This window comes from Rhinopithecus roxellana, chromosome 12 (assembly GCF_007565055.1).
Source record: "Rhinopithecus roxellana isolate Shanxi Qingling chromosome 12, ASM756505v1, whole genome shotgun sequence".
In the NCBI taxonomy this organism is placed as follows: Eukaryota; Metazoa; Chordata; class Mammalia; order Primates; family Cercopithecidae; genus Rhinopithecus; species Rhinopithecus roxellana.
The window spans coordinates 79,640,608-79,784,786 of NC_044560.1; the positions used below are offsets into that span (position 1 = coordinate 79,640,608).

General features: G+C 40.9%; 1 protein-coding gene and 2 pseudogenes across 1 annotated transcript; 1 reads left to right on the top strand and 2 right to left on the bottom strand.

Annotated features, from left to right (window-relative positions):
• Nucleotides 1–16,412: 16,412 nt before the first annotated feature.
• LOC104666725 (zinc finger protein 254-like) lies at nucleotides 16,413–60,809 on the bottom strand. Its single transcript, XM_030942335.1, is given in 7 exon segments — nucleotides 16,413–16,741; nucleotides 16,820–17,229; nucleotides 17,314–18,289; nucleotides 24,902–25,028; nucleotides 29,810–29,893; nucleotides 59,780–60,204; nucleotides 60,647–60,809. Coding segments are annotated over 7 exon segments (2,514 nt in total).
• A 28,587-nt stretch (nucleotides 60,810–89,396) lies between these two features.
• LOC104666723 lies at nucleotides 89,397–105,593 on the bottom strand (annotated as a pseudogene).
• A 13,916-nt stretch (nucleotides 105,594–119,509) lies between these two features.
• LOC104666716 lies at nucleotides 119,510–120,307 on the top strand (annotated as a pseudogene).
• The last annotated feature ends 23,872 nt before the right edge of the window (nucleotides 120,308–144,179 follow it).

The window sequence follows — 144,179 nt, forward strand, 5'->3', positions numbered from 1 at the left end:
ATACAGGGATGCAATAAAGGAGACAGTAATAATTTTTATATTCTGAGACCCAGGCCTCAGACCAGAACTGTCTAGTATAATGAAAGGAGTGATCTTTTAGCCAACCAGTGCCACTGGTCTGAACTTTGTCCTGCCCTCCCATGTTCCACCCTATTACACAAGCAGGAGGTATGCAAGGGAGAAGGCAGGAAGATGAGAAGACTGAATTCCAGAAAAGAAAGGGCTGCCTGCAGTAACCAGACAGTTGCTTCCAAAGTGGTGTGGGCTCCCACTTACCTTAGAGACATGTGCAACACTTGAAAATAGTTGTTTTAAGATTCTTAAATCAGTGGACAGAGTGAAAGCATCCCATTGGTGTCAGTGGCCAGGTGCCCAATTCCTGTTCTCTGCAGTAACCATCCAGTCCTGTACCTGGGAGTGAGTTCTGTTCCTACAGAATGCCCTGTGCATTCTGGTGTTTTTCTGCCCTTTCCTCTAACCTATAAACTGGCAACTCTAACAGTATATTTTCACTTACAACTTCTCTGAAGCTGTAATCTTTTGTCATCCAGATCACACTGCAAGTCCCTCATCCTGCAGGTACTTGTAAAAATGAAAGTCATCTCCATCTCTTCTGGAAGGTGATTGCCATGCACACAACCTACTAAACCAGGAACATTACTGCTGGCTGTCCTGATGCACGTCTATCTCACCCCGTGGCCAGTCAGTCACCAGGCCCTCCCCAAAACCATGCTTCCATCACTGATGTGGGCTGTTTAATCACTTCTGACCTAAGGCCCTCATTGAGGCCTAAACACCTCTGAAGTTAATTTTCTGCCAGCAGTTTCTCCCTGCTGCTGTTGTTTTTCCACCCTGCTGCCATAGTCGTCATCCTCAAACACTAAAGTTGCTCTCGTTGATTGCCTACCTAATAACATTTCTTGTCTGCCTGTTGTCTATAAAAAGAAAAATCCAAACTCCTTAACGTGGTTTACAAAGACCTAATTTTCTGTTTCCAAACCCAATTTCTTTTCTTTCGTTCTTTTTTTTTGTTTTCAGAGGGAGTCTTGCTCTGTCACCCAGGCTGAATGGCAGTTGCATGATCTCAGCTCACTGCAAACTCCACCTCCTGGGTTTAAGTGACCTCCTGCCTCAGCCTCTGGAGTAGCTGGGATTACAGGCACATGCCACCACACCCAGCTAATTTTTTTTTTTTTTTTTGAGATGGAGTCTTGCTTTGTCCCCCAGGCTGGAGTGCCGAGGCGCTATCTCAGCTCATTGCAAGCTCCGCCTCCCAGGTTCACAGCATTCTCCTGCTTCAGCCTCCCAAATAGCTGGGACTACAGGCACCCGCCACCTCGCCTGGCTAATTTTTTGTATTTTTAGTAGAGGCGGGGTTTTACCATGTTGGCCAGGATAGTCTGAAACTCCTGACCTCATGATCTTCCCACCTTGGCCTTCCAAAGTGCTGGGACAAACCAAATTTCTAGTCTTGGCTCTTGGCTCTGTCTTCCACATCACTGCCACACTGAATAGTTCTTTACTGCTTCTGCTTTTGCATGGGTTGTTCTTTCTGATGTGTCTGCATCCCCTTCTCCCAGCAAACATTTACTCTTCTGTAGAGACCCATCTCAAATACTACCATTTTTAGGGAGAATTAGGTCTTCTATTTCTAACAACTTTTACCCCCATCTGTCAAGTCTGTCTGCTGTAATTTCTCTGTTAACATGTTTCTCCCACCTCAAGAATATTTTTTCCATCTCCTATGCCTAGCACAATTACATCGTTGGTGCTCACTGACTACTGCATGTTGATTTCTTTTTTGCTGTTGTTGTTGAGATGGAGTCTTGCTCTGTTGCCCCTGCTGGAGGGCTTTGGTGCAATCTCGGCTCACTGAAACCTCCGCCTCCCAAGATCAAGTAATTTTCCTGTCCAGCCTCTCGACTAGCTGGGATAGCAGTCACCCACCACCACGCCTGGCCAATTGTTGTACTTTTAGTAAAGACTGGGTTTCACCACATTGGTCAGGCTGGTCTCGATCTCCTGACCTCAGGTGATCTGCCTGCCTCGGCCTCCCAAGGTGCTGGGATTGCATGCATAAGCCACCGTGCGCAGATTTGCATGTTGATTTCTAATATAAAAATGAGATTTTTGAAGAGCCACATGTAAATTGGAAGCTAAGGCCTAACTATTACTACACATTCAGCAAAGGAAGTGAACATGAACAACTTTGGCACATCTGTCATGCAGTAGGTTGCTGCTGGGTGGAAAAGATTTAGGTGTTTGGGTGGGAAAGAATGTTGAATTACAGAAATTTTAAAATAAAAGTTGGCTCAGCTTAAAGAGAAGATAAAATGCTTGTTAATGCCTGGTTGCACAAAACCCTGTCACACCGTACCCTTTAATATCCATAAACATTTTTCATGGATTTTGGTTTGAACTTTTAATTTAATAGGGAAAAAAAAAGCACAGATAAAAGACCTGGATAATTTCAGAGCTCCAGTGTTTGAACCCATTTTCTCTACTTATTTAGAGTTTTGTTTCATTAGTGGTTTGAATTAATAGGTGTCTTGGTTTGTATATAACTTAACTTTCCTTTATTCCATGACTTCTTGGTTTTAAAATTGAATGCAAAACCAGAAACCTGCAGGGTATAAATCTTGCTTGATGTGTGTATGTGCAATATACATACTTGATAATAATTGGTTATATATCATATTTATAAAACAATCACTTGTACTGTTTTAGGTGAATGTGCTTTACCCTGATACTTTATTGTTAAAACAACAACAAAACACTTCTCTAAATACACAAAATCAAAATTTCAACTTCCTTTTAAAAGAGGTACATATGTCTTCAGAAATGGGAGAGATACTCAAAAGATAAGGTAGGTTTTCTGAAACACAAGGTGAACCATTTGAATTGATTTCTTTTCAAACAATAATTTTGTTTTGTTTTGTTTTTTGAGATGAAGTCTCAGACTGGAGTGCAATGGAGCGATTTCGGCTCACTGCAATCTTCCCCCTTGTGGATTCAAGTGATTCTCCTGCCTTAGCCTCCCAAGCAGCTTGGATTAAAGTGCCTGCCACCATGCCCAGTTAATTTTTTTTTTTTTTTTTTTTTTTGTAGTTTTAGTAGAGACGGGGTTTCACCATGTTGGCCAGCCTAGTCTCAAACTCCTGAACTCGGGTGATCCACCCACCTTGGCCACCCAAAGTGCTGGGATTAGAGGCTTGAGCTACCGCGCCTGGCCTCAAACAATAAATTTTTAGCGAAGAAAATGTCTGAAATCTGGTTAAAAAATTCTTACTATCTTTTATAAAAGATGAAATTCTGATTGATTAAAGATACATGACTAACTTCAAATGTCTATTAATAAGCACTTACATGCTAACTAGAATTTAGACTCATATCTGGCAGATACATTTCCATATAATATTCTAACTTAGTTTTATTTCTGGCGAGAATCGTATATTTTCCTCTATAATACAGAAAATAAAATTTTTAAGACATTTTATCTTTTACTTTAGAGCTTTTAACTGTTGGTTTAGTGGTTTGTTTCATAACTGTTTAATTAACATCTCAAACAGGTTTTCTATAATTTGGTTAGTTAAATCAATATGTATTTGCTTAATGTATTCTACTTAAAAGTTTTAAACAAAGAATAACTTAAAGTAGGCTTAACTTGTGTCTCTCAGAATTTGATTTGTATTTAAATTATGAAAGTAAGTTTTCTAAGAACCATTTTGTGTTCAAAAGCTTATAAAGGTTTCACAGCGGGGCGGAGCAAGATGGCCGAATAGGAACAGCTCTGGTCTCCAACTCCCAGCGCGAGCGACACAGAAGACTGGTGATTTCTGCATTTTCAACTGAGGTACTGGGGTCATCTCACTAGGGAGTGCCGGACAATCGCTGCTGGTCAGTTGCTGCAGCCCGACCAGCGAGAGCTGAAGCAGGGCGAGGCATCGCCTCACCTGGGAAGTGCAAGGGGGAAGGGAATCCCTTTTCCTAGCCAGGGGAACTGAGACACACAACAGCTGGAAAATTGGGTAACTCCCACCCCAATACTGTGCTTTAAGCAAACGGGCACACCAGGAGAATATATCCCACACCTGGCCGGGAGGGTCCCACGCCCACGGAGCCTCCCTCATTGCTAACACAGCAGTCTGCAATCTAACCGCAAGGCAGCAGCGAGGCTGGGGGAGGGGCGCCTGCCATTGCTGAGGCTTAAGTAGGTAAACAAAGCTGCTGGGAAGCTCGAACTGGGTGGAGCTCACAGCAGCTCAAGGAAACCTGCCTGTCTCTGTAGACTCCACCTCTGGGGACAGGGCACAGTTAACAACAACAACAACAAAAGCAGCAGAAACCTTTGCAGATGCAAACGACTCTGTCTGACAGCTTTGGAGAGAGCAGTGGATCTCCCAACACGGAGGTTGAGATCTGAGAAGGGATAGACTGCCTGCTCAAGTGGGTCCCCGACCCCTGAGTAGCCTAACTGGGAGACATCCCCCACTAGGGGCAGTCTGACACCCCACACTTCACAGGGTGGAGTACACCCCTGAGAGGAAGCTTCCAAAGTAAGAATCAGACAGGTACCCTCGCTGTTCAGCAATATTCTATCTTCTGCAACCTCTGCTGCTGATACCCAGGCAAACAGGGTCTGGAGTGGACCAGACCTCCAACAGACCTACAGCTGAGGGTCCTGACGGTTAGAAGGAAAACTATCAAACAGTAAGAACACCTATACCAAAACCCAATCAGTACGTCACCATCATCAAAGACCAGAGGCAGATGAAACCACAAAGATGGGGAAAAAGCAGGGCAGAAAAGCTGGAAATTCAAAAAATAAGAGCGCATCTCCCCCTGCAAAGGAGCGCAGCCCATCGCCAGCAACGGATCAAAGCTGGTCAGAGAATGACTTTGACGAGATGAGAGAAGAAGCCTTCAGTCCATCAGACTTCTCAGAGCTAAAGGAAGAATTACGTACCCAGCGCAAAGAAACTAAAAATCTTGAAAAAAGAGTGGAAGAATTGACAGCTAGACTAATTAATGCAGAGAAGGTCATAAACGAAATGACAGAGATGAAAACCATGACACGAGAAATACGTGACAAATGCACAAGCTTCAGTAACCGACTCGATCAACTGGAAGAAAGAGTATCAGCGATTGAGGATCAAATGAATGAAATGAAGCGAGAAGAGAAACCAAAAGAAAAAAGAAGAAAAAGAAATGAACAAAGCCTGCAAGAAGTGTGGGATTATGTAAAAAGACCAAATCTACGTTTGATTGGGGTGCCTGAAAGTGAGGGGGAAAATGGAACCAAGTTGGAAAACACTCTTCAGGATATCATCCAGGAGAACTTCCCCAACCTAGTAGGGCAGGCCAACATTCAAATTCAGGAAATACAGAGAACGCCACAAAGATACTCCTCCAGAAGAGCAACTCCAAGACACATAATTGCCAGATTCACCAAAGTTGAAATGAAGGAAAGAGTCTTAAGGGCAGCCAGAAAGGTCGGGTTACCCACAAAGGGAAGCCCATCAGACTAACAGCAGATCTCTTGGCAGAAACTCTACAAGCCAGAAGAGAGTGGGGGCCAATATTCAACATTCTTAAAGAAAAGAATTTTCAACCCAGAATTTCATATCCAGCCAAACTAAGTTTCATAAGTGAAGGAGAAATAAAATCCTTTACAGATAAGCAAATGCTTAGAGATTCTGTCACCACCAGGCCTGCCTTACAAGAGACCCTGAAGGAAGCCCTAAACATGGAAAGGAAAAACTGGTACCAGCCATTGCAAAAACATGCCAAAATGTAAAGACCATCAAGGCTAGGAAGAAACTGCATCAACTAACGAGCAAAATAACCAGCTAATATCATAATGGCTGGATCAAGGTCACACATAACAATATTAAACTTAAATGTAAATGGACTAAATGGTCCAATTAAAAGACACAGACTGGCAAACTGGATAAAGAGTCAAGACCCATCAGTCTGCTGTATCCAGGAGACCCATCTCACATGCAGAGACATACATAGGCTCAAAATAAAGGGATGGAGGAAGATCTACCAAGGAAATGGAGAACAACAAAAAGCAGGGGTTGCAATACTAGTCTCTGATAAAACAGACTTTAAACCATCAAAGATCAAAAGAGACAAAGAAGGACATTACATAATAGTAAAGGGATCAATTCAACAGGAAGAGATAACTATCCTAAATATATATGCACCCAATACAGGAGCACCCAGATTCATAAAGCAAGTCCTTAAAGACTTACAAAGAGACTTAGACTCCCATACAATAATAATGGGAGACTTCAACACTCCACTGTCAACATTAGACAGATCAACGAGACAAAAGTTAACAAGGATATCCAGGAATTGAACTCATCTCTGCACCAAGCAGACCTAATAGACATCTACAGAACGCTCCACCCCAAATCAACAGAATATACATTCTTCTCAGCACCACATCGCACTTATTCCAAAATTGACCACATACTTGGAAGTAAAGCACTCCTCAGCAAATGTAAAAGAACAGAAATTATAACAAACTGTCTCTCAGACCACAGTGCAATCAAACTAGAACTCAGGACTAAGAAACTGAATCAAAACCGCTCAGCTACATGGAAACTGAACAACCTGCTCCTGAATGACTACTGGGTACATAACGAAATGAAGGCAGAAATAAAGATGTTCTTTGAAACCAATGAGAACAAAGACACAACATACCAGAATCTCTGGGACACATTTAAAGCAGTGTGTAGAGGGAAATTTATAGCACTAAATGCCCACAAGAGAAAGCAGGAAAGATCTAAAATTGACACTCTAACATCACAATTAAAAGAACTAGAGAGGCAAGAGCAAACACATTCAAAAGCTAGCAGAAGGCAAGAAATAACTAAGATCAGAGCAGAACTGAAGGAGATAGAGACACAAAAAACCCTCCAAAAATCAATGAATCCAGGAGTTGGTTTTTTGAAAAGATCAACAAAATTGACAGACCACTAGCAAGACTAATAAAGAAGAAAAGAGAGAGGAATCAAATAGACACAATAAAAAATGATAAAGGGGATATCACCACCGACCCCACAGAAATACAAACTACCATCAGAGAATACTATAAACACGTCTACGCAAATCAACTAGAAAATCTAGAAGAAATGGATAATTTCCTGGACACTTACACTCTCCCAAGACTAAACCAGGAAGAAGTTGAATCCCTGAAGAGACCAATAGCAGGCTCTGAAATTGAGGCAATAATTAATAGCCTACCAACCAAAAAAAGTCCAGAACCAGATGGATTCACAGCTGAATTCTACCAGAGGTACAAGGAGGAGCTGGTACCATTCCTTCTGAAACTATTCCAATCAATAGAAAAAGAGGGAATCCTCCCTAACTCATTTTATGAGGCCAACATCATCCTGATACCAAAGCCTGGCAGAGACACAACAAAAAAAGAGAATTTTAGACCAATATCCCTGATGAACATTGATGCAAAAATCCTCAATAAAATACTGGCAAACTGGATTCAGCAGCACATCAAAAAGCTTATCCACCATGATCACGTGGGCTTCATCCCTGGGATGCAAGGCTGGTTCAACATTCGCAAATCAATAAACGTAATCCAGCATATAAACAGAACCAAAGACAAGAACCACATGATTATCTCAATAGATGCAGAAAAGGCTTTTGACAAAATTCAACAGCCCTTCATGCTAAAAACGCTCAATAAATTCGGTATTGAGGGAACGTACCTCAAAATAATAAGAGCTATTTATGACAAACCCACAGCTAATATCATACTGAATGGGCAAAAACTGGAAAAATTCCCTTTGAAAACTGGCACAAGACAGGGATGCCCTCTCTCATCACTCCTATTCAACATAGTGTTGGAAGTTCTAGCTAGGGCAATCAGGCAAGAGAAAGAAATCAAGGGCATTTAGTTAGGAAAAGAAGAAGTGAAATTGTCCCTGTTTGCAGATGACATGATTGTATATTTAGAAAACCCCATTGTCTCAGCCCAAATTCTCCTTAAGCTGATAAACAACTTCAGCAAAGTCTCAGGATACAAAATTAATGTGCAAAAATCACAAGCATTCTTATACACCAGTAACAGACAAACAGAGAGCCAAATCAGGAATGAACTTCCATTCACAATTGCTTCAAAGAGAATAAAATACCTAGGAATCCAACTTACAAGCGATGTAAAGGACCTCTTCAAGGAGAACTACAAACCACTGCTCAGTGAAATCAAAGAGGACACAAACAAATGGAAGAACATACCATGCTCATGGATAGGAAGAATCAATATCGTGAAAATGGCCATACTGCCCAAGGTTATTTATAGATTCAATGCCATCCCCATCAAGCTACCAATGACTTTCTTCACAGAATTGGAAAAAACTGCTTTAAAGTTCATATGGAACCAAAAAAGACCCCCACATTGCCAGGACAATCCTACGTCAAAAGGACAAAGCTGGAGTCATCACGCTACCTGACTTCAGACTATACTACAAGGCTACAGTAACCAAAACAGGATGGTACTGGTACCAAAACAGTGATATAGACCAATGGAACAGAACAGAGTCCTCAGAAATAATACCACACATCTGCAGACATCTGATCTTTGACAAACCTGAGAGAAACAAGAAATGGGGAAAGGATTCCCTATTTAATAAATGGCACTGGGAAAATTGGCTAGCCATAAGTAGAAAGCTGAAACTGGATCCTTTCCTTACTCCTTATATAAAGATTAATTCAAGATGGATTAGAGACTTAGATGTTAGACCCAATAACATAAAAACCCTAGAAGAAAACCTAGGTAATACCATTCAGGACATAGGCATGGGCAAGGACTTCATGTCTAAAACACCAAAAGCAACGGCAGCAAAAGCCGAAATTGACAAATGGGATCTCATTAAACTAAAGAGCTTCTGCACAGCAAAAGAAACTACCATCAGAGTGAACAAGCAACCTACAGAATGGGAGAAAATTTTTGCAATCTACTCATCCGACAAAGGGCTAATATCCAGAATCTACAAAGAACTCAAACAAATATACAAGAAAAAAAAAAACAACCCCATCAAAAAGTGGGCAAAGGATATGAACAGACATTTCTCAAAAGAAGACATTCATACAGCCAACAGACACATGAAAAAATGCTCATCATCACTCACCATCAGAGAAATGCAAATCAAAACCACAATGAGATACCATCTCACACCAGTTAGAATGGCAATCATTAAAAAGTCAGGAAACAACAGGTGTTGGAGAGGATGTGGAGAAATAGGAACACTTTTACACTGTTGGTGGGACTGTGAACTAGTTCAACCATTATGGAAAACAGTATGGCAATTCCTCAAGGATCTAGAACTAGATGTACCATATGACCCAGCCATCCCACTACTGGGTATATACCCAAAGGATTATAAATCATGCTGCTATAAAGACACATGCACACGCATGTTTATTGCGGCACTATTCACAATAGCAAAGACTTGGAATCAACCCAAATGTCCATCAGTGACAGACTGGATTAAGAAAATGTGGCACATATACACCATGGAATACTATGTAGCCATCAAAAAGGATGAGTTTGCGTCCTTTGTAAGGAAATGGATGCAGCTGGAAACCATCATTCTTAGCAAACTATCACAAGAACAGAAAACCAAACACCGCATGTTCTCACTCATAGGTGGGAACTGAACAATGAGATCACTTGGACTCGGGAAGGGGAACATCACACACCGGGGCCTATCATGGAGAGGGGGGAGGGGGGAGGGATTGCACTGGGAGTTATACCTGATATAAATGATGAATTGATGGGTGCTGATGAGTTGATGGGTGCAGCACACCAACATGGCACAAGTATACATATGTAACAAACCTGCACGTTATGCACATGTACCCTAAGCTTAAAGTATAATAAAAGAAAAAAAAAAAAGATAACAACAAAAATAAAGGTTTCACAACTTAATTTTCCTAAGTACAATTCTGTATCAGATTTAACTTCCTCTTAGAAAAGAGACAGTTTTTCACCACTGAATTTGCCATTTCCATGATGTGTTTTTTGACATTTACAGATTTTTATTTATTTCATAAATGTTTGAATATCTACTTGTAAAGGTTCTGTCTTTACCACCAAGGTTCTGTCTTTGCCTACCGGTATGGCAAAGAAAGACAGTCACTAATCTCATAGAAGATAGGTCACACTGAAAGAGACTCATCCAGCCATGAACAGGTCACTTCTATTAGTGTTAACTGCTCGCAGTTAAGTATGACAAGACCCTATGAAGTTTGGCCTTTGTGTATGGCAGAGGAATGGAGGATGCCAGGATGCAGGTCAAGGAAGGCATCCTATGGAAGTGAGATTTGAACTAATATCTGAAGGATTGGTGACAAGAGGAAAAGAATCCTTCTGAGAACAGCAGGTACAAAAGTCCTGAGGGTGAAAAGGTGGATGTTTCCAGGGAAGGCGAGAAGTGCAGTGTGTTTGGTAGAAGAAAAGACACTGAATGAAGTGAATGACAAGAATGATGAAGTAGGCAGGGGCTAGAGCAGGCTTGTAAGAACTCTGGAAAGTGGTGAAAAGTGTTGGGCCAAAAAGTAGTGTGATGAGATTTGCATGTTGAAACTATTTTTACCCATAGTAGTAAATAGACCTGGTAGAAGGAAATAATGATTGGCCCTCTGTTTGGAAGAACATCAGTTAGAAGGCTGGTTTATGAAAACTTTGAAAAGCAGTGGTGGCCTTTAGCATAGTGGCAGTGGAGATGGGAGCTCAGATGAATTGATAGAGGATTAAGAGTTAGGAGAGGCTTGCTGATGGGATGGTGTAGGGAAGGGATAGATAACTTTCTGATCTTGGATTTTATAGCTGGGTGGATGGTGGTGCCTCACTGAGACTGGCATGCTGGATTAAGCAATGTACATGAACAGGGCATGTTCCCTACCCCTTAATGAGCTATGCTTATGTTTTCCATGTTTTTAGCCATGTCTCTACTTGTAAAGTGTTTGAGTTGGCTAAAATTTATGTATGGCATGGATGAAGGAAGGAAAATACTTATGTAACTGATAAACTAATGCTATGTTCTTATCTAAAAAATAATTAAATGGCTTTCTTCTATCCTTTTTCTTCTTTCCTTTTAATTTGTTGTTACTAAAATGCAAATGAAAGATTTCTTGTAGATGGCCTGGGCTTTTAAACAATTTTCGGATGAGATGTAAACCTAAAAGTTAAGAGTGTTGCAGTTTGTGTTTAATGATGCTTTATATGTTTGACTTTTAAGGATAGAATTCATGAGAAGAGACTTTGGGTAGGAACCAAGTTAGGACTCTCACGATGGCTTATGCACATGATGCCACTTAGAAGGATCCAAACTTCTTTTATGGCCTGATTTTTCAATTCATTTTTTAACTGAAATCCCATAAAGAACATAAGTGGTTTGTGATACCCTTAATGTCTTAGAGTCATATCAATATTTTGCTTCACCTGTAATCTATGAAAATAACATTTATTTAGTAAACAGAAGTTGCTGTTTATCTACTGTATGCTTGGATCTTCACTAGATCTTTCAGTGCCAAAGAAAAAGATTTATTTTACCCCTTTTGCAAAGAGTGAAACTTATTTCCACAGTGTTTGTCTAGCCTGCATTTAAATACTTCTGGTGATGACAGACCTGCTACCTACCCCTAGGCACTCTTTCGTTTTCTATTATATTAATTCACTTTTTTTTAAAAATGGCAAACAAAGTACTTTTGAAACAAAATAGACAATGATGTGTTTTCTGTGTTCCATGCTTTATACAAATCAGGGAGACAGTGTGCAATCTGACCCCCAGAGAGTTCCATCAGGGCATGCTTCAACTACTCAGTGAGTGACCATCTCCTACACTAAGATTTCTGCTCCTGAGAAAAAATATCTGTCTCACTTGGCTGCATGGCCCTCCTCCTCTGTGTGAGTTGAGCCACTATTTTTTTTTTTTTTTTTTTGAGACGGAGTCTCGCTCTGTCGCCCGGGCTGGAGTGCAGTGGCCGGATCTCAGCTCACTGCAAGCTCCGCCTCCTGGGTTTACGCCATTCTCCTACCTCAGCCTCCGGAGTAGCTGGGACTACAGGCGCCCGCCACCTCGCCCGGCTAGTTTTTTTTTTTTTTTTTTTTTTTTTTTTGTATTTTTAGTAGAGACGGGGTTTCACTGTGTTAGCCAGGATGGTCTCGATCTCCTGACCTCGTGATCCGCCCGTCTCGGTCTCCCAAAGTGCTGGGATTACAGGCTTGAGCCACCGCGCCCGGCGTGAGCCACTATTTTCTAAGAAAATCTCACATGAAAGTCTTATTGGGACTCTCATTTTGGGTAATGCTTGTCTCTGATGTCATCCACATGACTCACCAAAATCTCAGGTGAACCCCACTGTGGTCAAAGATGGTTCTCTCTTCTGCTATCAATCCTGACAGATGTAACCTAAACATTCCTTTGGGCCCCAGGTAACACTGGTTTCCCCATTTTATGGAGAACATGATTTTTCATCTCTTGCTTGGGAGCATGAATATTTCTGCATCACCACAACCATAAATATCATTAGGACAGACACCACACTCTATTCCATTTCTGTATGGGACAAGATAAACTGAATAGAAAGGAATACAACTTTTAAAAGCCCTCCCTAATCTTCACTTTTAAAAATTGAAATAGCTTGATGAAAAGATATTGGGAAAAATACTTCTAAACCTAAGCTTAAGTATGTTTTTTGAAAACTTAAATCTTAAGGTACTCTACAAATAATTCAGAGTTCTTTGCCTCACTGTGACCCAAGCATATGTGTGCATTTAGAAGTCTTATTACAAGTCAGTTATAAATATATCTTACCAGATAATTACCTTGTGAATATTCAAAATTGGAATCAATGGCATGCTCAGAACCAATTTGTGGTTACAAGCATATTTAAGGCAGCTTTTGGATAAGCCACTCATAGGCACTTATTTTGGAGAGTGCTGGATAATGGTGACCACATATGCTGTCTGTTGGGTGTATTTTTCCTTAAGTATTTGTATATTTGCTCTGTTATACTGCTGTTTTCTCAAGACCCTGATGTGTTAAGTTTTCTGTGCTTTGGGGAATGGGCATGTCTTACATATGGCTGTTTTCTGGATATGTTAGACCATCTATTGTGGTGAGATTAAGTGAAAGAAAGTTGAATATATTTCCTGTGAAGTCTCTGAGGAAATTAATGAAATAAATTAATACATGCTTAAATTCGAGTTTACTTCAGAGAAGTAATTTTAGAAAATAGTTTTTCACTACCTTTACCATTCCCATGATGTTTTGACATTTACAGATTTTTATTTATTCCATAAATATTTAAATATCTGCTTGTGAAGGTTCTGTCTTTATCACCAAGCCTACTGGCGTGGCAAAGACAGTTCCTAATCTCATAGAGGATAGATCACATTGAAAGAGACTCATCCAGCCATAAATGGGTCACTTCTATCAGTGTTAACTGCTCAAAGTATGACAAGAACCTATGAAGTAAAGTTTGGCCTTTGTGTATGGGAGAGGAATGGAGGAAGCCAGGATGCAGGTTAAGGAAGGTATCCTGTGGAAGTGACACTTGAGCTAATATCTGAAGGATGAGTGACAGGAGAAAGAATGCTTCTGAGAACAGTGGGTACAAAAGCCCTGAGGTTGAAAAGGTGGATGTGTCCAGGGAAGGGGGAGAAGAATAGTGTATTTGGAAGAAGAAAAGACACTGAATGAGGTGAATGACAGTCATGATGAAGTAGGTAGGGGCTAGAGCAGGCTTGTAAAAACTCTGAAAAGTGGTAAAAAGTGTTGGGCCAAAAAGTAGTGTGATGAGGCCGGGAGCTGTAGCTCATGCCTGTAATCCCAGAACTTTGGAAGGCCGAGGTGGGTTCACACCTGTAATCCCAGCACTTCGGAGGCCAAGGCGGGAGGATCACCTGAGGTCGGGAGTTCAAGACCAGCCTGACCAACATGGAGAAACCCCGTCTCTACTAAAAATTCAAAAATAGCCAGGAGTGGTGGTGCATGCCTGTAATCCCAGCTACTCAGGAGGCTGAGGCAGGAGAATCCCTTGAAACCAGGAGGCAAAGATTGCAGTGACCCGAGATCACACCATTGCACTTCAGCCTGGGCAACAAGAGTGAAACTTTGTCTCAAGAAAAAAAAAAGGACAAGAAAAAAGAGAAAAATAACATTCAGACTTCTGCTCCTGAGAAAAAATATCTGTCTCTTGATTGCACAGCCATCCTCTTCTGTGTGAGTTGGGGCACCATATTCTAAGACCATCTCACATGAAAGTCTTATTGAGACTCTCATTTTGGGTAATGGTTGTCTCTGATGTCCACCCACATGACTCACCAAAATCTCAGCTGAACCCCACTGTGCTCCAAAAATGGTTCTCTCTTATAGTATCAATCCTGACAGATGTAACCTAAACATCCCTTTGGGGCCCAGGTAGCACTGGTTTCTTCATTTTGGGGAGAACGGATATTTCTGCATCACCAGAACCATAAATAACATTTGGACAGATACCACACTTTATTCCATTTCTGTATAGGACAAGATAAACTGAATACAAAAGAGTAAAACTTTTAAAAGCCCTCCTTACCTCTTTTTAAAACTGAAATCCCTTGGTGAAGAGATGCTGGGAAGAATACTTCTAAAACTAAGCTTAAGTATGTTTTTTGAAAATTTAAATGTTAAGGTACTCTACAAATAACTCTTTTTTTTTTTGCCTCACTGGACCCAAGCATATGTGTGCATTTAGAAGTCTAATTACAAGTTAGTTATAAATATATCTTACCAGAAAATCCAAAATTGGAATCAATAGTATGTTTAGAACCAATTTGTGGTGACAAGTATATATAAGCCAACTTTTAGATAAGCCGTTCATAGTGACTGATTTTGGAGAGCCCTGGATAGTTGTCACCTTACATGTTGTCCGTAGGGTGATGTTATTTTTTCTGAAACATTTGTGTATTTGCACGGTTATACTGTTGCTTCTTCAAGAACCTGGTGTGTTAACTTTTCTATGATTTGGATTATGGGCATGTCTTACATATGGCTGTCTTCTGGATATGTTAGACCATCTACTGTGGTAAGATTAACTGAATGAAAGTTATGTATACTTTCTGTGAAGTCCCTGAGGAAAACAATCAAATACGTTAATAAAGAAATACATGTTTGAAATTTGACTTTACTTCAGAGAAGTAATTTGAGGTTACTTCAGAAAAATTAAAGAATGTTTTTCTTTCATAATTATGCATATTACTCTGAACACCTACCTCATGCATCACTCAATATTGTAAGTTAACCACAAAGAGCTTCTCTGCTTAAATTTTCATCATGTATCTTACATTTTAATGTCCTTACCTTTCCATAGAAAAGGTCATAAATAATGCCTACCAAATATAAATGAATCTCTCAAATATTTTATTCAGCAACAGTTAGTCCCATGTTTTCACATGTGAATACACCAGGAATGATGAAACAGCATGAAGTAATTTAAGAGTTTAACTCCAGCCGGGCACGGTGGCTCAAGCCTGTAATCCCAGCACTTTGGGGGGCCGAGATGGGCGGATGACAAGGTCAGGAGATCGAGACCATCCTGGCTAACACGGTGAAACCCTGTCTCTACTAAAAAAAATACAAAAAACTAGCTGGGCGAGGTGGCGGGCGCCTGTAGTCCCAGCTACTCCGGAGGCTGAGGCAGGAGAATGGCATAAACCCGGGAGGCGGAGCTTGCAGTGAGCTGAGATCCGGCCACTGCACTCCAGCCTGGACAACAGAGCGAGACTCTGTCTCAAAAAAAAAAAAAAAGTTTAACTCCATTATTCACTTTTTAAAAATCCTGTATTTTGACAAAGTTTACTTTGAATATTGTAATTCCAAAAAATATTCTACTCCTTTTAAAGTTATATATAACTGATGTTTACACAAACTTTAGTTTATATTATTTCCTATACTCAGCATTCTGATTTAATGTCTAAAGTTTGAGTGCCCTAGATATTTCTACTGTGAATTATTCCAATATTTACATAGACTTAATTTTGGATTGAATATCTTTCATATTTACTGCATCTGCAAAAATATATTTTAGTATAAACTCTCTGGTGTTTTATAATTTGTAGTGTTTGGAAAAATACTTTCCCAAATTCATTACACCTGCAGGGTTTTCCTCAATATAAACTCACTGATGTTGAACAAAATTTTAACAACTGCCTCAGGATTTTCCTCTAGTACAAAAAGTGTACGATAAGATCTGTGATACAAGTAAAGGGATCACAATCCTCTTCATATTTGTTAATGCTTTTTCAAAACAAATACTCTTCTGTGCTTTAAAGACATTTTCTGATAGATCTTTTGACAGAAGATTTTTATTAGTAATAAGATTTTAAGACATTCACATTATTAGTGTTTCTCTCCAGTATGAATTCTCTTATGGTTAGTAAGGTTTGAAGACTGGTAAAAGGTTTTGCCAAATTTTTCACATTTGTAAGGTTTCTCTTCAGTATAAATTACCTTATGTTTAGTAAGATTTGAGGACCATTTAAAGGCTTTGCCACATTCTTCACATTTGTAGGGCTTCTTTCCAGTATGAATTATCGTATGTGTAGTAAGATTCGAGTAATGATTAAAAGCTTTGCCACATTCTTCACACTTGTAAGGTTTCTCTCCAGTATGAATTATCTTATGTGTAATAAGGGTTGAGAATTGGCTAAATGCTTGGCCACATTATTCTCATTTGTAGGGTTTCTCTCCAGTGTGAATCCTCTCATGTGCAGAAAGGCCTGAGGGCCATACAAATGCTTTGCCACATTCTTCACATTTGTAGGGTTTCTCTCCAGTGTGAATCTTCTTATGTTTAGTTAGGGTTGAGGGCCATATAAATGTTTTGCCGCATTCTTCACATTTGTAGGGTTTTTCTCCAGTATGAATTATTTTATGTCCAGTAAGGTATGTGACTTAGCTAAAAGTTTTGTCACATTTGTCACATTTGTAGGGTCTCTCTCCAGTGTGCAGCCTCTTATGTCTAATTAGGGTTGAGGGCCATACAAATGCTTTGCCACATTCTTCACATTTGTAGGGTTTCTCTCCAGTGTGCATCGTCTTATGTATGGTTAGGGCTGAGGATTGGGTAAATGCTTTGCCACATTCTTCACATTTGTAGGGTTTTTCTCCAGTATGAATTATTTTATGTCCAGTAAGGTATGTGACTTGGCTAAAAGTTTTGTCACATTTGTCACATTTGTAGGGTCTCTCTCCAGTGTGCAGCCTCTTATGTCTAGTTAGGGTTGAGGGCCATACAAATGCTTTGCCACATTCTTCACATGTGTAGGGTTTCTCTCCAGTGTGCATCGTCTTATGTATGGTTAGGGCTGAGGACTGGCTAAATGCTTTGCCACATTCTTCACATTTGTAGGGTTTCTCTCCTGTGTGTACCGTCTTATGTCTGGTTAGGGCTGAGGATTGGCTAAATGCTTTGCCACATTCTTTACATTTGTAGGGTTTCTCTCCTGTGTGCACTCTCTTATGTATAGTTAGGGTTGAGGGCCATACAAATGTTTTGCCACATTCTTCACATTTGTAAGGTTCCTCTCCAGTGTGTATTCTCTTATGTTTGGTTAGAACGCAGGATTGGCTAAATGCTTTGCCATATTCTTCACATTTGTAGGGTCTCTCTCCAGTGTGCATCCTTTCATGTCTGGTTAGGGTTAAAGATTGGCTAAAAGCTTTGCCACATTCTTCACATCTGTAAGTCTTCTCTTCAGTGAGAGTTATCTTATGTGTAGTAAGATCTGAGGTTTGATTAAAAGCTTTGCCATATTCTTCACATTTGTAGGGTTTCTCTTCAGTATGAATTTTCTTATGATTAGTGAGGGTTGAGGACCAATTAAATGTTTTTCCACATTCTTTACATTGGCAAAACTTCTCTGTAGTATAAATGCTTTTATGCTGGGTTATGTGTGAAAGCCTGCAAAATGATTTGACACATTTTTTACATTTGAAAGTTTTCTTTCCAGTGTGTCTGTCTGAATTTAAAAATTTATATAAGACTTTTGAACATTTGCCACATTGAAATACTTTTCTCTGGGTAGTTATGAAACACTGGTTAAGTTCATTATAACCTTCTTTGTGCACCTTACACTCATCCACACTTTTACAGCCTTTTCTTAACTGTAAATTCTCATGTTCACATTTTTCATATCTTCTCAGTATTACTTTTTGAAAAGAATCTTCCATGTCCTGCTCTGGCCAAAGGTTTTGAGCAAACTGAGGACATATACCTGAAAAATAAATAAATTACTCCACTTACTCCCATGAATATAGTTTTAAAATCTTACCTTTAAATTTATACAAACTACATAAACAAGATGGCTTTGCAAAATACCACAAGCCCTAATTCTTTCACAGACATATGAATGTAACAAAAACATAGAGATCAAAGTACATCTGTGGTAAATTTATAAATGAATTAAGTGTGTTCAGTGTCCCAGAAAAGCACAACACAAAAAACCACACAGAAGAAAAAGAAAGTCTGTTAAATTTACCCAACACAGCTTTTCCTGCTTCCCACTATAACATAGTGCCTTTAGAAGTAAATTACCAACTCTTGGTTTTTGTTTTAAAAGAAAGGTAAAATACTGACACATTCTTTGTCATTTCTGGCTTTTAGGGGCTTTTCCTGAAACTGGTTTCTGTCACTCATGACATAAAGTTCTGAAAGAAATGGTGGTATGTTTTGAAATGAGAGTTTGAGTCTGCTGAGACTAAAGAATAATGTTACAGCAGCAGAGACCGCAGTACCACAGAAAAGGAACAGGTGTAGCATTTGATTACTAACTCCTACAAAGTAACAAGAGTAAGCTTTCTTAACTAAAAAATAAACAGAAAATGTCAGACAACATATATTATAAGAACATGTTTGAGAAACTCCCATAATCATGATCCAAGACAATTGTTTTCGGACAATGTCAGGACAAAACTACATTATAAAGATTTTGACAGGTAGCTTCTAAGGTAAAAAACTGAAAGATTATTATATGTACAAAATAGGGCAATATCATCCCAACAGAAATATCATAAAATCTTCTGAAAGAAAACATAAAAATATTAGACGTATACATCAAGAATTGGCAATAAATTGAATAATACTCACTGATTAAAACAGGAACAGAGACAACTATGGAAAATCAGAAAAATGAGGATGAGAACAAAAATATTTAACATTTCAAAGAAAACAAAAAAGTGGAGGTAAAAAATACAGATGAAAACTGACAGATCCCAAAAGCAAGAAAAAATGATGTAAAAGCAAAGAAGCTCAACAAACTAGGATCAAAGAAAGATACTTACAACAAACACATACATAAGCACAATTTCAAAAGTCACAAAGATTATCTTTGAAGCTGCAAGATAAAAGGGATGTGCCAAACCAGGTGTAGTGGCTCATACCTGTAATCCAGGCACTTTGGGAGACTGAGGATGGCAGATCACCTGAGGTCAGGGGTTCAGGACAAGCCTGGCCAACATGGAGAAACCCCATCTCTACTAAAACTACAAAATTTAGCCGGGTGTGGAAGTGCGTGCCTATAATCCCAGCTACTCAGGTGGCTGAGGCTGAAGAACCGCTTGAACCTGGGAGGTGGGGGTTTCAGTTAGCTGATGTCACACCACTACACTCCAGCATGGCTGGGGTATAGAGTGAGGCTCTGTCTCCAAAAAAAATTAAAAAAGAGAAAAGAAAAAAGTAGTGTGCCATTTACATAGTCTTATGAGATAATCAGTGAACTGTTAACAAAATTTTGCAGGCCATAAGGGAACTAACTGTGTGATGTAGTCATAAAAATAGTTGTGAAAAAAACAGCTATTGAGAATACCATCAGCGAATCTGTCCTGCCAAAAAAAAAAAAAAAAAAAAAACCTTCCGTGGTAAACAAATTCTAAAAAAGTGTATTGGAACTGCATATACCCTACATATAAAGGGTGCTGAAAATAGTTTCTTCTACTGAAAATAACATTAATTTAAAAAAAACCATATAATCATATAAAAAAACATTATTTTCTAGAAAAAAATATGCAAATACACAATAGTAGAATTTCTTAACAGTATCCTAGTGGTGCAGAAAACATTTTTAATTATTCTCTGAAATTAGTAAGAAAAAAGCATAGAAATTATTATAAACATCTGTTAATGGATATACAACATAATAAGATATAATTAGCAATATCAATGACAACTTTGAGGGAAGATGTAATAAAAAAGAATTTTTATATGCAACTTATTATTTTGCCAAAATAAATATACTGTTGCATTTTTCAGAAGTGATACGTAATCCCCAAAGTACTAAAAAAGTTTCTGTATAAATATAGAAAAGAGGCTGGGTGCTGTGGTTCATGCCTATAATCCTAGCACTTTGCGGGGGCCAAGGCAGGTGGATCACGAGGTCAAGAGTTTGAGAACAGCTGAGCGCGGTGGCTCAAGCCTGTAATCCCAGCACTTTGGGAGACGGAGAGGGGCGGATCACGAGGTCAGGAGATCGAGACCATCCTGGCTAACACGGTGAAACACCGTCTCTACTAAAAAAATACAAAAAACTAGCCTGGGGAGGTGGTGGGCGCCTGTAGTCCCAGCTACTCGGGAGGCTGAGGCAGGAGAATGGCTTAAACCCGGGAGGCAGAGCTTGCAGTGAGCCGAGATCGCGCCACTGCACTCCAGCCTGGGTGACAGAGCGAGACTGTCTCAAAAAAAAAAAAAAAAAAAAAAAGTTTGAGAGCACCCTGGGCCAACATGGTGAAACCCCATCTCTACTAAAAATGCAAAAATCAGCCAGGCATAGTGGCACACGCCTGTAGTCCCAGCTACTCAGGAGGCTGAGGCAGGAGAATCGCTTGAACCCAGGAGGCAAAGTTCCAGTGAGCCAAGATCCCACCACTTCACTACAGCCTGGGCCTGAGAGCGAGACTCCGTCCAAAAAAAAAAAAAAAAATCTGTATGCAACTTAAGTTTATTTTTTTTTAACAGATTAAAACATGTTGTTGTATATTTTAAGGTTATATGTAATCCCCAAAGTACCACGAAAATATTTGTATAAATACACAAAAGAGGCTGGGTGTGGTGGGAGGCAGAGGCTGCAGTGAGCTGACATCACACCATTGCACCAGCCTGGACAACAAGAGCAAAACTCCATCTCAAAAAAAAAAAAAAAAAAAAAAAAAAGAAAAAAGAAGGAAAGAAAAAAAGAAAACAAAAGAAAATAAATGAAATCATATAAATACAAACATCAAAAAGACAAAGATGGAAAGAGAATAAGAGACACAGATGCAAGAATCAAATGAAATACTTAACAAAATAGTAAGTCTTTCTCTTTCAGAAAATTATATATATATACATATATATATATATAAAGTTAACTTTTAAATTCAGACATACTTTCAACAAATAGTTTTATTAAGCCAAGATACATCTTGCCTTTCTACAAGAGTCAGTTGAAATCTAATGATAAAGGCTGGGCATGGGGGCTCTTGTCTGTAATCCCAGCACTTTGGGAGGCTGAGGAAGATGGATCATGAGGTCAGGGGTTTGAGACCAGCCTGGCCAACCTGCTGAAATTCCATCTCTATTAAAAATACAAAAATTAGTTGGGCGTGGTGGCAGGTACCTGTTATCTTAGCTATTCAAAAGGCTAGGGCAGGAGAATCACTCAAAACTGGAAGGCGGAGGTTGCAGTAAGCCGAGATTGTGCCACTGCACTTCCACCTGGGTGAAGGAGCAAAACTCCATCTCAAGAAAAAAGAAAAAAAAAAAAAAGAAATCTAATGATTAAAAAAGACTGGAAGTGGCAGGATGAAAGTAGACATTCCATGCAACATTAATCAAATGAGGGCAGATACAGTCAAAATAATCATACACAAGCTACATCTTAAGTCAAAAAGTGTAATATTTTATAAAATGTACTTGAAATTGAAACTCCCAAGAAACAAAGAGGGACATCAAAAAATAATAGATTCATTCACTGGGAACCTATGACAAGTAAGTGAGAGAGAGAGAGAGTGTGTGTGTGTGTGTGTCTCACATTAGGGTTCCAAATATATGAAGCAAATAAATATTGACAGAGTGGAAGAAACACACAGAAAGCAATATAATTATAGAAACAAATACCACACTTTCTGCAATAAAAATAAAACAAGAAAAGAAGGTAAATAAGGGAACAGACTACGTAAAGGCAGTATAAAACAATTATTCCAAACAGAGTTATGGAGAACACTCCTCAACAACATCAGAATACACATCCTTCTCAATAGCTCATACAACATTTCCCTTGATAAACCACATCTTTAGCCAAAAAGGAAGTCATATCAAAATTTTTAAAAGTAAACTTCTATGAACTACTTTCTATGATCAAAATGGAATGAGAGCACACACCCATATGAGAAAAAAACTGAAAAATTTACAAATATATAGAAATTAACACACTCTTGAGTGTGCTCTTGTACAAAGGTTGAAATAGTTAAATCGTGAAGAGGTCCATCCTTCTCAGTGCAATCTACATATTTAATGCCATGTTTTCCAAATTACTCATTGCATTCTTGAAGAAATAGAAACAGCAACCCCAAAAGTATATAGAATCCCAAGAGACAAAGTACACAATAATCTTCAAAAAAAAAAAAAAAAAAAGAAAAAAGAAAGAAAAGAAAAAAGAATGCTGGTGGCATTAAAGTTCTTAATTCAAAACACATTACAAAGCTACAAAATTAAAACAATTTGGTATGAGTATAAAGGTAAAAAAGTGGACTAATAAAATAGAATGCAGCACATAAACTTTCACATATATGGTCATATAAGGAGTTATTTACATACCCATAATTATTGCAGCATTGTTACTCTAAGACAATAGGTGAAAGCAATGCAAATTTCTTTCACCAAGTCATTTAGTAGACATAATTTGAAATATAAAAATTCTGAGGCCGGACGCAGTGACTCAAGCCTGTAATCCCAGCACTTTGAAAGGCTAGCAGATGACCTGAGGTTGGGAGTTCAAGACCAGCCTGACCAACATGGCAAAACGCCATCTCTACTAAAAATACAAAATTAGCTGGGCCTGGAGCCACATGCCTGTAATCCCAGGTATTTGGGGGACTGACGCAGGAGAATCGCTTGAACCTGGGAGGCAGAGGTTGCAGTGAGCCAAGATTGCACCATTGCACTCCAACCTGGGCAACAAAGGTGAAACTCCATCCAAAAAAAAAAAAAAAAATTCTGGACTATTACTCAGTATTCAAAAAGCAGGAAATATTCTACCAACCATAAATATAAATCTTGATGGCATTATGCTAAATGAAATGAGCCAGCCACAAGAAGACAGAGATTGTATGAGATATATGAAGAAGCTACACTCTTAGAAACAAGAGAGTGGTATTTGCAAAGTGCCATAAAACAGAAAAAATTGGGGCCAAGCATGGTGGATCACACCTGTAATCCCAGCACTTTGGGAGGCTGAGGCAGGTGAATCATCTAAGGTCAGGAGTTTGAAACCAGCCTGGCCAACATGGCGAAACCCCATATCTACTAAAAATGCAAAATTTAGAAAGGCATGGTAGTGGGCACCTGTAGTCCCAGCTACTCAGGAGCCTGAGGCACTAAAATTGCTTGAACCTGGGAGGTGGAGGTTGCAGTGAGCTGAGATCACACCACTGCAATGCAGTTAGGGTGACAGAGCAAGACTCCATCTCCAAAAAAAAAAAAAAAAGGAAAACTTGGTAGTGGTTTAATATGTATTAGGATTTAGCTTTGCAAGATGAAAACATTTTAGCAATATGTTACCTGACATTGTCAAGATAATTAACATGACTAAACTGAATATTTAAAAATATTTTCTGGTAAATTTTGTTATTTTTTTGACAAGTAAAAATAAACAATAATACCTAAAAGAGATAGAGTTATGATAGTTTTAAATTATAGTCAAATCCAAGTGTTTCTCCCACACAAAATTCATAAAGATTCACAAATAGGATGTTGAAATTACAAGAATTTTGACTTCTCATCTACACAGGATTAGAAAACCATTCAAAACAATCCTAAACAACAAATACACAAGTTATAAAAAAAACTCAGGGATAACATTTATATAGGCAAACAGAGATAATTCTATTGGAAAAAGACATGGCTAATTCATATATGATTTTGCTCCACAATGTTGTAAATTGTACAAAGTTAAATATTGGCACGCACAATTATTGTACTAAAAAATCAAAATTAACAGATGTGTGGTGGCATACCCTCAAATATATAACAAAAAAAGTAAAACTGCAAAACAAAATTAAAACATGGAATGTAAAACTTACTAGATACAATTAGATCAATATATTCATTAAAGAAATCTTAGAAAAAGAATATGGAAAAAAATAATACAGAGGTTACTCGAAGATAAAGAAAGGGTGAGGACTTCCCAAATTTTGAGGTAATAAAAGGAAACCCTGTGTCTACTAAAAAAAAAAAAGTAATACAAAATTAGCCAGGTGTGGTGGCACATGCCTGTAATCCCAGCTACTCAGGAGGCTGAGGCAGGAGAATTGGTTGAACCTGGGAGGCGGATCTTGCATGGCCAGGTGTGGAGGCTTATGCCTGTAATCCCAATACTCTGGGTGGCTGAGTCAGGCAGATCACAAGGTCCAGACCATCCTGGCCAACATGTTGAAACCCCGTCTCTACTAAAAGTACAAAAATTAGCCGGGCATGTTGGTGTTTGCCTGTAGTTCCAGCTACTCAGGAGGCTGAGGCAGGAGAATTGCTGGAACCTGGAAGCAGAGGTTGTAGTGATCTGAGATCATGCCACGGCACTCCAGCCTGGCGACAGAGCAAGACTCCATCTCAATACATACAGACATACAGTTATCCTTACCTAGGAAAGCCAGGTTTCTGTAGTTTTCTAACATCACATTCCTATATAAATTTTTCTGTGCAGTGTCCAGGCATTGCCACTCCTCCAGAGAGAATTCTATGGCCACATCCCTAAATGTCAACAGTCCCTGGAAGATGCACACAAACACACCTACTTACAAAGTAGCTATGGGCAGAATTTTTTATTTGACTCAAGGTAAAATCAGAAAGTGAATAGAACTTGTTCTGACTTATAAGAGTGACTGAAATTATTCCATAAAATAATTGTCAACACACAAATGTTTTCTAATGTATTCTCTAATTCTGAGAGAAGAGTGACATAATATCCATAATATCAGTGTATATATGATACTTGTCTGAATGATCAAGTGTAAAATTGAGGGCATAAACACAAACATGTACATTTTTTAGTGCTATATTTACATAATACAGAATGAGTTGTGTATATTTTTCAGATGAAAAAGACATAGTTGTTTTTATTTTTCAGACAAAACAGATATGTTGAGTTAGAAGGTACCATTCAAATTTTAATGTGTACAATAAACTGGACATCTTGTTAATGCAGATTATCTTTTCAGGAGATCTGAAATAAAGTCTGAGTTACTGAATCTCTATGAAGCTTACCAGTAATGCCAATGTTTTGGCCCCAAAAGACTATTTTGTCAAACATCCAGTAAGTGGAAGAGCCTGTGTTTGTGTGTGTTTTTTTTTTTCTAGCCTATAAACAACGATGAGAGCTTTCGTTTACCAAAGAAAGATAAATGCGAAAAAAACTTTAAAAAAAGGGTAGCTGCCAATTAAATGTGATGGTTTATGCACATCAGCTGCATAAAGATACCTAATGATAAAGAGAAAAATCTATAGAGAAAAAATCTGTGAGAGCTTATTAAGTGAGTTATTAACATCAACTGCACCAGGACAAGTTTTTATAGTGTGCAGATACACCCAGAAGGACAAAGCATCACTACTGAAATATTGCCCCCACTAAAGTCAGTTACAGTCTGAATTTAACCGTAAGAAAACATCATTTTTGTGGAAAGTTCAAGATAATGGCTATCTTCCATGTTCCATCATTGTACTTCAGCCTGGGCGTTGCTGTGAGACTATCTTAAACACACACACACAATAAAACAGGATATAGAACAAAGATATTCACTGTCAAAAATTTACACTGCTGCAAAAAGGAACTGAAGTTTTCAGGAATCTATGTAACTCACCAATTATCTACCATATTTTTTTGTGGAAATATATTCACTGTCTACAGCTGAAATTGAAGAGGGATTTTTCTTTTTTTTTCTTGGTAGCTACCATTCTAAAAGCTAGATGGAATTCTGTTTGAAATCACTCAGCCATAAAAAAACACACCTGAGAATATTTCCAAACCCACTCTGAGGAAAAAAAAAGGAAGTGAAAATTTTCAACAAATAAAATATATTATTAGATATTAATGTTTTTGAAACTCACCTCTTTTATGCTCTTATATTTTCTTATCTTTCAAGCTCTACTAATAAAACGCAACATATAGTTAAAAAACTGAGGTCAGCTGAGCACAGTGGCTCAGGCCTGTAATCTCAGCACTTTGGAAGGCCCAGGCATGTGTCACTTGAGGTCAGAAGCTTGAGACTATCCTGGCTAACATGGTGAAACTCCGTCTCTACTAAAAATACAAAAACTAGCTGGGAGTGGTGGTGCACACTGTAGTCCTAGCTACTTGGGAGGCTGAAGAAGAGAATCACTTGAAATTGGGATTTGGAGGTTGCAGTGAGCTAAGATGGCACCACTTCACCCCAGCCTGGGTGAGAGAGGGAAAGGCTATCTTTAAAAAAAATAATAATAATAAACCTCAGGTCAAAATAAGTGAACAAATCTTTTCAAGATACAGATATGTCTTACTCAAGTGTCAAGTCAGGCCATTCAATTACTTGAGTGTCCCACCCCATCCTGCTCACTTAATTACTCAATAACCCCTCTCAGAAGACTCTGAACTATGCCCCAGTGAGTGCCTTGGGCACATTTTACTCCGCAAGTTCTTACACCATCTCAATGGAGTCAGATTTCTGGGGTTTGGTAGTTTTTTTTTTTTTCCTGGAGATTTTTTTACTATTTTTCTTGCACTATTTTTCTGTCCCCTAAAGGAATTCAGAATGCAGAAATTATTTTTCTCCTCAATACTAGTATCTGATTGGCTGACCAGCAATGTGTCTCCAAGAAACGAAAGTTAAGTTGGGTGAAGACAATATTAATGTCTCAAGGGGTTAACTTAAAAAAGAAAAAAAAAGCAGCAGGAAATGCCTCTTAGCCTCAGGGCATCCACTTGCACACTTGAGAAGCTACACTCAATACCTCAGGTTGTCCTATGAGGGAAAATGACCCAGTAGCTGATATTCACTAGACACTCTAGCAGATATAGCCATGGTGGGTGTCGAGGTTTATCCCCATACAGTACTGAAACCCAGGTCCAAGAAAAACTGAAGGGTGGGCCGGACGCGGTGGCTCACGCCTGTAATTCCAGCACTTTGGGAGGCCAAGGTGGGCGGATCACAAGGTCAGGAGATCAAGACCATCATGGCTAACACAGTGAAACCCTGTCTCTAATACAAAAAAAAAAAAAAAATTAGCCAGGCGTAGTGGCAGGCCCCTGTAGTCCCAGCTACTTGGGAGGCTGAGGCAGGAGAATGGCCTGAACCTGGAGGTGGAGCTTGCAGTGAGCTGAGATCACGGGTCACTGCACTCCAGCCTGGGTGATAGAGCAAGACTCTGTCTCACAAAAAATAAAAAATAAAAATAAAATACTGAAGGGTGACTGAAGACACATCACCCTATAAAGTTTCAAAAGGAAAACCTGACCCAAAAACATTCTGATATCTGTGTCTAGTGAAAATAGAAGAAAAAAATGCATAGAGATATTTTACTATACAGTGTCAGGAGATTATTCTTTGCTTTTCTCTCATAGGAAATATTTTTTTAAAAAATCTTTTTAAATGTGCCATCAAATGCTTTGTCAAAAAATGATTAATAGGCCAGGTGTGGTGGCTCATGTCTGTAATTCCAGCTCTTTGGGAGGCTGAGGCAGGCAGATCGCTTAAAGCCAGGAGTTCGAGACCAGCCTGGCCAATATAGTGAAACCCCATCTCTACTAAAAATACAAAAATTAGCCAGGCGTGGTGGTGGGCAACTGTAATTCCAGCTACTTGGGAGGAGACAAGAGAATCGTTTGAGCCTGGGAGACAAAGCCTGCAGTGAGCCAAGGTTGTGCCACTGTACTCCAGCCTGGGTAACAGAGCAAGGCTCCATCTCAAAAATTAAAAATAAAAAGAATTACTTAAAATAGGTATCAAAATGTATACTAAAGGATAAATAGTTGATAGAGTGCATTAAGGTGGGAAGACTGGCATTTGGGAATGTCAGACCAAACTGGAAATTTAGTATTTTTCTGCAAGCCAGAGTTAGACTGGAGGAATAGGGGATAAGGGGTAGACCTGAGGCCCTTCTTGGGATACTAGTGAAAATTTCAGGGAAAAATCAGTCCTCTGTGGAGTGTGAAAATCATTAAGTGGCAGGAAATTAGATTGAGGTGGCTCTAGTCCCCGGATTTCTACTTCTTTTTTTTTTTTTTTTTTGAGACGGAGTCTAGCTCTGTCGCCCAGGCTGGAGTGTAGTGGCCGGATCTCAGCTCACTGCAAGCTCCGCCTCCCGGGTTCACGCCATTCTCCTGCCTCAGCCTCCCGAGTAGCTGGGACTACAGGCGCCCGCCAGGTCGCCCGGCTAGTTTTTTGTATTTTTAGTAGAGACGGGGTTTCACCATGTTAGCCAGGATGGTCTTGATCTCCTGACCTCGTGATCCGCCCGTCTCGGCCTCCCAAAGTGCTGGGATTACAGGCTTGAGCCACCGCGCCCGGCCCGGATTTCTACTTCTAAAAAAAGTCTAAACTCAAGAGCATTTTCTGGTAAATTACTACATTGGCGGAAACAAGCCTCGGGTTTAACCAACTATAAACTGCCAATTAAGCTCTGATTACATAACCAGGATATTTCCACCTTGATTTTAAAAATTAAGAAACTAGGGCAGGCGCGGGGCTCACGCCTGTAATCCCAACACTTTGAAAGGCTGAGGTGGGTGGATCACCTGAGGTCAGGAGTTCAGGACCAGCCTGGCCAACATGGTAAACCCCTCCCTCCGTCTTTACTAAAAATTTAAAAAATGGCCAAGTGTGGTGGCGGGCGCCTGTAGTCCCAGCTACTACGGAGGCAGAGGTTGCAGTGAGCCGAGATTAAGCCACTGGACTCCAGCGTAGGCAACAGAGTTGAGACTGTCTCAAAAAAAAAAAAAAAAAGAAAAACAAAACAAAACAACAACAAAAAGTACATCACAGTACCTAGCCAATTACTCAATTTGCTTTTTATCACGAACCTTATAAAAGTCTTTCCTTCAAGCCCCTTCCATGGATTACAAATTACAAACCACAGCCGGGTGCTCTAAATTATTTAACATTTTCGCGGTGACACCATAAATTTTTAACAGGAAAAAAGAAAGCCTGGGACGCCTATGGACAAAAACTCTTCCCATTCATGAACCCGCACCGCGAGTCAGGATTCTGCCCTGACGTTCCTCCTCCATGGTCTCTGCACAATCTAGGAGAGACGCGGGGCTACTGGTGCAGAACTGCCCAGAGAGGACTCCAGGCCAGGGCACAATCACTACACAGGGAAGAGACAGGACGCCCGGAGGCCCAGCTGCCAGCGCAGCCGCCATCTCATGGCTGAAGGGGACTGAGGCCGAGCTGGACAAGAACTCGGGGCGAACATTGTGGAGCTGACTGCAGGGAGGCCTGAGTCCGGCCACAGCCGCTTCCCACCGGTTCCAACCAGCCCCGTTCCCTCTCTCGGGATGTCGGACCGGCCCTCTCACCATTTCTAGGCTTCCAGGGGGTCCTGACTTCCTAGTTGTGGATCTCCAATAACTGTAGGTCACAGGGCCACAGAGGCTGGGCCTCTAGAAGCAGAAGACACAGAGCGGTGAGCACTAGACTTGGACCTCCTGCTGCAGTGAGAGATAAAGGCCACCGCCAAATCACGGAAGCCGCCCTGTTCGCTCCAGCTGTGTGCCTGATTGGACAGTTCCCAGGACAGCGTCCCTGATTGGATAACGTTTAAGACCCCGCCTTCTCGGGCCCTGAGTGACAGCAGATGTGATTAGAGGTTGGGCTGAATGAAGAAAGATTCACAGCCTCAGCTGCAGCCTTTTCAGGCAGGTCTTCCTCCCTGAGCTGAACCAGGCCCATCCCAGAGCACTGGAAAACTCTATCTCTTCTTTGCTGTCTTTTTCAATGTATCCAAAATGTGAACTTTTTTTTTTTTTTTTTTTTTTTTTTGTGACGGAGTTTCTCTCTTGTTGCCCAGGCTGGAGTGCAAAGATGCAATGTTGTAAGTAAACTTTTAGTGCCACAAAATAAATAGCACTTGAATATAAAATTTGTTTTTTTTTCTACTTAGCAAGGCAATTTAATTTTATAGAAGTGTTTGCCGTTATAGATGGAGCAACAATGAGCGCACACTTAAGAGCGGGGAAGGGGTTCTTATCCCTGAAGCACGTGGCCCTTGCTGCTGTGTCCTTACCCTGTTGGCTAGGATTAGACCGCACAGTAAACTAATTCAGATTGGCTAATTTAAATAGAGTGATGGGGTGAGTGGTTTGGCGGGAGTCAGGGTGGAGCAGGTCGGGGCAGAGCAGGTAATCAGAATGAGTTAATGTGGAGCAGGTGATGGAAAAAGGTTGCTTTACGAGGAAGTTAATTTTAAAAGCAGAAGGCAAAGAATTGAAAATACTGACATATTGATTTTTGAAGAGAAATTAAAAACTTATATGTAATACATGATCTCAGCTCACTGCAACCTTTGCCTCCCGGGATCAAGTGATTCTCCTGCCTCAGCCTCCAGAGTAGTTGGGACTACAGGTGCACACCACCACATCTGGCTAATTTTTGTATTTTTAGTAGGGACTAGGTTTCGCCACGTTAGCTACATTGGTTTCGAACATCTGACCTCAGAAGATCCACCTGCCTTGGCTCCCAAAGTGCTGGGATTACAGGCGTGAGCCACCATGCCTGGCCAACTCAATGTTATCTTTAAAGCAAAATTAGGAATGCCTTTGTTCTCCAGATGTTGGGATATCTGGACACTCCTAAGTCTGGTTCTGCTTAGTAAACATTATTAATTCATTTCCTTAACCATAAACATCTAGAGGCTAGGCATGCCTAACTTGCTGAGAATGCAGCCCAGCAAGTCACAGCATCATTTTCCTGGCCCTCTCTCAAAATGAAGTCACTCTGGTTCAAACGCTTCTGACATATTTTTTCCCTTCTTTTACAAGAGGACCCTAAATCCTAAGAGTTGCAGAGAGACAAAGATTAGTCTTCTGTAACTTTTTCAGGCTGAATAGGGGCGATGACATTCCTGCCTCACTACTGGGGTCTCTTGCATTCAGGGTAGAGAAAGTCAGACAGTGCTGGTATGGTGAAGGTCATTCATAACTTCGAGTTTCGAAAAAGGGTGATATCTGAAAGACTAATAAGTGTCCAATTTAAGAAAGCATTTAGTGAGCTTTTAAAAAAATTCATTTAGTGAATTTTAAAAGTAGAAGGCAAAGAATTGAACATACTGACATATTGATTTTTGAAGAGAAATTAAAAACTTATATGTAATATGCGATCTCAGCTCACTGCAACCTTTGCCTCCCGGGATCAAGCGATTCTCCTGCCTCAGCCTCCAGAGTAGTTGGGACTACACAAAGAGTACAACCACAATATGTTTCACAACAGCAAAGCAAAACTCATAAAATTATTCCAAGTAAACTAAACAGGAAGGCTTTTCAAGAAGTAGACGGTTGTTGGAACCAAGCTGATATAGGATTGAATGATAATGCGTAAATGGTAAGAGTGTCTAAAACTTGTATAGCCTGGGTAATATTATGTGAATAGTCTGGAGCATACACATAACATTCGGTTGTGAGCAAAGCACAAGATCCCTTTTCGGTCTCTGTTAAAATGTCTACATACCCAACAGTTTGTTTGATTATGTAGAGAGGATGAAGTCTGTGTCCACTCAGTAAATAAGTTACTCTCTGCATGATTCCAACTTATACCCAAAAGTAGAATGTCAATCCATATCTTTTATGTTACCCATCCCTGTCTCATCTTCTGAACAGGAATTGGAGGTCACTTGCTCATGGGAATAAACAGATCAGTCTCTTGAGTTCTGCTGGCCTGTAGGACTTCATAAGAGACAGGTTTAATTTGAAATAAGTGGACCCAGCCATTTATTCCCAGAATTTAAACTGCTGTTGGGTTACTAAAGAGAACTTGATAGGGTCCCTTCCACTTTGGGGAAAGTTGATCTGCTGGGGATCCTTCTTTCCAAGTTTTTAATGGGACCAAATTTCCCAGCTGGGTTGTAACAGGATTATCTTCCTTAGCTGGGGAAGGGAATCTTTGATTTCTATATTCAAAGAGTGCATTTTGCACTTGTCACATAATTCTGTAGCTTGAAATTATCTGTGTTTATTAGAAGGTATGTAGCTAACAAAGGCCTTCCATACATTATTTCAAAAAAGTTGAGCTGCAGATTTCCCTTAGAGGCCACTGGAACTTGTAATAAGGCTGCAGATAACAAAGACAGTCAGGTCTTCAATGTTTCTTGGCAGAGCTTAGCAAGAGTCCTGTTTTGAATTTGATTAGCTCTTTTTACTTTCTCTGAAGACTGTGTCCTCCATGCTAAGTGAAGGCGATACTAAATTTCTAGGGCTGAAGATATATTTTGTTTAATTGTCACTGTGAAAGATAGGCCATTATTGGGCTGGGCACAGTGGTTCATGCCTGTAATCCCAGCACTTTGGGAGGCCGAGGTAGGCAGATCATGAGGTCAGGAGTTCAAGAACAGCCTGACCAACATGGTGAAAACCCATCTCTACTAAAAATACAAATATTAGCCAGGCATGGTGGCATGTGCCTGTGATCCCAGCTACTTGGGAGGCTGAGGCAGAAGAATTGCTTGAACCTGGGATGTGGAGGTTGCAGTGAGCTGAGATCATACCACTGTTCTCCAGCCTGGGTGACAGAGTGAGACTCTAAGAAAAAAAAAGAAAAGAAAGGCCATTATCTCTCTAAGCTCTTAGACAGCCCCAAACTAGGAATTATTTATTTATTTTATTTCATTTTTTAGAGGGAGTTTCACTCTTGTTGCTCAGGCTAGAGTGCAGTGACCCAATCTTAGTTCACTGCAACCTCCACCTCCCAGGTTCAAGCAATTCTCCTTTCTCAGCCTCCCAGGTAGCTGGGATTAGAGGTGCCCGTCACCATGGCTAGCTAATTTTTAAATATTTTTAGTAGAGACAGGGGTTTTATCATGTTGGCCAGGCTGGTCTCAAATTCCTGACCTCAGGTGATCCACCTGCCTCAGCCCCAAAATGTGCAGGAGTTACAGGCATGAGCCACCATGCCCCGCGGAATTAATTCTTTTAGTGGGAGTTTAGGAACCTCCATTGCCTTTTCAGACCGGGTAGGAAAAACCTTGATCCAAATGGTGAAGGTGTCAATGAATACTAATAAACACTTAAATTTTTGACATAGGGACATCTGAGTATAGTCTATTTGCCAGTTTTCACCACAGTACATTCCTCTATGCTGAACAAGCCTTACTAAAAGAGGAGGTAAACATTGGTCATTTGGGTTATTCCAGGCACATAGTTCACAAGCTTGAGTTATGTGGTTTACTGTTTTAAGTAACCCTTTTTCTATAAAAAGCCAAGACATTAATTGAAACAGGGAATCTCTTCCCAAGTGAGTAGAGTCATGCAAATGTTTAACTATTTTTCACTGATTAGCACCTCGTGTTAACAGTTTATCAGGAGTGCCTAGCAAAATGCCTGATATTTCAATAAGCGTCCCTCTGTCACCCACTGGTGTCCTTTAGCTTCTAGGACTTCTTGTACTTGGTGTGGGTTTTAACTTCCAGGTGTTGTTCTAAAGTCAGTTTGTTGGCTTCATCTACCAAAGCAGAAGTTGCTGTGACTGCCCTGAGTCATTCAGGCATGATAAGAAAATTTTGTAGGAAAACCAAAGTCTCTGAAAAACAGCTTAGAGATTAGATAAAATGGCATCTATGGGCTTGTCAGTCTACCCCCGTGACCATACAGTTTTGGGACGACAGAGACCCATTATAATGGGTCAAAACAGAGTAACCAATCGGAAGAAAATTAATATTCTTTTTTTTTTCTTTTTTGAGACGGAGTCTCGCTCTGTTGCCCAGGCTGGAGTGCAGTGGCATGATCTCATGTCACTGCAACCTCCGCCTCTTGGGTTCAAGCAATTTCCAGATTTTTTTTTTTTTTTTTTTTTTTTTGTATTTTTAGTAGAGACGGGGTTTCACCATGTTGGCTAGGCTAGTCTCAAACTCCTGACCTCAAGTGATTTACCCACCTCAGCCTCCCAAAGTGCTGTGATTACAGGCATGAGCCACCATGCCCAGCGAAAGTTAATATTCTTACCTGCCATGGCAAAGGTTACCAAGGCTTCTTCTGTTATGTGGCTAGTTGTCTTATGGAAGCTGTGGTGAAAGGTCTCAGGCCCCATCACTCTTGGGCACTTGCCTAGCTGTTTCACCTATCATTATTTCGGGTGCCAATGGCTCTCTTCAGAAAACTGGACAAACCCTCTTCCAGTGGCCAGTTTTCTTACAGTGTGCACCCTGATTTATGCCCAAGGCATTGTGATTTGGGTTCCCAGCTTTGGGCTTCCCATCTTTCAGCTTCCCTTGTTGAGGTCAATCCCAGGAGGCAACCCTACGTGGGAGGTTAGCTTAAGGTTGCAACCAAGAGCAGCACCTTGTGGGAGGTTCTTTTTGCTCTTTCTGCTTCCTCTTTTTTGTCCCTGTTATTAAAAATTAAAAATGTCATATCCAAAGCTGTTTAGTAGAAGTTTTGCGACCAATAGCTGCTTTTACAAGTTTCTATGTATATCAAGGGCAGACTGGGTTATAAAATATACTCCCAGAAGGGTTTATCTTTCCTTGAGGCAGGATTAGTGTTAGTATATTTCCTGATTGCCTCAACTAAATGCTATTGAAACAAAGCTGGATTCTCATCTTTGCACTGAGAAACTTCCTTTTTCATTCATTTTTTCATCTCCTGTAACAAACAAGTGACCATATGATCTCTTCTCCCAAGTCCTCACTGCCCCTTTGATAGTTCCACTCTAGATCTTGATCTGGAACTGCTATACCTCCTTTCTGATATATATTATGGTTTGGATTGTGAGCTATACCTCATCTCCATGGGTCCTAGCTGTACCCCAGATGCATTGTTTCTCTTCCACCACACAACACAGAGACAACAAAACATACAGATCCTGCCCAGTTAAACTATATGTCAGAGTTAACTTCTTGAACTCATCTATGAATTTTCCTGGATCTTGAGAAATGATCAAATTTGTCTTATAATAGAGTCAAACCAGACATAGAAAAGGGGACATGTCCTCTCACTGTGCCTTCTTCCCCATTTGCAACCTGTCTAAGTGGACAAGGATTTCTTTCCTTTTTTTTTTTTTTTTTTTTTTTTTTAAGCAGGGTGGGGATGGAGTCTCACTCTGTTACCCAGGCTGGAATGCGATGATACCATCTTGGCTCACTGCAGCCTCCACCTCCCAGTTTCAAGCAATTCTTCTGCTTCAGCCTCCCAAGTAGCTGGGATTAGAGGTGCACACCACCACACCTGGCTAATTTTTGTATTTTTAGTAGAGACGGGTTGGTCAGGCTTTTTGGTCAGGCTGGTCTCGAACTCCTGACATCAGGTGATCCACCTGCCTCGGACTCCCAAAGTGATGGGATTACAGGTATGAGCCACCGTGCCTGGCCTAAATGGACAAAGATTTCTTTTTGGAGGTTGATAGGCAGCTCCACTATGAGTAGTACTCTCTGGGCTCTTCTTCAGGGAGTGGTGGGTGTAGAGTGGGACTAGATAGGTAAGGAGGAGGGACAAAGGGTTCTCAATAGAACTTTTGGGTGGACTAGGAGGAGAAAGGACCAACACATCTGAACTGTCAGAGCTGACAGAAAGAGGTTCTGCTTCATCCAAACATGCCCAATGAACCAAGTGGCAGAGGGGCTTACAGTAAAGGATCATTTTGTATGTGTAACTCTTTTTCTTCTGTGTCTCTCATGAAACGTGCACATACTTGCTGCACAGTTTCATTCTGAATGAGCAGCAAAAATGCATGAATATATGGTATTTTATCCCATTTTCCCTACCACTTACAGAACAAGTCGAGTTGAACTATAGAATAAGTACCCATTAGAGGCATTTTTTCTTGTATCATTTGGAAATTGTTTGCTGCTTTTCTATGCATACCATCATTAAGAAAGGGCACACTCTTAACCCAATCTGTAATCTCTGTTCCTGAGGTTTCAGTAACATGATGTTTCTTTTTTGTTGTAGACAGCCCTGAAGAACAGAATGACAAAAGGCCAAGATGTGCTTGAAAATGCTGGTGAGGGGCATTGGATGAGGAAAGGCCAGGCTCTCCAAGCATTCAGAGACACTTGTGCAACTGTCCTTGCAATTAGGAGCCAGGCCCCAATGAGCTTCTCACTATATGTGTCTTTGAACTATGCTGGGCCCTGCTGTTGATTAGTTTCCTCTACTGAGCAGGTAGCTTATAGTTGGAGTATTTATACCCAGGAGAATGTTCCAGGCCAGCTCTCAGTCAATGTAAAATAACGAAAAAGGGGCCGGGTGCAGTGGCTCGTGCCTGTAATCCCAGCACTTTGGGAGGCCGAGGCGGGCGGATCCCAAGGTCGGAAGATCGAGACCATCCTGGCTAACATGGTGAAACCACGTCTCTACTAAAAATACAAAAAAATCAGCCAGGTGTGGTGGTGGGCACCTGTAGTCCCAGCTAATGGGGAGGCTGAGGCAGGAGAATGGCGTGAACCCGGGAGGCGGAGCTTGCAGTGAGCTGAGATCACGCCACCTCACTCTAGCCTGGGTGACAGAGCAAGACTCCATCTCAAACAGACAAACAAACAAAATAAAAGAAAAAAGAAAAAAAAATGAAAAAGGTTAAAATATAATCTGAAATACATTTAATCAAGGTCGGATATTGAGGATGGGCACCAGGAGGATAGATTTTAGTTGCCCTGAATATATCTTTCAATTAGCATCCATTGAAAGTGAGTCATTTAAAAAAGTGAGAAGGCGGTTTCTAAGTTGTTTACCAAGAATTCATATTTAAAAACATAAGCTATTCATTGGCTAAATACATATTCTTTTGTTTTACAAATTCCAGAAAAAAGAAATAATGGGTGAGACTGCTAGTCAGAAATGAAATGTCTATAAACAATTGCCCCTTATCTTAGAAGTTTGGGAGGTCAAAGTGGGCAGATCCCCTGAGGTCAGCAGTTTGAGTCCAGCCTGGCCAACATGGTGAAACCCCATCTGTACTATAAATGCAAAAATTATCTTGGTGTGATGGCAAGTGCCTGTAATCCCAGCTACTTGGGAGCCTGATGCAGGAGAATGACTTGAACTCAGGAGGCAGAGGTTGCAATGAGCCAAGATCATCCTACTGCACTACAGCCTGGATGACAGAATGAGACTTCATCACAAACAAACAAAAAACAAAAAATAATTGTCCCTGGATAAAGTTCCACACCTTCATCTCTCTGAGCCTGATAAATTGTGCAGACCTCACAGAGCTGAAACTACTTTGAGCTATTTTTTTTTTCCTCCTCCTTGCTCAGGACACATGAACTATTAACAAGAAAAAATTCAAATATGAAACTTGGCAAGCCACAAGAATAATGCCAGGAGGTGTCATTTAGGAACCTGGCTGTCACCTCCTTTCCCCATCCTGCCCTCCGCTCCCCTTACACACACACACCTTGGATCACAAGACCAACAAAACAACTACATCAGCCACTGAGAGAGAAGCCACAGAAGAACCCAGAACCACTGCACGGCCCCCTTGAACCACCCTAGAATGAACAGCCATTATGAGCATTCAGGAGCTGTTTATTCCCACCTTCACACTACACTAACTTTCAACGGTCACAAGATAGACTGGCTGAAAGTTGGTGCTTGAAACATTCTGCATCCCTCAGGAGCTCAGTGCTACAGTCTCAGGTACACACCTGCCCATCGGCCATTCAAATGAAACAATTGTTATCAAGAAACCAGAGTCCGTGCAATGGTAGTGGATGAGTCTGAGGTGCATTAGTGACCAGCTAGCAGGGCCTTGGCTGTGTAAACCAAAAGGTGTCAGAGACAAATGTCAATCAATTTGGAAAGTTTATTTTGCCAAGGTTAAGTAGGAGCCTGTGACACAGCCTCACGAGGTCCTAATGACACATGCCCAAGGTGGTTGGGGTATAGTTTTCTTTTATACATTTCAGAAAGTCATGAGACATCAGTAAATATGTTTAAGGTGCACATTGGTTTGGTCAGGTAAGGTGGGGAAACTTGAGGTTGGGGCTTCCACGTCATAAGTAGGTAAGAGAAGAAAGAAAAATATTATTTGAGCCCTTGATAAGTCTTCCACTGAATACATGATTCAGCCTGGCTCAGTATTTTGAGATGGAGTCTTGCCCTATCATCCAGGCTGGAGTGCAATGGTGCGATCTCGGTTCACTGCAACCTCCACCACCTGGGTTCAAATGATTCTCCTGTCTCAGCCTCTGAATAGCTGGGAGTACAGGTGCCTGCCACCATGCCCTGCTAATTTTTGTATTTTTAGTAGAGACAGGGTTTCACCATGTTGGCCAGGCTGGTCTCAAACCCCTAATCTTGTGATCCACCTGCCTCAGCTTCCCAAAGTGCTGGGATTACAGATATGAGCTACCAAGCCCAGCGTGAATTTGCACTCTTAAATTAACAATAGGCCAGAGGAAGTAAGCAGATATGCATTTGTCTCAGGTGAGCTTCAGAGGGATGACTTTGAGTTCTCTTTGTCATCTATTCCATAGGAATTTTCTTGTGGGCAAATTGTGAAGTAGGTATGTAGCTTTTTTATGTTTGTAGCTATCTTATTTAAGAATAAAATAGGAGACAGGTTTGCCTGACATAGTTCAGCTTTTCTTTTCTATTATATTAGTAATTTTGACATCATGAGATTTATTTTTCTTTCATAGTGGGGAACCCATTATTATCAAGTGTATCTGTTTAAACTTGACAGAATAAACAATGTATATATTCAGAAGTAACAAACAGAGGTTAACAGAAAACTTATAAAGACAAATATAACCATTGCTAAATTTTTCAGAATAACCCATCTTGGTCTTCCATTTCTTATTCACTGTAATTCAAATAAAAAATTTTCATAATGTTATACTGGATCTCTATGCCAGAGGCATTCAAACCAGAGTGATTCCATCTTGAAAAGTGTGGGGGTGAAATGAGGCTGAGACCTACTGGGCTGCATCCCCAGGTTAGGCATTCATAGTCACAGAATAAGATAGGAAGTCAGCACAAGACATATTGCGCTTAGCAATATGTCACAATCTTCCCTCTAAGCAGGGTGCAGGCAGAATAAAGGAATCACCTGTTTATGTAATGGATGCAGACATATGTCACAAAGCCCCCATGGGCAGGGTCAAGAAAGGAGCTTTCTATCCCCTAGGTGTTGGCCCCACCAATATATCACAATACCCCAAATTTGTGAGACCCCTTAAAAAAAGAGAACCACATCATGTAGGCGCTGGGTCAGGTGATGTCACAATTACCGTTTGTGGCAGGTTCCAGTCATAAGAAGAGAGTCACAACACCTAAGTGATAAACAAAATGATATTTCGTAATACCCTTCTGAAAAGAGTCCGTGAAGAAGACTCCTATTATGTTGGTGCTGGTTCCAGCCATACATCGCAATACACAATGTGTGCAGAGACCAGACAAAAAAAAAAAAAAAAAAAAAAAAAAAAAAATAATGAGTCACATCTTGGGCAGAGCCAAGGCAGTAAATGAGAGTCACATCACCTCAGTTCCGGGTCCAGAAATGCCACAATAGCCTCTGAGAAAAGAGCCCTGGCCAAAAAAAGTCACAACATCTCGTTGAGAAGCCCAGGGATATGTCACAATGCCCACTGGAAGTAGGTCTCAGAAAGAAAAGATAGATTACATAACCTAAAAGCTGGATCCAGCTACATATCACAATCACCCCAGTGGACAGGGCCATAGCATGAGAAGAGTCATATTATGTAAGTGCTGGACCAGGTGATACATCACAATTCCCACTGTGGACAGGCCCCAGGAAAAAGGGTAGAATCATAGCATCTAGGTGATGGTCCCAGAGTCATGTCACAATAACCCCTGTGGACAGGGACTAGTCAGAAGATTGACATAGCCTGTGTGCTGATCCAAGGGATAAGTCACTCTCTTTTATGGGAGCACGGTCATGGGAGGAAAGCAGAGTCACATCATCTAAGTGCTGGCCCCAGAGATATGTCACGATCTCTCCTATAGAAGAAATGCAAGTAACAGAGTCACAGCACAAAGATGATGGGTTCACAGATATGTCACTATGCCTGCTGTGAGCAGGGTTTGGACAGAAGGCTCACATCACCTTGTTCAGCCTAGCAGTATGTCACAATCTACAAGAGTCACTTCAGCTAGATGCTGGGCTAAATCATTTATGTAATAGGAAAAAATCATTTATGTGTGCAGGGACCTGGTAGAAAAATAGTCACATTACCTCATCAATTGGTACAGAGACAGATCATAATGCTTCCTGTAGGCAGGTTTCATCAAAGACAGTTACATCACCTGGATGTTGTACATAGCAATATTTCACAGTGACCCATAATGGCAGGGCACAGGCAGGAGAGACACAAAACCAGGGAGTGGGGCCCAGCCATATGACACAATGTCTCCCTGTGGACAGTGCCAAGGCAAAAAAATTGTACTATCATACCACCTAGGTGTTGGGTCCAGCGGTGTGTCATGATTCAACCTGTGGCTAGGCACCAGGCAGGAGAATCAAATTACTCAGGTGCTGGGTGGAGGTGTATGTCACAATCACAGTTGCAGGAAAATGTAGGAATAAAATTAACAATCTTGCACATGTCCCATTTCTAGGTATTGGAGTCAGCACCTTTTGTATGTTGAGTCTGAGTATATCAGTCACAATCTCAATGGTGGACTGAATATATGCATAAGAGCCTCAATCTTTGCTGTAGACTGTGTCCTCTTAGTGGAGTCACAGCCTCACCAGTATGTTGAATCTTGGTCTCAGAGTCATCAACCCACATATAGACCAAATCCATGTATGAGAGTCAATTTTCCATCTTTTGGCTACCTCCAGGTGTGAGAAACAGAACTTCAACAGTGAGCTGTATTCATGTGGAAAGATGACAGTCTTTACTGTTGGCTGGGCGTGCATGTAAGTGTCACAATGTCAGCTGTGTGCTGAGCCTCGTTATAAAACACACTGTACCACCTGAGGTCTTTATACAATATGCATGATAGTCACAATTTGCTCTGAGACTTTCTTCCTAGTATAGACTCATAATCATACCTGTGTACCTGAGCCCATGTATTACAGTCAACATCTCTCCAACTGGCTAAGTCCAGAGAGGAGAGTCTTCACCTGCCTATGAGCTGGATTTAGAAATGAGTCACCATGTTAACTGTGGTGGTATGATTACATATGACAGTCACAATTTTTACTGTAGACTGCATTCACCTGCAAAATTCAGGATCTCTAGAGTGGATTCTGTCCATGTGTGACAGTGACAATGCTAACATTTGGTAGGTTGTGCATATGAAAATCACAGTCTCACCTGTGTGCTTGGTCCTGTAATGACACTCTCTGTACCATCCAAAAACTTTGTACAAAGTGTGAAAGAACGGTAATCCTTTATGACCTTATTATCTAGAGAAGACTCAGGAATATACTCACTTCTCTACGCTTAGTTGCAAGTGCCATTATCTCTTCTTTTGGCTGGTTCATGTTATTAGTGTCATCTTCACAGTTGTGAGCATGGCTAAGGTATATGTCACAACCAAACTATGAGTAGAAAGAGTAACATGGTAACATCACCTGGGTGCTGGATCAGAAATATGTCACAATTTTTCCAGGGCAGGGACCAGGCAGAGAGTCATATCACTTGGTTGCCTGGTCAGGGTTATGTTACAATTTTCTCCTGAATGTAAGGCACAGAAAGCAAAGTCACATTGCTTGGGTAATGGGCTCAGCTATATGTCACAATTTTCTCTGCAGGTAAGACCTGGGTACAAGAAAACCACCACCTGGTTGCTGAACTCAGAGGTATGTCACAATCTTCTATGTGGGCATAATGCAGATAGAAGAGAGTCACACCTCAAAGTAATAGATGCAGAGATATGTCACAAGGCCTTTTGTGGGCAGTGACCAGGCAAGAGCCTTTCACCCATTTGGTTTGACCCAGGAATATGTCTTAATACCCAAAATATAGAGGGCTGATTTGAAAGAGGAGAGTGATAAGGCCTGGTGCAGTGGCTCACACCTGTAATCCCAGCACTTTGGGAGGTTGAGGAGGGCAGATCACTTGAGGTCAGGAGTTTGAGACCAGCCTGAACAACATGTCAAAACCCCATCTCTACTAAAAATACAAAAATTAGCCAGGTATTTTGACACACACCTGTAATCTCAGCTACTCGGGAGGCTGAGGCAGGAGAATCTCTTGAACCCAAAAGGTGGAGGTTGCAGTAAGCCCAGATCACGCCAATGCACTCCAGCCTGGGTGACACAGTGAGAGTCTATCTTATATATATATATATAAAGGTGGGAACTGAAGGGAAGCGAAGGGAAGGGAAGGGAAGGGAAGGGAAAGGAAATAAAGGGAAAGGAAGGGAAAGGAAGGGAAAGGAAGGGAAAGAAAAGAGATGAAAAGAAAAGAAAAGAGAAGAGTGATATCACTAGATGCTGGGTCCAGTGATATGTCACAATCCCCACTTTAAACAGGGCTCAAGTGGAAAAAGAGAGTCACATCACCTCGGTGATAAACAAAATGAAGTGTCATAATTACCCTATTAGCTGGGCTCATGTGGGAGAGTCACATCACCTAAGTGATGTGACTCTCCGTTCCGACCTGAACCCTGTAGAAGGAGTGGAGAGTCACATCACCAAGGTGCACAATCTCTCCTTGGGCAGAACCCAAGCACTAGAAGAGAGTAACATTACCTTATTGCTAGGTCAAAAAAATATGGCCCAGTACTTCCTTAAAAACAAAGAGCCCATGAGCAGTCTTCCTAAATTAGAGCTTCAGAGATATGTCAGAATTCCCTATGTGGGTGAGGCTCATATAGAAGAGAAAAGTCATATAACCTAGGCCCTTCACCTAGTTATATGTCACAATAACCCCAGTGGGCAATGCCCAGGCATGGGGAAAAAGTTGTGTAGGTGCTGAGACAAGTGATCTGTCACAATCCCCATTGTTGACAGATCTCAGAGACCAAAAAAAAAAAAAATGTCATATCATCCTGTTTAGTGGGCCAAGGGCATTCACCATGTCCCCTGTGGACAGGGACAAGGCAGAAAAATTACATCACCTGTGTACTGTGCCTAGGGATTAGTCACTCTCCCTTCTGTGGTCAAGGCCCAGGCAGGAGCGAAGAGTAACATCATGTAGGTGCATGGCCCAGATATGTCACAATGTCTCCTAGGAAAAAGGCCTTGTAAAAGTGGAGAGTAACATCAAATAGATCATGAGCCCCAAAATATGGCAAAATGTTCCCTGTACTCAGGGTCTAGGTAGATTCACACCAGCAATATGTTACAATAGCCCATGTGGGCAGGACACAGAAAGGACAAACACATTATCTGGGTGCAGGCACCAGTGAAATTCGTATTTTGTATTTTTTGTATTTTTGTATTTTGTATTTTTAGTAGAGGCCGGGTTTCACCATGTTGGCCAGGCTGGTTTCGAACCCCTGAACTCAGGTGATACACTTGCCTTGGCCTCCCAAAGTGCTGGGATTATCGGCATGAGCCTCTTCACCCAGTCTGCCTGTGGCCATCTTATAGGAATAGATTTTAATGCATCCCTGGCCAACTGCCTAGGTGATGTGGTATGACTCAAAAAAAAAAAAAAAAAAAGGAAAGATGGGCACAGGCCACAAGTCCAGGTCACATAACCTGGGTGCTGGGCCTAGAGATATGTTACAACATTCTCTGGGAGCAACACCCTGAGAGGTGAGACACACACTTGGTGGCTGATCCCAGTGAGATGTTACAATCTTTGCTTTGTGCATAATGCATGTAAGTAAAGACAGTCATGTTTCATAGGTGATGGATGCCAAAATATGTCACAAGGCCACCTATGGGCAGGGCCCAGGACAGAGCTTCTCATCCCCTAATGTTAGACACAGTGATATGTAATGATATGCAAAATATGCAAGGTCCAGTCAAGAGATGAGTTACATCATCTAGGTGCTGAGTCCACTGATATATCCCAATTCCCTTATGGCAGGGTACAGGCTGAAGAATAGTTACATCACTACCTAAGTGATGAATGAAAAAATATTTCATGGTCAGGCGCAGTGGCTCAGTCCTGTAATCCCAGCAGTTTGGGAGACTAAAGTGAGCAGATCACCAGAGGTCGGGAGTTCAAGACCAGCCTGACCAACATGGAGAAACCCCATCTCTACTGAAAATACAAAATTAGCCTGGTGTGGTGGCACATGCCTGTAATCCCAGCTACTTGGGAGGCTGAGGCAGGAGAATCACTTGAACCCAGGAGGCGGAGGTTGCGATGAGCTAAGATTGCACCATTGCACTCCAGCCTGGTCAACAAGAGGGAAACTCCATCTCAAAGAAAAGGAGAAAGAGAGAAAGAGGAAGGAAGGAAGGAAGGAAGGAAGGAAGGAAGGAAGGAAGGAAGGAAGGAAGGAAGGAAGGAAGGAAGGAACGAAGGAGAAAGAAAGAAAAAGAAAGAAAGAGAGAGAGAGAAAGAAAGAAAGAAAGAAAGAAAGAAAGAAAGAAAGAAAGAAAGAAAGAAAGAAAGAAAGAAAGAAAGAGAAAGAAAGAAAGAAAGAAAGAAAGAAAGAAAGAAAGAAAGAAAGAAAGAAAGAAAGAAAGAAAGAAAGAAAGAAAGAGAAAGAGAGAAAGAAGGAAAGAAAAGAAAGAAAGATATTTCATAATACTCTGGTGGCCAGGTCTTATGTAGAAGACTCGCATCACCTGGGTGGCAGCCCCAGCTATATGTCACAAAGCAAAATGTTTATAGGGCCCAGGCCAGAGAAAACGAGTCTCATCACATAGGTGCTGGACCCACTGATACATCACAATTCCTATTTAATAAGAGTCTAAGCAGTAGAGGAAGTCACATCACCTACATGCTGCATTCAGCAACATGTCACAATATCCCCTGAGAGGACAACCGAGGAAGAAAAGTCACATCACCTAGGTAAAAGGCCCAGAATTTTTTTTTTTTTTTTTTCCTAGGTGGAGTCTCGCTCTGTCGCCCGGGCTGGAGTGCAGTGGCCGGATCTCTCAGCTCACTGCAAGCTCCGCCTTCCGGGTTCACGCCATTCTCCTGCCTCAGCCTCCCGAGTAGCTGGGACTATAGGCGCCCGCCATCTTGCCCGGCTAGTTTTTTTGTATTTTTTAGTAGAGACGTGGTTTCACCGTGTTAGCCAGGATGGTCTGGATCTGCTGACCTCGTGATCCGCTCGTCTCAGCCTCCCAAAGTGCTGGGATTACAGGCTTGAGCCACCGCGCCCGGCCAGAAATAATTTATAATGTGATCTTTTTGTAAGGTTCAGGCAGAAAATAGGAGTCAGATAACGTAGGAGCTGGGCCTACGTTATCTATCTATGGCACATAGATATGTGGCACAATCACTACAGTAGGTAAGGCCTTGGCATGAGAGGAGAGTTGCATCAGATAGGTGCTGGGTCTAGAGATATGTCACATTTCCTACTGTGGACAGGTCCAGAAAGATAAGGAGAGACCTATCATTTAGGCGATTGGCCCAGAGATATGTCACAATGACCACTTGGGCAAGAAGCAAGCAGAAGAGTCACATCTCCCGTGTGCTGGGCCCAGCAATAAGTGCTCTTGCTTCTATTAGCATGATCCAGGCCCAAAGATATATTACAATCTAACCTATGGACAAAGTGAAGATAAGAGAGGAGAGTCACATAAAATAGTTGATTGGCAGAGAACTCACATCATCTAGGTTTAGGGCCCAGCAATATGTCACAATGTCATATGTGGGCAAGTCCAAGAAAAAAAAAAAAGTAATATCCCATTGTTGCTTAGTTCAGTAATATTTCAAAATATTTCCTGCAGGAAAAATTAAGAAATAAAAGAAAAGTCAAGTCAGCTCAATGCTGTGAAAGGTGACAATTCTTCCTGTGAGCAGAGACCAGGTAACAAAAGAGAGTCACATTACCTGTGGCATTGGTGCAAAGACATTTCAAAATGTCCCCTGTAGGTAAGGCCCAGGCATAAAAGTTACATCCCCTGAGTGTTGAACCCAGCAATAGGTCACAATGGCTCGAGTAGGCACATCCCAGGCAGAAGAGTCACAAATTGTCAGTGCAGAGCCCAGCAATATGTCACAATGTCCCCTGAAGGCAAAACCTAAAAGAAGAGAGTCACATAAGGTAGGTGCAAAGCATGGCAATATGCTAGAGTTTCTCTGTAAGCAGGGACCAGGCAGAAAAAGAGAGTCACATCACCTGGATGCTGAGCCCAATAATTTGTCAACAGTCTGTCCTGTAATAAAGACCCGGGCAGGAAAAACACATCATCTTCTTACTGACCACAGCAATATGGCACAACTTTCCATGCAGGCAGGGTGCAGGCAGAAGAAGAGAGTCACATCTCCTAGGTAAAGAATGCAGAGACATGTCACAATGCCACGTATAGGAAGGGCCCAGGTAGGAGACTCCCACCCCTTAGGTGTTGAGTTCAGCAATATGTCACAAAACCCAAAGATGCAGAGCCTGAGAAAAAGAGGAGAATCACATCCCCTAGATGTGAGGCCAGTGACGTGTCACAATTTCTCTGTGAGAAGAAACCAGGCAGGAGAAAAGAGTACATCACCATGGTGATGGACATTGAGTTATGTCACAAAGTCCGCTGTAGGCAGGCCCAGAATAAAAAGTTACATCACCTGGCTGTTGAACCCAGCAATAAGCAACTATGTCTAATGTGATAAATTGTGCCACAGTATGGCACAACATGTAAGGTATGTTTGGCAGAGTCAAAAAACATGGGTGAGGATTCAGCAATAAATGACAATACCCAAACTTTGTGGAGTCCCAAGAAGAGGAGAATCAAAGCACCGAGGTGCTTCATGGAGTGATATATCACAATCTTACCTTTGGACTGAGACCAGGCAGCAAAATCAAATCACTCGAGTGCTGAACATAGGCATATGTAACAATCACACCCACAGGAAGGTCCAGTAATGAATTCACAATCCTGCACAGGTCCCAGTTCTAGGTATGAGAGTCACCACATTTTCTATGTTGGCTCAGTGTAAGGTAGTGACAATCTCACCAATGAACTGAATTGGTGAATGAGAGCCTTCATTCCTCCTGTAAACTGTGTTCACTCTGGCCCTAAGCCCAGGTAGCGTTTTCATGGGTTCAGACAGAATTCTCACCTGCCAATGAACTGGGTGTAGAAATAAGTCTTTATTTCAACTCTGGCTGGATGTTCACATATGACATTCACGATTTCAACTGAGGACTATGTCTGTGTGAAATTCGGAGCCTTACCAGTGGGTTCTGTCCATGTATGAGGGTGACAATCCTAACAATTGGTGGAGTGTAGAACCACGATCTCACCTGTGTGCTGAACGCTGAAATGACACTCTCTGTGCCATGAGAGATTTATATAGTATGCAAGAAATCGGTAATTCCCTGTGACTTTGTACAAAAAGGAGACCCAGGATCATAATCTCACATTGGTGAGACTGTCACTACCTTACACTGAAACATAGAAAATGTGGTGACTCTCATACCTAGAACTGGGACCTGTGTGGGATTGTTAATTCATTACTGGACCTTCCTGTGGGTGTGTTTATAGCTAGGCCTAGCTATAAAAGACAGCATCTCTCCTGTTAGATGGGTGGAGGTATGAGAGTCACCATTGTACCTGTGAGCTAGGCCAAAATATATTTTACAATCCCACCTGTGAATAGGCAGAGAGGAGGAGAGTCACATTACCTGGGTTTCTGGCCAGGAATACATCACAATCTTTACTGAGGGCAGGGACCAGACAGCACTGTCACATCACTTTAATACTCAGCCAGGAATACGTTACAACCTTTTCCTGAAAGCAGGACACAGGCAGCAGAATCACATCCCCTGGGTGCTGAGCACAGCAATAGGTAACAACACTTTCTATTGCAAAGGGCCGTGCATGAGAGATGCATCACTTGGTACCTGAGCCTAATGATAATTCAACATTTCTTGTGGGCAGAGTGCATGCAAAAATGGAGAGTCACATCTCCTAGGTGATTGATGCAAAGATATATCACAAGGTCCTCTATAGAAAAGGCCCTGGCAGAAGCCTCCCATTTTACAGGTGTTGGGCCTAGTAATATGTTCTACCATGCAAAATATTCAGGGCTTAGGGAAAAGAAAGGAGTCACATAATCTGAGTGCAGAATTTAGCAATACGTCACAATGCAGTGGGCAGTACCAAGGCAAGAAAAAAGACTCACATCACCTGACATGTGGGTGGAAGGCCCAGCCATATGTCACCATGACACCTGTGGGCAGCATCAAGGCTGGAAAAGAGAGTCACATCTTTGAGGTGCAGAGTCAAGAGATATGTCACAGTCTCATCTGTGGGCTGAGCCAAAGCTGGAGCATAAAATCACTAAAATGCTTAGCAGACACATTCAATTGCACCTGAAGGAAAGTCCAGGATGAGATTAGAAATTCCATACATGTCCTGGTTCTAGATATGAGAGTCAACACCTCCTGTATGTTGGGTCTAAGTACAGAAGTAACAATCTCAATAGCTGATAGAATTTTTGCAAAAAAACACAATTTCTTCTGCAGACTGTGTTCTGTCAGTGCAGTCAAAGCCTCAAATGTGTTCTGAAATTTTATCTGAGGGTTGCCAGGCCACCTGTGGACCAGGCCCATATGTGAGAGTCAATTCTCCAATTTTCAACAGCTTCCACGTGTGAGATTCAGAACAACAGTGGGATATGTTCATGTAGGAGAATGACAATCTTTATTGTTGTCTGAGTGTGCATTCAAGAGACACTATCTCACCTGTGTGCTGTGTAATCCTATGACACTCTCTGTGTCACTTGAGGGCTTTATACAATATGCAAGAGTAGTAATCATCTGTGACCTTTGTACAAGAAGGAAATCCAGAACCTTTTCTGTGATTCTAAGCCCAAAGTCAACATCTCTCTAATTGGCTGAGTCCAGATAAGAGAGTCCTCACCTTCCTATGAGCTAGGTTTGGAAATGAGTCACCATCTCAACTGTGGTCATATATTCACATATGACAGTCAAAGTTCCAACTGTAGAGTGCATTAATGTGAGATTCAGGACCTCACCTGTGGGCTCTGTCCGTGTGTGAGGGTGACAATTCTAAAGGTTGGTTGGTGGGGTCTGCATAGGACAAACACAATCTCATCTGCATGGTGGACCCCGTTATGACATTCTCTAACACACTGGGGCCTTATGTATGTGAGAGAGTAATGGTAATACTCCAAGACTTTTGTACAGAAAGAAGAGCCAGGATCTTCTTTGTTTTCCTAAGCGTAGTTATGAGCAACATTATCTCTCCTACTGCCTTCTTGGAGGTGTGAAAGTCATCATTACATCTGTGTTCTTGGCCAAGTTATATGTCACAATTACACCTGTGGGTAGAGAACAAGCACAAGAGTCACATCAACTGTGTGCTGGGCCAGGGTTATGTCACAATATTCCCTGAGAGGATGCACAAGGCAGGAGAGTCACCTCACAGGGTACTCAACCAGAGATGTTACAATCGTTTCCCGAAAGCAGGGCACAGGAAGAAGAGTAAGATCACCTGGGTGCTGGGCTCAGATATATATCATAAGGCTCACTGTGGGCAAAGCCAGACAGGACAGACGAAACACCTGGTTGCTGGACCCAGCAATATGTCATAATCTGCAGGCAGAAGTAGAGGGTTTCAGCTCCCAGGTAACGGATACAAAAATACATCCCAAGTACCTCTGTGGGAGCGGCTCAAGCAAAGCCTTCCAACCCATAGGTGTTTGCTTCAGTGATGTGTTGCAATAATCAAAATACACAAGTCTCAGGCAAGTGAAGAGAGTCACATCACCTAAGTGCTGGGTCCGGTGACCTGTCACAATCTTCTTTTGGCAGCGCTCAAGCAGAATAGAAAAGTCATATCACCAAGATAATGAATGAAAACATGTGTTAGAATATTTCTGTGTGAGAGCCCATGCAGGAAAGTCGCATCACCATGTTGTTGGACCCACAGATATGTTGAAATATATGATGTATGCAGGTCTCAAGCGGGAGAGGAGAGTAACATCACTTAGGTGCTAGATGCACCTAAATGCACATGACAATTTCTTCTTAAGCACACACCAAGCAGTAGCAGAGAGTCCCATCACCTAAGTTCTTGGTCCAGCAGTATTTCACAATATTCCTGAGGGGAGGGCCTAGGCAAAAAGTCACATTACCTAGGTGACAAACCTAGAGATATGTCACAATGTCCCTTGTGGGTAGGGGTCATAAACAAGAGGAGAGACATAGCCTCGGTGCTGGGCTCAGGTTCATGTTCCAAACACCCCAGTTGGAAGAAGCCAAGAATGAAGAGGAGTCACATCACATAGGAGCTATGTCAAGTGGCATATCACAATTCTCACTTTGGAGAAACCCCAGAAGAAGAGTCACATCATCTAGGTGGGAGGCCCAAACATATCACAGTGACTCCTGTGTGCAGGGACGAGGCAGAACCATCATCTACCTTACCATCTCCTTTTTCTCCCTCATCCCTGCTGTTACTGGGTAATGGTGCCAAGGGGAGACAGAAATTTTCCCTTAGGCCCCTCCCCCAATAAATTGGGAAGAAGGCAGAGGATATACTACACTTATGGGACTTTGCCTTAGGCAAGCAGCATTAGAGGGTAGCTCTTGGACAGGTGCAGTGACTCATGCCTGTAATTTCAGTACTTTGGGAGGCTAAGGTGAGTCGATCATGAGGTCAAGAGATCAAGACCAGCCTGGCAAACATGTTGAAACCCTGTCTATACTAAAAATACAAAAATTAGCTGGACATGGTGGCATGCACGTGCAGTCCAAGCTACTCAGAGACTGAGGTGGGATAATCGCTTAAACCAAGAAGGCGGAAATTGCAGTGAGCCAAGATTATGCCACTGCACTGCAGCCTGGTGACAGAGTGAGACTTTGTCTCACAAAAAAATAAATAAGTAAAAGAAAAAAAGGCAGCTCTTGACCTGCACAGTGATAGAAGATCAACAAGGCAATCTGGTACATTAATCCATTACTTTCAACACTTATCATCGGGGGAACCCAACCCCAGTATTTCAACGTAGGTTTTTTCTATTTTCCCTAAGCGTTGGCCAGTCTGAGAAATAAAGAGAAAGAGTACAAAGAGAGGAATTTTGCAGCTGGGCCGCTGGGAGAGACATCATGTATCGGTAGGTCTGTGATGCCCACCTGAGCTGTAAAACAAGCAAGTTTTTATTAAGGGTTTCAAAAGGGGAGGGGATGTATGAATAGGGAGTATGTCACAAAGATCACGTGCTTCAAAGGGCAAAAGGGAGAACAGGCTTTTCTCCCCAGTAGAAAAGAATTTCCTAATTGCAAGATCATCCGTTATATGGGTGACATCTTACTGCCAGCCCCAACACAGCCAATACTTTTGTGTTTATATGCCTCTGTCAAAAGGAATACACAGTTAAGAGGGTTAATCACAGCATCTGAAAAGGTACAGATGTCCTCCCCTTGGAAATATCTTGGATACATACTAACTTCCCAGTCAATACGACCTCAAAATGTTGAATTGAATACTAACAACTTACACACCTTAAACAATTATCAAAAATTACTAGGTGATATTAACTGGCTTCACCCCACCTTGGACAAAACTACTGATAAGTTACAGAACCTGTTACAGCTCTCATTAAGTCCACTCTTGAGCCCAGCCTGTGTGCTCTTTATCTTCGACTTCAGCAATTGCTGGATCAATGAACAAATTCTATTTTTAGTACAAACATTCGGGACCACAGCTTGCTGGCTACCTGGTCCACTAGTTTATGGCAATGATCAAGCCGACCTGCAGGCTATGATGTCACTGCTTGACCAAGTCACTCAATCACATTTATGTTTCCACAAAAATTGGAGAAACTTAACTAAACAGTTTCAACTTACCCAAAGACTAGCTTAAAAAATTGTTTACAATGGCCAGATTGCCAACTCACAGGCACATCCTCCCCTTCAACAGGTGTTAACTCTAGAGGGCTAGATTCTAATGAGTTATGCCAAACAGATGTTACTCACTTCTCTGAATTTGGAAAACTAAGATATGTACATGTATTTGTTGATACCAATTCCCACCTAATTAGCACTCATGCTTTTTCTGGAGAGTCCACCCAATATGTCATTAAACATCTTTTGGTAATGTTTGCCAAACATTAAAAATTAAAACTAATAATGGTCCGGGTTATGCCAGCTCACAATTTCAACAATTTTGTCACACACGGAATGTCCAACATTCCACAAGTATATCCCGCATAACCCCCCAAGGACAGGTCATAGTAGAATGTGCCCACTCCAACCTTAAAAATATGCTCCGAAAACAAAAAAGGGAGAATATGAGTAATGACCCTGTAACAGTATTGGCACAAGCCTTATTTACTCTAAATTTCTTAAATTTAGATGATAAATTTCAATCAGCTATAGAAAAGCACTTTGCAAAAATCACTCAAGATATAAAACCTTCAGTTCCATGTAAAGATGTAAATAGTAATGTATGGTATAGTTCAAATAATTTGTTAACGTGGGGAAGAGGATATGCTTATGTTCACATCCCTTCAGGTCATCTTTGGATTCTAGCCCAACTCATCAAATCATACCATGGCATGGCTGGGACCCAACCTGGTACCAAAAATAAAGGAAATGACCCTGAAGGACCCGCAGACCCGGACGATGGGGCTTCCTTGGACAAAACAGGCCCCAGCCATTATGCCAAAGGAGACAACTGAGGAGGCTGAGGGAATCGTGCTCTGGAAAAAAAACCCATTCACTCCAGAAAATCTGTTCCTTGCTATGCTCTCTGTTGTACATTGCAACTCACGTAGGGTATTGGTTTTTCTTATTCTCTCACTTTGCCTGCAATCGGTGCCTGCTACACTCTATTAGGCCTATCTTCTAGATCCGACTTTCTTCCTCCCTGTTACTTGGGCAGACACTCCCTTCCCAGCTTCTAACATCATGACTGCCTGGCTAGGAGGGATTGACATACCCCCAGTGGAGTTTCTAAGTAACGGCCCTATAGAAAAATGTGCAAAAACACCTCTCCTGGATAGACCCCCACTCCTGGGGGTCACTCTTTGATTGGAAAAGAATATTACTGATTATACTCATGTTTGTCTTCTGTTATTTACTAATTCTAGAATGCAAAACCGTAACATGAACTGTAACCACTGTGCCTGTCTAACCTTTCACTGCACACATCTATTCTCTTCAATCAACAAAACTTGATGCAAATAACAGAAAAGGGGGAGATGTAGGAGATTGGTTAAAGTGGTGAGAGAAACTATAGAAAAAGGGGCAGACCTTCTGAAAAGCCAGAAGGCTCTGCATAGCTATGGGGGAGAATAGCTGAAAGCAGCTGTTCTCTAACCCTGAAGCAGAGGGTGAGGAGAATGTGCAAGAGAGTGAGGGGTAAGTTATCTTGATCAGGCTTATTTGTCTGAAGTTGTGCAGGAACTGACCTTTGAACATCCTGGTTCCCTGAGCATGATGTTCCCTGAAAGGGGAAAAATAAGTGTTAATTACCTACAGATTGTGTTTGCTTTGCTCCAGGATTTTGGCATTGTGCCTGCATTGAATAAAAGCAAGCAGCTCCAGCTTCTTGGGCTGCACTTTGGCCACTAGAGGCAGGCAGAACCCCTAGCTACTCTTACACTGTATACCTATGTCTGAGTACTCCTTTTATCTGTCGATCTGCCAGGGTCTGCCAGACAGACCTGGCACTCTTCTTCTTTTCCTCCTCCTCTCCTGCTCCTCCTCCTCCTCTCCTCTTCTGTTCCTCCTCCTTCTCCTCCTCTCTTCTTCCTCCTCCTCTCCTCCTCCTCTCCTCCTCCTCCTCTCCTCCTCCTCCACCTTCTCTCCTCTTCCTTCTTTTCCTTTTCCTTTTTTCTCCTCCATCCTCTTCTTCACCTTGCATTTCTTCTCCTCCTCTTCTCCTTTTCTCCTCTGCTGCTGCTCCTCCTTCTTCTCCCATTTTCCTCTTCCTCCTCTCCTCCTACTCCTTCTCCTCCTCTCCTCTTCCTACTTCTCCTCTCCTCTTCCACCTCTTTCTCCTCTTTCTTTTCTCCTCATCCTTCTTTCCTCTTCCTTCTATCCTCCTCTCCTTTTTCTCCTCCTCTCTTCCTCCTTCTCTCCTTTTCTCCTCCTTATATCCTTATCTCCTTCTCTCCTCCTCTTCCTTCTCCTTCTCCTTTTTCCACCTCCTCTTCTCCTCCCTCTCCTCTCCTCCTCCTCTTCTCCTCCTCCTTCTACTCTCTTCTTCCTCCTTTTCTTTCTTCCTTCCTCCTCGTCCTTCTGTGCTCCTCCTCTTTCTCTCCTTCTCCTCCCCCTCATCGCCTCCTTTTCCTTTTACTCCTCTCTTCCACCTCCTTCTTTCCCTCTCCTCCTCTTTTCTGCTCTAGTCCTCTTTTTCCTCCCCTCCTCTTCCTCCTCCTTTTCTTTTACTCTTCCTTCTCTCCTCTCTTTCTACTCCTCTCCTCTTTCCTCTCTCATCCTCCTTTCCTCTTCTCCTTTTTTCTCCTCCTCTCCTTCTCCTTCTTCTCTCCTCCTTTTCCTGTTGTCCTTCTTTTCCTTCTCCTCTCCTCTTTCTCTCTTTTTCTCCTCCTCTTTCTCCTCCTTCTCTCTTCCTTCTCATCTCCTCCTCCTCCCTTCCTCCTTCCTTCCTCCTTTTCTTCTTTTTTCTCTCATCTTCCTACTCCTTCTACTCTACTCTTCTTCCTTTTTTCTTTTTCTCCTCCTCCTTCTCCTCTCCACCTCCTTTTATTTCTGCTCTCTTCCACCTTGTTCCCCTCCTCTCCTCCTTCCCCTCCTCCTCCTTCTCCTTCCCTCTTCTTTCTCCTTCTCTTATTCTGTTCTCCCTGTTTCTTCTATTTTTCACCTCCTCCTCCCCTCTGCCTCATCTTCTCCTCTTCTTTTTTTCTCCTCCTCTCCTCCTACTTCTCTTCTCCTTCTCCTCCTCTCCTCCTATTCCTCTCTCCTCCTCTTCCTCATCCTTATCATCTATTTCTCCTCGACCCCTTCTACCCTCCTCCTTCTATTCTTCTACTACTCCTTCTCCTCCTATCCTCCTCTCCTTTTCTTCTTCTCTCTTTCCTTTTTCTCTTCTTCCCCTTTTCTCCACCCCCTACTCCACCTCCTTCTCCTCCCTTCTTCCTCCTCCTCTCCTCCTCCTATTCCTTTCCTCTTCTCCTTTTATTCCTACTCCTTCTCCTCTCCTTCTTCTCCTCTTCTTCTCCCCATTTTCTTCCTCCTCTTTTACTCTTTCTCTTTCTCCTCCTGCAACTTCTCCTCCTCCTCTACTCCTCTTCCTTTTTCTCCTCAATCTTCTTCCCCACTTTTTTCTTTCTCTTCGCCTGCTTTTCCTCCTCTCTCTTCCTCCTCCTCTCCTCCTTCTCCTCTCCTTCTCCTTTTCTCCTTCTCCTCAACTTCTCCTCTTCCATTCCTCCTCTTTTCCTCCTTGTTCTTATCTCTTTCTTCCTTTCTCCTTCTCATCCTTTGTCTTCTCCATCTCCTCTTCTCCTTTTCTCCTGCTTGTTCTCCTCCTCTTCCTTTTTCTCCTCTACTTCTCTTTATCCTTCTTCTCTTTTCCTTCTCTTCCTCCTCTTATTTTTCTCTTCTCCTCTGGCCCTCCTCCTTTTTCTCCTTTCCATATCCTTTTCCTGTCCTCTTGGTCCTTCTCTCCTCTTCCTCTCCTTTTTCTTCTCTCCACCTCTTCTTCTGCTGCCCTCCTCCTCCTCGTCTCCTTCTCTATTTTTCTCCTCCTTCTTCTGTTTTGCTTCTTCTCTCATTCCTTCCCTCCTTTTTCTCCTCTCCTCCTCCTTCTCTCCCCCTCCTCTTTTCCCTTTCTTCTTTTGCTTCTCCTCCTCCTTCTCCTCTCCTCCCTCCTCTTTCTCCTCTACTCCTCCTTTTTCTCCTCCTTCTTCTCTCCTTCTCTTCCTCTTTTTCTCTCCTTTTCCTCTGCCTCCTCCTTTTCTCCTTTTTTTCTCTTCTTTCTTCTCTCCTCCAACCCTCCTCCTCCTACTTCTCCTCTCCAACTTCTCTTCCTCCTCCTCCTCTTTTCTCTTACTCCTTCTCCTTCCTTTTAGACTCCTTTTTCTTTTCTTTCAGTCTTCATCCTCCTCTTTTTCTCCTCTTTTTCTTCCTTCTCATCTCCTCCTCCTCTTCTCTTCCTCCTCTTCTTACTCTCTTTTCCTCTTTTTTCTACTCTTCTTCTCCTGTTTTTTCTCCTCTTTTTCTCTTCCTCCTCCTTCTGTCCTTCTTTTTTTCTTTCTACTCTCCTCCTCCTTTTTTTATTCTTTTTCTCCTGTTTTTCTTTTTCTTCTCTCCTTCTTTGCCTACTCCTTCTTCCCTCCTCTGTCATTTTCTTTTTTCCTCCTCTTCTTCTCCTCTTCTCCTTTTTCTATCCTCCTCCTTTCCTCCTCCTCCCCATCCTCTTCCTTTCCTTCTCCTCCTCTTGCTGCTCTCCTCCTTTTTCTTTTCTTTTTCTCCTCTTCCTCCTTCTCCACTTCTCCTAGCCCTTCTCTCCTTCTCCTCATTTTTCTCCTCCTCTCCTCTTCCTTTTTTGTCCTCCTCCTCTTTTCCTCACCCCCTTCTTTTCTTCCTCCTCCTCTTCTTCTTCTCTCCTCTTCCATTTCTCTTATTCTCCTATTTCTCCTCTCCTCCTTCTTCTCTCCTTCTCCTCTTCTCCTTCTCTGAGTTATTCTCTCCTCCTTCTTTTTCTCCTTTTTTCATTTTTTGTTTTCTCCTTTTTCTCCTCTCCTTTTTTTCCTCTCCCCTCCTTTTTCTCCTCTCTTCCCTCTAAACTCCTTTTTTCTCTTTCTTCTCCTCTCCTTCTCTCCTCCTTCTTTTCTTTTCTTCTCTTCTCTTCTTCCTTCATTTCTCCTCCTCCTCCTCCTCTTTCTTTTCTCCTCCCAATCTTCTTCTCTTCCTCTCCATCTCCTTTTCTCCCCCTCTTTCTTCTTTTTCTTCTCTTCTTTTTCTCCCTTTTCTCCTTCTTCTCCCGTTTTTGTCCTCCTTCTTTTCTCCTCCTCCACCCCATCTACTTCTTTTCTTTCTCTCCTCATCCTCCTGTTTTTTCTTTTCTTTTTTCTCTCTTCCTCCTTTTTGTCTCCTCCTCCTATTCCTTCTTTTTTCTTCCTCCTTCATCTCCTCTCCTTCTCCTATCCTCCTTTTTTCACCTTTTTCTCTGCTCCTACTTTCTCCTTTTTTCTCCTCCTCTCTTTTTTCTCCTCTCCTTCTCCTCCTACTGTCCTTTTCCTCCACCAATTCTCTTTCTCCTTTTTTCCTCCTCTTTTTCTTCTTCTCCCCTTCTTCTGCTTATTCTCCCCTCCTCCTTTCCTTCTCCTCCTTCATTCCTCCTCTTTTCTTCCTTTCCTCATTTCTCTTCTCACCTCCTCCTTCTCCTTTTGCTCCATCTCCTCTTCTCCTACTTCTCTCCTCCTCCTGCTTTTTCTTCTTTCCTATTCATCCTTTTTTTCTTTCCTCCTCCTCTCCTCCTCTTCCTACTCTACTTTTCTTCCTCTTTGTTTTCCTTTTTTGCTTCTCCTCTTTTTCTCTTCTTGTCCTTTTCTTTTTCTTCTTCTCCATGCCTCCTCTTACTCCTTCTCCTCTTCTCCTCTTCCTCGTTTTCCTCTCCTCCTTCTCATTCTTTTCCTTTTCCTCTTCTTCTGTTTTTTCTTTTATTCTTCTCTTATTCTTCTCCTCCTTCTCCTCCTGTCCTCCTTCTTTTCTCCTTTTCTTTCTTTCCTCCTTCTCTCCTCCTCTACTTTTCCTTCTCCTCTTCTCTTCCTCTTTCTACTCCTTCTGCTTTTTCTCCTCCTTCTTCTCCCCCTTTTTTGTAATGCACTCCTTTTTCTTCTCCTCCTTCTCCTCTCCTCCACCTCTTTCTTTTATTTGTTTCCTCTATTTTCCTCCTCCTCCTTCTCTTCCTCCTTCTCCTCCTTCTTTTTCTTCTTCTTCTTCTTTCTTTCTTCTTCTTCTTCTTCTTCTTCTTCTTCTCCTCCTCCTCCCCCTCCTCCTCCCCCTCCTCCTCCCCCTCCTCCTGCCCCTCCTCCTCCCCTTCCTCCTCCCCCTCCTCCTCCCCCTCCTCCTCCCCCTCCTCCCTCTCTTCCTTCTCTTCTCCTCCTCGTCTCTTCCTCCTTTTCTTATTTCTCCTTTTACTCTTCTTTTCTTTTTTCTTCCTCTCCTTCTTCTCCTTGTCAGTCTCCTCTTCACCTCCTCATCCTGCTTTTTCTTTTCCTGCTGCTCCTTCTCTTCTTTTTCTTTTTTCCTCCTTCTTTTCTCCTCTTTGTCCTATATCTCTCCTGCTTTTCTCCACCTCCTTTCCTCCTACTCTTTTTCTCCTCTTCTCATTCTCCTCTTCTTTTCCTCCTCCTCCTTTTCTCCCCCCTTTTCTCCTTCTTGTCCTCTCCTCTTTTTCCTTCTCCTCTTCTCCTCCTTCTTTTTCGTCTCTTCCCCCTCCTACTCTCCTACCTATTTTTCTCCTCTCCTCCTTTTTCTTTTCTCTTCTCTGTTTTTTCTCCTCTTTTCATTCTCTTCTCCTTTTCCTCTTCTCCTCCTCCTTCTTCTCTTTTCCTCCTCCTCCTCTTCTTCTCTTTCTTCCTTCCCCCCCTTTACCTCCTCTCCTCCTCCTCCTCCTCTTCTCCTCCTCTTTCTCTTTTTTCTCCTCTTCTTCTCCATCTTATCTCCTTCTCCCAGCTTCTTTTTTCTCCTCTCCTCTTCTGGTCCCATTATTCTACTCTTCTGTTTTGTTTTCTCTACTTCCTGTCTTCTTACTATCTTCTTCTCATTTTCTCCTCCTCTTCATTTGTTCTTCTTTCACTTTCTCTTCCCCTTTTCTCTTGTTTTTCCTCTTCTCCTCATCTTCTTTGTTCCTCCTTTTCTTTCTCCACCCTCCACCCCTATTCCTCCTTTTACCGAGCCACTGGCCATTCCAAGCAGCACTCAGAACACCTAGCCACAATCTCTGCTGCACTGTGCTAGCAAGACCTGCTGTGCATCTATATTAACTTTTACAGGATAGGAATCTGGCCAACCCAGGTGGACTCTCTCTCTTTCTCTCTCTCTCTCTCTCTCTATATGTGTGTGTGTGTGTGTGTGTGTATGTGTGTGTGTGTGTCTATATATACATATATATAGAGAGAGGGAGAGATAGACAGAGAGAGAGAGAGCTCACGAAAGGGCCTTGATCTGTCACCCAGGCTGGGGTGCAGTGGCACAAGATTATGACTCACTGTAGCCTTAAGGGATCCTCTTACCTCAGCCTTCCGAGTAGCTGGGATTACAGGTGTGGCCTGCCACAGCTGTCTAAATGTCTTTTGTAGTGACGGGGTCTAACCACGTTACCCAGGCTGGTCTGAAACTTCTGGGCACAAGTGCTCTGCTTGCCTTGGCCTCCCGGAATACTGGGGTGAATTTATTTGTTATAGCGCCGCCGGGACTCGGATGGTGCAAGCCTCCTAGGCCAGAAACATCTTTCCAACGCTGCTCCCCTACTTCTGCCCTCTGTCTCCCTGCATTCTTTCCCTGTGGAATGAGGGACTTTCCTTCTATGGCCTTTCCAGTACCTCTCTGGCAGGAAAGCCTGAAAACTAGGGCTCCTGCTTTCCCCTGCAGCCGCAAAGCATGGGGTTGCTGGCCAGAAGGTGGCCTCCTGGGGTGCTGTCGCCAGAGTGTTCGGTGGAAGCCACTGCAGCACCCTGCTCTGCAGATTTGAAATTCCTGGGCAGAGGACACTAGCGTCGAGGGGGCAGCAGGCAGCCCTGCATCCTGGCCCTTTCCTGGCTGGTGGTGGTGGTGTGCTGGACTACAACCTAAGGCGCCCAGGAAAGAAGGGGGCCAGGGCCTGGCCATGGAGACGCCTATCGTTCCTCACTCTTCCGTTGACGGGGTGTGTGTTTTACAGGGATCCGTCGGTATGGACTGCATCTTCCTTGCACGAGTTGCGGGCTGGGTGCCGGGTGCCATCATGAGTCCAGGAAAAAGGCGGAGGGGCCTTCTCCCACTGGAAAAATCTGTGGCTATTTCCGGGGCTTTTTTTTTTCCTCCCAAACCAGCCTGCAGCCTAGTGTCGCTTCCTCTGTCCCCAACACTCGCCTCTGCCTGGGCCCCCTCCTCCATTTCCCACTGGTGTGTCTTATAAAACTGCCACCCTAACGTTGGCTAAGGAGCAGGCGAGGTCCTTCCCGTCGCCGACGCCCTTCCTGGGAAGAGGGGCGTTTTCTGGGCCGAGGGCACACCTAGGATGTCACCCACTCCTTGACGTGAGGACGAAGCACAGCGTCCGTTCCACTTCCTTTCCAGGCAGGGCGGAGACCTGCAGAGCTCGAGGACCCTGCCCGGCGCAGAACGCGCTGGCCAGTGGGCGACTTGGCAAGCGCCCTGGGCACCTGGCTACCCTCGTCAGCGCTGCATCCATGACAGGTTGTAAATGAGATGGAAATAATTTTTTCCGGCTCAGCGGATTTGTCCTGCCTCTCTCCTTACTGGGTAGGAGATAGAACACGAGCCCAGATCCGGGGCAGCAGTTCACACTCCATTACAAAACTACAGAGCTTCGGAGCTAGCAGCAGCACACATTCGGGGAACATTGGAAGGATTGTCTTCTTCTTTTGTGGGTGGTGATGTTAGTGGTTGTGGAGAGAGATAGAAGAGTGAATAAAAAGTATAACGATTTGGTATGCCAAAAATCCTGTCTGGGATTTTCATTAATAGAAAAATTAAACTCTCGTTCTTGCTTAAGAATTTAGACTCAAGCTTATCCCTTTCAAAGTCAATAAAAACAAAGTTTGCCTGTTAGAAGACAAAGCTGAAAATAGTGAGACACTTCTGTCTGGTGGAAACAAAATGATTTCTGCAAAGGCGAAGTTGCCAGTGCATCCCCCTATATATGAGGGGTTTTTTTTTTTTTTCCTTTTTTAGATATGTAGTGGTCCCTGCACCTGTGCACAATGATGCTGACATATATTTAATAGAAGTGGAAGGTGAGGGAAAGGGAATTGCAAAGATAAGAATGTGATTTTGTTTTCATTTTTTCACACCCATGACAAGCATTCTCTAGACTTGATGCTTTTACAAGTAGGCAGGTAGAGTTTCTAAGCCATATTTTAATCAGGTAGTCTGTTAGAGACCACTGTCTAGGCTAAAACCTCTTTGGAAACACACACACACACAGACACAAGCACACACACACACACACACACACGCTTAGTTCTGTGCTACCTTCAAGAGTCGACAGAACTTTTTGCAGGAATGGGTATGAATTCCTTTGAAAGGATCTTGTGCTCCATTTCAGGTAAATGAAGTGGCACTCCTGTCTTATCATTCTTAAAAATACTGCTAAACTGGCTGCTCATTAGGATATCTTATTTTTAAAGAATTTACTAGATATGTGATACTTTTTTTTCCCTTGAGACAGAGTTTCGCTCTTGTTGAACAGGCTGGAGTGCAATGGTGCTATCTCGTATCACCGCAAACTTCATCCCCCCGGTTCAAGGCATTCTCCTGCCTCAGCCTCCCGAGTAGCTGAAATTACAAGCATGCGCTACCACGCCTGGCTGATTTTGTATTTTTAGTAGAGATGGGGTTTCTCCTTGTTGGTCAGGCTGGTCTCAAACTCACTCCAGACCTCAGGTAATACTCCCACCTTGGCCTCCCAAAGGGCTGGGATTACAGGAGTGAGCCGCTGTGCCCAGAAGGATGTGTGATACTTTTAAGAAATGCTACTGATGATAATGGATATATGGAATATCATTCTCTGAGGTTTTCTAGATACCACTTTATTTCTCATCAGAAATTCAGACTCTAAGCCCTTAGCGTGGCAAACACGTGTTTGTTATATGATGGTAAACATACATCTCACTTAGCTGGTACAGGTGATACATTCCTACCTAACTTGTTACAACATCCAACTGACTGATGAAAGGATCTTTTATTTTCGATTACTTCAGGCAGACTCCTGAGGTCTTATTTGCATCTGACACAGGTACAGCATGTTGAAGGAGAAAAAATAAACTTTATTAGTGCTACATTAGGTCAATAGCTGTTTATTAACTACCTGGTATATGTCATACAACATAGGTGCCTTGGTAATAAATGGCTGGTAATAAATGCAGTTTCCAGCAGGGCACAGTGGCTCATGCCTGTAATCCCGGCACTTTGGGAGGCCCAGGCTGGTGAATAACCTGAGATCAAGACATTATTGGGGAGTTCAGGAATTCAAAGCAAGAGCCAACATGGTGAAACCCTATCTCTACTGAAAATACAAAAAAATAGCGGGGCGTGGTGGTGGGCACCTGTAATCTTAGCTACTTCAGAGACTGAGGCAGGAGAATTTGGAATACAGAGGTTGCAGTGAGCCAAGATTGTGCCATTGCACTCCAGCCTGACAACAGAGCAAAACTCCATCTCAAACAAACAAACAAACAAACAAAAGAAAGAAAGAAAGAAAAAAGAAAGAAGCAAAAGGGGATGTAGATGTAATTATCCTCAGATTAAGATGAAGAAATAGAGACCCAAAGAGGCTGCCAGCTATTAGAACTCAAATGGTTAAGCTTGTCTCCAGGGTTGTGCTTCTGAACCCTGCCAGACTACCTACCGTAAAGAAATGATCTGTTCACTAAACAAATACTAGCTGAAAACATCCTGTGTGCAGAGTTCTCCCTATTAGGCACATCAAGGGAAAAGATGGGCATGCCAGAGGAAAAATATAAGTGTGCCAGGACAGGGTTCTGGCTTCCAGAAGTAAATTACAGCTTACCTATTTGACAACTCATTTTAGCTAATATTTGACCACATAAGCTAGACCTTCCCTTCTGTGATGGTCAGGAATGGAGATTGGTGTTTTGTGGAGTAAGGGGCTTGCAGAGGTCGTGTTAGTACATGAACTGGTTGAGCGGGATTTGTGTGCCCTTAAAAAGGGGGGGTTCAACAAGACATTAAAGCAGAATGCTGGCAGACTGACACCAGTGGTAGAGTGAAACCCTGAACAAATCCTGCCAAGGATGAAATTTTTGTGATGTTCTCATTGGAAAGGATAGCATGTGGAAGGGAGGTGGTCTTTCACATGGTGGGAGATATTCCAGAAGTGAAAATGGGTGGGCATGGACTCTACGATTCTGCTGGTCTTCTGTGTGGTGGGTAGTGAGGGGCTCTCTTATCTCTTAAAACCTTCCTTGTGAGCACCCACTTTTAACCTCACTGAAAGTGCTGAGCCCTGTTTAAAGACTCATATAAAGTCTACTTTTGAAGAGATTTGAAACTGTAAACTCATAAATATTTGGGAAATTTTGTTTTGCTTTGGGTAGGGCCAATGCCTTGAGAACAGGTCTATTGTTGTTTTATGTTATTATAGGTTACTGTTATTTTCCATAACATAAAACTCAAGGTTTTGCCTCAGAATCTGCATTGGGGTGATCCTACAAGGTTCACAGCATGTGATATGAACCATTTAAAGGAAACAACTGAATTAACTTGATTACTAATCTATTCTAAAGATTTGTCCAAGATCAAGTGTGATAGTCTCTGGGAGGTATTATTTCTTTCTTGTTTTGCTTTTTAAGCAGGAGGAGCCACATGTACTGGTGGACAGTAAGAGGAAGATGTTCTGTCTCCTTTGAGTGTGTTTGAGATGGGATCACCAGTGTGCCTAGCTTCTTTTATGTGGGTGCCTGAGCAAGTTATAAAGTTGGCAAATCTTGCATTGTGATAGGCACTTGAGAGTCTGTTTCCTGTTTCTTCCTATCTGTGGATAAGGACTATTTTGAAACTACTAATAAATAGATAATTGAAGTCATGCATGCTACCAGCTCAATTTAAACTGACTTATCTTTTGTATTTACTACTAATATTATTGTCATTGTTATTTTTCTCATGACACTGGGAGAGTTTCTGCAAAATAATAGTGGAAAGCAATCTGAATTAGTAGATGAGCGTTCTGGCTCCTTTCTATTCTCATCTGTTGAATAACACTATCAGCAAGCTTGCATTGGGAACAATTTCTTTGTACCTACACCTGGTACCAGGCTCCAGCACTGCAAAGATGGATATAATTTGGTTCCATTTCTAAAATTCACCAGTGCCTAACAACCAGCAATAACAAGTGGAGAACTGGCAAGTGAGAATTTGCAGTGGAAAGAAAAGGTGATATCCTCAAATGTGCAGGTTTTCAGGTGGAGGAGGAGAATGTGGTAAAGGAGAAATGTACATTTATGCAAAAAAGCAGTTTAAGTACAGGACTTGAAGTATAAAAATATGAGACTTATTTGAGGACAAGGCAGGACAAGAAGTGGAGAATGACAAAATAATATAGTTTGCGAGTGTTGTGTAGAGTTGAGATGATAAGAGATTTAGAAACATAATTGGGGGCTTAGAATCATCAATGGAGACTCAGCTGTGTAAGCTGTTATGAGCCATCAAACGTTTTGGAGCAGGGCTGTAATGTGAGCCACGCTGTGTTTCAGAGAGAACACTGCTAACCTTTTTAAAAGTTTAAGCTTGAAAAAGCACATGTGTTCAGCAAAGTGTAGTGCACACTTGAAATTTGGTTCCCTCTTTGATAGAATATATTTTCCCTTTTTTAAAAGAGACTTTTCAGACAAGAATGTATAGGCTGCCTTCCCGTACATGATTAAATAATAATGGAAAAGTGAGACATTAATTTTCCACAAATCAAATTCAATTAGACAATATTTACACTTTTCTAATTGTGTTTTACTAATTGGTACTTAAACTCTTTAAAGAGTAGACATCTTTATAATGGCGAAACTTTTTCTCTCAAAAGCATTGAAGATGGACACTGGGAGCCGAATAGAGATATATGTAAAATAATTTTGGACAAATGAGTGCCATAATGGGGATATCAAAAGCTTACATGAATCAGTAAAAAGTTAAACATTTCATTAGCAAAATAAGCAGAAGACATGACTAAGCAATTCAGTTTTGTTTTGTTTTCTTTTGTTTTTGAGATGGAATTTCACTCTTGTTGCCCAGACTGGAGTGCAATGGCACAAGCTCAGCTCACTGAAATCTTCCCCTTTCAGATTCAAGTGATTCTCCTGCCTCAGCCTTCTGCTGGGATTACAAGCATGTGCCACCACACCTGGCTGATTTTGTATTTTTAATAGAGATGGTGTTTCTCCACGTTGGTCAGGCTGGTATTGAACTCCTGACCTCAGGTTATCCTCCCACCTCTGCCTCACAAACTGCTGGGATTAGAGGCATGAGGAACTGCACCTGGCCTGGAAAATATGTTTTAAAATAACATGTTCCATTAAACTATTCACAAATGGTCAGTGTAGGTAAACAAGAGCCTTCTAACAGTTACTGGAAGTATAATTCGATGCCATATTTGTGTTATATATGAGTTCTAAATTTCTCTTCAAAGAATAAATACGTCAGTATGTTCAATTCTTTGTCTTCTACTTTTAAACCTAACTTCCTCGTAAAGCAACCTTTTTCAATCATCTGCTCCACCCTGACTTATTCCGATTACCTGCTCCACCCTGACTCATTCCAATTACCTGCTTATTCTCCAACCTGACATATTCTTATTTCCTCCTCTGACATAACCATTTTTCCCACCAAACCACTCACACTACCACTCTTTTTAAATTAGCCACTTGGGATTAGTTTAGCCTGTGTGGTCTAACCCTAGCCAATATAAGAATGACACAGCAGCAGGGACCACGTGCATCAAGAATAAGAATTGCTTCCCCTCCCTTGTCCAGGTGTCCACTGACCATTGCTCCATCTGTGAGGGCACACCCTTCTATATAAGTAAATTGCCTTGCTGGGAAGAAAAAAAGAAAATTTTATATTCAAGTGCTATTTCTCTTGCAGCACTGAAACTTTATTTATAACAATTTGGGGGCTTGCCCAGGATTACATTCCCCTCTGGTTCTCTCTCGTAAGAAGGTGCGCCCCACCCCCTTGTGGCAGCCTCAGCGGTGAGAAATTAGTACACACCCAGTGCAAGGAATAACCCAAGCTCTCAGCAACATGGAACGAAACCGGCAGCCAACCTAGGGTAAAGGATCCTCATACACTATGGTGTCTACTGTGCACAGACCAAGGAAGGAGAACCATGGAAGCCAGTAAAGTACTTCCTTGGTGGTCAGTTTCTGGAGTGCTAAATGTGTGTGTGCATGAATGATCACAAACAACCCTACTTGTGGTGTTGTTTGTCTGGATGGTTGCCGGGGTCCAGCCCTAGCGTGTCCAAGGTACCCCAAAGGGGAGAGGCAAGGTGGCGAAAGACAATAAAGACACCAGACACAACATGCAAGAGGACACAGACAAGGCTGCAGCCCAGCAAAGGGCTGACAGCCCCGAATGATTTTTACTACAAGCTTATATAGTATCTTATAGAACAATTGTCAATTAGTAGAGCATCAGGCGATTACATAATTATAGAACAATTGTCAATCAGCAGAGCATCAGGTGATTACATAATTATATATTGATTATTAGGATAGTCTCAGAAGTACATCAAGAACAGTTCTCTTCATAGATGGTCAGTTTGTTCTTCTTTCCTTGGTTACCCTTTTGGGGAATAAGCAAGCTTAATGGTTAACATAACAAAGTCTTATATTAGACTTGGTGGCTCTTGCGGTTACAGGTGCTAGAAGGGACTATTGTGTGGTCTTTGAGGAAATGGTCATAGGGACAATTATAGCAGCACAATTGGTTATAGGCTTAGAACTGGCACAGCAGTCTCTATTAAGTGCAAGGTTATACTTTAACATTGATTATATAACTATGTACAACAATTTTTCTTTTTTGTAAGTTTAGTATTTTACTTTTATTTTTGTTTAGGGCACCAAATTTAATATCCTTGTCGTCTTACTGTGTCCCACAAACTTAAATCTTTTTATAGAATTAACCTCCCATCTATCCACACCATTTTTTCACCATTTATATAATCCCCAGAATATGAAATAAGTTAGGAACTTAACCATGACAAATTTTGCATAGAATTTTTGCCTTTAGGGAAATACCATATTTCCTTTTTTCCCTTATGTGTTTCCATCACATACCCCCACTGGCCATTAACCCATATTGTAGGGACAGGCCCAGGGCCAAATTTTCCGAGGGTAATGTGGTAAGATCTCTCTTCTATCTTTCCAGCTCATGGGTATTGCCCCATTTTCCAAGATCTGGAGTGGGGGTGGGCAGTACCATTACCGAATGAGTAACACTCCCCAGACCTCACCGTGAATCCCCTCCAATAGTTATCTGCATATATATGATCAGCCAAATGCAAAGCAAAATAGCATAGATTATTCCAGCGATACAGAAGAGCCCACCAGCGCCACCTGCTGCACAGGCCTTGGAAGTGGCCTTGCCAACATCCAGAGGGCTCTGAGCCTTGCTCGAGAGCAGCCTTATGCGATCAGGGTCCGGGCCGTCCCTCTCCTGCATGGCCTGCGCCAGATGGTTACAAGTCCTACTGCTGGATGGAATGAGTGGGTCCCCTCCGTGATTCTGCAGCTAACTCACATGGCTTAGGGTGGATCCTGCAGTGGCATTTATACCAGCATGCCAATGCTAAGAGGGTCCAAATTCTCCCTTTGGGGAGAAGCCAGATAGAACAACAGAGTGGGAAGTGTGCAAGGGAACTTCAGAGGGGGAAAGGGGGGAAGCAGGTCAAGCTTCCAGGGCAGCAAGACACCCCCTGATTTGAGGGGTTGAGCCTTCTGAGGCAGGCAAGGCAAGACATCCCTGGTTTGAGGGGTTGAGGCTTCTGGGGCAGGCAAGGCAAGATATCCCTGGTTTGAGGGGTTGAGCCTTCCAGGACAGGCAAGACAACCCTGGTCTGAGGGGTTGAGCCTTCCACAAATTTCAGGGGGTTGAACCTCACACAAACCTCCAGTAGTAAGAAAAATTTCAGAACTCCCCTTTCCTTTCTTCTCAGGTCCCTCCCACTGGTCCCTCCCCTAGGGGAAGGGGAAGGAGAGGGGAGAACAACAGCATAAATGGCTGTCAGAGCCAGGGAAAGAGCAGCAGAGAGTAAAGAGAAACTGGGAGAAGAAGTCAGAGGGAAAGAGAGAAAAAGAGAGAAAGAGACAGAGAGTCAAAAAGAGAGAGGCAGAGAAAGAGAGAAAGAGACAGAGACAAAGAAAGAAAGAGAGAGACAGAGAGTCAAAGAGAGAGAGAGAAAAAAAGAGGTATAGAAGTAGTAAAAACAGTGTACCCTATTCCTTTAAAAGTCAGGGTAAATGTAAAACCTATAATTGATAATTGAAGATTTTCTCTGTGACCCTGTAATACTCCAATACCACCTTGTTGTCAGTGTAAACAAGGGTGCAGGCTGGAAGCACTGAGGTCACTGACAAACGATAGGCTTCCTAATGAAAAATCCCTAACCCAGTAACCAGCAGATAGCCCAAATGCATTCAATCTGTAGCGGCAACTGCTTTGCTAACAAAAGAAAGTAGACCCCTAGAGGAAACATCATTGTGAGCACACCTCATCAGGTCAGAACTATCCTAAGTAAAAAATAATAATAATAAGCAAAAATGTAGCTTACTGACTCAAGAACCTTGAAGTATGAGGCTACTCTGTTAGAAAAAGATGATTGGACATTAACCACTAAAAATTCCCTTAACCTAGCAGGTTTCCTAACAGGGAATCTAAATCTTATTAATTACTGTACAAAGGTCAGACCAGACCTAGGAGGAACTCCCGTGGGGACAGAATGATAGATGGTTCCTCCCTGGTGATTGAGGGAAGAAGATACAGTGGACATTATTAAGGGATAAGGAAACTCTTGTAGAAGCAAAGTTAGGAAAATTGCCTAATAACTGGTCTGCTCAATTGTGTGAGCTGTTTGCACTCAGCCAAGCCTTAAAGTACTTACAGAATCAGGAAGGAGCCATCTATACTATTCCTAAGTTAATATGAACTGAACGAGGTCTTACTAATAGCAAAAGGATAATTGAAATCCCAAACTTACAAGGTTTTCAGCAAAAGCAAACTTTGCTAAAAGTTTACAGTGTAACATGTATTATCCTAACTGCTAATCTTGTGGCCTTAGACAGTCTAGTGCACAGACATGAAGAAAGTTCACTTTGGAAAAGAATGGTTATCATTTTTAAAAGGGGGGTAGGGGGATTTATGTAAAAAGAATGTTAGATGGTAAATTCTAGTCCTAAATTAACTCGTTGTTTAAAGAAATGGATGTTTGCAACAAGTCAGAAAGTTTACGCATGTCAAAGAATTGCCTGTGAAAGTTGCAAAAAAAAGTTATAAAAGGGAATTTATGCAAGAAATTTTGTATAATTTAAAAGTAATTAGGCCTCCTGAATGTAAAACTATTGAGAAAACAGTTTACGTGCAAGGTGTGTAAGGAAAGTAAAATACACTTTTGGTAAAAAGATTATAAGGAGGCATAAGAATGTGGATTTTTACCTACATTAAAAGGTTAAAAACATATTTTGTTTTAAGGGTCTAAGCAAGTTTTGCAACTAATTGTAAAGAAAATTCTGTGTGTAAACATATTGACTAAATTTAAAGGGGTATCATCCAATTTTTCTGTGAACTGGACATTAAAATAAAAGCACAACATGTTTTTCTTAAAGCACTAATCTGCTCTTTAACAAAAATTATAAAAGGTTACAAAGAGTCTATAAAAATCTTACCTTATGATCGGACAAAATTGAATAAATATGTCGCCAATTTTTATTAAAATTAAGTTTAACATTAATAACACACCAAAATAAAGGTGAAATTTAACTTATCTGGTATAAAAATCATGCAGAAAGCACTGTTAAATATAAAATTATGTTTGACTTTCTTTGGTCTAAAAAGTAACAAAAGTAGGTGCTAAAGAAAATTTCTCAGCAAGAAGGCACCAAGAACACTGTTGATGTCCCCAAATTTAAAACAAAAGATCAATTTCTTAGAAATTACATACTTGGTTTATCCTTCACCTTCTCTTCTTTTAAAACAAGAGGTCTTTTAGCACAAGCGCCGACTTTGGAATTTCCAGTACATCAGCATTGGCCTGGGGATCATGTTCTCATCAAAGGGTGGAAAGAAGGGAAACTCAAGCCAGCCTGGGAAGGACCCTACCTTGTGCTGCTAACCACTGAGACTGCTGTTCATACAGCAGAAAGGGATGGACACATCTCACCCGAGTCAAGCAAGTGCCATTATCATCAGAATCATGGCCCATTTTTCCTGGACCAAGCCCTACCAAAATAAAGCTAAGGAAAGCTTGTTTATCTATCTTTTCCTTTTCTTCCCTTACCCAATGCTTATATCCATTACTATTCCTACCACCAGCAACTCTAACCTCACTTTAGAGCACTTCTATGGTTAAGGAGCAGAGGTCACTGGAAAGGATCCTATAGGCTTCTTTAAGGTGCTCTTTGTTCTCCCACCTCCACCTCCTACAGCTGCCCCTTTACCAAACCTACGAAATCAAACTATGACTCACCTCATGCTAAATGAAAAAAGCAAGTTTTCAGTAGTAGAAATAGGAGGCCTAAGGCAAACCACAGCCATTGAAACAGGGTATAAAAATGTAAATGCCATATTAAATATTCTGTCAGCACGTTAAACAAATTGTTTATGCTTGTTATGCTTGTGCGCATGGCAGGCTGGAGGCCCAGATTGTCCCCTTTCCACTAGGGTGGTCCTCCAGTCGACAGGGAATGGGCTGCACGGTAGCTCTTTTCCAGGATTCTACAGCCTGGGTAACAAGTTGTGTCCAGCTCTCTCTCAGCTATATCCTGAAGTTCGACACTCTGCAAGTCAGCCCCTGAGGGCAATCCAGTTTCTCTCTCCAAACACTAAATTCACTTCGTGTCTTTCATGACAGGTAGAGAAGTTAGCATTCCTTGGAGACCTGAAGGAATGCAGTAAGCTTAAAAATTTTCAAAAGCTTACCAATCAGTCAGCCCTTATTCATCCCTGAGCGGATGTGTAGTGGTATTATGGTGGACTTTTACTGAACACTCTGCCGAGTAACTAAAGTGGCACTTATGCTTTAGTCCAATTGGCTATCCCTTTCACCCTGGCATTTCATCAACCAGAGAAAGGAAAAATAAGACATTGTAAAGCAAAAGCAGCCCCTTATGGGTCTTTTGACTCTCACGTCTATTTAGACACAATTAGAGTCCCATGAGGAATACCACATCAATTTAAAGATCAAAATCAAATAGCTCCAGGATTTGAGTCAATATTTTGGTGGGTGACAATTAATAAAATGTAAATTGGATAAACTACATCTACTACAACCAACATCAATCTATTAACTACACTGGAGATGCTGATAAAGGAATCGCTGAGGAATTAGGGGCTATTAGCCAGATGACTTGGGAAAAATAGGATAGCCCTAGACATGGTATTAGCAGAAAAAAGAGGAGTTTGTGTCATAATTAAAACTCAATGTTTTACCTTCATCCCAAACAACACTGCCCTGATGAAAGTATAACAAAGGCATTGCAAGGTCTGACTGCTCTGTCCAATAAGTTAACCAACAACTCAGGGATAAATGACCCCTTTACAGGATGGCTAGAAAAGTGGTTCAGTAAATGGAAAAGAATAATAGCCTCAATTCTTACTTCCCTCGCAGCCATAATGGGTGTACTTATTCTTGTTGGATGCTGTGTCACACTACGCATCCATGGGTTGGTGCAGAGGCTCACACAAACAGCACTTACTAAAACAGCCCTTCACTATCCTCCACCTTATCCAGAGTAGCTTCTTCTTTTGGAAAATCAAGCAGAACAATTAAGCCAAGACATGTTAAAGAAGTTTGAAGAGAAAGAGCTGTAAGGAAAATGCAAGAGGAAGGAGTTGTTAGATATGCGTGCTGGGGAAACTAACTACCAGTAGACTGGTTCTGCAAAAGATGTTCCAGGGATTTCTAATATAATAACAAAAGATTGATATTCACCATCATTAAAAAATATAAAAGCATAAAGCTAACAAGTATTATAAAACAAAAGAGAAAAAATAAATCAAATCACAACATGACAGAAATTTGTTAAACCACAAAGATAGATAAAAAGAAAAAAAGACAAGAAAATATTTAATATTATGACAGCAACAATACATTACATATTAATATTAACCTTGAATATAAAAATTATTCATTGAAATGTATAGATGCATGAAATGATTAAGAAAAAAATGATCCAATCTATGTTGCCTACAAGAATCCACCTTACTTGTAAAACGCATATAAATTAAAAGTAAAGGGGGAAGATATTAATACAAACAGAAACCGAAAGCAAACGGAATATCTATACTTATATCAAATAAAACAGACTAAATAAAAAGTGGTAACAACAAGGATAAAGAAGGTCATCATCCAATAGTAAAGAAATCATTTGAGCAAGAAGATATAACAATTCTAAATATATATGCGCCCAACATCAAAGCACCCAGATTTTAAAAAGAAATATTATTAAACCTATAAAAAGAGATAGACAGTAACATAATAAGAGTGGGGAAGTTCAACATTCTCCTCACAGCATTAGTGAAACCATTGAGATAGGAAAGTTGGTAAATCAACAAAGTACCCCCCAAAACCAAAATTATATCAACTACTTACTTAGACCATGGTAGAATAAAACTACAAATCAATATCAAGAGAAATTTCAGAAACTATAAATTTACAAAGAATTAAAGCAACATGCTCCTAACAGTCACCATAAATGAAGTAATTAAGATGGCCAGCCAAGGGTGGTGACTCATCTCTGTAATCCCAGCACTTTGGGAGGCTGAGGCAGGTGAATCACCTGAGGTCAGTACTTTGAGACTAGCCTGGGCAACATGCCAAAACTGTATCTCTACAACAAATATAAAAAAAAAGCTAGGTGTAATGGTGCGCACCTATGGTCCTAGTTACTCAGCAGGTTGAGATAAAAAGATGGCTTGAGCCTGGAAGGTGGAGGTTGCAGTGAGCCAACATTGTTCTACTGCTCTCCAACCTGCATGACAGATTAAAACCCGTCTCAAAAAGAAAATTAAGATAAAAATTAAAAATATGTGGGAAAAAAGATGGAAAGAGAAACACAATATAATAAAACCTGTGAGATAAAGCAAATATATACTAAAAAGTCAGTTAACAGCCTAAAAACCTGCATCAAAAAAGTAGAAAGCTTACATATGAAGCACCTGACATCACACACACTTCAAGGAACTACAAAATAACAAACAAAATTCCAAGTTAGAAGAAAAAAATAACAAAAATCAGAACAGAACCAAATGAAATAAAGATGAAAAACAATAAAAATGATTAAGAGAATAAAGAGTTGGTTTTCCAAAAAGACAAAAAGGGTAAGTTGCTAGGTAGATTAACCACAAACAGAATAGAAATCTAAATAAAATCAGATATAAAGGAGACATTACAGTGGATACAACAGTAATACAAAAGATCACTAGAAACTATTATAAACAACTAGATACTAATAAACCTGAAAACCTAAAAAGAATGAATAAATTCATGGAAACATACAACCTCCCAAGATAGAGCCAGGAAGAAATACAGTACCTGAACAAACCAATAATGAATAGCATGATTGAGTCAGTAATGAAAAATATCTCGACAAAGAAAAGCTCAGGACTAGAAAAATGCACAGCCAAATTCTACCAAATATAAGAAGAATAATAATCCTCCTTAAACTCTTCCCAAAAATTGAGGATAATGAAATTCTTCCCAAGTCACTCTGAGGTCAGTATCACTCTGATACCAAAACTAGCCAAGGACACAACAAAGAAAACTATTATATTATATTATTATTATTATATTATAAAAAATAGACAAATGGGACTCAAACAAGTGAATTTTTGCATAGCAAAAAAAAAAAAAAATCAACAGGGTAAATAGGCAACCTACAGAATAAAAAGAATGTATTTGCAAACTATGGGCCAACATGAAACTAATATTGATAATTTACAAATAACTCAAACAATTCAAAAATATCATAATAAGAAATCCCATTGAAAAATGAGCAAATAATACTACTAAGCATTTTTCAATAAAGACATACAAATAGCCAACACGCATATGAAAAAATGCTCAATCTCAAATAACTAAAAATAAAACTACCATTTGATTCAGAAACCTCATCATTTGGTATCTACTCAAAGAAAAGTAGTTTATTATGTGAAAATGATACCTAATGTCACCTACAAATAGGCAACTGCAAATGAAAACAATGATGAGCTATCACTTCAGATCTGTTAAAATTACTAATATCAAAAAGAACATATAGGAAGTGGGCATGGTGGCTCATGCCTGTCATCCCAGCACTTTGAGATGCCAAGGTGGGAAGATTACCTAAGTGTGGGAATTCTAGAACAGCCTGACTAACATAGGGAAACACCATCTCTACCGAAAATACAAAATTAGTTGGTCGTGGTGGCGCATGCCTGCAATCCCAGCTATTCCAGAGATGAAAGCAGGAGAATCTCTTGAATGCACAGGAGAATCACTTGAACCCAGGAAGAGAAGATGGCGGTGAGCTGAGATCATGCCATTGTACTCCAGCCTGGGCAAAAAGAGCAAAACTCTGTCTCCAAAAAAAAAAAAAAAAAAAAAAAAGAAAGAAAGAGAAGAGGAGAAAAGAAAAGAAAAGAAAAAAGAAGAGAAAGAAATAGCAAGTAACATCTGTCATTGATGTTCCTGAGATTTCTGAAACAAATCTTAATGTCATCACTGCTCTCACACATTTCAGATATGACGGAAAAAGAAAACTTCAGAAATAATCTAACATGCAGGTCCTCAAAATACCCAGACATATTCTTACATTCCCCTTGAAGCAACGGAAGAGTAGGCATATCATGCAGTATAAACCATAAAGAGGACTTTAGCTCTCACGGTACCTTCAAGGAAAAATCACTAAATAGCAAGTAGAGTCCATAGAGAATTTAACGGTATGGGACAAAAGATGCTCCTATATAAAAGCTATGGAATAAAAAATGGCTTTTTAGGAAATCTTTCCATTGAAGCAGAGCATCCCATACCACATTTTAAGGTCTGCAATTCTTTTTGACCTTTGTACCTCTTGTCTGTTCATTCTTATCTGCTTCATTCATGCTTACCTGCCTGCTTATTTGAATACTGTCTCATGTCTCTTCACATTCCACGGCTCTTTTATTTGCTCAAGACAGGAGATCAGATCAAGTTTAGAGAAAGCAAGGCCTGTTTTGTTAGAAAAAAGTAACATGACTTGCTGAGATTCTACAGTTACCAACATTGTGCCATGTTCAGTAGAGAGGAGAAAATGTTATAAACGATTCTAAAAATTTAATTCCAAAATACTGTTTTCTGATAGAAACTTTAGAATATTTAGAACATATTTTTCATTTCTAGGCCCTTAGCTCTACTATCCAACATTATTGAATTTAAAATTGGTGCTGGATATAGAATTTTAATATTTGGGCAAGAATATTTAATGCCACTGAATTTCTAGAATTACTATTAATCTAGAGTGAGGAATACAGATTAGCTCAAGAAAGGGGAAGGTTCCTGTTAAAACATCTTGAAGATTTTCTTTTTTGTTCCAATAAACCTTCAAGTTTTCCTTAAAAGTGTTGATCTTAAAATAATTTATGCAGAGGAAAAACTCCCAAAATTATTCTACAAAGGGAGAAAACAGAAGCCTTAGGGTATATTAGAAAATCTGGGGAAATTTTATTGTCACAGAGAGACCAGTTTTCAATGGTTCTCTAACATTACATCTCTATACAAATTTCACTTAGCAGTATTCAGACATTTCCATACCTCCTGAGAGAATTCTATGGCCACGGCCTTGAAAGTTAACATCTCCTAAAATAAACCCAAACACCCACACATACTTAGCAAGTGGCCATAGGCAGAATTGTTAACTTTACTCTAAGTGTTTGAGAGTTAAGAGAACTGGCTCTGTTTTACTTAAGAGACTGGCATTATCCAGTAAAATATTGTTCAATAGAGAAAGATTCTCTAATGCATTCCTCCATTCTGAGGAAAGAGGATGAAACAAGATCCATAAAACCAGTGTAGGTACTATCGTTTTCTGAATGATACAGCATAAAATTTATGGCATAAACACAAGCATATACAGTTTTGAATTCCACATATACATTATACAGAGTAAGTTGTGTCCTGTTCTCATATGGATAAGTTACAGTAAGTTAGAAGGTACCTCTCAAATTCTAATGCATACATCAATAAACTGGAGGTTTCGTTAAAATACGTATTCTAATTCAAGAGATCTGGGATGAGACCTGAGTTACAGTATTGCTAACAAACTCACCAATGATGTCCATGTTTCTAGCTTCAGAAAAATACTTTGTAAAACATCTAGTAGGTGATAGAACCTGGGTTTTATCCCAGTGTATATGACCAGTAAACAAAGATGACAACTTTCATTTTCCAAAGCAAGGTATAAACAAAGAGAAACTATTAAGAAAAAGAGTGTAAGAAAAATGGATGTTCTGTGGTCAAGAATAGGCCATGGTAAACATCTGGTTCAGCATGACTCAGTTAGCTTGGAGTGCATGTGCACAATTCTGCTCATTATGTAACCTGGCCATGTAAGCTCATACTTGGCTCTGAGCTACTATTGAGTGTAAGGAGTACACAGACAGGTGGACAGGAGGGAGAGGGAGAGTAAAACTGCTCACCCTGTACACAGGGCTCATGCTCAGGCTTGTGCCTAGAAAGAAAAAAAGCCATCTCAAAACTTTCCACAGTTCCTTGATTGTTTTTCCAGCAACCCACCACTCCTGTTAGACCTCAAATTAGACTGGAACCTGACACCTGGCATGACAGGAGAGCTTTCAGATTAAATGTGATTGTTTATACACATTAGTTAACTCTCCAAAATACCTATTAATAATACAGATTTTAAAAAGAAACATTGTAGTGAAGAATTTATTCACAAAACACGTTAACCAAGTGAATAAAATTAATGGGACAGATTGGCATTAGGTGCTGATACATATAGGCAGACGCAACAAAACGTCTGTGAGACTACTGACCAAAAACCATAAATTATAATCTGTATCTAATCATGAAAAAGTGTTTTATGTAAAGTTCAAGCCACATATGTTGCCCATGTTTTGTAATTTCTAATAGTGTATTTAAATACTCTCTCTTTAGCATTCTAGAAGGCAAACTTATTTGAATTCATTCCCTTACATATCTTTCTAAATTATTCCAGGCTATTAATTCCATTCTTTTTAGTGTGCATTTAAAAATTATGTTCTTCATAGAGTTCATGGAGCATTCTGATGGAACCTAAAAGGTGTGGTTTTCTCCCTCACTGATAACTGAGGACCCAGCACCATCCCCAATAAGAAAGTTTTATATCCCCACCTTCCCAGGCTGATCTGTCAACAAACGGAATACTTTCAATATTTTGGGGTATAAATTCAAGGTGAGTATTAGTTGCGATATATTAGAAGCCTGGAGGGAGAGAATAAATATAAGGCTCTGATATATAGGGGTGAATTATTTTAATGAGGTCCTTTCACTGTCATGAGAAGAAAAGAGAAAAGGTAGTTGAAATAATCTTGTTAGGCAAAAGCATCAGAAGTAGAAATGTAAATGATTGCAATTCTAAATACATGACATTCTAGAAGAAAATGTGGACACAGTTTTGACCTGGGACACACTTATCTGACAATCAACCATTTTTTCCTCTCTTCTCTGATTCCTTCTCAGGAGAGATTATCTGAACAAATCACCACCTTCATCTTGAGAAGGTGTCTTTAAACGCATTAGAACAGACCCTCTGAAGGAAGCAGACTGCTCCTGCAGGACCCTGGAGACACCCCAAATACTGAGAGTGCCACATCTGCAGAAATGGGAAAGGGAGGCCTTCCTCTCCTAAACACACAACTCCACTGGAGAAGCTGGAAGTCTGTTTGTGGGAGAAGTTTCTAACTACCTGGAGCTGCGTCAAGTTAGAGAGCCAAGCTGAGTGAAATACAGGGGTGCAGGAGGCAACAGGAAGGCCCTGGGAGCTCACTGAATCACCAAGGAGCCCATTCGTGCCTGGCACCACAGGGATCCATTGAGGGGAGGATAGAGGAGCGGGGGTAAAACTTCCAAGGGGAGAAGGACTTCCCTAGCTGAACTTTGTAGCAATTTGAATGGGGCAAGAAGCCTTTTGACCAGAACTCGGGGAAGGCATGAATCTGGCTTGAAGACATCACAGGCATGGAAGAACTTAAGTCCTTTTTTTCCTGCAGCTGAGAGACAGAAAACCTGGGGAAATTTTCAAGCCCAACTTGCCCTCCACCTGGAAACAGACTCAGGGCTGTTATGAAGGGCACAGTGAGAGTGAGACCAGCCCTTTGGTTTGCACGGAAGCTGAGTGAGTCTTGTGACTGCCAGGTTTCCCCCACTTCCCTGACACCCTGCATGACTCAGCAGAGACAGCCATAATCCTCCTAGTTTCACAACTCCAGTGACCTGGGAATCTCACCCCCATCCACCACAGCAGCTGCAGCAACAACCACCCAAGGAGACTCTGAACTCAGACACACCTAGCACCTCCTGCACCCAATGGTCCTCCCCTACACACTATGGTAGTGGAAGACAAAGGACATATAATCTTGGGAGACTTAGGGTCCCACCCACTGCTGGTCCCTTTCAACACTACTTCATCTGATGCTTTCTGGAAAGTGTTATCTCCTGGCAGGAGGTCTACCAGTACAAAAATAAAGCATTAAATCACCAAAGCTAAGGACACCCATGGAATCCATTGCACCCTTAGCCACCTCTACCAGAACAGGCACTGGTATCCACGGCTGAGAGACCCATAAATGGTTCACATCACAGGACTCTGTGCAGACAACCCCAAGTATCAGCCTGGAGCTGGGAAGACTCACTGGGTGGCTAGACCCAGAAGAGAGACAACCAATCACTGCAGTTCAGCTCACAGGAAACCACATCCACAGGAAAAGGGGGAGAGTACTACATCAAGGGAACACCCTGTGGGATAAAAAAAATCTGAACAACAGTTTTCAGCCCTAGACCTTCCCTCTGAAAGAGCCTACCCAAATGAGAAGGAACCAGAAAAGCAAACCAGGTCATATGACAAAAGGAGGTTTGTCAACACCACCACCCCCCCCACCGCCAAAATCACACTAGTTCACCAGCAATGAATCAAAACCAAGAAGAAATCCCTGATTTATCTAAGAAAAGAATTCAGGAGGTTAGTTCTTAAGCTAATCAGGGAGGGACAAGAGAAAGGTGAAGCCCAGTGTAACAGAATTAAAAAAAATAAATCATACAAGTGAAGGAAGAAATATTCAACAAAATATATAGCTTAAAGAAAAAAACAATAAAAAATTCAGGAAACTTTGCACAGACTTTTAGAAATACAAAGTGCTCTGGAAAGTCTCAGGAGTACAAGTTAACAAGTAGAAGAAAGAAATTCAGAGCTCAAAGACAAGATATTTGAATTAACCAAATCCAACAAAGACAAAGAAAAAAGAACAAGAAAATATGAACAAAGCCTCCATGAAGTCTGGAATTATGTTAAATGACCAAACCCAAGAATAATTGGTGCTCCTGAGGAAGAAGACAATTCTAAAAGCTTGGAAAACATATTTGAGGGAATAATCAAGGAAAACTTCTCTGGCTTTGCTAGGGACCTAGACAAGAAATACAAGAAGCACAAAGAACACCTGGAAAATTCATTGCAAAAAGATCTTCGCTTAAGCACACTGTCACCGCTTATCCAAAGTAAAGACAAAGGAAAGAATCTTAAGAGTTGTGAGACAGAAGCACCAGGTAACCTATAAAGGAAAACCTACCAGATTAACAGCAGACTTCTCAGGAGAAACCATACAAACTAGAAGGGATTGGAGCCCTATCTTCAGCCTCCTCAAACAAAACAGTTATGTGCCAAGAACTTTGCATCCAGTGAAACTAAGCATCATATATGAAGGAAAGAAACAGTTTTATTTTTAATAGAGAGGGAGTAACTCCATGTTGATCAGGCTGGTCTCAAACTCCTGACCTCAGGTGATCCACCCGCCTTAGCCTCCCAAAGTGCTGGCATTATAGGAGTGAGCCACTGTGCCTGGCCCAGAAACTCTTTAAAGCATAAATCAAACAAGACTTATAAAATAAAAATACAAGTTAAAAAAAAATACCAGATGCAGTGGCTCACGCCTGTAATCCCAGTAAACACTTTGGGAGGCCGAAGTGGGTGGATCACAAAGTCAGGAGTTCGAGACCACCCTGTCTGATATGGTGAAACCCTGTCTCTACTAAATATACAAAAATTAGCCAGGTGTAGGAGTGGGCACCTGTAGTACCAGCTACTCAGGAGTCTGAGGCAGGAGAATCACTTGAACCTGGAAGACGGATATTGCAGTGAGCCAAGATCGAGCCACTGCATTCCACTATGGATGACAGAACAAGACTCCATCCCCAAACAACAACAAAAACAAACAAACAAACAAAAAACCCAACCAAAGTATGCAGGCAACAAAGATCATGATGAATGCAATGGTACCTCACGTTTCAATTCTAACATTGAATGTAAATGGCCTAAATGCTCCACTTAGAACTGCAGAATAGGTAAGAACTCACCAACTATCTGCCATCTTCAGGAGACTCACCTAACATAAGGACTCAAATAAAGTAAAGGTGTGTAAAAAGGCATTTCATGCAGATGGACACCAAATGTAAGCAGGGGTAGATATGCTTATATCACACAAAACAAACTTTAAAGCAACTGTGGTTAAAAGAGACAAAGAAGGACATTGTATAATGGTAAATGGCCTGATCCAACAGGAAAACATCACAATCCTAAACATATATGCAATCCTAAATATATAAACATCACACTGGAGCTCCAAAATTTATAAAACAATTACTTATAGACTGAAGAAATGAGATAGACACCAAGATCATAATAGTGGGAGACTTCAATACTCCACTGACAGCACTACACAGGTCATCAAGACAGAAAGTCAACAAAGAAACAATGGATTCAACTATGCCCTGGAAAAACTAGACTTAACAGACATACACAAAACATTTCATCCAACAACCATGGAACACACATTCTGCTTAACAGCACATGGAACTTTCTCCAAGATAGATCATATGATAGGTCATAAAACAAGCCTCAATAAATTTAAGAAAATCAAAATTATTTCAAGCACTCTCTCAGACCGCCATGAAATAAAACTGGAAATCAACACGCAAAAAAGCTTTCAAAACCATGCAAAAACATGGAAATTCAGTAACCTGCTCCTGAATGAGCACTGGGGCAAAAACAAAATCAATATGGAAATTAAAAACTTTTCTAACTGAATGACAATAATGGCACAACATATTAAAACCTCTGGGATACAGGAAAGGTGGTGCTAAAAGGAAAGTTCATAGTCCTAAATGCCTACATCAGAAAGTCTGAAAGAGCAGAAACAGACAATCTAAGGTCATACTTCAAGAAACTAGAGAAATGAGAAACAAGAACAAACCAAACCCAAACCCAGCAGAAAAAACAGAAATAACCAAGATAAGAAAGGAATTAAATGAAATTGAAAAAAAAAATACAACAGGTAAATGAAACAAAAAGCTTCTCCTTAGGAAAAATAAATAAAACTGATAGACCATTAGCAAGATTAACAAAGACAAAAAAGGAGAAAATCCAAATAACCTCACTAAGAAATGAAACAGGAGATATTATAACTGACACCACTGAAGCACAAAAAAATCATTCAAGGCTAGTATAAACACCTTTAAAAAAACTAGAAAACCTAGAAGAGGTATTTAAATTCCTGGGAAAATACAACTCTTCTAGCTTAAATCAGGAAGAATTACATACCCTGAACAGACCAATAACAAGCAGTGAGATGAAAATGGTAATTTAAAAATCACCAACAAAAAATAAGTCCAGGACCAGACAGGTTCACACAGAATTCTACCAGATATTCAAAGAATTGGTACCAATACTTTTGACACTATTCTACAAGATAGAGAAAGAAGGAAATCTCTCTAATTCATTCTATGAAGCCAGCATCACCCTAATATCAAAACCAGGAAAAGACACAACCAAAAAAAAAAAAAAACTACAGACCAATATCTTTGATAAACATTGATACTAAAATCCTTAACAAAACATTAGTTAATTAAATCCAACAACATGTCAACAAGATAATTCACTGTGTTCAAGTGGATTGCATACCAGGGATGCAGGGATGGTTTAACATACACAGGTGAAAAGCAATGTGATACACCACATAAATAGAACTTAAAACAAAAATCACACGATCATCTCAATAGATTCAGAAAAAATATTTGACAAAATTCAGCATGTCTTTAAGATTAAAACTCTCAGCAAAGTTGGCATGCAAGGGACACAGCTTAATATAATAAAAGCTATCTATGACAAACCCACAGCCAACATAATACTGAATGGGGAAAAGTTGAAAGCATTCCCTCTGAGAACAGCAACAAGAGAAGGATGCCCACTCTCACTACTCCTTTTCAACACAATCCTGGAAGTCCTAGCCTGAGCAATAAGACAAGAAATAAAGGGTATCTAACTCAGTAAACAAAAGGTCAAACTGTCCCTGTTTGCTGATGATATAATCATTTACCTTGAAAACTCTAAGGACTCCTCCAGAAAGCTCCTAGAACTGATAAAAGAATTCAGCAAAGTTTCTGGATACATGCCGGGCGCGGTGGCTCAAGCCTGTAATCCCAGCACTTTGGGAGGCCGAGACGGGCAGATCACGAGGTCAGGAGATCGAGACCATCCTGGCTAACACGGTGAAACCCCGTCTCTACTAAAAATACAAAAACTAGCCGGGCGACATGGCGGGCGCCTGTAGTCCCAGTTACTCGGGAGGCTGAGGCAGGAGAATGGCCTAAATCCAGGAGGCAGAGCTTGCAGTGAGCTGAGATCCCGTCACTGCACTCCAGCCCGGGCGACAGAGCGAGACTCCGCCTCAAAAAAAAAAAAAAAAAAAAAAGTTTCTGGATACAAGATTAACCTACACAAATAAGTAGCCCTTTTATTCACCAATAGCAACCAAACAGAGAATTAAATCATGAACTCAACCCCTTTTACAATAGCTCAACAAAAATAAAATACTTAGGAACATACCTAATGAAGGACTCGAAAGAATTCTACAAGGAAAACCACAAAACACTGTTGAAAGAAATCACAGATGAGACAAATGGAAACACATCCCATGCTCATGGATAAGTAGAATCAATATTGTGAAAATGACCATACTGCCAAAAGGAATCTGCAAATTCAACACAATCCCCATCAAAATACCACCAACATTCTGAAGATGGTGAGTTAGAAAAACAGAGTTAGAAAAAACAATTCTAATATTTATATGGAACCCACATAGCCAGAGAAAGGCTAAGTGAAAAGAAAAAATCTGGAGGCACCACACTACCTGATTTCAAACTATACTATAAAGTCATAGTCACCAAAACAGCATAGTACTGGTATAAAAATAGGCACATAGACCAATGGAACAGAGAACCCAGAAATAAACCCAAATAGTTACAGCCAACTGATCTTCAAAAAAGCAAACAAAAACATAAAGTGGGGAAAGAACACCCTTTTCAACAAGTGGTGCTGGAATAATTGGTTAGCCACATGTAGGAGAGTAAAACTGGATCCTCATCTCTCACCTTATACAAAAATCAACTTAAGATGAATTAAGAACTTAAATCTAAGACCTGAAACTGTATAAATTTTGGAAGATAACATTGGAAAAACCCTTCTAGGCAATGGCTAGGCAAAATTTTCATTACAAAAACCCAAAAACAAATGCAGTAAAAACAAAAATAAATACCTAAGACCTAATTAAATTAAAGAGCTTTTCATGGCAAAAGGAACAGTCAGCAGAGCAAACAGACAACTCACAGTATGGGAGAAAATCTTAACAATCTACACATATGACAAAGGACTAATATCCAGAATCTACAATGAACTCAAACAACTCAGTAAGAAAAAAAAAAAAAAAAAAATCCCATAAAAAAGTGGGCTCTTGATTAGACAATTCTCAAAAGAAGATATACAAATGACCAACAAACATATGTTTTAAAAAGTTCAACATCACTAATGATCAAGGAAATGCAAATCAAAACCACAATGCAATACCACCTTATTCCTGCAAGAATGGCCATAATCAAAAGATCAATAAATGGTAGATGTTGGTGTGGATGCGACAATCAGGAAACACTTCTACACTGCTGGTGGGGATGTAAACTAGTACAGCCACTATAGAAAAGAGTATAGAGATTCCTTAAAGAACTAAAAGTAGAACTACCATTTAATCCCACCACTGGGTATCTACCCACAGGAAAAGAAGTCGTTATTTGAAACATAGAACAATGAAACAGAGAACTCAAAAATAAACCCAAATACTGATTATATGAAAAATATACTTAAACATTCATGTTTCTAGGAGTATAGTTCACAACTTCAAAATCGTGGAACCAAACAAAAAGCCCATCAATCAACAAGTAGATAAGGTGTGATGTGTATATGCATGTGTATATATATGTGTGTGTGTGTGTGTGTGTGTGTGTGTGTGTGTGTGTATGTTGGGATACTACTCAACCACAAAAAGGAACGAATTAACAGCATTTGCAATGACCTGGATGAGATTGGAGACTATTATTCTAAGTGAAGTAACTGAGGAATGGAAAACCAAACAGTGTATGTCCTTGCTGATATGTGGGAGGTAAGCTAGGAGGACGCAAAGGCATAAGAATGATACCATAGACTTTGGGGACTTGGCAGGAAGAGAGGGAAAAAGGAGGGATAGAAGACAACATATATGGTGCAGTGTATACTGCTCAGCTGATGGGTCCGTCGGGATCTCACAAATCACCACTAAAGAACTTACTCATCTAACCAAGTATCACTTGTACCCCATTAAATTATGGAACGATGAAATTTTTTAAAAAATTATTCTTATAGTTACAGACTAGCTCACATAATGAATACTTCATAAACTATTACACAGGCTGGGCACGGTGGCTCACGCCTGTAATCCCAGCACTTTGGGAGGCCAAGGTGGGTGAATCACCTGAGGTCAGTAGTTTGAGACCAACCTGACCAACCCTGTCTCTACTAAAAGTACAAAAATTAGCAGGCACCTGTAATCCCAGCTACCTGGGAGGCTGAGGTAGAAGAATTGCTTGAAACTGACATGCCAAGGTTGCAGTGAGCCAAGATAGCACCATTGCACTCCAGCCTGGGCTATAGAGCAAGATCCGTCTCAAAACAAAAACAAAACAAAACAAAAACTATTAAACAAACAAACAAAAAGAAAATTATGGGTCTAACATGAGTGACAGTCAACTTAAAACAGAGAATTTTCATGGGAAGATTCTGAAGCATAAGCCAAGGATTATATGGTAATAAATTCAGTACAAAGCAGAGAACATAGATTTGCTCTCAGCCTTTTTGAAATTTTTTTTCTAGTAAATTAGACACCTTCTTAAAATGATTTATTTTGTTCCAATATTGCTTTTTTCTGCTAAAAATAGTTTCAAACTTACAATAACACAAACACATTTACTCCAAAATTTATTTACACCTAAGATTTATCTTTAGACTAATAGGTATATTTAACTCTATATAAATCAATACTAACAGTCCATATGTGCATGCAGGCAGAGGCCACATGTCCAAAGAAAAATGTATTAAAATTTTAAAAAACATTTCTTCAGGACTCAGAAATGCATGAATTTTACTTATGTTTCTATATAATTTTCGTTATGACCATAAAAATGATCCTGTAGTAAATAACAATTTAATTGTACAATTAAAACTAACTAAAACTGTAGGACTGAATTGCTTTCAACAGAAAAAATAAATGCTACAGATAATGGATACATATTTTCCTCTAATATGATTATTATACATTGCATGCCTGTATCAATATATGCCATATATGGCATAAGCATATACACATATTATGTATCCACAAAAATAAAGAAAAATAAATTTAAATGTGAAAATAATAATAAAAATTTCACCTATAAGAACAATATTCTGTAACTTATTGGCAATTTAAAGCCACTGGCAATAAAGATTAGTAGAGATTTCAGTCCATTATCTCACCAAATAATATATTGTTACCATCTTTTGCCTACACCCTTGAGTAAGGTGGAATAGGTTAAAGTTAGTGGCAGAACACTTCAGTGAATTCATGATAGTATTTAAACCATTAAAAATGTTTAATTGGACAGTTAAGTTGACATAAAATTTATAATTTAAAAATATACTGCATATTATTCCATAAAAGTACAATTAATAAGATAACATACTAACTTAGACAAAATTTAAAAATGTTTTTCTTTCCTAATAATGCAGATTACTCTGTACACCTGCCTCATGCATCACTCAATATTATAAGTTAACAACAAGGAGCCTCTCTACTTACATTTTCATCATGTACCTTACATTTTAATGTCCTTACCCTTCCATAGAAAAGGTCATAAATAACACCTACATAAAAAAAAGACTCGTATCTTTTATGCAGCAACAATTAGTCACATGTTTTCACAAGTGAATACACCAGGAATGATGAAACGGCATGAAGTAATTTAAAACATTAATTCCATTATTATTCACATTTTTAAAATTCCATCTTTTCACAAAAAGTATAATTGATGTAATTATAACTCTCCAAAAAATATTCTTTTTTAAAAGTTACATACAAATAATGTTTACATGAACTTTAGTTTGTATTATTTTTTATACTCAGCATTCTGATTTAATGTAATGTCTAAAGTTTGAGTGCCCTAGATATTTCTACTGTGAATTATTCCCTGATATTTGGATAGAACTAATTTTGGATTGAACATCTTTCATATTTAATGCATCTGCAAAAATATATTTTAGTATAAACTCTTTGGTGTTTTATAATGTGCAGTTTTTGAAAAAATGTTTTTCCAAATTTATTACATTGGCAGAGTTTTCTTCAGTATAAACTCCTTGATGTTGAACAAAATTTTAACAACTGCCTCAAGATTTTCCTCTAGTACAAAATGTGTACAATATGATGTGTGATACAAGCAAAGGTATTACAACACTCTTCATATTGGTAATGATTTTATAAAACAAATACTCTTCTGCACTTTATAGACACATTTTCTGATAGATCTTTTGACAGTAATTAGACTTTTAATGCTTTTATTTAGTATGAACTCTGATTTTGAGTAAGATGTGAGCAGGTATTTTTTTTTTACTTTGTCTATATTTGTACATTGGTTCTCAAGTCTAAATTCTTTACTGTGCAGTAAGATGTGAGTATTGGTTAGAAGCTTGGCCACATTGTTCACACTGTCCATTTTCTCAGTATGAATTATCTTACCTATAATCAAGTGTGACAATCATTTAAAGGCTTTGTCATATGCTTCACATTTCTAGAACTTGTCAGCACATGTTTTTATGTTTACAAAAGTTTGAGGTGTTGTCAAAAGCATCGTCACATCTTTCAGGTTTGTAGAGTTTCTTTCCAATATGAATAATCTTATGCCTGCTAAGAATTGAAGACTTTTTATAAGCTTTCCATATTATCACACTTGTAAGATTTTTCTCCAACATGACTTATCTGTAGTAATAATGTGAGGACTGGTTAAAGGTTTTGCCAACTTTTTTCCATTTGTAGGGTTGCTGTCTAGTATGAATTTTCTTATGTGTAGTTAGGGCTGAGGATGAGAAAAAGGCTTTCCCACATTCTTCACATTTGTACAGTTTTACTCCAGTATAAACTACCTCAATATTTAGTAAAAGTTGAAGACAGGTTAAAAGATTTGCCACATTATTCATATTATCAGGGTTTCTCTCCAGTGTGAATTCTCTTATGGTTAGTAAGAATTGAAGACTGGATAAAGGTTGTGCCACATTGTTCACATTTGTAGGGTTTGTCTTCAGTATGAATTATCTTGTGTTTAGTTAGATTTGAGGACCATTTAAAGGCTTTGCCACATTCTTCACATTTGCAGGGTTTTTCTCCAGTATGAACTACTGTATATTTCATAAGATTTGAGTAACAATTAAAAGCTTTGCAACATTCTTTATACTTGTAAGGTTTCTCTCCAATATGAATTCTCTTTTGGTTAGTAAGGATTGAAGACTGCTTAAAGGCTTTGCCACATTCTTCACATTTGTAGGGTTTGTCTTCAATATGAATTATCTTATGTTTAGTTAGATTTGAGGACCATTTAAAGGCTTTGCCACATTCTTCACATTTGTAGGGTTTCTCTCCAGTATGAATCATCTTATGTGCAGTAAGGGTTGAAGATTGTCTAAAAGTTTTGCCACATTCTTCACATTTGTAGAGTTTCTCTCCAGTGTGCATCCTCTTACATGTAGTTAGGGTTGAGGATTGGCTAAATGCTTTACCACATTCTTCACATTTGTAGGGTTTCTCTCTAGTATGAATTTTCTTTTCCTTTTTTTGTTTTTTTTAGATGGAGTTTCACTCTTGTCGCCCAGGCTAGAGTGCAATGGCACGATCTCGGCTCACTGCAACCTCCAACTCCCGGGTTCAAGTGATTCTCCTGCCTCAGCCTCCCAAGCAGCTGGGACTACAGGCATGTGCCACCACATCTGGCTATTTTTTTTTATTTATTTTTTATTTTTAGTAGAGACAGGGTTTCACCATCTTGGCCAGGCTGGTCTCGAACTCCTGACCTCATGATCCACCCGCCCAGGCCTCCCAAATTGCTGGGGTTACAGGTGTGAGCCATCACGCCCAGCTCTGGTATGAATTTTCTTATGTCCAGAAAGGCTTGAGGACCATATAAATGCTTTGCCACATTCTTCACACTTGTAAGGTTTCTCTCCAGTATGAATTATCTTATGTGCACTAAGATTTGAGAATCGATGAAAAGCTTTGCCACATGCTCCACATTTGTAGAGTTTCTCTTCAGTGTGCATCCTCTTATGTATGGTTAGGGTTGAGGATTTGTTAAATGTTTTGCCACTTTCTTCACACTTAGAAGATTTCCCTCCAATATGAGCTAATTATGTGTAGTAAGATTTGAGGATCAATTAAAAGCTTTTCCATGTTCTTCACATTTGTAGGGTTTTTCTTCAGTATGAATTTTCTTATGATTAGTAAGTGTTGAAGACCAAGTAAAGGTTTTTCCACATCTTTTACATTTGTAGGACTTCCCTGTAGTATAAATGCTTTTATGCTGGGTTTTGTGTGAAAGCATGCCAAATGATTTGAAACATTTTTTACATTTCAGAGTTTTCTTTCTAGTGTGTTTTATCTTATGTATGTTTGAATTTACAAATTTATAAAAGACTTTCAAACATTTACCACATTGAAATACTTTGGGTAGTTGTGAAACACTGGTGAAGTCCATTATAACCTTCTTTCTGCACCTTAAACTCATCCACACTTTTAGAGCCTTTTCTTAACTGTAAATTCTGGTGTCTACATTTTTCATATCTTCTCAGTATTACTTTTTGAAAAGAATCTTCCATGCCCTGCTCTGGCCAAAGGTCTTGAGCAACATGAGAACATACGTCTGAAAAGAATTTTTAAAATAAATTACTCCACTTACTAAACTCACATGAATATAGTTTTAAAATCTTACCTATAAATGTATACCATCTACATAAATAAAATAGCTTCACAAAATACCACAGGCCCTGATTCTTTCATAGACATATAAATGTAACAAAAACATAGACCAAAATACATCTGTGGAAAATGTATAAATGACTTAATTGTGTGCAGTGTCCCAGATGAGCACAATGTGAAAAACCGCAAAGGAGAAAAAGAGAAGTCTGTTAAATTTACCCAACACAGCTTTTCCTGCTTCCCACTGCAACATAATGCCTTTAGAGAAGGCAGCCTGGCCAGCATGGCAAATCCCTGTCTCTACTAAAACTACAAAATTTAGCTGGGTGTGGAAGCATGTGCCTGTAATCCTAGCTACTCAGGAGGCTGAGGCTGGAGAATCACTTGAACCTGGGAGGTGGAGGTTGCAGTTAGCTGAGGTCGCACCAGTACACTCCAGCATGCCTGGAGGATAGAGTGAAGCTCTGTCTCCAAAAAATAAAAATTAAAAGAAAACAGTGATGTGCCATTTACAAACATAGTCTTATGAGATAATCTGTGAACAGTTAACATAAATTTTCCAGGCCATAATGGAACTGTGTGATGTAGTCATAAAAAAAAGTTGTGAAAAAAACAGCTATTAAGTGAGAATAATATCATCAGTGAATCTGTCCTGCCAAATAAAAAAATAAAAATTTTCCAAAGTAAACAAATTCTAAAAAAGTGTATTGGTACTGCTTATGTCCTACATATAAAGGGTGCTGAAAACAGTTTCTTTTACTGAAAAGAACATGATTCAAAAAAAACCCACATAATCACATAATCATATAAAAATAATTTTCTGGAAAACATACGCAAATAAACAAAAGTAGAATTTCTGAGCATTATCCTAGTGGTGCAGAAAACATTTTTAACTATTCTTTGAAATTTGAAAGAAAAAGGCATAGAAATAATGATAAATATCTGTTAATGAATATATAACACAAAAAGACATAACTAGCAACGTCAGTGACAAATTTGAGGGAAGATGTAATAAAAAGAATTTTTGTATGCAACATATTTTTTTTTACCAGATTAAAATATATTGTTGTATTTTTTAGAGGTTATACGTAATCCCCAAAGTACCATAAACATATTTGAATAAATACACAGAAGAGGTTGGGCGCTATGGCTCATGCCAGTAATCCCAGCACTTCGGGAGGCCGAGGCAGGTGGATCACGAGGTCAAGAGATTGAGACCACCCTGGCCAACATGGTGAAACCCTGTCTCTACTAAAAATGCAAAAATTAGCTGGGCGTGGTGGCAGATGCTTGAAGTCCCAGCTACTCAGAAGACTGAGGCAGGAAAATCACTTGAACCCAGGAGGCAAAGGTTGGAGTGAACCGAGATCATGCCACTGTGCTCCAACCTGGGTGAAAGAACAAAACTTGATCTCAAAAAAGAAATTTAATGATTAAAAAAGACTGGAAGTAGACATTCCATGCAAACATTAATCAGATGACAGCATAAACAGTCAAAATAATCACACACAAGCTACATCTTAAGTCACAAAATACAATATTTTATAAAACGTACTTGAAATTAAAACTCCAAAGAAACAAAGAAGAACATCAAAAAATAATAGATTCATTAACTGGGAGCCTATTACAAATTTCTGTGTGTGTGTGTGTGTGTGTGTGTGTGTGTGTGTCTCACATTAGAGTTCCAAATATATAAAGCCAATATTGACAGAATGGAAGAAACAAAAGAAAGCAGCATAATTAAAGAAAGATGTTTTAATACCACACTTTCTGTAACAAAAATAAAACAAGAAAGAACGCTAATAAGGGAACAGACTACTTAAAGGCAGTATAAAACAATCATTCCAAAGAGAGTTATGGAGAACACTCCTCAACAACATCAGAATACACACCCTTCTCAATAGCTCATACAACATTTCCCTTGATAGACCACATCTTAGGCCACAAATGAAGTCTAACTAACATTTTTAAAAGGAAAATTCCATGAACTACTTTCTATGACCAAAATTACATGAGAGTATATAGCAATGAGAAAAAAATGAAAAATTTACAAATATATAGAAATTAACACACTCTTGAGTGTGCTCTTATACAAAGTTGAAATAGTTAAATTGTGAAGAGGTCCATCATGCTCAATGCAGTTTGCATATTTAGTGCAATGGTTTCCAAATTTCTCATTGCATTTTTGAAGAAATAGAAACAGCAACCCCAAAAGTATATAGAATCCCAAGAGACAACAATCTTCAAAATAAAAAGAAAAAAAGAAACAATGCTGGAGACATTTAAGCTCTTAATTCAAAATACATTACAAAGCTACAGAGTTAAAACAATTTGATATTAATATAAAGGTAAAAAATAGACTAATAAAATGGAATGCAGCACATATATAAACTTTCACATATGTGGTCATATAAGGAGTCATTTACATACTCATATTATTGCAACATTGTTACTGTAAGCCAATAGGTGAAAGCAGTGCAAATTTATTTCACCAAATCATTCAGCAGATATAATTTGAAATATAAAAATTGTGAGGCCAGGTGCGGTGGCTCAAGCCTATAATCCCAGCACTTTGAGAGGGTGAGGCGGGTGGATCACCTAAGATTGAGAGTTCAAGACCAGCCTGACCAACATGGAGAAACCCAGTCTCTACTAAAAATACAAAATTAGCCAGGCGTGGAGACACATGCCTGCAATCCCAGGTACTTGGGAGGCTCAGGCAGGAGAACCGCTTGAACCTGGGAGACAGAGGTTGCAGTGAGCCAAGATCACGCCATTGCACTACAGCCTGGGCAACAATGGCAAAACTCTACCTAAAAAAAGAAAAGAAAAAAAAAAAAAAAAGAAGAAAGAAAAAAAAATTCTGGACTATCACTCAGTATTCAAAAAGCAAGAAATATTCTACCAACTATAAATGTAAATATTGATGGCATTATGCAAAATCAAATGAGCCAGCCACAAAAAGACAGAGATTGCATGAGATATATGGAGTTACACTTTTAGAAACAAAGAACAGAGTGGTATTTGAAAAGTGTCATAAAACAGAAAAAATTGGGGCCAGGCATGGTGGCTCACACCTGTAATTTCAGCACTTTGGGAGGCCAAGGCAGGTGGATCACCCAAGGTCAGGAGTTTGAAACCAGCCTGGCCAACATAGCAAAACCAACATTTACTAAAAATGCAAAAATTAGCCCGGCATGGTGGTGGACACCTGTAATCTCAGCCACTCAGGAGGCTGAGGCACTAAAATTGCTTGAACCTGGAAGGTGGAGGTTGCAGTGAGCTGAGATCATGCCACTGCTCTCCAGCGTGGGTGACAGAGCAAAACTCCATCTCAAAAAAGAACACAAAAATGGAAAAATTGGCAATTGTTTAACATGTATTAAGATTTAGCTTTACAAGATAAAAACGTTTTAGCAATATGTTGCATGACAATGTCAAGATAAACTGAATATTTTTAAAATGTTGTGGTAAATATTGTTATATTTTATTGACAAGTAAAAATAAACAATAATACCTAAAAGATATATAGTAATGATAGTTTTAAATTATATTCAAATCCAAATGTGTTTCTCCCATACAAAAATCATATAGATTCACAAATTAATAGGATGTTGAAATTACAAGAATTTTATGACTTCTCATCTACACAGGATTAAAAAACCATTCACAACAAGCCTTCACAATAAATATACAAGTTATAAAAAAATATAAGGATAACATTTTTCCAGGCAAATAGAGATAATTCTATTGGAAAAAGACATATGGCTAATTCATATATGATTTTGCTCCACGATGTCTTAAATTGTACAAAGTTAAATATTGGCATGCACAATTAGAATATATACTAAAAAATCAAAACACAATTAACAGATGTGTCATGACATACCCTCAAATATATATATATATATACACATTTTATATACAAAAATATAAAGTTGCAAAATAAAATTAAAACATGGAATGTAAAACTTATTAGATACCATCAACTAGATCAAAATATTCATTAAGGAAATCTTAGAAGAAGGCTATGAGAAAAAAAATAATACAGAGGTTACTTGAAGATAAAAAAGGGTGAGAACTTTCCAAATTTTGGTGTAATAAAAGAAAAAAATTTCTAACCAATAACATTTGATTTAAATTTATTTCACTTTAAAAAGAAGATGAAAATAAAAAAAAATCCAACATAAAGGGTGAGGGTGTTCATCACCACTGTCACAGCTCTATGAAAAAATTCTACATGGGGGCCAGGCACCATGGCTCATGACTGTAATCCTACAATTTTAGGAGGCCAAGGCTGTCAGAACACTAGAGACCAGGAGTTTCAGATCATGCTGAGTAATCCAGTGAGACTCTGCATATAACAAAAAAAAAAAAAAATGCTAAAATGAGTCAATCTTGTTTAAAAATAAAATACTGGACAGCATCATAAAACCATATACAAAATAGAACTCTCTATTAAATGTAAATATACAAATATAGAAATCTTTACTATCATAATGATGATGCATACAACTCTTAAAGCTATTCTGTAGAATATTTAAAACAGAATAAAAACCTGCATAAATGTTAATGCACAATATAAAATAATTTTTAATATTAATTACAAACTGAAATTATAGAGATATAATTTTTATATTCAGTTGAAGTTGTCATGAGATTTAAATATATTGTTTTAATTTTAAGATGTTTCATGTAAACTCCATTTTTTAAGATGATGTGGTTTGGCCATGTCCCAACTCATCTCATCTTTAATTCCCACATGTTGTGGCAGGAACATGGTGGAAGGTAACTGAATCATGGGGGCAGGTCTTTTCTGTGCTGATCTCATGATAGTGAATAAGTCTCATGAAATATGATGGCTTTATAAGGCAGAGTTTTCCTCCAGAAGCTCTCTCTCATCTGCCACCAGGTAAGACATGCCTTTCACTTTCCAGCATGATTGTAAGGTCTCCCCAGTCATACAAAACTGTAAGTCCAATAAACCTCTTTCTGTTGTAAATTGCCCAGTCCTGGGTTATGTCTTTATTACCAGCATGAAAACAAACTAATACACAAGATGGTTATGAAGATAATATTTATAGAAACTATGCAAAGCAAAATGTAAAAAATAATTGAAGCACATCAGTACACAATTAAAATAAAATTTAAGGCAATAAAACAATATATTAAAAACCCGCTGAGGAATACATAAAACAATAACGATAAAACTAATAACTTCATTTTAATATATAATTTTAAGTATATAATAACTAAACTACTTAATAGAAAGAAATGTAATCTCAGGACTTTGGGAGGTTAAGGTGGGCTAGTTACTGGATCTCAGAAGTTTGAGACCAGCCTCGGCAATTTGGCAAAACTTTGCCTCAACCATAAATACGAAAAACTATCTGAGAGGCTGACATGACAGAATCTTTTGAGTTTGGGAGGTTGAGGCTTCTGTGAGCCATGATCACCACACTGCAAATCAGCCTGGTTGACAGAGTGAGACCTATCTCAAAAATAAATGAATAAACAAGTAATTAAATGAAATTATAAAAAGAAAAAAATAAAATGCCTTAGTGGCTTAAGAAAAAGCAAGCAACATGCCACCTACAAGGGACTCATTTTAGCATTGAGTTAAATAGGCTGAAAACCAGATGGTGAAAAAAATACTTTATTTTATGAAAATAGTAACTATAATTGGGGATTAGACATACTATCCTTTAAGTCAAGTGCTAATGTGAGACAAACATTGATAGTATATATTGGTAAAATGAATTGATTTACCACAAATCTATAACTATTTTATCTATCTTTCTTTCTATATGTATGCATATATATAACATCAACCTCCAAAATATATGAAGCAAATATTAACAAAAGTAAAGCAAAAAATACATAGCAACATAATAATTGTAGACATCAAGACCCCATTTTCCATAATAGAAAACTCACATAAAAAATCAATGAAAAAACAGAAAACCTAAACAACATTATAGACTGTATTAATTATTTTGCATATAGAGGAATACTTGAGAGTGGATAATTTATAAAGAAATAATGACTTCACCATTTCTGCACAAATAAATACAGATAAATATTTAATAGGGGAATAATGCCTCCTAGAAAATGGGTGAAAATATTTACAAATCACATGTGATAGGAGTCAATATTCAAAAAATATGAACAACTTTTAAAACTGAACAGCAGCCAGGCGCGGTGGCTCACACCTGTAATCCCAGCACTTTGAAAGGCCAGGGCAGGCAGATTACGAGGTCAGGCATTCAAGAGCAGCCTGACCAACATGGCAAAACTCCATCTCTACTAAAAATACAAAAGTTAGCCAGGTGTGATGGCATGCACCTGTTTTCCCAGCTACTCAGATGACTGAGGTGGGAGAATCGCTTGAACCCGGGAGGCGGAGGTTACAGCCTAGGAGACAGAGCAAGACTCTAGCTCAAAACAAACAAACAAACAAAATAAAGTTGAATAACTTTATTTAGAAATAGTCCAATAATTGAAATAAATTTTCATCAAAACATTTGAAAGGACACACAAAACTAATTTATAGAGAAATACATAAAAATCACAATGAAAAACAAAATCCCCTCACACTCATTTAAATGGCCACTATCAATTTTTTTTAAAAAATCAAACCTGTCGATGATGCAATAAAAATGAAACCCTTGACTGCACGCGGTAGCTGAAGCCTGTAATCCCAGCACTTTGGGAGGCTGAGGCAGGCAAATCATGAGGTCAGGAGTTCGAGACCATCGTCACCAACATGGTGAAATTCCGTCACTACTAAAAACACAAAAGTTACTTGGGTTGATTGTCCGTGGAAAGCAAGGATGCACTCATTATTTTATAATGTTATAAATGTACTTCAAATAATTAAAAATAAATGATCAAATAAAGCAATCCCATTTACTAATCTATATCTAAAATATGCAACACAGGACCTTGAAGACATATCTGATACAATGAAATGTTATTCAGCCTTAAAAAAAATCTTCTCACATTTAAAGATACACTCTGAGAATATTATGTCAACTGAAATAAGCCAGTAATGAAATGATGGATGTTATGATTTCACTTATATAAGATATATAAAATAGTCACACTCATTGAAAACAGACAGTGGAAGGGTGGTTCTCAAGGGTTGGAGAGAGTATAAAAAGGATAAATGTTATTTAATGGATATTGGGTTTTAGTTTTACAAGATGTAAAATTTCAAGAAGTCTTTTGCATAACAATGTGAAAATATATGACACGCCTAAAATATAGTTTGCTTTGTTTTTGTTTTTGTTTTGAGACAGGGTCTCGATCTGTCACCCAAGCTTGTGTGCAATGGTATAATTGTGGCTCACTGCAGCCTCACATTCCCAGGGTCAAGTAATCCTGTTCCTCAATCTCTCAAGTAGCTGGGACCACAGGTGCACACCACCATGCCTAGGTATTTCTTAGAAAAAAATATTTTTAGAGAGGGTGTCTCCATATTTTGCCAAGGCTGATCTCAAACTTTTGGGTTCAAGCAATCCCCTTGTCCTTGCCTTTCAAAATCCTGGTTTTACAGATGTGAGCCACCACCATGCCTGGCCTGGACATGTACATTGAAATAGATTTAAGAAGGTAAATTATATGTTATATGTTTTTACAACAATTTTTTTAAACTGGAAAAAATACAGAATTATAAATCCTTTTAAAAATTACCTTTGGATCACAAAAGTGTTTATCTCACACAAAGGAAATATATACTCATCATTAAATGCATGGTGAAAATAAGACTGTTTCCAAGGCCACTCACTCAGAAAAGATAAAACCAACATTGAAAATGAGCTAAGAGGCAGGGCAAGGTGGCTCATGCCTGTAATCCCAGCTGTTTTGGTGGCCAAGGTGGGCAGGTCATCTGAGGTCAGAAATTTCAGACCAGCCTGACAAACATGGAGAAACCCCATCTCTACTTAAAAAAAAAAAAAAAAAAAATACAAAATCCAAAATTATCTGGGTATGTTGTGGTGGCATATGACTGTAATCCCAGCTAATAAGGAGCCTGAGGCAGGAGAATCACTTGAACCAGGGAGGCGGAGGTTGCAGTGAGACGAGATCCTGCATTGCACTCCAGCCTCAGCAACAAGGGCAAAACTCCATATCCAAAAAAAAAGAAAGAAAGAAAATGAGCTAGAATGTATACAAGATAAGGTATAGCCAAAATTAGGGTGATATTTGGAGGAAAAAAACACACACGTATATATAATTTGATTGTGATATATGTGGCTCATTTATCTTTCAATTAAAATTTACATTAACTTAAAGTATATAAACAACTGCAAGTTGTCTAAAATTATAATACCTAAGTAAAAGCAATAGACACAATAAACTGATGTTAAGAAACATACACTAAAAAAACACTAACATAGAACTGCAAGACAATAATGAAAGAAATGTTTACTCAAAATCTAGTTGGCAACATTAATGTACATTAACAAATAATTCATCTAGATAACTGCAATGTTTGACTGTAACTGTGCATTCATGGGAGAAAGGCATTTGAAATTACTGGTATCCATGTTATGGCAATAAAATTTCAGAGAAAATGCAGAATAATCATAAATGGGAGATGCTAATGAGAAACTTTTAATAGATTAAAGCATTTACAAAAAACTAGTGCCAATTTTTATGTTTTAAATATATGCTATTTTTACACAAAATATAACTACTGTAATCCAAGTTTAGAAACAAAGAAAATTCAGGCCGGGCGCGGTGGTTCAAGCCTGTAATCCCAGCACTTTGGGAGGCCGAGATGGGCGGATCACGAGGTCAGGAGATCGAGACCATCCTGGCTAACACGGTGAAACCCCGTCTCTACTAAAAACTACAAAAAACTAGCCGGGCGACGTGGCGGCGCCTGTAGTCCCAGCTACCCGGGAGGCTGAGATAGGAGAATGGCGTGAACCCGGAAGGCGGAGCTTGCAGTGAGCTGAGATCCGGCCACTGCACTCCAGCCTGGGCGACAGAGCGAGACTCCGTCTCAAAAAAAAAAAAACAAAAAAAAAAAAACAAAGAAAATTCTTACATTGCTAAATTATATATATACACACACACACACACACACATATATATATATATCAGAATACGATTAGAGCCTCCTATGGAAAATGAATATTTGGGGGATAAATTATGTTATTATTTAGATATAGGCTGATAAAAGTTGTTGAAAATTCTATAATTCCTTTTTGCCTGCCAGTATACTAATTATCTAATTTAATTCAGGCACAACATGTACATTCTAGTATACTACCCTAAATTTCTGAATCTAAAATTACAGACAAATTTCAAGTAGAAAATAGAAAGTAAAAATGTATATGGAGAGTGTCGTTAATAAGATAAAAAACTAAAAGGTGCCCTACTTACTTATCCCCCAACAGCAAGAAAATTTGTCAGCCATTCCTGATAAAAATGCCTTTATGAGCGAACCAGGCATCATTGTTCACACCTGTAATGACAACTACGTGGTAAAATAAAGTTGGAGAACTGCTTGCCATCAAAATATTAAGACCTGTCTGGGTTATGTAGCAAGACCCCCATTTCAAAAATAAGTGCCTTTAAGAAAGCTCTGAGATCCAGGAAGGGAGCTGTGAAACTCTGCTAAAGCCCAAGATTGAAGGTAATTCTGTTTAGAAGGCAGGCCCTCATTCAGGTGGCAAACTACAGGACTACTGTTATTGGCTACAGACAAGAAAATGTTCCACCTAACTTGGTTCCAGTGAGAATTTTAAACTTACTCTGTAACAATCCCAAACTCTTCCCAGCCACAGTCTGGGGGAGGTCCTGCCTTTCCAGAGGCCTGGAGGAAGACACACATTTATAGCCATGTTGGCAGGCCCACAGACTTTGGCCTTTTCTGTGATCCCTGAAGCAGTTCCATGAGTCAGTTACAGCTCCATGAGCCACACAGTTCATGGCCGGTTCTGCCCATGTAGAAACCTAAAGTGACCCAGGAAAATTGTCTCTTCACTGGGTGAAAGCCATGCTCATCCACATCCTGATATAAAGCCCACCATATGAAGGCCTGACTGCAGAAACCTACCCTTGGGTCTGCCCTGCAGAGCAAAGTCCTCAAGGATATTCACTCTGTCCAAAAATTAAATGAGAACTACAACTATCCACGCCCCTTTTAACAAGACCACTTAAATGGATTCTCGTGCAAATTGAGCAGGCTTAAGGCCAACCTAAAACCCCTCTTCACTACAAACCCACAGAGCATTCTATCACTCTGGGGGCCCAACAAAAATATATATTTCCTTTCTGAAGGTGTTTATAAAATCCTGAAGAGGTGTCTGCTCCTTCAAATTACACACACCAATGCAAAACTATTGTTTCTTATTGTCAATGCTTCTATTTTAACATTGCACTGAAAGTATGTGAAAGAAGAAATAGTAAAAAGAAAAATTTAAAGTCATTGAAGTTGAAGAGCAATGAGTAAAACGTTTGTTTGTAGATCATGTAATCTTAAATATATAAAAAATAAACAGTAAATAAAAACCTGTTTAAACTAATGAATACACTCAGTTAATTAGCAAAATATAAAATTAACATACAATTCTAAGTAATCATTCTATACACTTAAAACAAACTCTCTGATAGAGGAAAAAACAATGTTATTTATGATAGCAATAAAATAATCCATTTTAGAACAAATTTAATTAAGTAGCTCATAATTTTTTTTTTTTTTTTTGAGACTGAGTCTTGCTCTGTCACCCAAGTTGGAGTGCAGAGGCACAATCTCGGTTCACTGCAACCTCCACCTCCCAGGTTCAAACGATTCTCCTGCCTCAGCCTCCCGGGTAGCTGGGATTACAGGTGACCACCACCACGCCCAGCTAATTTTTGTATTTTTGGAAGAGATGGGGTTTCACCATCTTGCTGGTCTTGAACTCCTGACCTCATGATCCACCCACCTCAGCCTCCCAAAGTGCTGGGATTACAGGCGTGAGCCACCGTGCCCAGCCAGGACCTCATAAATCTTTTAAATGAAAGATACATCAATAAAAAAATTAGGACACAAATTTTAAAATATTTTATTTCTATTGAAAGAATAAGAATTGTGAAAATGCCATATTATCCAAAGTGATCTCTAGATTCAATAAACTCCCTATCAAAATTCCAGATGTGATGTACAAAGAGGATTTAAAATTAATAGTTTAAGCCAGGCACGGTGGCACACGCCTGTATTCCCAGCACTTTGGTGGGCAAGGTGGGCAGATCACCTGAGGTCAGGAATTTGAGACCAGCCTGGCCAACATGATGAAACTTTGTCTTTACTGAAAATACAAAATATTAGCCGGGTGTGGTGGCGTGTACCTGTAGCCCCAGCTGCTCAGGAAGCTGAGGCAGGAGAATCACTTGAACCTGTGTGGCGGAGGTTGCAGTGAGATGAGATTGTGCTATTGCACTACAACTTTGGCAACAAAAGCAAAGCTGCCTCTCAAATAAAATGAAATAAAATAATATAAAACAAAATAGTTTAACATAGAGTATCTCAAAATTATGCAGATATTTATCTGTCCACACACACAAAAAAGAAGTCAGATTGTGCACTCTTTTATATTGGCTGTCACTGTAAACTTGAAGGAATATCACTGAAGGAAAAGTAGAATTCTTAGAGATTTTATAAGCATAAGCAGAAGATGCACCTATGTGAGAGTGTAATTTGTAAACAATCTCAGGCTTCCTAGAAACTATTTCCTTTGGAACACTGCTTCCCAAATCGCTTTAAAGACAGGCTTTCTTCTTGACGTTGGACCTCTCATCCATGTTGTCTGTTGTATTCACTCTCACCTATCGGGGGTTCATCCACCATCTCATGTCACTTCATATTCCAGGGCTCTTTTTCTTTCTCCAGACAGGTTATCAGGTCTGGCTTAGAGAAAGCGATACCTGTTTTATTAAAAATAACTAACATGAATCTTGTTCATATTCTCCAATTGCCAACTTAGTAATGTGCTCAGTAAAAAGGATATAATAGATTATTCTAATAAATTTATCCCAATGTACTAATTTATAACAGAAATTTTAAAATATTTAGAAAATATTTTAATTTTGTATGTTCTTAATTTCACTACCTGGCACTACTGAATAAAAAAATTGGTGAAGCAGGTAGATTTTTAGGTGTGAGTAACAATATTTTATGCCACTAAACTTCTGAAATTACTGCTAATCTAAAGTGAAGGACACAGATCAGCTCAGGAATGTAGAAAGTTCAGGTCTCTTGAAGAAATTTTTTCTAAACAGACAAATCCCCAGGATTTTCTTGAAAACAGAAATATGAAAGCATATTTACCAGAAAACATTCTACAAAGAGAAATGAAATTTTTATTTTATATTGAGGAATTTTGTATTGAAGTTATCCTCACCCAGGAAGGCCAGGTTTCTGTAGTTCTCTAACATCGCCTTCCTATATAAATTCTGTGAAGTGTCCAGGTACTGTCACTCCTCCAGAGAGAATTCTATGGCCACATCCCTAAATGTCAACAGTCCCTGGAAAACACACGAAAACACACATATTTACAAAGTGGCTATGAATAGAATTTTTTATTTGACACAAGGTAAAATCAGAAAGTGAATAGAACTGATTCTGACTTAAAAAAATGACTGAAATTATCCAATAAAATAATTGTCAACACACAAACTTTTTCTAAAGTATTCTCTAACTATGAGATAAGAGAGTGGCATAATATCCACAACATCAGTGTATATATGATACTTGTCTGAATGATAAAGTGTAAAATTGAGGGCATATCACTAACATGTACATTTTGAATGCTATATTTATGTAATAGAGAATTAGTTGTGTATATTTTTCAGAAGAAAAAGACATGGTTTATATATTTCAGACAAAATAGACATGTTGCATTAGACAGTACCACTCAAATTTTAATGTGTACAATAAACTGGACATCTTATTAAGGCAGATTATTTTTTCAGGAGATCTGAAATAAAGTCTGAGGTACCAAGCTCTACGAAGCTCACCAGTAATGCCAATGTTTTGGCACCAAAAGACTATTTTGTTAAACATCCAGTAAGTGGAAGAGCCTGTGTTTTTCTTTTCTTTTTTTTTTTCCAGTTTTTCTGGCCTGTAAACAAAGATGAGAGTTTCATTTACCAAAGATAAATGTAAAGAAAACCTAAAAAAAAAAAAAAAAAAAGAAAAAAAGCTTCCAGATGAAATGTGATAGTTTATGCACATCAGCTACATAAAGATACTTAATGAAGACAAAAATAACTCTATAGTGAAAACATGAAAACATCTGTAAGAGAGCTTATTAACATCTGTAAGAGAGTTATTAACATCAACTGCACTAGAAAAAGGTTTTATAGTGTGCTGATCCACCTAGAAGGATACAATGTCACTACTGAGATATGGCCCCTACTAAATTACAGTCTGAATTTAACCATAAGAAAACATCATTTTTATGGAAAGTACAAGATACAAATATCTTCCATGTTCTACAATTTTTTTTTTCTTTTTTTTTTTGAGACGGAGTCTCGCACCGTTGCCCAGGCTGTACTGCAGTGGCATGATCGGGGCTCACTGCCAGCTCTACCGCCCGGGTTCACGCCATTCTCCTGCCTCAGCCTCCAGAGTAGCTGGGACCACCAGTGCTGGCCAGCAAGCCCTGCTAACTTTTTGTATTTTTTAGTAGAGACGGGGTTTCACCGTGTTAGCCAGGATGGTCTCGATCTCCTCACCTCATGATCCGCCCGCCTTGGCCTCACAAAGTACTGGGATTACAGGCGTGAGCTACTGCACCCGGCCTATGTTCTAACATTTTAATAGTGATTTTAAGTAGTCTTTCTTTAGCACCTTAATAAGCAGTTATCTCCTGATATTTTTTCAGAACTTTCCAGGTAATAAATGCCATCCTGTTTAAATGAGCATTTTCTTAACCATGTAATGCATAGATGTTGAATACAGTATAAGAAATTATTCTTCAAATGTTTGGCTAGCGTTTCTTTGCCCTTTTGTTCCCTGTTTTCAAGGCCAGACTCTTACTCTGTATATTCCCCCTGCCCTGGTAAACAACCTTCTCCCAGTTTTTAATCTATGGAGCCCGCATTCCAAATCTATTACTGACGATGTGAATTACCCTTCCCATCGCAACGGCTACTTCCGCCGAAACTGATTCTTCCTGCCTTCCCAAGGGTACAACCGCATTCCTGCATTTTTCAAGTTAGCCAACTGGGTTTACTTTAGATTATCCTGTCCAACTCCAGCCAGTGGAGGCAGGACACAGTAACAAGAAAAAGCTGCAGTAGAGGTAATAAACCCCCCTACTTTCCTTTGTTCATGTGTACTCCTGTTGTAACCAAGCGAGTTAGAGAAACGCCACACTTGGAGACAAATTAAGGAGTCCTTTATTAGCTGGTGACCAAGAGGCAGCTAAAGCTCAAAATTAACAGCCATTCAAAGCAAGTCTTTTCAAAAAAATGAGAAGGCAGTTCCTAAATTGTTAACCAAGAATTCTTATTTAAATGCATAAGCTATTGATTGGCTATATATATTCTTTTGTTTTACAAATTCCGGAAAGAATGGGTGAGATGCTAGTCAGAAACAAAATGTCTATCAACAATTACCGGCCGGGCGCGGTGGCTCAAGCCTGTAATCCCAGCACTTTGGGAGGCCGAGACGGGCGGATCACGAGGTCAGGAGATCGAGACCATCCTGGCTAACACGGTGAAACCCCGTCTCTACTAAAAAAAATACAAAAAACTAGCCGGGCGAGGTGGTGGGCGCCTGTAGTCCCAGCTACTCGGGAGGCTGAGGCAGGAGAATAGCGTAAACCCAGGAGGCGGAGCTTGCAGTGAGCTGAGATCCAGCCACTGCACTCCAGCCCGGGCGACAGAGCGAGACTCCGTCTCAAAAAAAAAAAAAAAAAAAAAAAAAAAAAAAAAAAACAATTACCCCCAATTCCAGCACTTTGGGAGACCTAAGTGGGCGGATCACCTGAGGTCAGCAGTTGGAGACCAGCCTGGCCAAAATGGTAAAACCCCATCTCTACTAAAAATACAAAAATAAGCTGGGTGTGGTTTCATGTACCAGAGAGGCAGAGGTTGCAATGAGCCAAGATCATGCCACTGCAGTCCAATCTGGGTGACAAAGTGAGACTTCATCACAAACAAACACACAAAAAAAGAATTGTCCCTGGGTAAAGTTCCACACTTTCATCTCTCTGGTCTTGATAAATCGTGCAGAACTTGCAGAGCTCAGATTGCTCTGAGCTATTTTTATTTCCACCTCCTTGCTCAGGATACATGAACTATTAACAATAAAAAATTCACATAAGAATCTTGGCAAGCCACAAGAATAATGCCAGGAGGTGACCTCCAGGAACCTGGCTGTCACCTTCTTTTCCCACCCTACCCTCCACTCCTCTTACACACACACACAGCCTGGATCACAAGACCAACAAAACCCCACTCCATCAGCCACTGAGAGAGAAGCCACAGAAGAACCCAGAACCACTGCAGGGCCCCCTTGGACCACCCTAGAAAGAAAAGCATTGTTAGCATCCAGGAGCTGTTTATTCTCATCTTCACAGTATACTAAATAACCTTCAAGAGTCACAAGATAAACTGGCTGAAAGCTGATGCTTGGAACATCCCACATCCCCCAGGATCTCAGTGCTGCAGCCTCAGGTACAAACCTGCCCATCAACCATTTAAATGAAACAATTTTTATCAAGAAACCAGAGTCCCTGCAATGGTGGTGGATCAGTCTGGGGTGCATTAGTGAACAGCTAGCAGGGCCTTGGCTGTGTAAACCAAAGGGTATCTGAGACAAATATCAATTAATTTAGAAAGTTTATTTCACCACAGTTAAGTAGGAGCCTGTGACACAGCCTCAGGAGGTCCTGATGAAATGTTCCCAGGGTGGTTGGGATACAGTTTCTTATACATTTTAGAAAGGCATGAGACATCAATCAATATGTTTAAGATGTACATTGGTTTAGTCAGGTATGACGGGAAAACTTGAGGTTGGGGCTTCCACATCATAAGTAGATAAGAGAAAAAAGAATAAATTTATTTGAGTCCTTGATAAGTCTTCCACTGAATACACAATTTACTCTGGCTCAGCGAATCCGCATTTTTAATATTAACAATAGAGCACAGGAAGTAAGCAGATATGCATTTGTCTCAGGTGAGCCTCAGAGAGATGACTTTGAGTTCTGTCTGTCATCTACTCAGTAGAAATATTCTTATGAGCAAATTGTGAGGTAGGTATATAGCTTTTTTATCTGCATAGCTATCTTACTTAAGAATAAAATAGAAGATATGTTTGCCTGACGTAGTTTCCAGCTTGATTTTTCTATTGGATTAGTAATTTTGACATCCTGAGATTTATTTTTCTTTCACAGCAGGGACCTTTCTATTATCAAGTGTATCTGTTTAAATTTGACAGAATAAAACAATGTATCTATTCAGAAGTAACAAATAGAGGTTGATGGAAAACTTATAAAACAAATATAACTATTTCTCTTTATAATCTTTCAGAATAGCCCATCCTAGGTCTTCCATTTCTTATTCATTATAATTAAAATAAATTTTTTTCAGAATGTTGTAGTGGATCTCTGTGTCAGAGGCATTAAAACCAGAGTGACTCCATCTTGAACAGTGTCAGGTAAAATGAGGCTGAGACCTATGGGGCTGCATCCTCAGGTTAGGCATTCTTAGTCACAGGATAAGATAGGAGGTCAGCACAACATACACTATATTTAGCAATATGTCACAATCTTCCCTGTAAGCAGGGTGCAGGCACAATAGAGGAGTCACATTTTAGGTCATGGATGCAGAGATATGTCACAAAGTCCCCAGGGGGTAGGGTCAAGAAAGGAGCTTTCTATCCCTTAGGTGTTGGGCTTGCCAATATATCACAATACTTAAAATATGTGAAACACACCCCCCCGCAAAAAAAAAAAAAAAAAGAGAATCACATCATCAAGGTTCTGGGTCAGGTGATATGTTGCAATTGCCCTTTGTGGCAGATTCCAGCCATAAGAAGAGAGTCACAACACCTAAGTGATAAGTAAAATGATGTTTCATAATATCCTTCTGGAGATAGTCCATGTAGAAGACTCGTATTGTGTAGGTGCTGGTTTCAGCCATACATCACAATGCACAATGTATGCAGAGACCAGGCAAAAAAATGAGTCACATCTTGGGCAGAGCCAAAGCAGTAGAAGAGAGTCACATCACCTAGGTTCTGGGTACAGAAATGTCACAGTACCCTCTGAGGAAAGAGCCCTGGGAGAAAAGTCACATCATCCAGGTGAGAGGCCCAGAGATATGTCACAATGCACGCTGTGAGTAGGGCTCAGAAAGAAGAGAAAGATCACACAACCTAAGAGTTGGACCCAGCGGCATGTCACAGTCACCTCAGTGAGCAGGGCCAAAGCATGAGAAGAGTCAACATCACGTAAGTACTTGACCAAGTGTTAAGTCACAACCTTCACTGTGGACAGGCCCCAGGAAAGAGAGTAGAGTCACATCATCTAGGTGGTGGGCCCAGAGATATGTCAGAATAATTTCTGTGAACAGGGACCAGACAGAAGAATGACATAGCCTGTGTGCTGATCTCAGGGATAAGTCACTCTCTGTTTTGGGAGCACGGCCATGAGAGGAAAAGAGAATCACATCTTCTAAGTGCTGCCCCCAGAGATATGTCACAATCTCTCCTCTAGGCCAGACCCAAGTAAAGGAGTCATAGCACTAAGATGATGGATTCACAGAGATGTCACTATGCCTGCTGTGAGCAGAGTTTTGACAGACAGCTCACATTACCTTGTTCCGTCCAGCAGTACGTCACAATCTACATTGTGAGCAGAACCTATTTAGAAGAGAAGAGTCACTTCAGCTAGGTGTTGGACCCAGTAATAGGAAAAAATCATTGATGTGTGAAGGGACCTAGTAGAAAAAGAGAGTCGCATTACCTCAGCTATTGGTACAGAGATGGGTCATAATGCTTCCTATAGGCAGGTCCCAGCAAGGAGAGTGACATCACCTGGATGTTGGGCATAGCAATATGTCACAATACTCCATAATTACAGGGCACAATCAGGAGAGTCACATAAGCAGTGTGTGGGTCTCAGCTGTATGTCACAAAGCCCCCTGTGGGCAGTGCCGAGGCAAATGTACAGTCACACCACCTAGGTGTTCAGTGCAGCAATGTGTCACAATCCAATCTGTGGGCCGGGCACTAGACAAGAGGATCAAATTACTCAGGTGCTGGTCAGAGGTGTATTTCACAATTATAGTTGCAGTAAATATAGGGATAAAATTAACAATCCTGCACATATCCCTTTTCTAGGTATTAAATCAACACCCTTTGTATATTGAGTTTGAGTACATCAGTTACAATCTCAATGGTGGACTGAATACATGTATAAGAGCCTCAATCTTTGCTGTGAACTGTGTCCTCTTAGTGAAGTCAAAGCCTCACTGGTATGTTAGATCTTGATCTGAGACTCACCAGCCCACATATAGACTGAATCCATGTGTGAGAATCAATTTTCAACTTTTGGCTACCTCTAGGTGTGAGAATCACAACTTCAACAGTGAGCTGTGTTCATGTGGAAAGATATCAATCTACTATTTGGTGGGTGTGCTTATAAGTGTCACAATGTCACCTGTGATGGACCTCATTATAAAAGTCTCTGTACCACCTGAGGTATTTATACAATATGCATGATAGTCACAATTTTCTCTGAGACTTTTTCCTAGTATGGACTTATAATTGTACCTGTGGAACTAAGCCCATGTATAAGACTCAACATCTCTCCAAGTAGCTGGGTCCAGAGAGGAGAGTGTTCACCTGCCTATGAGCTGGGTTTAGAACTGAGTCACCATGTGAACTGTGATGTCATGATCACATATGACAGTCAGAATTTTTACTGTGGACTGCATTCACATGCAAAATTCAGGATCTCTCCAGTGGACTTGACACACTCTGTACCATCCAAAGACTTTATATAAAATATGAAAGAATAGTAATCCTCTATGATGTTATTATCTAGAGAAGACCCAGGAATATACCCATTTCTCCAAGTTTAGTTACAAGTGCCAGTATCTCTCCTTTTGGCTGATTCATGGTATTAGTGTCATCATCACAGCTGTGAGCTTGGCTAAGGTATATGTCACAACCCAAACTGTGAGTAGACAGAAAACAGAAGAGTAACATCACCTGGGTGCTGAGACAGAAATATGTTACAAATGTTTTAGGGCAGGGACCAAGCAGAGACTCATATCACCTGGTTACCTGGCCAGGGTTATGTTACAATTCTCTTCCAAAAGCAAAGTCACATTACTTGGGTACTGGGCTCAGCTATATGTCACAATTTTCTCTGCAGGTAAGACCTGGGTACAAGAAAATCACCACCTGGTTGCTGAACTCAGAGGCATGCTACAATCTTCTGTATGGACATGGTGCAGAGGGAAGAGGAGAGTCACACCTCCAAAGTAATGGATGAAGAGATATGTCACAAGGCTTCTTGTAGGCAGGGCCCAGGCAAGAGCCTTTCACCCATTTGGTTTGACCCAGCAATATGTCTTAATACCCAAAATACACGGGGCCAATTTGAAAGATGAGAATGATAAGGCCTGGCAAAATGGCTGACACCTGTAATTTCAATACTTTGGGAGGCTGAGGCGGGCAGATTTCTTGAGACCAGGAGTTTAAGACCAGCCTGGCCAACATGGTGAAACCCCATGTCTACTAAAAATACAAAAATTAGCCAGTTGTGGGTGCACAGCCCTGTAATCTCAGCTACTCAGGAGCTGAGGCAGGAGACTCACTTGAACCTAGGAGGCAGAGGTTGCAGTGAGCCAAGTTGATGCTACTGCACTCCAGCCTGGGTGACAGTGTGAGACTCCATCTCAAAAAAAGAAAAAAAGAAGAAAGAGAAGAGGGATATCACCCAAAGCTGGGTCTAGTGATGTCACAATCCCCCTTTATACAGGGCTCAAGTAGAAAAGGACAGTTAAATCACCTAGGTGATAAACAAAATATGTCATAATTCCCTTATCAGAAGGGCTCATGGGGGAGAGTCACATCACCTAGGTGTTGGACAGAGCCATACTTCAATATATACAATTTTAAATATATACAACATACAATTTCTGTATTGAAATATGGTTGGGTCCAACACCTAGCTGATGTGACTCTCCTGCATAAGCCCTGCTAATAGGGGAAATATGACATATTATTTTATTTATCACCTAAGTGATGTAACTCTTCTTTCTGACCTGAACCCTGTAGAAAGAGAGGAGAGTCACATCACCAAGGTGCTGGGCCCAGTGGTATATCACAATCCCTCCTTGGGCAGAGCCCAAGCACTAGAAGAGAGTAACATCAGCTTATTGCTAGGTCAATAAAATATGGAATGAAACTTCCTAAAAAAACAAAAGGCCCATGCAGCAGTCTACCTAATTTAGAGCTTCAGAGGTATGTCAGAATGCCCTATGTGGGTGAGATTCAGGTCGAAGAGAAATGTCACATAACCCCGGGCCTTCACCTAGTTATACGTCACAATCACCCCAGTGGGCAATGCCCAGGCATGGGGAAAATGTTAGGTAGGTGCTGAGACAAGTGATCTGTCATAATCCCCACTGTTGACAGATCTCAGAGATAAAAAAAAAAAAAATGTCATACCATCTAGTTTAGTGGGCCAGGGACATTCACTATGTCCTCTGTAGACAGGTACGAGACAGAAAAATTACATCACCTATACACTGTGCCTAGGAATTAGTCACTCTCCCTTCTGTGGTCAGGGCCCAGGCAGGAGCAAAGAGTAACATCATGTAGGTGCTTGGCCCAGATATGTTACAATGTCTCCTATGGAAAAGCCCATGTAAAAGTGGAGAGTAATATCAAATAGGTGATGGGTCCAGGAATATGGCAAAATCCCTCCTGTAGCCAGGGTCTAGGTAGGAGATTCACATCACCTGGATGTTAGACCCAGCAATATGTTACAAAAACCCATGTGGACAGGGCACAGAAAGGACAAACACATTACCTGGGTGCAGGGGCCAGTGATATGTCACAATGCCCTCTTTGGCAGCACCAAGGCATGAGTACAGGGTCACATCATCTACATACTTGTTCCAACAATATGTCCCAATCCCATTTGTGTGCTGGCCCCAGGCAGGAGAGTCAGATCACTCAGGCTATGTGCAGAGACATGTTTCACAATCACACATGCAGAAAGGCTCAGGGATAGTATGAATAAGTTTTCACATATTCCCATTCTAGGTAGGAGAGTCAAGACCATTTGGAGGTTGGGTCTAAGTACACAAATCACAATCTCAATGTGGATGGATTACTGAATAAGAGCCTCAATCTCTCCTTCAGACTGTGTCTTCTCAGTAAAATCATAGGGTTGTGCTGAATCTTGGTCTCAGTTACCAGCCCAGATGTGGACCAGATCCACATATGAGAGTCAATGTTGCAACTTTCCACTGCCAGGGTTGAGATTCAGAACTTCAGAAGAAGGTTGTGTTTATCTAAAAGGATGGCACAGTTACTGTTGACTGGTTGTGAGTACCAGTATCACAATGTCACCAGTGTGCTTGGCCATGTAAGGGCATTCAATGTATTACCTGAAGGCTTTATTGACAGGTGTGTCCCACAGATTCTGGTCTACGGATTAAATGAGTACTCAGACACAGGTATGCAGTGTAAGAGCAGCTAGGGGAATATCAGCTTTAGTAGCCAAAGTGAAGTCCCAAGAAGCTGAAGCCACTTGCTTTTTTCAGTGCAGGCACAATGCTGAAAACCTGGAGCCAGCACAACCTGCAGGTAATTAATATTTATTGTTCCCCTTTCAGGGAATGTCACACATGTAAATGATCAAAGGTCAGTTCCTGATCAACATAAGTAAACAAGCCTGTTTAAGATAAATTCTTCCACACTGCCTTGTACCTACAGCTTGCCCTCTGCCTCAGGGTTACAGAATAGCTGCCTTCAGCTATTCTCCCCTGGGGCTCTGCAGGACCTTCCAACGTTTCAGAAAATTTTCATTCTTTCCCTATAGTTTTTCCACCACTCTGACCGATCTCCCACATCTCCCCTTTTCCTATTTTTTTGCATCAGGTTTTGTTGATTGAAGAATACAGATGTGAGCAGTGACAGGTTTGACTCATGCAGCAGTTACAGCTCATGTTCCAGCTTTGCATCCTAGAACCAGTAAATCACATAAGACAAACATGAGTATAATCAATATTATTCTTTTCCAATCAAGGGCTGATATGTAGTGTTACTTGGCACCTCAGCCCAATGTGTGCCATTACTGAGGGACCCCACCAGGGGTATGTCAATACCTCCCAGTCAATTGGTCACATTGTCAGAGACTGGGAAGGGGATGTCTGCCAAGTAAAAGGGGGTAAGAAAGGCAGATCTAGAAGATGGGCCCAATAGTATATAGCAGGTACGGGTTGCAGGCAAAGAGAGAGAAGAAGAAGAATCAATATTCTGCAATAGTTGCAATGTACAACAAAAAGCATAGCAAGGAACAAATTATCTGGAGTGAATGGTATCTGTGTCTGGAACAGATTTGCTCAGCCTTCTGAGTTGTCTTCTTCAGTATTCCCCAGGTAATGTCTGGGGCCTGTGTCATCCAAGGAAGCCACATCATCCAGAGTTGTGGGTTCTGCATGGTCATTTCCTTTATTTCTGTTACCGGGTTGGGCCCTAGCCATGCCGTGGTAAGGTCTGATGCATCATGCTGGAATCCAAAGAGGACCTAAGGGGGTGTGAACACAAGCATATCCTCTTCCCCACGTTAGCAAATCATTTGGACCACACCGTACATTACTATTTACATCTTTCCATAAAACTGAAGGTTTTGTATTTTCAGGTTTTTGCAAAGTTCTTTTCTATGGCTGATTGAAATGCATCATCTAAATTGAAGAAATTAAGAGTAAATAAGGCTCATGCTAGTAGTGTTGTAAGGTCCCTACTCATATTCACCCTTTTTTGATTTTAAGCTTATTCTTAAGGGCGGAATGGGCATGTTTCACTATGACTTAAATTAAATGATTGATAAATTCAACAAATGGCTGCTGGGGCCCCTGTCGTGCATTTACAAAAGATCCCTGTTGAACTCTGCCTTTGGGAATTAGGTCCCAGGCCCTGCGAGTGTAGACACTGTGCATTGGCTAGGGGGGAAAATTTAATTGTTGTTGTACATTTGCATAGGGACCCCTCCCCTGGAGTATAGCACCCGTTAGGTTTTGCCCAGCCAATTGATTCTGGTTAGCTCATTGTTTGCATAACGCATCATGTTATGCCCTCCAGAGGAGGTATTGACTGGCCTCTAAAGTTGTTTTAGCTAGCACTGACCAGCCCCATGGGGTCATATGGTAGTTATAGGCTATGGCCTCAATTAATCCTTTCATAAATGGGCTAGTGACTGTTTTCTCTAATGCTCTTATTTCTTTATAAGTCTTGAAAGTAATGGGTTCATGTACATGATTGACTTGTTGATCTTCCATCATTGGGCAAGCCAAGAGCTCCCCTTCTAATGCTGCTTGCCTAAGACAGGATCCCATAACTGTAGTGTATCCCTTGTCTTTTTTTTCAATTTACGGGGGGAGAGGCTCAGGGAAAATCTCTGTCTCCTCTGTGGCACCTTTACCCGGTAATGGCGGGGCTGAGAGAGGAGGAGGAGATAGTAAGATAGATGATGATTCTTCTTACTTTCCAGTTTTATGCTCCTTTGTGTAGAGCAGGGCCAAAGCAGTACTAACTTAAGGCCCACAACATTAAAGAGTGTTAAAGATGTTACTGGGACCTGTTGTCCTTGTGCATAATGTCATTTAAGATTTCTTCCCACTTGTTCCCAGAGCTCTAGGTCTAGTGTGCCGCCTTCTAGGAATTATTGGTTACAGAAAACAACAGTTTGCATTAGGTCTCTTAATTGAGCCTTTGAAACTGAGGCTTCACTAGTATTAAGCAGTTGTTTCAATACTTTTATACTGTTGCTGTTGAGCTGATTACTGTTGTCTCTTGATGAAACCATAGGTTAAAAAATCCCCCCCAAACTTGGAAATCCCCATTGGGCATCAATTATTTACTGTGCAGTAACTTCATTTTCATTTCTGAGGGTTCCATCATGATGTATTGTGTCACTTCTTATATGGGTCACCACCTGCTGGGTCTGTCCCACAGATCCTGGCTGACAGATAAAATGAGTACTCAGACATAGGTATGCAGTGTAAGAACAGCTAGGGGATTGCTCAGCTCTAGTGGCCAGAGTGCAACCCGAAAAACTGGAGCTGCTTGCTTTTATTCCATGCAGGCACAATACTGACAACCTGGAGCCAGCACAACCTGCAGGTAATTAATATTTATTGTTCCCCTTTCAGAGAATGTAATGCAGATGATTGAAGGTCAGTTCCTGGTGAACATAAGTAAGTATGTAAACAAGCCTGTTTAAGATAAATTCCCTCACACTCCCTTGTATCTACTCCTCCTTTGCTTCAGGATTATAAAGTAGCTGACTTCAGCTATTCATCCCTGGTGCTCTGCAGTACCTTCTGTCCTTTCAGAAGGTTTACATCCTTTTCCTATAGTTTTTCCACCACTCTGACTGATCCCGTACACTTTATGCAATATGCTTGTGAGTCACAATCTACTCTAAGACATTTGTGATGGTATGGACCCATGATAGTACATGTGGCTCTAAGTCCAGGAATGGAGGCAACATCTCTCCAATTGGCTGATCCATATAGGAGGTGCCTCACTTGCCTACGAGCTACATTTAGAAGTGAGTCATCATTTGTAGCTTTAGAAATGAGCAATTTCTGGCTGTATGTTTGCACATCACTGTCACAATTCCAACCGTGGGCTGCATCTGCATATGAGATTTAGGACCTCACCAGTGGGCTCTGTCTATGTAGAGGTTACAATTATAATGTGTGGCAAGATCTTCTTTTAAGAAACACAGCCTTGGGCTGGGCATGGTTGCTCACACCTGTAATCCCAGCACTTTAGGAGGCTGAGGCAGGTGGATCACCTAAGGTGACGAGTTTGAAACCAGTGTAGCCAACATGGTGAGTGAAACCCCTAAAAAATTAGGTGGGCTTGGGGGCACATGCCTGTAGTGCCAGCTACTTGGGAGGTTGAGGCAGGAGAATCACTTGAACTCAGGAGGCAGAGGTTGCAGTGAGCAGAGATCATGCCACTGCACTCTTGCCTGGGTGACAGAGTGAGACTCTATCTCCAAAAAATAAAAAAATAAATAAAAGAAACAATATCATCTGTGTTTTTGTCACTTGATGACACCCTTTGTGACACCCAAAGGCTTTATACAATACATTTGAGAGAGTGGTAATTCTCTATGAACTTGATGAAAAGAAAAGACAGGATAGTGTTTGTTTTCCTAAGCCTAGCTAGGAGGGAGTGTAACTTTTTTTTTGAGGGAGGGGGAAGGAATCTCACTCTGTAACCCAGGCTGGAGTGCAGTGGTATGATATTGGCTCACTGCAACCTCCACCGCCTGGCTTCAAGAGATTCTCCTGCCTCAGCCTTCTGAGTAGCTGGTATTACAGGCACCTGCCACCGTGCCTGGCTAATTTTTGTATTTTTAGTAGAGATGAGGTTTCACCATCTTGGTTGGTCTAGTCTCAAACTCCTGACCTCATGATCTACCTGCCTTGGCCTCCCAAAGTGCTGGGATTACAGGCATGAACCACTGTGTCCAGCTGAGTGTAACTCTTTTATTGCCTGGTTTAAGGTGTGAGAATCATCATAGCAACTACCAGCTGGGGCAAGATATATGTCACAATTACACTGGTGAGTAAGGAATGAGCAGAAGAGTCACATCACCTGGGGCTGGTCTAAAGGTATGTCACGATCTCTTCTGAGGGCAAGAACCAGACAGGAGAGTCATAACACATCACCTAGGTGCTTGGCCAGGGATACATTACAATAAATTCCTATAAGGCAGTCTGGGTGCCATGGCTCATGCTGGTAATTCCAGCACTTTGGGAGACCAAGGCAAGTGGATCACCTGCCAGCCTAGCCAACATGCTGGAACTCCACATCCACTACAAATACAAAAATTAGCCTGTTGTGGTGATGCATGCCTTTAATCCAAGCTACTTGGGGGGCTAAGGCAGGAGAACTGCTTGAACCCAGGAGGCAGAGGTTGAAGTGAGCTGAGATCACATCACCGCACTCCAACCTGGATGACAGTGTGAGATTCTGTCTCCAAAAAAAAAAAAAAGAAAGAAAAAGAAAAAGGAAAAAAAGGAAAGAAAAAAGAAAGAAAAGATGGGCACAGGCCACAAGTCACATCACCTGGGTGCTGTGCCCAGTGATATGTTCCAACGCTCTCTTTGAGCAACACCCTGAGAGGTGAGACACACACCTGGTTGCTGATCCCATTGATATGCTACAATCTTTTCTTTGTGCAACGTGCATGTAGGTGAGGAGAGTCACACTTCATAGGTGATGGATGCCAAAATATGTCACAAGGCTGCTTGTAGGCAGGACCCAGGCAGGAGCCTCTCATCCTCTAATGTCTGACTCAGTGATATATAACAATATGCAAAATATACAAGGTTCAGTCAAAAGATGAGTTACACCATCTAAGTGCTGGGCCCAATGATATCTTACATTTCCTACTGTGGACAGGTCCAGAAAGATAAGAAGAGACCTATCACTTAGGCAATTGGTCCAGAGATATGTCACAATGACCACTTACACAGGAACCAAGCAGAAGAATCACATCCCCTGTGTGCTGGGCCCAGGAGTAACTCACTCTCACTTCCGTTAGCATGACCCAGGCCCAAAAGATATATTATAATCTAACCATGGACAAAGTGAAGATAAGAGAGGGGAGTCACATAAAATAGCTGATGGGCAGAAAACTCACATCATCAGGGATAGGGCCCAGCAATATGTCACAATGTCTTACGTGGGCAGGTTCAAGAAAAAAAAAAAAAAAAAGTAATATCTCTTTGGTGCTTAGTTCAGTAATATCACACAACCTTTCCCACAGGGAAAACTAAAAAATTACAGAAAAAAATCAGCATGTATGCTGTGAAAAGTCACAATTCTCCCTGTGAGCAGAGACCAGGTAACACAAGAGGGTCACATCACCTGTGGGATTGGTGCCAGAGAGACCTTCTTTTTTTCTTTTTTCTTTTTTTTGAGACAGTCTCATTCTGTTGCCCAGGCTGGAGTGCAGTGGCACGATCTTGGCTCACTGTAACCTCCACCTCCTGAATTCAAGCAATTCTTCTGGCTAAGCTTCCCTAGTGGTAGGGACTACATGTGCCCGTCACCATGCCCAGCTGCTTTTTGTAATTTTCTTTTTTAGTAAAGACAGGGTTTTACCATATTTACTAGGCTGGGCTCAAACTCCTGACCTTGTGATCTGTCCGCCTCAGCCTCCCAAAGTGCTGGGATTACAGGCGTGAACCACTGCACCCGGCCATACAGGCATTTTAGAAAGCCCCCTGTAGGCAAGGCCCCGGCATAAAAGTTACATCACCTGAGTGTTAAACTCAGCAGTATGTCACAGTGGCCCAAGTGGGCAAATTGCAGGTAATTGAGTCACAAATTGTCAGTACAGGGCCCAGCAGTAAGTCACAATGTCCCCTGAAGCCAAAACCTAAAAGAAGTGAAGAGTCTCATAAGCTAGGTGTTGGGTGTAGCAATATGCTACAACTTTCCTGTAAGCAGGGACCAGCCGAAGAAGAGAGTCACATTACCTGGATGCTGGGCCCAGTGATATGTCAACCATCTTTCCTGTAATAAAGACTCAGGTAGCAGAAACACATTATCTGGTTGCTGACCACAGCAATATGCCACAACTTTCAGTGTAGGAAGGGTGCAGGCAGGAGAGTCACATCTCCTAGGTGAGGAATGCAGAGACAAGTCACAATGCCCCCTGTAGGAAGAGCACAGGTAGGAGACTCCCCTCCCTTAGATGTTGAGTTTAGCAATATGTCACAATACCCAAATATGAAGAGCCTGAGAAAAAGAGGAGAGTCACATCACCTAGATGCGAGGCCAATGATGTGTCACAATTTCTCTGCGAGCAGAGACCAGGCAGAAGAAGACAGTAACATCACCACGGTGATGGGCATTGAGTTATGTAATGAGGTCCCCTGTAGGCAGGCCCAGAAAAAAAATGTTGTATCACCTGCGTGTTAAACCCAGCAATATGTAACAACGTCTAATGTGATATATTGAGCACAAGGTCCCCTGTAAGCAGGCCCAGAAAAAAAAATGTTTGCTGATGTTAAACCCAGCAAAATGTAACAATGTCTAATTTGACATATTGAGCCCCAATATGACACAACATGTAAGACACATTTGGGAGAGTCATATAACATGAGTGCAATGTTGATAGCAAGCCCTAAGCCTATCACAAACAGGCCTTAAAGAAACTGGCCATAAACAGGGTTTCTGCAGCAATGTGACATGCTCTTGATGGTTGTCATGCACACTGTTAAAAGTTGTTGGTTTAGTGGAGCAGGGCAAGGAATACCTGGCCCTGCCCAGATCAAAAAACTGCTCAAACCTCAAATGATAGCAGGAGTGGCCTGTGCCTTGACAGCATGTTTTTGCTGCAGATAATCAGCCAGAGCCTGTTTCTCTGCTCCTCACTGAGAATGCTTTGTTTCCCATAAGGAATACTCTTAGCTAATCTAAAATCAATAGAAGCAATGCTTATCACTGGCTTTCTGTCAGTAAATATGTGGGTCAAACTCTGTTCGAGGCTCTCAGCTCTGAAGGCTGTGAGACCTGATTTCCTACTCCATACCCTATATATCTCTGTGTGTGTGTCTTTAGTTCCTCTAGCACCGTTGGGTTAGGGTTTCCACAACCAAGCTGGTCATGGCAAGCAGTGCCCAACGTGGAGACTCAAATCCAGGTCAAAGTGTCACCAGAGTGACGGTTGGAGAAAGTAGAACTAAGTTGGAGGACACCCGAGTACTCTTAAGCAATCCCTGTGGTGAGTAAGAAGGGGAGCTGGGAAGCATCAGGATAACAATGGGATAAGTGTAGGTTCTGGTTCATTCCACTTTGGAATCTTTTCACACTAATGATGAGGAGGAAGGAAAGTATAACAAAGTAACAGAAGAGGTAATAGAGCAGGTTTGTTTGCCAGGTAAAGCAAAAGCAGCAAAGGAGGAAGAGGTTCATCCCTATCCTTCTGCACCCCATTATTTTGAAGAAAAAGAGTGGCCTGGTCCTCCAGATCTTTCTTTTCCAGAGGACACTGGGCAAAAAGTAGTTGCCCCAGTGACTGTTCAAGCAGTGCCTTGAATGACCACTTCAGTTCTATTTAGGCAGGAATCCAGCAAGCTAGATGAGAGGGTGATATGGATGCTTTGCAGTTCCCTGTTAGAATACACCCACTTGATCAATAGGGAAATATTATGGCTATGTTTGAGGCTTTTCCTTTTAAAATACTTGAAGAATTTAAACAAGGTATTAATCAGTATGGACCAGGTTCTCCTTTTGTAACGGGACTGTTAAAGAATGTTGCTGTCGCTCTCCTCCTGCCGCCCAAGATGCCGAAAGGAAAGAAGGCCAAGGGAAAGAAGGTGGCTCCAGCCCCTGCTGTCATGAAAAAGCAGGCCAAGAAAGTAGTGAATCCCCTGTTTGAGAAAAGACCTAAGAATTTTGGCATTGAACAGGACATCCAGCCCAAAAGAGACCTCACCCATTTTGTGAAATGGCCTCACTATATCAGGTTGCAGCAGCAGAGAGCCATCCACTATAAGTGGCTGAAAGTGCCTCCTGCTATTAACCAGCTCACCCAGGCCCTGGACTGCCAAACAGCTACTCAGCTGCTTAAGCTGGCCCACAAGTACAGACCAGAGACAAAGCAAGAGAAGAAGCAGAGGCTGTTCGCCCGGGCTGAGAAGAAAGCTGCTGGCAAAGGGGACATCCCCACTAAGAGACCACCTGTCCTTCGAGCAGGAGTTAACACTGTCACCACCTTGGTGGAGAACAAGAAAGCTCAGCTGATGGTGACTGCACACGACATGGATCCCATTGAGCTGGTTATCTTCTTGTCTGCCCTGTGTCGTAAAATGAGGGTCCCTTACTGCATTATCAAGGGGAAGGCAAGATTGGGATGTCTAGTCCACAGGAAGACCTGCACCACTGTCACCTTTACGCAAGTGAACTCAGAAGACAAAGGCGCTTTGGCTAAGCTGGTGGAAGCTATCAGGACCAATTACAATGACAGATACGATGAGCTCCACTGTCACTGGGGCGGCAATGTCCTGGGTCCCAAGTCTGTGGCTCATATCACCAAGCTTGAAAAGGCAAAGGCTAAAGAACTTGCCACTAAACTGGGTTAAATGTATACTGTTGAGTTTTCTGTACATAAAAATAATTAAAATACAAATTTTCCTTAAAAAAAAAAAAAGAATTTTGCTGTCTCCAGTCAGATGTTGCCAGCAGGGGGGATAGTAGGATTATTTTTAGGTAGGTCTGGTTTAAGTTTAAAAGGAGAAGTAGTACATACAAGAGTCATTGATTCAGATTACAATGGGGAAATTCAAATTGTTATATCTACTTCTGTTCCCTGGAAAGCAGGGCCAGGAGAGTGCATAGCACAGCTCCTGATTGTGCCATATCTGGAAAAGGGAAAAATGAAACTAGATGGACAGGAGGATTTGGCAGAACAAATAAACAAGGGAAAGCTGCCTACTGGGTAAATCAAATTACTAATAAATGTAATTTCCTACCTGTGAAATAACTATTCAGTGAAAGAAATGTAAAGGTTTAGTAGATACAGGAGTGAACATTTCAATCATTTCTCTACAGCACTGACTATCTGCATGGCCAATTCAACCCGCTCAATGTAACATGGTTGGAGTTGGTAAAGCCCCTGAAGTATATCAAAGTAGTTATATTTTACATTGTGAAGAATCTGATGGACAATCTGGGACTATTCAGCCCATTATAACTTCTGTACCTATAAGTTTATGGGGGAGAGATTTATTACAGGAATGGGTAGCACAAGTTCTAATTCCAGAACAATTATATAGCCCTCAAAGTCAGCATATGATGCAAGAAATGGGGTATGTGCCTGACACCGGATTAAGAAAAAATTTACAAGGGTTAAAGAAACTGCTGCAAGTGGAAGGACAAAACTCTCATCAGGGTTTAGGATATCATTTTTGATGGTGGGCACTGTTACGCCTCCAGAACCTATATTTTAAAATGGTTAACAAATAAGCCAATTTGGACAGAACAATGGCCACTGAGTAAAGAGAAACTGGAGGCTTTAGAGAACTTAGTTACTGAACAATTAGAAAAAGGACACATAGCTCCAACATTTTCCACCTGGAATTCTCCAGTCTTTGTTATTAAGAAAAAAATCAGGTAAATGGAGAATGCTGACAGATGTTAGAGCCATTAATTCATTTATACAACCTATAGGAGCGTTAAAGCCAGGATTACCTACTCCTGCTATGATTCCAAAAAATTGGCCTTTAATAGTCATAGATTTAAAATACTGTTTCTTTACTTTCCCCTTAGCAGAGCAAGACTGTGAACGGTTTGCATTTACAATTCCTGTGGTAGACAGTTTACAGCCTGCTAAGAGTTTTCATTGGAAAGTCTTTCCACAAGGCATGTTAAACAGTCCAACAATTTGTCAGACTTATGTAGGACAAGCAATTGAACCTACTTGTAAAAAATTTTCACAGTGTTCTGTTATTCATTATATGGATGATATACTTTGTGCTGTCCCACTCAGGAAGTATTATTCCAATGTTATCACTTATAAAACTCAATTTCTTGAGCTGGTTTAATTATAGCTCCTGACAAAATTCAGACTACTACTCCTTACTCCTACTTAGGGACCTTAGTAAATGACGCTGCAGTAGTGCCACAGAAAGTAACCATACATAAGGATCAATTAAAAACATTGAATGACTTTCAAAAATTACTAGTAGACATTAATTAGATACAACCTGCTGTAGGCATTCCTACCTATGCCATGAGTAATCTATTTTCTATCCTTAGAGGAGATTCTAATCTCACTAGCCCTCAGCAATTAACAAATGAGGCTGAGAGAGAGTTACAGCTGATTGAAAAGCAAGTGCATAAAGCTCAAATAAATAGAATAGATCCAGAAAAGCCTTTAGACTTATTGATTTTTCCAACTCAGCATTTACCTACTGGTGATATTATTCAAGAGCAAGATCTTGTAGAATGGCTTTTTCTTCCACATACTAATTCACGGACTCTAACTCATTATTTGGATCAACTGCTACTCTGATAGGAAATGGGAGAATTCAAGTTGTTAAATTGCATGAATATGATCCTGGAAAAATTATTGTCCCTCTTACAGAGGCACAAATACAACAAGTCTTTATAAATAGTCTTAATTGGCAAACCCATTTAGCTGATTTCATAGGTGTTCTTGATAGTCACTTTCCAAAGACAAAATTATTTTAATTTTTAAAATTAACTAATTGGATTCTCCCTAGAATAACTAAATTTAAACCACTTGAAGGTGCTGAAAATGTTTTTACAGATAAGTTTAGTAATGGTAAAGCTTCTTATTCTGGATCAAAAAGTAAAGTTTTCTAGACGCCCTATACTTCAGCTCAAAAAGTGGAGCTTGTAGCTATAATTGAGGTGCTGACTGCTTTTGAGATGCCTGTCAATGTAATTTCTGATTTTTCATACGTGGTTCATTCCACACAATTAATTGAAAATGCTCAGTTACGATTTCCTACAGATGAACAACTGATGACTTCCTTTACCCAATTGCAAACAGCAGTTAGGAATAGAATGCACCCTTTTTACATTACTCATATTAGAGTTCATACACTTCTTCCAGGACCTGTGACTGCAGGGAATCAAATGGCTAATCACCTAGTTGGTACTGCAATATCTAATGCTAGACACTTTCACAATTTAACCCATGTTTATGCCTCTGGTCTCAGACGCAGGTACAGCATTACTTGGAAAGAGGCTAAAGCCATTATTCAACAATGTCCAACTTGCCAAATGGTGCATTCCTCATCTTTTACAGGAGGAGTTAATCCTTGAGGATTGGAACCTAATTCTCTTTGGCAGGTGGATGTCAATCCTGTTCACTCTTTTGCTAAATTGGCTTATGTACATGTATGTGTAGATATATTTTCTCACTTTGGATTACATGCCAAACAGGTGAATCTTCTGCCTGTGTTAAATGGCATCTCCTGCAATGTTCACAGTCATGGGCATTCCAGCTTCAGTTGAAATGTAGAATGCCCCAGGCTATACTAGCCAAGCTGTAGCTACATTTTTCTCTATATGGAATATTAAACACATTACTGGTATCCCACATAATTCTCAAGAACAAGCCACAGTGAAAAGAATGAATCTCTCACTGAAACAGCTGTTGCAAAAGCAAAAAAGGGGGTAAATAGGGACTATGGGACACCACATATATGCAATTGAATCTAGCATTATTAACTTTAAATTTTTTGAGCCTACCTAAAGGCCAGATGTTATCAGCAGCTGAACAGCATCTACAGAAACCAGCTGCAAAGACAGAAGCAGAACAATTGGTTTGGTGGAGAGATTCGATAACAAGAAGTTGGAAAATAGGTAAAATAATAACTTTGGGTAGAGTGTATGCTTGTCTTTCTCCAGGCCAAAACCAGCAACTGATTTGGATATGATCAAGACACCTGAAACCTTATCATTAGCCAGATGCCAAGGAAGAGATTCTGGGAGGATCCTGAGAACTCCCCGGTTGCAGCCATGTTGAGACTGAAGCTGAAGAGGACCCCAACTCTCATGAGCAACACCCGTCAAATACAGCCACCTACCTGGGGACAGATCTAGAAGCTGTCAGAGATGGCAGAAGAAAACCTGAGGAAGCCAGGCACGATGAGTAATTTAATGAAAGTTATGATAGCAGTGATCACCATTGCCATGAGGATTCCTTCAGCAAGGGCTGACACAGAGAACAATTATACTTATTGGGCATATTTATCAATCTTGGCTGGCAATAATGCCTGGATATAATCACTCCATGATGCATTTATGCATGCTTTCTGGTCTCAGTATTTACCATAATAAATCTGCTCCTATAATTGAAACATACCACCCTCAAAAACCTATTTGTAAGCAGAATTAAACCTGGCCAGAAGAAATGAATGTACTTATTTGGGAAGATTGCATTGCAGAACAGGCAGAGGTGATGCTCAATGATTCCTATGGAATCATTATTGATTGGTCCCCTAAGGGGATGTTTAGCTTGAAATGCACCTCTCAGTCTGTGTGCCATGGCCACACTATGTTCAGCTGGTCTGAGCAAAATGGTCAGATGGTAGAAATGGTAAGAAGTGCGGCAAGAGTTCCTATTATCTGGAAACATGGCAGTATAGTGGCACCTCAACCTCAAATGATATGACCCACTCTGGTAGCTAAATATAAGGATTTGTGGAAACAATTAACAGCTCTTAATAAGATCAATATTTGGGAAGGAAAATATACTATGCCATCACAATATAATCCTAACTACATTTTAGAACTTTTTGAAAACAATACAATGTGGATAGAAAGTTGTGTTCACCATCCTTTTCTGTTGGCAATGGGCGATCTAAAGTTTGACATCCCTAATTATCGTGTAAATGACCAGGAATGTAGATTGTTCTCTTCTGTGAACTCTTCCTTGTTTAATACTAATCATTCTATCCTAGTAGTGAGAGCTCAAGAAGGATATGGTTACCAGTGAAGCTTTCTCGTCCTTAGGAAGCCTCTCCCTCTGTACATGTTACTGAAATTCTTCAGAAAATTCTGAGATGCTCTCGGTGTTTCATTGTTACTTTAATCTTGATTATTATAAGACTGATCGCTGTCACAGCTACTGTGCAGCAGCTGGAATTATGCTACATTCATCAGTGTAAACAGCAGATTTTGTAAATACATGACAAAAGAAGTCTACTCTGCTGTCTGACTCTCACACTAAAATAGACCAAAAGATAGTTAATCAAATCAACAATCTCTGACAAACTGTAATGTGGTTAAGAGATCAAGTAGCTAGTTTAGAATATGGAATGCAGCTAAAAAGTGAATGGAATAATTCTGACTTTTGTATCACTCCTCACCCTTGTAATGAATCACAGCATGAGCAGGAAAGAATTAAGAAACATTTAAAAGGTCATACTGGAAATTTGTCTTTGAATATTGCAAAACTGAAGGAACAAGTATTTGAAGCCGCTCAGGCACATCTGATGCTAATGCCAGGAACTAAAGTGCTTGAAGAAGCTTTAAGGTGGGCAGATTAGCAGCTATTAACCCATTAAAATGGATCAAGAAACTTGGAAGCTCTGTGATTTCAGTGATGATTGTGCTTTTAATCTGTTGTCTTTGTATAGTCTGCAGACGCAGATCCCAAATCCTGCAAGAAGTAGCCCACCGTGACAAAACTGCCTATGCCTTTATCACTTTGCAAAAACATAAAGGGGGACATGGTAGCAGACCTAAGTCTATCATAAACAGGCCTTAAAGAAACTGGCCAGAAACAGGATTTCTGCAGCAATGTGACATGCTCATGATGGCTGTCATGCACACTGCTAAAAGTTGTTGGTTTAGTGGAGCAGGGCAAGGAACACCTGGCCCTGCCCAGAGCGAAAAACTGCTCAAACCACAAATGATAACAGGAGTGGCCTGTGCCTTGACAGCATGTTTTTGCTGCAGATAATCAGCCAGAGCCTGTTTCTCTGCTCCTCACTGAGAATGCTTTGTTTCCCATAAGGAATGCTTTTAGCTAATCTTGCTTATCACTAGCTTTCTGTCAATAAATGTGTGGGTCAAACTGTTTGAGGCTCTCTGCTCTGAAGGCTGTGACACCCCTGATTTCCCACTGCACACCCTATATTTCTGTGTGTCTTTAATTCCTCTGGTGTTACTGGGTTACGGTCTCCATGACTGAGCTCATGTTGACAGGTGCAGGATTCAGCAACAAATGACAATACCCAAAAGTTGTGGGGGTCCCCCAAAACAGAGGAGAGTCAAATCACCAAGGTGTTAGATCCAGTGATATATCACAATCTTACATTTGGACTGGAACCAGGCAGCAAAATCAAATCACTCAGGTGCTGAACATAGGCATATGTAACAATCACACCCACAGGAAAGTCCAGTAATGATTCAACAATCCCACACAGGTCCCAGTTCTAGGTATGAGAGTCACCACATTTTCTGTGTTGGGTCTAAGTATGGTAGTGAAAATCTCACCAGTGAACTGGATCAGTGCATGAGAGCCTTCATTCCTCCTGTAAACTGTGTTCACTCTGGCCCTAAGCCCAGATAAAATTTTCATGGATTCAGATAGAATTCCCACATGCCAATGAACTGAGTTTAGAAATAAGTCATCATTCCAACTTTGGCTGGATGTTCACATATGACAGTTACAATTTTAACTGTGGACTGTGTCTGTGTGAAATTCAGGGTCTCACCAGTGGTCTCTGTCCATGTGTGAGGGTGACAATCCTAACAATTGGTGGGGTGCACACATGAAAGCCACAATTTCACCTGGGTGTTGAACCCTGGAATGACACTCTCTGTACCACAAGAGATTTATATAGTATGCAAGAAAGTGGCAATTATCTATGACTTTGTACAAAAAAGAAGAACCAGGATCATAATTACAACACTAGGCCTAGCTATAAAAGACAGCATCTCTCCTATTAGATGGATTGAGGTATGAGAATCACCATTGCATCTGTGAGCTAGGCCAAAATATATTTTACAATCCCACCTGTGAATATGCAAAGAGAAGGAAAGTCACATCACCTAGGTTGAGGGCAGGACCAAACAGGAGTGTTGCATCAATTTAATACTCAGCCAGGAATATGTTACAACCTTCTCCTAAAAGCAGGACACAGGCAGCAGAGTCACATCACCTGGGTGCTGAGTTCAGCAACAGGTAACAACGCTTTCCAATGTCAGTACCCATGCAGGACAGACACATTGCCTGGTACTTGGGCCTAGTGATAATTCACAATTTTTCCTGTGTGCAGAGGGCAGACAGAAATGGAGAGTTACATCTCCTAGGTGACTGATGCATAGATATGTCAGAAGGCCCTCTGTAGAAAGGGTCTAGGCAGAAGCCTCTTATTTTATAGCTATTGGATCTAGTAATATGTCCTAACATGGAAAATATTCAGGGCTTAGGCAAAAAAAAAGGGATCACATAACCTGAGTGCAGAACTTAGCAATATGTAACAATGCACCATGTGGGCGGTGCCAAGGGAAGAAAAAAGACTCACATCACCTGGGTGGAAGACCCAGGCATATGTCACAATGACACCTGTGGGCAGGACCAAGGCTGGAAAAGAGGGTCATATCTTTGAGGTGCAGAATCAAGACATATGTCACAAGCTTATCTGTGGGCTGGGTTGAGGCAGGAGAGTCAAATCACTAAAATGCATAGCAGACACAATCATATCTGAAGGAAAGTCCAGGAATAAGATTAGAAATTCGACACATGTCCATGTTCCAGATATGAGAGTCAACACCTCCTGTATGTTGGGTCTAAATACATGAGTAACAATCTCAAGAGCTGACAGAATTTTTGCAAGAGAGCCACAATTTCTTCTGCAGACTGTGTCATTTCACAGTAGGCACAGCCTCGTATGTGTGCTGAAGTTTGGTCTGAGTCACCAGCCCACCTGTAGACCAGATCCACATATGAGAGTCAATTCTCCAACCTTCAACAGACTCCATGTGTGAGATTCAGAACCCCAACAGTGAGATAAGTTTATATGGGAGAATGACAATTTTTATTGTTGCCTGAGTGTGCATTCAAGAGACACTATCTCACCTGTGTGCTGTGTACTCCCATGACACGCTGTGTCACCTGAGGGCTTTATACAATATGCAAGAGTGGTGATCCTCTGTGACCTTCAAAGAAGAAGGAAATCCAGATTCTTTTCATTAGTTCTAAGCCCAGAGTCAACATCTCTCTAATTGGCTAAGTCTAGATAAGAGAGTCCTCACCTTCCGATGAACTGGGTTTAGAAATGGGTCACCATCGGCTGGGCGTGATGGGTCACGCCTATAATCCCAGCACTTTGGGAGGCTGAGGCTGTTGGGTCACCTGAGGTCACGAGTTTGAGAACAGCCTGACCAACATGGTGAAAGCCCATCTCTACTAAAGATACAAACAATGAGCCAGGCATGGTGGCAGGTGCCTAATAATCCCAGCTACCTGGGAGGCTGAGGAGAATCACTTGAAGTTGGGAGGCAGAGGTTGCAGTGAGCCAAGATTGTGTCATTGCACTCTAGCCTGGACAAGAGGGAAACTCCATCTCAAAAAAAAAAAAAAGTCACCATCTCAACTGTGGCCAGATGTTCACATATGACAGTCAGAGTTCCAACTGGGAAGTGCATTCATATGAGATTCAGGACCTCACCAGTGAGCTCTGTCCATGTGTGAAGGTAACAATCCTAAAGGTTTGTGGGGTGTGCATAGGAGAAACACAATCTCATCTGTATGGTACACCCTGTTATGACATTCTCTGTAACACACTAGGGCTTTACAGATGTGAGAAAGCGGTAATTCTCTATGATTTTTGTACAGAAAGAAGATGCAGGATCTTCTTTGTTTTCCTAAGCATAGCTATGAGCAACATTATCTCTCCTATTGGCTTCTTCAAGGTATGAAAGTCATCAGTACATGTATGTGATTGGCCAAGTTATATGTCACAATTACACCTGTGAGTAAAGAACAAGCACTAGAATCACATCAACTGTGTGCTGGGACAGGGTTACATCACAATCTTCCCAAGAGCATGCACCAGGGAGGAGAGTCACATCACAAGGGTTCTCAACCAGAGATGTTACAATCCTTTCCTGAAAGCAGGGCACAGAAAGAAGAGTAAGATCACCCAGATGGTGGGCCAGGAGATATGTTACAAGGCTCACCGTGGGCAAGGCCCAGACAGGACAGACAAAACACCTGGTTGCTGGGCCCAGCAATATGTCACAGTTGTCTCTATGGCAGAATGCGGGCAGTAAAGGATTTCATCTCCCAGGTGATGGGCAAAAAATTACATCCCAAAGCACTCTGTGGGAAGGGCACAGGCAGAAGCCTTCCAACCCCTAGGTGTCTGTTTCAGTGATATGTCACAATAACCAAAATATGCAGGTCTCAGGCAAGTGAGGAGGGTCACAGCACCTAGGTGCTAGGTCCAGTGATCTGTCACAATCTTTTTTTTTTTTTTTTTCTGGCAATGCTCAAGCAGAATATAAAAGTCACATCACCAAGATAATGAACAAAAACACGTGTTAGAATATTTCTGTGTGAGGGCCCATGCAGGAAAGTTGCATCACCATGTTGTTGGATCCAGAGATACATTGTAATACATGATGTATGCAGGTCTCAGGCGGGAGAAGAGAGTAAGGTCACCTAGATGCAGGGTGCACCTAAATGCATATCACAATTTCTCCTTAAGCACACCCCAAGCAGTAGCAGAGAGTCACATCACCTAAGTTCTTGGTCCAGCAGTATTTCACAATACCCCTGAGGGGAGGGCCTAGGCACAAAGTCACATTACCTAGGTGACAAGCCTAGAGATATGTCACAATGTCCCTTGTGGGTAGGGCTCATAAACAAGAGGTGAGACATAGCCTAGGTGCTAGGCTCAGCTTTATGGTCCAGTCACCCCAGTGGGAAGAAGCCAAGAATGAGGAAGAGTCACATCACATAGCAGCTATGTCAAGTGGCATATCACAATTCCCACTGTGGACAAACCCCAGAAGAAAAGAGTCACATCATCTAGGTGGGAGGCCCAAACATATATCACAGTGACTCCTGTGCGCAGGGACCAGGCAGAATAATTACATCACTGTTTTGCTTACCCCAGCAATAAGTCACTCTGTATTCTGTGGGCATGGCCCAGGCAGAAGAGGAATGTCACATCACATAGGTATAAAGGGCATTTACCTGAGCTTTGCCCATAAGAGAGATTGTAATGGGTTAAGAAATATGTCACAGTGCTCCCTGGGTGAGGGTTCAGGCAGAGGACTCACATCATCTTAGTACTGGGCCTAGTAGTATGTCTCAAAGCCTTCTAAGGGCAGAGCCAAAGCAAAAAAAGTAACATCACCTTAGTGTTATGCAAAGTCATATCTCATAATCTCTTTTGTGAGCCAAAACTTAAAAAAAGAAAAGTGTCAGCCGGACACAATGGCTCAGGCCTGTAATCCCAGCACTTTGAGAGGCCAAGACAGGCAGATCACCTAAGGTTGGCAGTTCAAAACCAGCCTGATCAACATGGAGAAACTGTGTCTCTATTAGAAATACAAAATTATTTGGGCATGGTGGCACATGCCTTTAATTCCAGCTAATCAGGAGGCTGAGCTAGGAGAATCGTTTGAATCCAGGAGGCAAAGGTTGTGGTGAGCTGAGATCGCACCATTGCACTCCAGCATGGGCAAGAAGAGTGAGACTCTGTCAAAAAAAAAAAAAAAAGAAAAAGAAAAAGAAAAGAACAAAGAGGAAAGAAAAGTGTCATATCAGCTAGGTGCTGGGCCCAACAATATGTCCCAATACCCCAAGTGATTAGGGAACAGACAGGAAAAGTAAGTCACAGTTCCAGGGTGATTGAGAAGATATATATTACAATATTCTCTGTAGACAGGTCCAGGATGAAGCGTCACCTCACCTGGCTGATGGACTTAACAATATGTCACAATGGCCTATGTAGGTAGGGCACAAGCATGAGAGTCACATAACTACAGTGTGAGGCCCAGCAATATGTCACAGAAACATGTAGGCAATACCAAGGCCAAAGAAGAGACTCACATTACCTGGGTGCAAGGTTCAGCAATATGTCACAATGACCCTTGTGGGCTTTATCAAGGCAGAATAGAGTCTGGTTCCAGTGATATGTCACTGTGAGTTGGGCCCAGGCAAGAGAGTCAAACCATTCAGATGCTGGGCTAAGGTGTATGTCTCAATCACACCTGTAGGAAGGTCTTTTGATGACATTAACAACAACACACATGTCCTGAGTGAAGGGATGACAGTCAACACCTCCTGCATTTTGGGTCTAAATACAGGAGTCACAGTCTCAATGGTGGACTGGATTTGTGCATGAGCCTCAATTTCTATTGCAAACTCTGTGCCTTAAAGTTACAGACAAAAGGTACACTGAATCTTGGTTAAAGAGTCACCAACCCAACTGTGGAAAGAATCCAAGAGTCAATTTTCCAACATTCAACTGCCTCCAAAAGTAAGATTCAGAACCTCAAAAGTGGGTGGTGTTCATTTAAGTGAATGACAATCTTTGCTATTAACTGGGTGTGAATATGAGTGTCGCAATCTCACCTGTGTGCTCAGCCTTGCCAGGACACTCTCTGTACCACCTGGGTGCTTTATATGGTATGCAGGAGAGTTGCAATCTGCTCTGAGACCTTTGTACTTCTATAGATCCATAATCTTGTTTGGTCCTAAATCTATGAGAGTCAACATCTCTCAAATTGCCTGGGTACAGACAGGAGAGTCCTCACCTCCCAATGAGATGGGTTTAGAAATGAGCCAGCATCTCACCTGGGCATGGTGGCTCACACCTGTAATCCCAAGAGTTTGGAAGGCTGAGGCAGACAGATCACCTGAGGTCTGGAGTTCAAGACCAACTTGACCAACGTGAAGAAGCCCCGCCTTTACTAAATATACAAAAAAAAAAAAAATTATCCAGGTGTGGTAGCACATGCCTGTAATCCCACCTACTTGGGAGGCTGAGACAGGAGAATTGCTTGAACATGGGAGGCAGAGGTTACAGTGAATGGAGATCACACAATTGCACTCCAACCTGGGCAACAAGAGGGAAACTCCACGTTAAAAAAAAAAAAAAAAAAAAGAGTCGGCATCTCAACTGACCAGGTGTTCAGATATGATAGTTACAATTTCAACAGTGGACTGGATCTGCATGTGCAAATCATGACCTCATCAGTGGGCTCTGTCTATGTGTGTAGGTGACAATTCTAAAAATTGGCAGAATGTGCTTACAAGAAACATGATCTTTAGGCTGGGCACAGTGGTTCATGCCTGTAATCCCAGCACTTTGGGAAGCCAAGGTGGAGAGATCACGAGGTCAGGAGATCGAGATCATCCTGACTAACATGGTGAAACCACATCTCTACTGCAAATATGAAATATTAGCCATGTGTGGTGGCACGCGCTTGTAGTCCCAGCTACTCAGGAGGCTGAGCCAGGAGAATTGCTTGAACCCATGAGGTGGAGGTCACAGTGAGCTGAGATCGTGCCACCACACTACAGCTTGGGTGACACAGCAAGACTCTGTCTCAAAGGAAAAAAAAAGGAAAAAGAAACAAAACATGATCTAACCTGATTTGCAGCCCTAACCAGGACTGAGGCAGGAGCCTCCCATTTTAGGAGTCTGGCTCAGTGAAATGTCACAGTACCCAATATGCAGTTCTCAGGCAGAACAGAAGAGTCACATGACCTCAGTTCTTGTTCCAGTGATATGTCACATCTTGCCTTTTGGCAGGGACCAGGGAGAAGAGGAGTCACATCACATAGGTGATGAATGAACATATATGTCCTAATACTCCCATGTACAGAGAAAATGCAGGACAGTTGCATCAGCTATTTGTTGAACCCAGTGACATGTCAAAATATACAATTTATGCAGGCCCCAGGCAGGAGAAGAGAGTATCATCACCTAGGTGTCAGGCACAGTGACACATTACAATACCTTCTTGAGAGTCCAAGCAGTGGAGAAGTCACATCACCGAGGTGCTGAGTCAAAAAATATGTCGGCCAGGCATAGTGGCTCAAGACTATAATCTCAGCACTTTGGGAGGCAGAAGCCAGTGGATAACCTGAGGTCAGGAGTTTGAGACCAGCCTGGCCAACATGGTAAAACCCTATCTCTAACTAAAACTATGTGGGGGTTCAGTCAGGATGGTGGGAGAAATTGTAAAATTATAGGAAATAAACACAAACCCTCATGGAAGGCCTGGGGGTTTGCATAAAGTGTTTGGCTGATGGCAGCTGAATTCTCTTAAAAGTTTAGGACACAGATACATAGGAATGTAGAGTAGTTTACCTAAATAACTTGTTCCTTCATGTGGTCCTAAAACTCACCTTTGATAGTTTGTGGACAGGATGGCTCCTTTAGAGCAAAGGTGACCAGGTTGACTACCCTCTAATGGTGTTGACTCAAAGTTTTTGTCATTTAATATGTGCTGAATAAAGGCCAGCAGGGCCAGTGAGTCAGGGCCATGGCTGCAACTCTTTACAGCACTCTCCTTGAAGTCTGTAAGTGGCCCGTCTGACAAGCACAATATCTGTGTCAGTGTACGTTTTTCATCTGTCATTGGGTCAGGGTCTGCAGGACAGACCCCTGCAGCTGGTGACCCATGTAAGGAATGCTGTACAGGGAGCACGACAGACCCCCAAACAATGGTAAAAAAGGAACTGCACAGTCAGTGAGTAATCAGTAAGTCATTGGTGCCCACACAGGATTTCCAAGTTCGACAGGGATTTTTCAAGCTGAGGTTTCATCATGGGACAACAGTTACCAGCTCAACAGAAATAGTATATAAAAGTATTGAAATAGCTGCTTAAAGCAAGTGGAACCTCAGTTTTGAAGGCTCAATTAAGGGACTCAATGCAAACTGTTGCAACCCATAACCCATGGTTCCCAAAAGAAGGCATGCTAGATGTACAGCTCTGGGAACCAGTGGTGAGAAATCTTAAGCAACACCATGTGCAAGGGCAACGGGTCCCAGTATCATCTTTAATACTATGGGCTCTAGTGAGGGTGACCTTGGTCCCCTTATACACAGAAGAGCCTAAAAAAGGGAAAAAGGAGGAGTTGTCACCTGCCTTACCACCTCCTTCTCCCTCAGCCCCGATATCACTGGGCTGAAATAACAAAGAAGAAACAGAGGTTTTGCCTAAATGGCCTCCTCAAATAAATAGGAAAAAAGATGAGGGATACACTAAAGCAATGCAACCCTGTCTTAAGCAATTAGCATTAGAATGGGAGCACTTAGCCTGCCCACTAATGCAAAATCAATGAGGCAATCAGTTACATAGAGTTGAGAGGCCAGGCACAGTGGCTTACGTTTGTAATCTCAGCATTTGGGGAGGCAGGCAGATCATGAGGTCAAGAGATTGAGACCATCCTGGCCAACATGATGAAATGCTGTCTCTACTAAAAATACAAAAATTAGCTGGGAGTGGTGGCACATACCTGTAATCCCAGCTACTCAGGAGGCTGAGGCAGCAGAATCACTTGAACCTGGGAGGCAGAGGTTGCAGTGAACCAGATTGCACCACTGCACTTCAACCTGGCCCAGCCTGGTGACAGAGCAAGACTCTGTCTCAAGAAAAACAAAAAACAAACAAAAAAAAGAGTTAAGAAAAGACACTAGAGGCCAGAGCTGTGCAGCCAAGGAGTCAGTGGGCAGAAGAAAAGGTTCACCAGCAGGGAAGCTCGCAGATACAGAGCCAGCAAATGCTCCCCAAAATTCAGCCAGTGTGGTGGTGGTGGCGGGGTTGGGGAGCCAGGACCAGCGTGCCAGAGCTAGCCTGCTAAGTAGGGGTGGAAGGCATGTGCAGGAAAGTCTGCCGAGCCAGCACCAGCCTGGCGGTGGGGGAAGGGAGCAGCATAAGTGAAAAACAGCAAAGGCAAAAAGTGGCGCCTAGGCAAGTGCAACATGACAGCCACCCCAGGACCTGCGCTGCTGCCCTCTGACTCTGCGGGCGGCCCACAATTGCTTCATGTGTTCCTTGTATACAAGCTGTCAGGTCTCTGAGCCCAAGCCTGCGTGTATACATCCAGATGGCCTGAAGCAACAAAAGAACCACAAAAGAAGTGAAAATAGCCAGTTCCTGCCTTAACTAATGACATTCCACCATTGTGGTTTGTTCCTGTCCCACCCTAACTGGTCAATTGAACTTGTGAAATTCCTTCTCCTGGACAATGAGTCTCAGAATCTCCCCACTAAGCACCTTGGAACCCCCACCTCACCTGCAAGAGAAAAACTCCCTTTGACTGTAATTTTCCACTGCCTACTCTAATCCTATAAAACTGCCCCACCCTTATCTCCTTTTGCTAACTCCCTTTTTGGACTCAGTCTGCCTGCACCCAGGTATTAAAAAGCTTTATTGCTCACATAAAGCCTGTTTGGTCATCTCTTCACACAGACGTGCATGACATTTGGCGCTGAAGACCCAGGACAGGGAACTACTTCAGGAGACTGATCCCATGTCCTCACCCTCACTCCATGAGGAGATCCACCTACGACCTTGGGTCCTCAGTCCAACCAGCCCAAGGAAGATCTCACCAATTTCAAATCGGGTAAGCATTCTTTTAACTCTCTTCTCCAGCCTCTCTCACCACCCTTCAATCTCCTTGTCCTTCCAATTCCAGTTCTTTTTCATCTCTAGTAGAGACAAAGGAGACACATTTTATCCATGAACCCAAAACTCTGGCACCGGTCATGGACTCGGGAAGACAGTCTTCTCTTGGTGTCTGATCATCATGGGGATACCTGACCTGATTATTCACCCACATTCCACTGGTGTCTGATCACTGCAGGGATGCCTGCCTTGGTCATTCACCCACATTGCCTTGGTGGCAAGACAACTGCAGGGATGCCTGCTTTGGCTGCTCACATTACAGCCCAGGGCTGCTCACCCCACCCTCTTCTCCGCATCTCTACCCTTCCCTTCAAACTTCACTATGGGCAAACTTCTGCCCTCCATGTCCCTTCTTCTCCCTTAGCCTGTGTTCTCAAGAACTTAAAATCTTTTCAACTCATACCTGACCTAAAACCTAAATGCCTTATTTTCTTCTGCAACACTGCTTGGCCCCAATACAAACTCAAAAATGGTTACAAATGGCCAGAAAATGCACTTTTGATATCTCCATCTTACAAGACCTGAATGATTTTTGTCAAAAATGGGCAAATGGTCTGAGGTACCTGATGTCCAGACATTCTTTTACACATCAGTCTCTCCCCAGTCTCTGCTCCCAATGTGACTCATCCCAAATCTTTCTTCTTTCTCTCTTGACTGTTCCTTCTGTCTCCACCCCAAGTTCTGAGCCCTTTAAATCTTTCTTTTCTAAGGACCCATCAGACCTCTCCTCTCCTCTTCAGGCTGCTCCTCACCAGGAGGAGTCAGGTCCCAATTCTTTCTCGGTCTCCACTCCCTCACCCTAGAATCCTTCTATCACCTCCCCTTCTCACACTTTGTCCAGCTTATGACTTCATTCCACAACTAGTCCTCCCCCACCCACCCAACAATATCCTCTCAAAGAGGTGGCTGGAGCTAAAGGCATAGTCAAGGTTAATGTTCCTTTTCTTCATATGATCTCTCCCAAATCAGTTAGCATTTAGGCTCTTTTTCATCAAATATAAAAACCCAGCCCAGTTCATGGCCCATTTGGCAACACCCTTAGATATTTTACTGCCCTAGACCCAGAGGGGCCAGAAGGCCATCTTATTCTCAATAGGCATTTTATTACCCAATCCACTCCCAACATTTAAAAAAGCCCCAAAAATTAGATTCTGGTCCTTAAACTCCACAACAGGACTAAATTAATCTCACCTTCAAGGTGTACAGGAATGGAGAAGAGGCAGCCAAGCAGCAATGTATTTCTGAGTTGCAATTACTTGCCTCTGCTGTGAGAGAAACCCCAACCATATCTCCAGCACACAAGAACTTCAAAACGCCTAAATTGCAGGGGCCAGGTATTCCTCCAGGACCTCCTCCCCCAGGATCTTGCTTTAATTGCCAGAAATCTGGCCACTGGGCCAAGGAATGCCCGCAGCCCAGGATTCCTCCTAAGCCATGTCCCATCTGTGCAGGACCTCACTGGAAATTGGATTGTCCAACTTGCCCGGCAGCTGCTCCCAGAGCCCCTGGAATTCAAGCCCAAGGCTCTCTGACTGACTCCTTCCCAGATCTTCTTGGCTTAGCAGCTGAAGACTGAAGCTGCTCAATCGCCTCAGAAGCCTCCTGGACCATCACAAACGCTTTGAGTAACATCTTACAGTGGAGGGTAAGTCGTCTCATTCTTAATCAATACAGAGGCTACCCACTCCACATTCAAGAGCCTGTTTCCCTTGCCTCCATAACTGTTGTGGGTATTGATGACCAGGCTTCTAAACCTCTTTAAACTCCCCAGCTCTTGTACCAACTTGGGCATTCTTTTATACACTCCTTTTTAGTTATCCCCACCTGCCCAGTTCCCTTGTTAGGTCGAGACATTTTAACTAAATTATCAGCTTCCCTGACTATTCCTGGGCTACAGCCACACCACATTGCCACTGTTTTCCCCAGTTCAAAGCCTTCTTCACATCCTCCCCTTGTGTCTCCCTACCTTAATCCACAAGTATGGGTTACCTCTACTCCCTCCTTAGTGATCGATCATGTACCCCTTACCATCCCATTAAAACCTAATCACCCTTACCCTGCTCAATGCCAGTATCCCACCCCACAACAGGCTTTAAGGGGACTAAATCCCGTTACCATTTGCCTGTTACAGCATAGCCTTTTAAAGCCTACAAACTTTCCCTACAACTCTCCTATCCTACCTGTCCAAAAACCAGACGAGTCTTACAGGCTGGTCCAGGATCTTCACCTTATCAACCAAATTTTCTTGCCTATCCACCCCATGGTACCAAATCCATATACTCTCCTATCCTCAATACCTCCCTCCACAATCCATTATTCTGTTCTGGATCTCAAAGATGCTTTCTTTACTATTCTTTCACACCCTTCATCCCAGCTTCTTTTTGCTTTCACTTGGGCTGACCCTGACACCCATCAGTCTCAGCAACTCACCTGGACTGTTCTGTCCCAAGGCTTCAGGGAGAGCCCATACTACTTTGGCCAGGCCCTTTCTCATAGTCTGCTTTCTTTTTGCTCATCTGCCTTCCACCTTATTCAATATTTTGATGATCTTCTTTGTCCCCCTCTTACCAATCTTCCCAGCAGGACACTATCCTGCTTCTTCAACATCTCTCCTCAAAGGGATACCGAGTATCCCACTCCAAGACACAAATTTCTTCCCCTAGCATTACCTATCTCAGTGTAATCTTCCATCAACATACACGTGCCTTCCTGTAGAGCATGTTCAGTTAATCTTCCAGACTCCAATCCCACCACCAAACAACTCCTTTCCTTCTTAGGCACTGTTGGATATTTCTGACTCTAGATACCAGGTTTTGCTCTCCTAACCAAACCACTTTACAAACTCACTTAACTGATCCCATAGACCCTAAGTCTTTTCCCCATTCTTCTTTTTGCTCTCTTAAAAAGGCCCTGGAGACAGCTCCCACACTAGCACTCCCTGACTCATCCCATCCTTTTTCCTTACACACAGCTGAAATACAAGACTGTGCTGCTGGAGTCCTCACACAGGAGCCAGGTCCATGACCTGTTGCCTTTCTATCAAAACAACTTGACCTCACAATTCTGGGGTGGACCTCACGTCTATGTACAGCAGCTGCCACTGCTTTAATACTTTTAGATGCCCTCGAAATCAACAGCTATGCTCCACTTACTCTCTACAGTTCCCATAGCTTTCAAAATCTATTTCCCTCTTTCCTATTCCCCACCCAGACCGCACTTGGTTTATTGATGGTAGTTCTTCCAGGTCCAGTCGCCAATCATTGGCAAAAGCAGGCTATCTATAATGTCTTCCACATCTATCATTGAGGCTACAGCCCTGCCCCCTTCCACTACCTCTCAGCAAGCAGAACTATTGCCTTAACTTGAGCCCTCATTCTTGCAAAGGGAGTACATGTCAATATCTATACCAATTCCAAGTATGCCTTCCACATCCTTCACCACCATACTGTTACATGGGCAGAAAGAGGTTTCCTCACTACACAAGGATCCTCCATCATTAATGCCTCCTTAATAAAAACTCTTCCTAAAGCTGCTCTACTTCCGAGGAAGCAAAGGTCATTCACTGCAAGGGCTATCAAAAGGCATCAGATCCCATTGCTCAGGGAAAAGCTTATGCTGATAAAGTAACTAAAGAAGCAGCTAGCACTCCAACTTCTGTCCCTCATGGCCAGTTTTTCTCCTTCTCATCTTTTCACTTTACATTTCCAGTTTTGCCTTACAAAGGTCTCTTCTTCCTCTGTCGCTCCTCCATCTACATGTGTCTACCTATTAATTGGACAGGCACATGTACACTAGTTTTCTTTACTACCAAAAATAATTTTGCAAATAGGACTGAACAGCTTCCTGTTCCCCTCATGACACCAACACTTCACCACTATTTTATTGTTCTTATTAATATAAGAAGACAGAACTAGGCCTCAACTTACTGCTGCAAAAGGAGGACTCTGTATGTTTTTAAATGAAGAGTGTTGTTTTGACCTAAATCAATCTGGCCTGGTGTATGACAACATAAAAAAAAAACTCAATGATAGAGCCCCAAAACTTGCCAACCAGGCAAATAATTACACTGTACCCCCTTGGGTACTCTCTAATTGGATATCCTGGGTCCTCCCAATTCTTAGCCCCTTAATACCTGTTTCTCTCCTTCTCTTATTTGGACCTTGTGTTTTCCATTTAGTTTCTCAATTCACACAAAACCACATTCAGGCCATCACCAATCATTCTATATGACAAATGTTCCTTCTAACAACCCAACAATATCAACTCTTGCCCCAAAATATTTCTTCAGTTTGATCTCTCCCACTCTAGGTTCCCATGCTACCCCTAATCCCGCTTGAAGCAGCCTGGGGAAACATTGCCCATTATCTCTCCATACCATCCCCCAAAATTTTTGCCACCCCAACACTTCATCAATATTTTGTTTTGTTTTGCTTTTCTTATTAATATAAGAGGACTTCTGAGCCCAAGCCTGCACGTATACATCTAGATGACCTGAAGCAACTAAAGAACCACAAAATAAGTGAAAATAGCTGGTTCCTGCCTTAACTGATGACATTCTACCATTGTGATTTGTTCCTGTGTGACCCTAACTGATCAATTGACCTTATGAAATTCCTTCTCCTGGACAATGAGTCTCAGAACCTCCCCACCAAGCACCTTTAAACCCTGTCCCTGCCTGCAAGAGAAAAGCCCTATTTGACTGTAATTTTTCCACTACTTACCCAAATCCTATAAAACTGCCCCACCCCTATCTCCCTTTGCTGACTCCTTTTTCAGACTCAGTCTGCCTGCACTCGGGTGATTAAAAAGCTTTATTGCTCACACAAAGCCTGTTTGATCATCTCTTCAAATGGACATGCATGACATAAGTGACATCCCAGGTTATAATTCTCTGCTAAGATTTAAGTAAAATTTAATAATTTAAAAGATCTAATAATGGCCATATTGCTATCTCTCTCTTATCCCTAACATGACACTCTCCAATTCCAATTTAAGTAAAACAGTAGCCTCTGAAGGGAGAGAAATTACAAAGGGCTCATGAATTACTTGAAAAGCAATTAAAAGTTAGGCACGCAGAATAATAGTCCTTGGAATTCACCCATTTTTGTCATCCCCAAAAAAGTCAGGTAAATGGAGGCTTTTGCATGACCTACATGTTATTAATGCCAATTTGCAACCTATGGGACCCCTTCAGCAGTGGCTCCCTTCCCCCATGGCAATTCCTCAAGATTGGCCTATAATCATTATTGACTTAAAAGACTATTTTAAAATGATTCCCCTAGCAGAACAGGACAAAGAAAAATTTGCATTTACAATACCAGCTGTCAATAATGAAAGGCCAGCTTGTCAATTTTATTGGACAGTGCCTCCTCAAGGAATGCTAAACAGTCCTACAATGTGTCAGCATCCTATAAATAAAGCTTTGTTCCCCAGTGGAAAAGAATTTCCTGCTTGCAAGTTTATTCATTTTATGGATGATATATTACTAGCAGTCCCAATAGAGCTGCTACTTTTAAATTTATTTACCTCTGTCATAAAGAATACAGTTAAGAGGTTTAATCATAGCACCTGAGAAAGTACAAATGTCCTCTCCTTGGAAATACCTTGGGTACATACTAACTTCCCAGTCAGTAAGACCTCCAAAGGTTAAACTAAATACTAGCAATTTACATGCATTAAATGATTATCAGAATTTACTAGTCAATATTAATGGGCTCTACCCCACTTTGAGGATTCCTACTGATAAGTTACAAAACCTGGTTTCTATCTTAAAAGGCAATACAACCCTAGATTATCCCAGATATTTAACCCCTGCAGCAAACAGGGAAATTGAGGAAATAGAACAAGCCATCTCTCAGAGGCAGCTAGATTGTATATATCCAGGCTACTCAATTCAGTAAAACACTCCCCTACAGGGTTAATAGGACAGATAACCCCGGAACTGTGCTTCCTAGAATAGGTTTTTTGCTCACATACTGGGACTAAAACACTCTCTTCCTACATCCAACTACTCAGTAAAGTCATCTATTCAGGCCACAAACGATGCAGTCAGTTGCTAGATTATGATCCTGATATCATCAGGATTCCTTTAAGTAAAAGGCAATTCAAAGCAGTATTGCCAGCATCTATCGATCTGCAAATAGCTCTCTCTGATGACACAGGACAAACAGCAAGTCCTTCCTGCTAATAAACTCCTTTATTTCTTATCTTGCACTCCTGTGATTTTGCCTACAAAAATAGTTCACTTCCCCATACCTAATGCTTTAACACTGTTTACTGATTCAGGTAAACATGGAAAAGTGGCAGTCTGGTGGACACCATAAAATTCACTCACTCACTCTGGGCTTACTTGCACTCAGAGAGCTGAGATTGGGGCCCTGACATTGGCCTTGGAAACTTTTTCCACTCAGTCCATCAATATTGTGAGTGACTCTGCTTTCTCTGTTTATTTACTGCAGAATCTTGAGACAGCCCTAATTAAGTCCACTCTAGAGTCCGCCCTATGTGCTCTTTTTCTCTGACTTCAGCAATTGCTAGATCAATGTGCATATCCTATTTTTATTACACACACTCAAGCCCACAGCTCACTGCCTGGCCCATTAACTTAGCAATAATCAAGCAGACCTTCTGGTTATAACATCACTGTTTAACCAAGCCACCAAATCACATCAATTCTTCCACCAAAATTAGAGAAACTTATCTAAACAATTTCAACTTACCCAGAGCCTGGCTAAACAAATTATCCTGCAATGTCCAGATTGCCAGCTCGCAGGCATAGCCCCTCTTTCAACAGGTGTTAACCCTAAAGGACTAGAACCTAATCAGTTATAGCAAACAGATGTAACACACATCCCTGGATTTAGAAAACTTAGATATGTACATGTATCCACTGATACCAACACTCATCTAATTAGTGCACACACCCTTCCTGGAAAATCCACTTGCTATGTCATTAAATATCTTTTAACTTTTGTGTTTATGGGTCAGCCTACAATTAAAACTGATAATGGTCCGGCTTATGCCAGCTCACAATTTCAACAATTTTGTCACATATGGAATATCCAACATTCCACAGGCATCCCATATAACCCCCAAGGAGAAACCATAGTAGAATATGCCCATTCCACTCTTAAAAATATGCTCAAAAAAACAAAAAAGGGGGAGTATGGGTAAAGACCCTGCAACACTATTGGCACAAGCCTTATTTACCCTTAATTTTCTAAATTTAGATGATAAATTTCAATCAACTGTAGAAAAGCACTTTGCTAAAACCTCTCAAGACATAAAACCTGCAGTTTTTGTTAATGTGGGGAAGAGGATATGCTTGTGTTCATACCCCCTCGGGTCCTCTTTGGATTCCAGCACGATGCATCAAACCATACCATGGCATGCCTAGGACCCAGCTTGGTACCAGAAATGAAGAAAGTGACCTTACAGAACTCACAGCCCCGAACAATGCAGCTTCCACAGATGACACAAGCCCTGGACTGGGGGATGCTGAAGAGAACAACTCAGGAGGCTGAACGAATCCTGCTCCAGACACAGACACCAATTACTCCAGATAATTTGTTTCTTGCTATGCTTTCTGTTGTACATTGCAACTCACACATGGTATTGATCCTTTTTATGTTCTTGCTTTGTTGGCAACCTGTACCTGCTACACTCTGTTAAGCTCATACTTGGACCCACCTTTCTTTTGCCCTGTCACCTGGGCAGACACCCCCTTCCCAGCCTTTAATAATGTAACTGCTTGGCTAAGAGGGATAGATTTACCCCAGTAGGGCTCCTTAGTAACAGCACACATAGAACCGAAGTGTCAAATAACACTATAGGTCACTCTTCGACTGGAAAAGAATGTTGCTAATTATACTCATGATTGTCTTATGTTATTTGCTAATTCTAGAATGTAAAGTTGGAATAAGAGCAATGACCACCTCTCCTGACAGACCTGTTGCTTCACACTTCTGTACTCTTCAGTCAACAGAACCTGATGCAAAGAACAGAAAAAGGAGGAGCTGTGGGGGATTCAGTCAGGATGGTGGGAGAAATTGTAAAATTATAGGAAATAATCACAAACCCTTGTGAAAGGCCTAGGGGTTTGCATAAAATGTTGGGCTGAAGGCAGCTGAATTCTCTTAAAAGCTTAGGGCATAGATACATAGAAATGTAGTTTATCTAAATAATTTGTTTACTCATGTGGTCCTAAAACTAACCTTTGATAGTTCGCAGGCATAATGGTTCTCTCAGGGTTGGGGGAGGGCAACCAGATTGATTACCCTCTAATGGTGTTGACTTAAAGCCTTTGTCATTTAATATGTGCTGAATAAATGCCGGCAGGGCCAGTGAGTCAGGATCACAGCTGCAACACTTTACAGCTCTCTCCTTGGAGTCTGTAAATGGCCTAGCCCCTCAGCCGGTCTGACAAGCATAATATCTGTGTCAGTGTACGTTATTCATCTGTCATTGGGTCAGGGTCTGCAGGACAGACCCCTGCAAAAATAAAATAAAAAAATAGCCAGGCATGATGGCACATGCCTGTAATCCCACCTACCTGGGAGACTGAGATAGGAGAATTACTTGAACATGGGACGCAGAGGTTGCAGTGAGCCAAGATCATGCCACTGCACTCCAGCCTGGGCAATAGAGTGAGATTCTATCTCAAAAAAAAAAAAAAAAAAAAAAATATATATATATATATATATATATATACACACACACACACACACACACATACACACACACACACACCTGTGTGTATGTGTGTGTCACAATAATCACTGAGGGGAGAACCAAGGCAAGAGAGTCAAATGTCC